A 127,319-nucleotide genomic window follows, 5' to 3' on the forward strand; every position below is an offset into this window, starting at 1 on the left:
AACAGACACATCTCAACATCAACTGTTCAGAGGAGACTGTGAATCAGGCCTTCATGGTCCAATTGCTGGAAAGAAACCACTACTAAAGGAAACCAATAAGACGAAGAGACTTGCTTGGGCCAAGAAACACGAGCAATGGACATTAGACCGGTGGAGTCCAAATGACCGATTTTTGGTTCTAACCATGGTGTCTAAGTGAACGGATGATCTCCGCATGTGTGGTTCCCACCGTGAAGCATGGAGGAGGAGGTGTGATGGTGTGGGGGTGCTTTGCTGGTGACACTGTCTATGATTTATATATAATTCAAGGCACACTTAACCAGCATGGCTACCACAGCATTCTTCAGGGATACGCCATCCCATCTGGTTTGGGCTTAGTGGGACTATCACTTGTTTTCAACAGGACAATGACCCAACACACCTCCAGCCTGTGTAAGGGGTATTTTACCAAGAAGGAGAGTGATGGAGTGATGCATCAGATGACCTGGCCTCCACAATCACCCGATCTCAACCCAGTTGAGATGGTTTGGGATGAGTTGGACCGCAGAGTGAAGGAAAAGCAGCCAACAAGTGCTCAGCATGTGTGGGAACTCCTTCAAGACTGTTGGAAAAGCATTCCTCATGAAGCTGGTTGAGAGAATGCCAAGAGCGTGCAAAGCTGTCATCAAGGCAAATTGTGGCTACTTTGAAGAATCTCAAATATAAAATATATTTTGATTTGTTTAACACTTTTTTGGTTACTACATGAATCCATATGTGTTATTTCATAGTTTGTATGTCTTCACTATTATTCTACAATGTAGAAAATAGTAAAAATAAAGAAAAACCCTTGAATGAGTAGGTGTGTCCAAAATTTTGACTGGTACTGTATATACTATTTTATTTTTAGCTAAACAGGTGGGGCTTGAAACAGGTGGGGCTCTTCGTAACATATCATATGTTCTGCAAATTCGTAAAATATCGTATATTTTGCAAATTCGTAACGAATATCATACAAATTGTAATCACAAATTAATAGACTTCTCAGGTTTACGTACAGAATAATATGAAATGCTCCAAGACGAGGTTGCCCCTAGATGCACCCCCTTTCCCTCTCCACTCCACTCCCGTCCACTCCCCTCCACCACCCTGGGGAAGCGGGGCTGATTTGTGAATTTAACAATTGGTTAAGATCAAGGCAGAAGGCTCCCTTTAACTTCTTTGTCTGGGCCAACTTATCTCTGCCGCTGACCTATAAAATAGATGTGAGGGCCGGCGGTGCGGCGCTCTACTGAGTGCCGACAAACTGACTTTCTCATTTAATGATCTATTCAGCTCTGCCCACTTAGATAAAGATACTCTTGCAAATGAATGTCTTTGCTCCAGGCCATGCCAAGTGTGTATGTGCTGTGTGTGAGTGTGTGTGTGTGTGTGTGTGTGTGTGTGTGTGTGTGTGTGTGTGTGTGTGTGTGTGTGTGTGTGTGTGTGTGTGTGTGTGTGTGTGTGTGTGCAGCCGCACAGGATGCATTAGCTATTAACTGTCTTTATAAATTTCTAACTGATCCTTAGTCATTGGTTGCATATCTCAAAGCGCAGGGTGCTTGGTTATGAAAGTTAATGAGGATAATGTCCACACACAGAACCATTAAGCCATTACTGAGCAGATAACAAAAATGAAATAATTACATTTAATATGAGTATGAATATGAATAGAATTAACATGTCAGTGACACTGACACTGAACCACACACTGACACAGATAAAAGGAAAAGCAGACACAAACCTGTCAATATATCAAGGGATTGACACCCTTCCACAGTCCAGTGTTCATATATCTTGGTAGCACCAGCCCCCAGCTCAGTTAATGACAAACGCAAGGAGCTCTTATCTGCACATCTTGTAACTTAATCCAAGGTCACAGAGCAATAGTTACACAGAGGATTGCATTAAATCTGGAGAGACACGTCTTGTGTTTTCCAATTACACAGATTCCTCATTGGCTAGACATGGTTTATGGGTCCCCACTCCCCATTTCCCTACATACATGCGCTTTGCAAAACAATTGCTGTATTTTCTATGTGATGATTTTAGATATGGTGTGATTGTGACTTGACTTGCCATTTTATTAATTAAATAAATGTAATTATATTTAACCCAATTTCGTTGCCAATTTTCCATTTGTCTTTAGCTGTCAACAACATCATACAGTATCTTCCCTTTCATTTTCTGGTCAATGATTTAGAATGTCTGACAGTACATTATTAGTCATTGGAGATAGTAAATAAGGGTGTATGTATAAAGCAACAACATTCATATATGGAACTACAAAACAAACCATGAGGTCAGAGAAGGACAAAAATGTGACAAGGAGCACTTGTTGCCATACCAACCCCTGGTTTGGTGGGGTAGATAGGTGGAGTTTGTCCTACACCTGAAATAAAAGCTGATCTACAGGTAGCCAAGAACTCATTGAAGGAGTTTTCTTCCTTCTCTCTCCTCTTTGTTCTCACAAACTGTCCTAAATATAATTATGCCAAAGTTCAATGTGCATAAGCAAGGACAATAGAGGAGTGGGGACATTGTGGAACTCTCCAGGAAGGGTATTACAGCAGGTTCATGTTGCAAATTATAACTACTGAGAACAAGTGGAGCCATACACCTGAGAAGGCAACAACACTAAATGTGAGTATACACCTTCCTTGTATTTTTAAGATCTAGAGGGGTAAAAGTAATTTAATGACATAAGACATTCTACAAAAAGTGTTGCTGCCTGCTGAGTTAATTTACAACTTCACATAATTGCTTATTAACCCTGGAAAACAATAAGGAAAAGAATATTCCTAAACTTTCCGTCACAAGGAGCTCTATTTTTGTACTTGCGGTGTCATGCTAACTGGCAAATAAAGAATCTTAGATTTACAAAAATGTAATGGTTTTGCATATAATATTAAAGAGACCCTGTTTGAATGTACAGTGGGGAATACATACAGTATTACACAATATTTAGACATTTGAGGAAATGTTTTTGGCTCAGTAATGTACTGTACATATGTCTACATCAGATGGAGGACATATCTAAAAGGTTAGTCACATATGCTCGTTGTGAAATTAGGTGTGTGGAGATATTTTATCAATCTCCTAATTCCTGGATTAAACCAACTAACTACCGTAGCTCCAGTGAGAATGTTCTTGTTACTGACATTTGTCCAAATGCCAGTTAATGCTTGAACTATTCCTGAACTATGTTACCTACTGTGTCCTAGTTTGTTGCCATTGACTAACATTGTTACTTCTTCCTTTTCAGCCTCACTGCTTGCCATGCAAATAGAGTGACAAACTGCCAACCAAAGAGAACACACTTAAGACCAAGATGACCACCAAGAAGGCAGATTTCCAGCGGAGGATTGTCTCCAAGGATGGACACAACCAAGTGCGCATTGACAACGTGGAGGGCATGGTGAAGCTCTATCTCCACGACATCTGGACCACGGTGGTGGACATGAAGTGGCGCTACAAGCTCACACTGTTCTCCTCCACCTTCGTCATGACCTGGTTCCTCTTCGGCGTAATCTTCTACTTCATCGGCATGGGCAACGGTGACTTCAAGGGTGAGCTGCTGTCCAACCACACGCCGTGCATCATGAATGTTGAGACCCTTACCGGCGCCTTCCTCTTCTCCCTGGAGTCGCAGACCACCATTGGCTACGGTTTCCGCTACATTACCGACGAGTGTCCACTGGCCATCTTCGTCCTTGTGGTCCAGCTGGTCACCACGGGCCTGGCTGAGATTTTCGTGACCGGGGCCTTCCTGGCCAAGCTGGCACGACCCAAGAAGCGGGCCGAGACTATAAAGTTCAGCCAGTCGGCGGTGATCTGCCGGCACGATGGCAAGCTATGTCTGATGGTGCGTGTGGCCAACATGAGGAAAAGCCTGCTGATCCAGTGCCAGCTGATCGGCAAGCTGCTTTCGCCCAACGTGACCGAGGAGGGCGAGAAGACACTGATCCACCAGACAGCTGTGGACTTCTACATGGACTCATGCGGGGAGTGCCCCTTCCTAATCCTGCCCCTCACATTCTATCACGTGTTGGATGAGAGCAGCCCGCTGGCGGGGCTGACCGCTGAGAGGTTGCGGACGCGTGACTTTGAGCTGCTGGTCACCCTCAACGCCACCATGGAGTCCACGGCAGCCACGTGTCAGAGCCGCACATCGTTCGTTCCCCAGGAGATCCTGTGGGGCTACGAGTTCAAGCCCGTGCTCTTCAGCACCCCCAGTGGCCGGTATGTGGCTGACTTTAACTTCTTTGACAAGGTGCAGTTAAGCAGCGACCCGACACTCCTCAGCAACAACACAGAGAAGCTGAAACTGGAGGAGGTGTACAAGAAGGAATAAGGGAGGACACTCAAACATGTTGGACACACTGGTAATAAACATGATCCACTTTAATGGTTGTTTTACCATAGTTATTGTCTATAAACAATTTGGAAATACACCCAGCTAGCAAATTTGGTTCCTTGGAAGTTGTGGGAAAGTATGTTTTTGGTTTCACATTGGTTATGTGAACGAAGCCATATGTTTCCATAAGTTGAACATTTTGCCTGTTCTGGGAATATTTATTTTTAGGTTGCAGGAAGGTCCTGCGAACGTTTTACTCTGGTTCCTTTAAAGTTTTTCTGGGAGGTTTTATTAAACCTAAAATGATAGGTTATTTGGAGGTTTTTGAATAACTTCCTTAAAATGGTCACTGAATGTTTCAATAAGCCTTTTAATAATACTGCTAGCTTATTTTGGGTTAATGTTTTTGAACTCCAAGCATTTCCTTAAGCATTAATCATGCAAACACATGTATTTGTTATTGTGACACAGCATCAGTGGGTTTGTGAACCTATGATCTTCTGTTCTCTATCCATGGTATTAGTCCACTGCGCCATCAGGAAGGAGCTAACATGGCATATTTTTTACACATACAAAGCTGTTAATTTTAGTATGCTCGTACAGACCTCATTTCAAAGGAAACGAGACCTCATTAAGATCAGGTGTGGCCAATTAGTGGCCGGCCAACACACCTGAACACACCTGAACACACTTAACAAGATACAGGCTAGAGAGAGTTTTGTAGATGCTGAGAACAGAATGTATATGTTTTTAAATATCAATCTTAGAACGTTCTCTAAACATTACAAAAGTTTACTTGAGGATTTTTACAGAATGTTTTCTTAACATTCTCTGAACATTTTGAGAACATGACTTTAAATATAACCATGAGGAAGCCTGTAGGAAACATTATGCTGAAGTACTGAAATTCCCACAGAATAACATTGTTTCTTAATGTTCTTGGAACAATTTGAGAATGTGACTTTAAACATGACCATGTGCACCCGCACATTGACTATGTACCGGTAGTACCCCCTGTATATAGTCTCGCTGTTGTTATTTTACTGCTGCTCTTTAATTACTTGTTCCTTTTATTTCTTATTGTTATTCATATTTTTTAAACTGCATTGTTGGTTAGGGGCTTGTAAGTAAGCATTTCACTTTAAGGTCTACACCTGTTGTATTAGGCGCATCTGACTAATACAATTTGATTTGATTTGAGGAACTGTTATGCTGAAGTACTGAAATTCCCACAGAAGAACGTTGTTTCTTAACATTCTCTGAACTATTTGAGAACATTCCCAATGTCAAAGCAGTTGGAGAACGTTTCTAGAACATTACCACCATTAAAATGAAATGTAACCGTGTTTCAACTTTTAGGAAACGTTCTGTTAAAGTAATGAAATACCAAGAAAATAAGTTCCTTAAATGTGCTGAGAATGTTCCAAAGAAACTACCTTGCATCAATCCTAGAAAGTTGTGGGAAGGTTGTTTCTAAAATAAGCATAGGACAACCACGCTCTCAACAAGCTCTAAGAACCATATGGTTCTTAGAACGTTATGTGCTAGCTGGGCACAGTACGTAAATATAAATGTTTGTATAACTCATAAACCTAATGAGTGACTGCTGACAAATTTAGGCAAAAAAAACAATGTTCCTGATCAGTGTGCATCTGGTCAGAGTACATTCATGTGCTGTGTACAGTATATTTGGCATATTGTTTGTATTTACAAGCTTTATAATAGGAGTATATGGACATGCATTCAGAATAAGGACTGCGTCTCAGGTGCTGGTGTTTGTGTAATTGAATTTGTGGCAGTAACTGTTGCTGTACTAGAAAAAATTATGGAGGATTCCAGAAAAACAGATTCAAGATGTTGTTTCTTTTTATCACTCAAGTTGTATATTTTAATGAATTATACATATTTCACTCTAAAGGTATATGGGGATATAACAAAACTAGTTTGAGATAATGGCTGTGTAATGCTTAAAAGCTGTGTTCCATCTGTATCTCTGAATAAACCATTGGCTTTCAAGAATATATGATCCATATACCATAATGAGATTGAAGGGATGTTTGTATCTATAAATAGCTCTATAAAATTCCATTACCCCCATCCCACACTGCTCTACTCCTCATCTCTGTTGTTGTGGCAACACTCAGGGTAGAGCCAATGAGGTTTGTCGTTTGGTTGTTGGCACACATCGACTGTATTGGGTCAAAATAATGGGGGCAACTCCTCTTTACACTGCATGCAGACAGGGCACAATAACACACAATCTTTCACCTTCCAAGACAAGAGAGGACAGCACTTTGGTTGAAGATACTTTATTAGAAATGACACAGTAGAAAATCTATCAAAGTATATCATTTTTATGGTCCCTTTAGTAAACAATCTCAGTATCTCAGTCCTGTTTCTCAGCTTACAAGGCTGGCAGCTTATAAGTGTTCTACCCAAGCCTGCATCCCATAAAATAATACTGAACAGGTCTGAAATGACTTGCCTGGCCGACACAATCCGTTTTATATTAGTATATATAGTTTATGTTGTAAACTGTTTACAGAACATAAAGTTCAAAGGCCACAACTGTTTTTTCATTGTTTACTGCCTTCTTTAGTCTATTTCAATGACTTTTTTGTCACTATATCTATTATAAAAACATTGTCTGTGTCTTTGGCTGGCTGAGATCAACTCGTAGTGTATATATTGCATAAGTTATAAATTTATCATATAAAAAGAAATATAACACTGACTTGTATACTTCAATCTAACAAACGCACAGCGTTCGCGACTCAGAAAAACAATAATACAAAATTGGAACTTTGTAAAATCTCTTCAGCTGAACTGGGAGTTTCTGTGGTAAGTCACTGTGGTCAAGAAAACTCCTCCTTCCTTATAAAAAGATTTGAGGTCACACACAACATTTTACGAATCGTGCTTAATTCCAGTTATTCAAAATTTCCAAAACACAGATGAATTGATTTCAAGGCACTCTCTTTAAGAATAACAGTCAAGTAAAACAATCTTCCCTTTACGTTCAATAATGCCATATGCACTACTATGTAGTATAATAATACTGATAAGACATAAGGCAGTTTATATCCAAAGGAATAATACTTAATTTTTCACATATTTCAGTGTCTTTCATGATCCGCCGTCCTCTCTGATGTTGCCCAACCCTTGGTCACAAACAGTCTGTGAGTCCATGCATGGTCATGTGAATGACCATCTAGCACACATCTACCCAAGGTGTTCCCTGCTGGTGCTTGTTTCACAGTTTACTACAGCCAAGTTTAGTACTTCTCCCTACTTCCTCTGAAGTACACACTCATCTGCGACACCACACCCCTCTCCACACTTACATCTTACTTATCTTGCCTCATCTTTACAGTCTTTGATATGTTTACTTCATTAAATAAGGTCGTTTAATAGTTTAAAAACATATATAATAAGTAACTGTTCATGCAGCTATTGTATTTTTGGGGTATATTTAGCGACCTTTATAAAAAGGACATGATCATGTTATATAGTCCACTGATAACTCCCTTTTAATTCTACTCAAAGACTTATCTTTCACTGTTCTCAGAAGCTACATGTCGCACAATGCCCTTGGTCATAGTAACGTCCACTATTGCCCTTTTTACATTTACAGTTTTCCCTCCTATATCGTCTTATAGCGACATGTCTGTAGCCCTCCTCTTAATCCTTTACAGAACCTTGAGTTCCCTCACCTGCTCATGCCCTAGACACCAGTTACCCTACCTCTACCAAATTTCTTCATTATATATCCTGCCCCTGTTTTTGTTTGGTTCTGACACTATCCAAACAGAAACCCTTTGTGTTTTCCCGTTTCTTCCCGTTTCTTCCTCCAGTTTTAGCGTAGCAAGACGCCCTTCCCTTGGCAGGTCTAATAGTACGTGCCCAGGTGGGAGGGCATGTGAGCACCTGGGTGCCGGGTGTTGGGGTAGATACCTCCGGTGGGGGAGTTCCAGTAGGGGTTGGGGGCAGCAAAGAAGCTGGAGGAGGTGACGGGTAGTGCTTGGGGGTGGGGCGTGACGAAGTTGACCTTCTGCTGGTGTGCATGGTAGGTGCTCATGTAGGACAGATCGGAGGGGTACTTGTACATGGAGGACTCTGGCGGGTGAGGCTGCAGGGCCTGGGCAATGCCGTGGAAGTCAAACTTGTAGGCGTAGCGCTTGCCGTGCACCTTGGTCATGATGTTCTTGTCGTAGTAGTAGCGCAAGGCACGGCTCAGCTTGTCGTAGTTCATGTTGGGCTTGCTCTTCCTCTCGCCCCAGCGCCTCGCCACCTCGTCAGGGTCGGTCATCTTGAACTCGCCATTGGTGCCCTCCCAGGTGATGCAGCCGGAGTTGGTGCTGTCTGACAGGAGCTCCAGCAGGAACTGCCACAACTGGATCTGTCCCGAGCCTGCAGGCAGAAAGGGTGTCAACACAGTTAAAGTTACTAATACAGGCCGGGATTCAAACCGCACTGTCGACATCGCACTGCACTTCACTTTCAAAGGCAATTTCCTTGATGTTCACGATCGCATTCAGGGTAAACGCTGCGGATGTCAGCTCAAGCGTAAATTACCTTTAAAGCTCAAGAGTAGTGCGATGTCGGCGGATTGCGGTTTGTTTGAGTCCCGGCCAACGTCTGGACAGAGACAGGAAGTCAACAGGTGTAACAATTACTTATACAGTTGGCGACAGAGTCAGGGAGTCAATATCGTAACAATTATAATACAGTCTGGACAGAGACAAGGAATCAGCACGTAATCATTTATAATACAGTCTGGAGAGAGACAAGTGGTCATCACCATAACAACTACATACAGACATGTTACAGTCAACACCACAACAACAACTTATTGCAACAGTCACCACCATAACATCTGCTCATATAAATGGTTCCTTTGTTCTAATATTAATTTCTAAAATCGTACATTTTATCTAATGAAGTGATAATCACTCACACCCTCCATAAAACTCACCGGGGTTTGCCAGCCTGCTGCTCGTGGGCCCCAGGATCTGGTAAGGATCTAAGAAGGGAAAAACATTTACATTAGTAGGAGAAAATATTTTATTCAGCTCAATCACCATCTATTTCAGAGTACTGTTCAAGCTAATATCTTACCTAGCTGAGGCCTCTGCTCCTCTGTTTTGGTGACAATGACTGGGGAGGGCTGGGAACCTTGAGGGATAAAGTGTCCAAAATATTAACAGGGGGTTGGGTTGGTTTCCTTGAGGGCAATGTTCCAAGTGTATACAGTGGAGAAATATATTCTTATCTTGAGGTATACAATTTCCTGTTCTCTGATTGTGCCCAGCCTGTTTTGTTTACGTCTAGTCCACAGGCTTGTAAAGAGGTACATTCTTAAATGAATTGTGATGTACGTTGACACATTTCCCAATAGATGAAAAGCAAAGAGAGTGCCATCTTTTGACAAAGGACTGATGTACAGTACATTGTGACTCCTTACCTTTGGTGGAAGACACAGCTTGTGTAGGCCATCCAGATCTTCTGGCTGCTTCATATGCCAGGTCTGTAAAATAACAGTAATGACAAGTCAACCTGCTGCCTGCAGTTATGAACCTTACCCCTAGATGGCGCTATGATAAAAACAAAAACATGATGAGTGAGTGCATTTCAGTGGGTCACCTCATCAGTCTGAGGTAAGAGTGGTTGATTGCCAGAGACTTTCCATAATACAAGGGGCCTAAGCACATAGGCACAACTACTGCAGTCTGGAGTATTATTTTAAGGGCAGAGGATGCTTGTGTTGAATATAAACAAATTAAAGCACCTCTAAAATATTATTTTGATGAACTTCTTCTAAACATACCTTAGTATATGAGTATTTTTGTACAATAATCAAAATGTAGTACTTGTGTGCAAGGCGTGTGGTTCCTTGTTTCTGCTTTACCCATGTACCTTGCTCCTCTAAGTGTAATTGGATGTGCTTACAGTAAGCTCTTATGCCTCATCTACATAAACTTGTAGGAGTGATGAATCACCCACCTGGCCTAGCGGAGACTCTGGGGGAGTTGTCAGTGGGATAAACGGGAGTGTTGGGGAAAATAAAACTTGCACCTCCTGTGAAGAGTGAAAGAGAGGATAATCAATGAATTACGTAAATGATTATGTACCCGTAATGTCACAACTTCTCATGACACATTGACTGAACGTTCCATATCCATGTGGGGAGGGATTTCGTGCAGCACATGGGTAATTACAGCACTATGCATCAACGTTAGACTTTAGCACATGCCTTCATCTACGCTCTACAGCCACAATGCATTACTGCACCAGCATACAGTAACTTCTGCACAACATAACAAAAACACATTAGAAATAATAACAACCAGTATCAGATTAGATGACTTGATGCATAATCTGATAACCATATGAATACAAAAAAGCAGTGTGCATGTACAGTATATAAAAAGTGCACTGTATATACTTGGTGGGCACTGTGTGAGTGTGAGGATACTGTGGTGGCGGGAGCAAAGCCAGAGGTAGAGAAGGGGGGCAGGGGTCTCCTTACCTGTGTTGCGAGCATGCATTAACCGCGGGGAGTTTTGTAAGGCTTTGTCAACATCATCGGAAGTCAAGTGAGGAAGTGGAGCTGAGAAATAAAACATTCTTTTGAAAAAGAGATGAACCAAAAAAAGAAAACAGCTCAAAACAACCTATGATGTGCAAGGAGTGATGCGTTGGGGGGCGTCAGCCATGATAAACACAGACCTTTAGCGATGCACTAAGGTAAGGGCTGCTCTCAGAACTGCCATAGAGGCAACATTCAACAGGCAAGGAGCAGTACAGGGAGATAGCGGGTGAGGAGAGGGAAACGGAGTGGGAAAGAGAGAGCGAGAAAGAGAGAGAGCATGTAAGTGTGGAACACATCGCCATAGCGAGAGGGGAGACAATGGCAGGGAGGACCAACCCAAATAAACAGTTAATCACCCGTGCCCACATTCGTCTGTGAGAATCGCTTTTCCCAATTTTCCCTCCTTCAGAGTAAATTCGGCGAGCGAGTGTACACACAAGGGGGAAAGAGGAGCAGAAACCATTACCAAAAACAAAAGGAGGAGAGGGCATTCTTCCTTTCCCCCCCATCACTAGTGTTTTTTCCAGTCGAAGAGACGTCAAATACAAAGCCAGCCACCGTCAGGGTCTGTGAATAGTGTAGGTGTGCCTACCCACTCCCTTCAGACCATTTTACATCTAAAGCCAAACAAAAATAAATCTTTGGAGACAGATAAGTAGGCCTATTGGCAATTCTCTCTAATCAATTTCAAACTGCCCACAGTATTTAAATGAGGGGGTGGGAACTGTTGATTGCCCTAAAAGGAATGTATAAGAAAAGGTAATTCAAAAGATTTTTGTGAGACGTGTTTCAAGAGAGCTTCAAGCACAAACAACAGCCCAGTTCAGAACGTGGTGGTACACCACTCTAAACTCTGGACTCCTCCAGCTATCTGTCTGTCTGTGTGGTCTGTGTGTCTGGCTTTCTTTCTGTTTTGTTCCTCTCTTTCTCCCATCACTTACCTCATCTGTACATCTGTGGCTAAACCCTACCAAAACCGACACTGATATCAAACAAACAAAACCATTAGCAGTCATCATGAGAAGAGTAATGTTTCATTGGAAAGTTGTCTGCACGATCAAATGGAGCTTGGACTACCCTATTCTTGGAGTGCAGAGAGAGACAGACTATCAAAGATACACATAATCTCAAGAGTCTATACTATGACTATAAACAGATACGTCTCTTAAGATCGGTGTCAATTAGGACTTTGATGTAGTATATCTATTCCTCTTCAAAAACATGTTCATGATTGTATTATTGTTACACTACTGCCACCACTAATCCTACTACTACTACCCAACTACTACTACTGTCACATCTACTGCTAACAATTTAAAAACCGTGTGTGTGTGTGTGTGTGTGTGTGTGCGTGCGTGTGCAAGTGAACGAGCATGTGGACGACATGCACAACAACGTGTGTGTGTAGAGGGGAGGTGAGGTGCAGTGGACAGGAAAGCAGGCCTTGGAGCAGTGAGTCATTCAGCCAAAGCAGCAGAAGCAGCAGCAACAGGGACTCCTTCACCAGGTTGCATTCTAATCTGTAGTCAAGCAAAATAGCTGAGGTCCTCTGGAGTACGTCAGTGAGAGCTCAGTTTGATTCACACTACACACAGACAGGACTACTGAGGCTCGCTACTGGAAGGCTGCAGGATCTGCCTTTTGCCCTAACTTTAACAAGCTATGACTTTTAACAAGCAGACACTTTGTTAAGGGAACAAGTGTATCTTGTATCTCACACTCCCCTTTCTCCTTAATAATCTAGACAAGTCTGGTTCTAGAGAGCCACAGTGTGTACAGGCTTTGCTTTCAGGCCACAATTTAAAGCACCTTAGGCCTGCTTACCTTATAACCCCCCAGGACAAGTTTCCTACCTTACCCCTGGTATCGAGGTAAAGAATGGACCACCAGACAACAGCAGCCCTTCAGTAGTAGCCCTTTGTAGCATTTCTCTTTACCACCTGCCAACGCATTGTGTTGGTCAGCTGGGGAAAAGGGACAGAAGGCGGGAGCACGGAGAGGGAGGAGAGGAGAGAAGGATGATGAGGAGGAGAAGGAAGATACTAGACTCACTCTCTCTGAGGTAGTGCAGGTGGGAGAGCAGGATCTCTGCGTTGTAGCTGAGTGTGAGCCTCTGGAAGTCCTCCTTGCTCATCTTGCACAGGTCCTTGCCGTCCATGTTGTGGAAGAGAGCCACGTCCACGTCCAGCAAGCCATACTCCTTAACTGCCCACTCCAGCCACTGGCGCACATGCTCCGTGGACCAGAGTGTGGGATCTGCAAGGCCATGGACACAACATAGGAAGGGGATGTGTTAACACTATGGAAGGGGGTGTGTTAACACTATGGAAGGGGATGTGTTAACACTGTGGAAGGGGATGTGTTAACACTATGGAAGGGGATGTGTTAACACTATGGAAGGGGATGTGTTAACACTATGGAAGGGGATGTGTTAACACTATGGAAGGGGATGTGTTAACACTATGGAAGGGGGTGTGTTAACATTATGGAAGGGGGTGTGTTAACACTATGGAAGGGGGTGTGTTAACACTATGGAAGGGGATGTGTCTATGGAAGGGGGTGTGTTAACACTATGGAAGGGGGTGTGTTAACACTATGGAAGGGGATGTGTTAACACTATGGAAGGGGGTGTGTTAACACTATGGAAGGGGATGTGTTAACACTATGGAAGGGGATGTGTTAACACTATGGAAGGGGATGTGTTAACACTATGGAAGGGGGTGTGTTAACACTATGGAAGGGGGTGTGTTAACACTATGGAAGGGGATGTGTTAACACTATGGAAGGGGGTGTGTTAACACTATGGAAGGGGGTGTGTTAACACTATGGAAGGGGATGTGTTAACACTATGGAAGAGGATGTGTTAACACTATGGAAGGGGGTGTGTTAACATTATGGAAGGGGGTGTGTTAACACTATGGAAGGGGGTGTGTTAACACTATGGAAGGGGATGTGTTAACACTATGGAAGGGGATGTGTTAACACTATGGAAGGGGATGTGTTAACACTATGGAAGGGGATGTGTTAACACTATGGAAGGGGATGTGTTATAACACTGTGGAAGGGGATGTGTTAACACTATGGAAGGGGATGTGTTAACACTATGGAAGGGGATGTGTTAACACTATGGAAGGGGATGTATTAACACTATGGAAGGGGATGTGTTAACACTATGGAAGGGGATGTGTTAACACTATGGAAGGGGATGTGTTAACACTATGGAAGGGGATGTGTTAACACTGTGGAAGGGGATGTGTTAACACTATGGAAGGGGATGTGTTAACACTATGGAAGGGGATGTGTTAACACTATGGAAGGGGATGTGTTAACACTATGGAAGGGGATGTGTTAACACTATGGAAGGGGATGTGTTAACACTATGGAAGGGGTAAGATGCAGCGAGTAGCAACATGTAACTGGAGCAACTTATCCCACCACAGAGAAAGGAGAATGGAAACTCTCATAGTAAATGCTCACGTTTATACTTAGTTATTTTCTTACAGTTCATACTTACTCTCATTCTTTATATGATAATAGTTGAGAATACATTTGCAATGAAACTGGTTTTAACAACCAACATTTTGTAAATAAATGTTAATTTGTGCAAATACAGTTCATTTACATGAGTACTGTGTTTAGAACGATGACATTCTCTTTCCCAGAGATAAGACCACTGTTACAAAACACACACACACCTAACAAACTTAACAGGATCCAAAAAACAGCTGACAGGTACAGAAACAAACCACACTGTCGTCTGGTTCTCCGTTCCAGCAATATTTAACAGTACCTGTAACTGTATCTGTGTCCCAAATGGCACCCTATTCCCTACATAGTGCAGTACTTATGAGCAGAGCCTTACGTGCCTTGGTCAAAAGTAGTGCATCGTATAGGGGATAGGGTGCTATTTGGGACGCATATGTAACCCTAGCTCTCTGAGAACGAGACTACTAGCGTCTAAATATATATTTTTTTTTTGGGGGGGGGGGGCTGGAAGCCAGAGTACTTACACAGGCTCAGAGAGCAAGGGGCAACGGTAACTCATCCCTCACTACAGAGACACGAGGCAGGGATCAGTTGGGCGAAGGGGAGGCTGGCTGGCACTCGCTCTCCTCAGCCCTCAGGTCTGTCTCAGTGCAATATTGGAGGACTTAACCATCCAAACAATATAGTGGATGTGGCATTAAGCAGTGAATGCACTGTAATGCAGATGGAATTCAGATGGGACAGAAACTATAGAGGGGTGGAATCAAGTACTACATATTATAAACTGGGTGGTTAGAGCCCTGAATGCTGATTGGCTGACAGCCGTGGTATATCAGACCGTATACCACGGGTATGACAAAACATTTATTTTTACTGCTCTAATTACGTTGATAACCAGTTTATAATAGCAATAAGGCACCTCAGAGGTTTGTGGTATATGGCCAATATACCACAGCTAAAGGCTGTGTCCAGGCACTCCGCAATGCATCGTGCCAAAAACAGCCCTTACCCGTGGTATATTGGCCATACAGTATACCCCCCCCCCCAGTGCCTTATTGCTTAATTATATCATAGGCAATACACTTTTGCATAACGTTTCTGTATTCTCTCCAACAATATATGATCCTATATGGCAGAGATGTTGGGTGGGGCTCTAAGGCCTCTTAAAATGCACTAAGTGGTGCATTGTGCATCATATAGGAACAGATCTGTATGTATTTGAAGTTGAAATGCCCTCCCCAAGTCCCTATACCAAAATATCAGGAATGCGTTTCCTATACGTAGAGCAGAGAAGCCAGTTTAATATTGACCTCCCATTACATTCCGTGGAGCAGTGTGTGGCTATTGTCCTCTAAATTAACAGCAAAAACAGGATGTTCTTAACATGTCGCGTCATTGTCCTTGTCAGTTTCAGTTGGAGAGGAAGTTGCACTATGCCAGAAAAACTGTGTTGCACAACCTCCAGATAGAGAGTACAGTGCTCCGGGCCGTCAATGGACAGGTTTGTCTTTGGGAAAATTACTCAAAACAAAGTTTCTCTATGGTTATTTTCCATTGGCTACATTACTGTGGGGTGGCATGTAGCCTAGTGGTTAGAGTGTTGGGCCAGTAACCGAAAGGTTTCTGGATCGAATCCCAATGCTGACAAGGTAAAGATCTGTGGTTCTGCCCCTGAACAAGGCAGTTATCCACTGTTCCTAGGCTGTCATTGTAAATAAGAATTTGTTTTTAACTGACTTGCCTAGTTAAATAAAGGTTACACTGTGACAAAGGCTAACATAGGATCTAGTGTGACCTTTGGTTTGAGCTTCATGTACACTATGGGTCAAATATTTTAGAATATTCAAGGGTTTTTCTTTATTTTTACTATTTTCTACATTGTAGACAAGACATCAAAACTATGAAATAACACATATGGAATCATGTAGTAAACAAAAAAGTGTTAAACAAATCTAAATATATTTGAGATTTGAGATTCTTCAAATAGCCACCCTTTGCCTTGATGACAGTCTTGCACACTCTTGGCATTCTCTCAACCAGCTTCATGAGGTAGTCACCTGGAATGCATTTCAATTAACAGGTGTGCCCTTTTAAAAGTTAATTTGTGGAATTGATTTACTTCTTAATGCATTTGAGCCAATCAGTAGTGGTGTAACAAGGTACGGTGGGTATACTGAAGATAGCCCTATTTGGTAAAAGACCAAGTCCATATTATAGCAAGAACAGCTCAAATAAGCAAAGATAAATGACAGTGCATCATTACTTTACGACAAGAAGGTCAGTCAATACGGAACATTTCAAGAACTTTGAAAGTTTCTACAAGTGCAGTCGCAAAAACCATCAAGCGCTATGATGAAACTGGCTCTCATGAGGACCGCCACAAGAATGGAAGACCCAGAGTTACCTGTGCTGGAGATGATAAGTTCATTAGAGTTACCAGCTTCAGAAATTGCAGCCCAAATAAATGCTTCACAGAGTTGAAGTAACAGACACATCTCAACATCAACTGTTCAGAGGAGACTGTGTGAATCAGGCCTTCATGGTCGAATTGCTGCAAAGAAACCACTACTAAAGGACACCAATAAGAAGAAGAGACTTGCTTGGGCCAAGAAACACAAGCAATGGACATTAGACCGGTGGAAATGTGTCCTTTGGTCTGGAGTTCAAATTGGACATTTTTGGTTCCAACCGCTGTGTCTTTGTGAGACGTGGGTTAGGTGAACGGATGATCTCTGCATGTGTATTTCCCACCGTAAAGCATTGAGGAGGAAGTGTTATGGTGTGAGGGTGCTTTGCTGGTGACACTGTCTATGATTTATTTAGAATTCAAGGCACACTTAACCAACATGGCTACCACAGCATTCTGCAGCGATACGCCATCCCATCTGGTTTGGGCTTAGTGGGACTATCATTTGTTTTTCAACAGGACAATGACCCAACACACCTCCAGGCTGTGTAAGGGAAATTTTACCAAGAAGGAGAGTGATGGAGTGCTGCATCAGATGACCTGACCTCCATTATCCCCCGACCTCAACCAAATTGAAATGGTATGGGATGAGTCGGACCGGAGAGTGAAGGAAAAGCAGCCAACAAGCGCTCAGCATATGTGGGAACTCCTTCAAGACTGTTAGAAAAGCATTCCAGGTCAAGTTGGTTAATAGAATGCCAAGAGTGTGCAAAGCTGTCATCAAGGCAAAGGGTGTCTATTTGAAGAATCTCAAATATAAAATATATTTTCATTTGTTTAACACTTTTTTGGTTACTACATGATTCCATATGTGTTATTTCATAGCTTTGATGTCTTCACTATTATTCTACAATGTAGAAAATAGTCAAAATAAAGAAATACCCATGAGTGAGTAGATGTTCTAAAACTTTTGACCGGTAGTGTAGTTCACAAAAGGTGTAGTCATTAAAACCCCTATGCACATAGGCCAGGATTTTATTTATTTTTGATGAATCAAGAAGTGACTATCTAATGCAGATCTATGACTTTATATCAAAGAAAAAACGGTGTAAATTCTGAAATATTTACAAAGTTAGCACCTAATTTCAAAGGTGCTTTATTTTGGCTATTCTGATTCCTCTTTTACCCAAAAGACACAGCACAGCCTCATGGATGTTCCAGTCAGGATTCAGTGCTGTATTCTAGGTGTGTGTCTTTGAATGGGGAACTGATAAGAATACTTTTCTCCCATTTGGCAGGGACTCACATCACCCCTCCACCCTGCTCCTTACGCCACCCTGCTCCTTACTCCACCCAGATGGACCTACACCATAGGAAACCGTCTAGACAAGGAAAAGCACACTCTGCAACAAAACGCTGGGGCTTCTGTGCTGCAGATAACAGGAAGTCTCTCCTTGTGACAGATGAATGTATGTAAGAGACATGAGGTCCCCTAATCGAAAGCAGTGAGTGACTCACATGACTGATTGGGACTGGTATTGAAGGCCCCTTTAACCGCAGAGGGCAACGCCCTGCTTCTCATTCTAAAGCAGGTCCTCTTTAGTTATGTTTACATGTGTACATAGGACACATGAGCTCGTGAGCTAGTTCACATCAGATGAGATATCCATTTTTATTATCATCTCAACTGAAGACAGGTGAGTCGACCCAAGGTAATTGAGAAGATCTAACTAAGAGCTTCAGCTGTCTTTAGAAAATTGTTCTGGTGTTCAAATCACTGTGGTATCATTTGATGTGCTCTGTTACCTGCGGGAACAATGACGCGGCGCTCATTGGTGGTCATGTTGGGGGGAGCGATGTGCTTATCCTCCAGGTAACTGCTGTAAGTGACAGGGGTGCTGCCCTCTCCTCCACTGGACAGCTTCCCATTCTTCCCCACGCTGCATTCGTCAGGAGAGTTTCTGTCAGGACAAAACACAGCGGGGAGGAGTGGGGTCAGTCACAGGGAGGCGGAGTCATCCACATACGGGCGGAGTCAATCCCAGAGGGGCGGAGTCAACCACACCTGCAATGCTCATCAAGACTATTGGTTTACCTAACTGGTAACACTACACTGGAACATCTGTTAAACAACTGTTAATAAACCATTAGTAATTTGTTTGTAAACCGTTAGTAAAATGTTTGTTGATGATTATCTATCTGTATCTTTGTATTATCCCACGCATTCATGTTGACCCAAAAATCTCCCCATAACATTGCTAGTGTGTGCCTTGATGCTCAAACAGAGGAGACCGTGTAATTGTGATGTCAACTCTCCTCCCACCACAGACTGCGAAACAAAGTATTCTCAGATTTTTCGTCTATACCATTCCAATCCATTATTCTTTCGAATATCCCAGCTATGGCTGCAACCTGTGCCCCGCAGCTCTCCTGAAGCCACATAAAAAGACGGATCTCCACTAAAATAAAGTGGAGGGAGGGAGGCGTGCCAGGGGCCCTGGGCCCCATAAATGACCCCATTCCAAATGACTCTTCTGCCATTATCATAGCTTCTGATTCCCCCGGGGCGCGGCCACCAGATGGGATGGATTACCCATGGAATGTCATATAAATTCATATCAACCTGCTGTGGCCAAGATATGAACCATTTTGGAACCATTTCTTGGAATCTAAGTCATGTGTCAACCAACTGTTGGCCTCTCCTGACCCAGCCTTGATGGAGAGTATGTCCTTGCCACGGGTACAGCCCCCAGATGCATGTGATTTGGGAATAGCTGTTTCAAAGTAAAAACACATACAAGTGATTTATTCTCAGATCTGGTGTTGGAGGGATTTTTTAATCCAGTTGTATTTCAATAATCTTAGTCCCAAAGATTACAGTAACTATTCTATGGCACTTTCATAAAGAGACGTTTTATACTTCTTCTGTGAATTAATTGCCTATAGTGCTGTTAGTCCCAAAGACTGTCCATTGACAAAAAAAATTCTACAGGATTATTCTTATAACCGGAATGATCCAGTTTCCAGATTGTAATGTTAACATGAGACTTTCAACTGAAATGACCACATTGCTGCAAAGTGGACCACCTTAAATACCTTGTTTTTCACTTGGCAGAAATTCTGCCTCCCAAAGGGGGTCTCACTTATGTGTCCATAAATGTTAGCAACTTGACTGCAGAAACTAGAGACCCCATTCAATGGGGTTCAGAGGGTCAACATAAAAAATCAGGTGAAAGCTTCCCTACAAATATTTTCCGTGGAAGACAATAGCCACTTTCAGCCAAACAGCACAACCTGAGTGATTGCCTTCCTCTTCCCAGAAGATGGAACTCTCATCATTAGGGAATCCATCATTAGGCCATAAGGATATGGTATCTGGATCTAGTTGAGCAAGGGGTGAGAGATGTCCAATGTGTGACTTGTACTGAAAAGGCCCTCGGAATTCGTCTGATTGAAAAACATTCTGCCAGTTTGAGTTTGATAAAGAAAATTGAAAAGAACGTCTGATACTAAACTAGGCCAAAATAAAACTTTAAATATGAACAGGAAGTTGGGGGGAATTCAAATGGTATTATTTACTATAAACCATACCCCCGAAAAACATATTCTATCGCAACCCTGTTTTAAGGATCAAAACAAGCCTAGACCAATTAGTTTTATAGAACATTTGCTCATGCACAAATCATACTTCACATGCATTCCCAAAATGTAATACACAATGCCCATACTTCTACAGTTTTTTATCATATTTCATTTCAATCAATACAGAGAGAGAGCGAGAGAGAGAGAGAAAATAAGCAACAGAATTCATCTTTGCTAATTCAAAATGCATGCTTTTTTCTTGCGGCCCAGTTTCAGAAGAAAAACCAAGTATCTTTTGCAACTGGAGAGGGAGACAACGAGATTTCCTTTATGTAATCAATTTACGCTTGATTGAGTTTAACAGTTTGGGCAGAAGATCACACTACTGCACCCTTCCAAGATATTATTATTGTGAAAGTATCTGATGTTCATTTGACTGTGGAGAGCAGCCATGTCACCACATGTGCTGTTCGAAAAATACCATAAGAACTGGGGATGTTATCTATTATTGTGAAATGGATTGAGATTGTATTCAAAGGGCGGCGACTGTTGTAAATTTGAGCTAATTAGCCAAAACAAATGAACTATGTTGTGTTAGAATGTCTGATTAAAGATGAACGCAATGGGATCGATGGAAAACTAGTATATCTGTGTGCCTGAGTCTACTGTGGAAGTCTCAGTGTCTGTGTGTAGACATATGCATTTGAATGTGATGCAGCAAAACGCGCTGCAGTTCAGCCCTGATTAGTGTGTGTGTGTGTGTGTGTGTGTGTGTGTGTGTGTGTGTGTGTGTGTGTGGTGTGTGTGTGTGTGTGTGTGTGTGTGTGTGTGTGTGTCCGAGCCCATTGGACTTAAGTTCACTTACTCTATTGTCTCCCACCCAGTATGAGTCACCATCAGATGCTTACGGAGGCCAAGCGACTGTAAACTGCTCTCCACTGGGCCCAGACACATGCTAAAACACATTCAACCCTCTATCACTGTAGAGAGAAAGAGAGAGAAAGAAGGAGAGAGATACAGAGAGGCAGAGACTAGAGACAGATATAGAGATAACAATGAGAGAGAGAGACAGAGCGAGGTAGACAGAAAGTACAAACAATCCAAGGGAATCCTAGCGTAGAGGAGTGCAGGTGTCCCGTCGACCTTGTCTTGAAGCTAACTTGTTCATTGTTCTCCAGGTTTGGGTCAGCTAATTAATCTGCCAAGAGGTTGGGCTCCCGGGCTCACTTCACTTCCCATAAACCCTGCTGCTGCTCACTGAGGGTACTGGGTGGGGGGTGATGGAGGGGGGCATGGGAGGGGAGGTCCACAAACCCATTAAATCCAGATAATGAGGGTAGCCTCAGGACCCCTGCTAGCCCCCATGTCAACATTCCCCGTAATAATTTCCATCGCTGAGGCTATCTGTCACCCAGCTGTACCCTTACGCTACCTCCCTTTTCTAAAGCTTCAGCCATAAAAAGCCCACTGCCATGTAACACAATCTTTAAGATGATCAACTCTGGAAACTGGGACCAAACTCCTGGGCTGTCGGAGTGCTTTGGAACACTCCGGGTTGAGCTTTGGGTCCCCAGATGCTAGCATACAGATGGTGCGCACACACAGACACACACACACCTGTCTTCCCCCCTCCAAACACACACATACATTTATTTGGCAGTACAGTAGGCCTCCCTCTAGTTGCATAGTGAATGGAGGGGAGGATGGTGGTGTGTGCAGGAGCAGCAGTGCTGTCTGTGTTGATCTCCGCTGTAAATCTTCCTCTGCTCCCTGACTCGTCACTAATTGGAACAATCTTTCCCATGTCTCACCGCCAGATAAATAAGGCCCTCTGCCTGGGTGTCTGTGGAGAGGCCTGCTCCAAAGATGGAGATGGCTGTGTGGTGATTGGAGAGTGGCTAGATGGATGGAGGGGGTGTTCTTGCGCGTGTGAGATGTGTTAGAAATATGAATGCAGTGGCGGTCCTTCTATATTTTTTTTGTGGTACAGCTGTTTTGAGTTTGGGATTCCAACAGCAGCAACTCTGTCTTGGATTGGGTCTCAGGCAGCTTTGCCAGTTTTTTTTCACCCACTGAAAACCTCAGTCAAGTTCCTCGTCTGTTTGGCAAGTAGCTTGGCTGCAGGCTGTTACTGTGTAAGCCAGGCGAGACTCTTTACTATTGATGGGCGTAAACAGCAGACATCCCTTTAACTGACTCTATACCACAGCATTTAATTTTCTGCCCCCGTAACTCAAAATATTTACATTGCGACGTTCGATTTCAGGCCGCATCGACCCACCTGTTTAAAGTACATTAATACAAATGCAGACAATAGACAGGAAATCAGGGCCACAGGCAGCCCAGCTGCAGCCCAGTGCACATTGGACCCCAGGGTGTAAAGCACTGTGTCACTTCACTCCTTCTAATGCTAGCACTCTCCAGAGCTCACATGATATGGGCCAGACATATGTAAAAGTGAAGCTAAAGGTGGACTGCTGTACCTGTTGCCGTTGACCTGTCCACTGTTGCACTCCATCTTGATGGTGACGCGGGCGGGCGGCTGGGACAGCCAGTCCTGCTGGTGCACCCTGGGGCTCATCTTGGCCGTCTGGCCGTACTCGCTGGCCGCCGCCGCCATCTCAGCCTTGGCGTGGTGGGGCGTTCCGTAGGTGCACTCGAACAACGACTGGTCCTCACTCACCACCGACAACGCTTCCTGTACACAGAAAGAAAGCGCAAAGACATATCCCTCTTAGATTTCTATTACAATCAAAGCTCCATTCACTTGGTTTACAATCAACTGGTTCAGATTCATTAAGTGTGGATTTTGGCATGAACCGAGTATGATTGATTTGTGATCCTAGGGGCTCTGCTCAAATTGCAGGTAATTTGGGACCGGTCCGTGATTTAAACCCTAAACTCTATGCACATATGTGGTGGATATAACATTAGATTGCAGTCTGATGAATGTGTGCTCATTGTTTTGTGGGTAAAATGGCAGACAGAATGACCCCTGGAAAACTCACCTGAAAACCAGGCCCCCTCATTATAGAGGGATTACCATGGCCAGTAAAAGTGCTCCAGTTTCATTCACTTCTACCTGGGTTGAATTAGAGCACAGAAGTATACGCTATGATTAAACCAGCAGGGTGTCTACCAGGCTCTATATAAAATATATAAAGACCTCATTATACATGAATAATATCCACATATGATCGACAACGTGGGCAAAGAGCACCAATATTAACCAACCTGACCCTCTAAACTAACACATGCTAACCCTCTTGATCATTAACGTTTCACAGGCATTTTGTCCAACTTTTTGTCTTCCTCACAGGACAATCGCTACATCCTGGCATCACAGGTCTGAGGTAAGTTCACCCGGTGCCATCTAGATGGGATAGGCCTCCTAAAGAGTCTGGGTTACTTCCTGTAAATTTTTGGGATGTTTTCCCCTTCCCCCCCCCTTTTATACAGGTTATTCTCATTGAAATTAAATATATTTTTAGAAATCTGTTAGGTTCACCTGCTAGCCACTGTCGCCCAAAGCCTGCTTTAGGGGGTTTACACGTTTGATTTCTCATGAAATACTCTGTGCCAATGGCATAAAAAAGTTCCAAATCAACAAACATTTTATTAAATGTTTTAGACTTTCTCAACTGTTCAGTATCTCCCTATCCCAAGACCCCCAATTTAGCTGTAGAAAGACCTGAGAGCTTTTTTATTTCCAGGTATTCTTTAGGTTATTGGGTTAGGTCAAGGCATTCTAAGCAAATTCAGCCATTCTTGGGGGAAATGGAAATTGAGACTCTACTTCAACTTTCATTCCAACATCCATTTGTTGTGATGTCAGGAGACCACAGTGCAGACCACACTCATGATTATCACATCACTGGGTATACTCCCTGAAACCACAAGGCCTCAGTCAGGTCCCCATTTGTCCTTCATCCAAGAAAGATGAAATCATATGCAATACAAAACGCTTTTAGGATTTGTACATTTAAAGATTAAATGCATGTTCTAGCCAAGGAATTAATTAAATCTTGATTAATCAAGTGTTTATCCTTAATTTATTCCAAACCCATTCCTGTCTCCTCCCATCAACCTCAAATGAATGGGATCCAACAGTAAAAATCCATTCTACACCAATGACTAACACAAACACATATTTTCACACAAATGCCATGACATGGCAACCTGTCTCTAATTATCCCAGTATTGTTCATAAAATCTCTTAGCCAAATCCTGTATTGCTACATATACCTCAGAGGGCTTCTATCTGAGTCTAACACCAACCCTTCTCTTCTCTCTTTCCTCTGAGCTCGTCAGCCCTCCTCAACCTGCCCTCCTCTCTCTCTCTCTCTTGTGGAAGGAGAGCCCCTCCAACATCTCGGTGTAAGTGACCCACCCTGATCTCAAATCACTTAGGAGGAAAAGGAAGCTGTGTCGGAAAGGAGATTAATCTAGTGGGGACTGGTCCTCCCTGATATGTCAGCTGCAAACCACATTACAGAGCAAGCTCGGCACATTGACCCTCATCTGAGAGAAAGGGGGGGGGGGAGCGGGTCCAAGGGTTAGAGATAGAGGAGAGCGGAGCATAATATACACGAGGTGACCCCAGCCAGCATGAATAAGGGGCACACACACACAGCTTTTGTTCACCCAATGCAAACAAAACAAAACCACATCCACTCACAGCTAATGTTCAGCCACACAGCTCCATACTTCCTGAGCTTTGATCCTATGGAAAAGACCATAAAGCCAGGAACTGACCAAAAAACAACCAAAAGATAGGCCACAGAGAGATCCGTCATCAATCACAGCTGGGATTTTTGATAGATGTGTAGCCATCGAGTGCCATTTTAATGCAGTCTGTTTACATTGTGTCTGGGAACAACTAACAGATTTAGGATCTTAATGTGATCACCCTGTTGCAGGAGAACTTGCCTGAAATGTAGAAAATGCTAAACTTGTACTGTATTTGAGGTTTAAAAAGGCTTCAGAAGTTTGTAATTTCCACTATGAAAATGCAGAGTTGATTTTCCCTTACGAAAAATGTATCAACCCCTACAAAAATGTCCACTAATTATAATCCACATAATAATTCACATTTCTTGTTGCTGCAGGACTATTATTTTCTTGCTGTAGCAAACTGGATCAATTTAAGATCCTACAACTGTAAACCAGTTATTATAAAATATTTGGCCATCCTGAAGACAACAGAAAAATGTGACAAAATAACATGACACTAAATACTAGATTTGGCGATCACAACATAGGGAAGATTCAGATATTCCATAAACACCAAGACACAATGAAGCAAACATAATTCGCCTTTAGATTTAAACTAAACTAGCTTAGATCACAACAACACAAGAGTCTGGCCAGGTCTCCATCTTGCCCCAAACTCAGTACAGTACATTCCTCTATGGGCCATTAGTCCTCTTCTAAAGAAAGTGAGAGATTGTTTCACAACCTTAGTGTCATGGCCAAAGAAAATGAACACAGAATTAGGCAGGGAAGAATGAGGCTGTGCTGAGCCCAGTTTTCCTACTGAACAGTGTCCACCATAGAATAAGTCATATGATGTACACATTCAGGGAGGTCCTCTATGGGAGCGTGTAGTGGAGTTCCAGGGGTGCAGCATGGCCGTCTGGGTAGGGAAATGAACTGCTGACCAGTGGGCAGCTGGTTCAAATCAGAACTTAAGCCCCTATGAGGCAGTATAGTAAATTACCCTCCATAAATATTGAGCTTTATAAGTGGAAATTGGTATAGTACACTTCATTTCACCTCATATAATGTTGTGTATATCACATTTAATAACAGTCAAAATCATGTTAGCCTGAGCTGGTTTACAGTACTTTATGGTGGACATTTTGTCCTAAAACATTTCTTCCTAAACCTGCTCCAGTGTCCCCAGGGTCATTCTGACCTTATAAAGTGACATAGAGAGCCATATTCACAGTGTATGAGTAGCTCTAGTCCTGTACTCCCTCTCAATGGAGCCATTGGACCCATTCATGGAGAATGTCCCAGGCAGCCTTCCCAATGAGACATGGTGTGGTGTGGCTGAAGACAGGAAGCTCCCCTTCTCCCATCATTTCCTGCATTTAAAGTTCCTGATAGTGGGGGAGGGATATCGGGAGGTGGGGAGCGCAAAACAGGAAGTGCTCATCGTTGGCATTTTGATTGTGGCTGAGATTTGGAACACTAATGGAGTTGATGGCCGGGTGAAGAGAGGGAGAAACAGAAAGAGAGGGAGTGGGAGGGAGTTCGCCCTGCAATTTCTACACAGCAGGCCATTGGGCAGTTCACCGCAGGTTGACGTTTATTTTAGTCTTGTCCTGGAGACAGAACTGAGCAATTTCCCCTTAGATAGGCCAGCTGCAACATTGGCAATTGTAATAATTCGATTTTTGGTCTAAAGGGTTAGGGTTAAGGTTAGGTTTGAAATCAGATGTCATGGCTTTGTGGCTATGCTAGCTAGTGACCACTTTGCAGGGCTGCCTCCAGAACAAAATGCAGTAACATCAGTAGTGCAGGTTATGGCCTTGCACTTCCCGGTCCTTCAATCAGGGGCAGCCATTCTGGATGTTGTTTTAGCAGCTCCCTCCCTGATTCCACCAATTAAGACTACCTTAACTTCCATTTGGTCAGACAGGCAATATTGGGGTGTCCTACTATGAATTGACAGAGACAAACCTTCCCAGTCCAAAACACAAGATCTGTTATTTTTCAAACAGGAAGAACACCTGTGTTACGTTTCCACGAAAGCCGTTTTGTTAGCATTGAAAAGCAGTCTGATTTGTACATGACTGCTGGAAAACATGTTTTGTTTCGCAATTGGACACCACAGAGACAATGTTTTTACCAAGTAGAGATCCAATGATGAATAACTTCCAGGGGCCTTGATTTGGCAGTAACACGTGTTATGGGGAAAGAGATGGAGCTGTTACACTTATGTGTGAAACTATAGTACAGGATGAAACTTGGAATGTCAAAAGCCTGGAGAGTTTCAATTTGAAAAATGATGGGTGTTTTTATTTCCATAGGTCAGTGACAAAGGTTGGCCAGAGCCTCAGACCTCACAAAGACACAGAGGTTGGTTGGCCACAACTTCCTGGATCCCCCTCTGGTATGTGCATTACACACACATACACACACTATCTGCATTGTTTGTCTCAGTTCTGTCCATAGGTGGGCATGATAAACTGTTTTGTTTGTGTCCTGATATCCTGATGTGGTTGACTCAATGAACTGAATGCCACACTCTTCATTGTGTAATTAACATTGTATTAAGTGTTTATATTTTTTTACACATTTAGGACTAAAGAAGTGGTTATGGACCAGCAAAGTTAACAGGTTGGTCTACCAAGAACATTTATGATTGGTAAGGGATGAGATCTGTTCCACGAAAGCCGTTTTGTTAGCATTGAAAAGCAGTCTGATTTGTACATGACTGCTGGAAAACATGTTTTGTTTCGCAATTGGACACCTCAGAGAGAATGTTTTTTCCTGAACATTGCTTTCTAGGTGTGTACTAGATACTAGAGGACCCAACTCACTGACCCCAATTGAACTGTCTAAGATGATAGACTGTCCACTGGTACCATAACGTGTTTTCATGCTGAGAACAGTGTGACTTGTGTGACACTATCAAAACAACATGACACAGCTTTTCAGTCGGTTGCGTTGTGCTCATTTCAGCAAAACTATTCCCCAATCGTCTTGTGCTATTGTGACAGAAAAGCAGAGTTCTCTAAAAAAAAGTTGATAACAGAGAGTATCTATGTCAGTTGTTCAGAATATTCTTTATAGTCATCCATAATAATCTCAATCAGGTGCAATGAAGTTCACCACCACCAAACCTGTTCCACAAAAAGCCAGCCAGTGCATCGAGAAGGCGTTTATAAACAGCGGTCACTCTACTCTCTGCCTGGGACTTCAACTCAACCACGGTCCCAGTGCCACAATATCATGGGTCACAAAGGAGCAAGCTCCCTCTCCAAACATTTGGGTTCTACTTCCAAACTGTACCTGTTTACATTGAATACCAGCAAGACAGCTGATTATGTAATTATGGCTTCCCTGCTTTTGTTTTATTGCTCACACTGTGATTTGGCTGTAAACATCTTGTGCTGCCACTGGCAGACGCAGAGGGTGGAAATATTAGACGCCATGTTGAATTAGGTTTGCAGGTGACTGAGTCCCTAGCAGGACTCTAAATTAAAACATGGGAGGGATATCGGGAGGTAGCACTGGAGCTCCCAACTTTAAAAAGTTAGGAGCACAACATAAAATGTAGGAGCACCAGAAAATATATTTTTTTATATTGATTGAGATATAGCCTATGAGTTCCAGCTACTTCTGAAGCACGTTGTGCCCTAGATTATTTGATTATTATAAAAAGTAAAAAATGCTTTCCTCCTCTGTCCATTGTCTAATAGGTGTTGTTACAGTAACTACACAAGGGTAATTACTTGATAGACTAACACTAGGATAGCCATGTCAAAGTATTAACTATTCATTTTGATTATGACGTTAACATAGGCATTAATGCAACAATAACAATTGCATGATAAAATGTCTTCAGAGAATTTAAACCTCCCACTATTTCAGTTCCTTCAGCACAGGATAGCATTTTTCATTTCAAAGTATAATTTTTGCAGATGGTTCTTTGACAAATACCTAAAAATACCAATACATAAGAATGCAAAAAAACTGTCAATTTTCTACTCTTAATTTTTTTGTAAAGGTAAAAATATCAACATCAAAAACATAATAAACGTTAAAATTGGTGCCTCTCCATAACGGATAACATTTTCAAGAAATGTAAATTCCGGTTTGTTTTATTTGTTTGTAAGACAAGCCAGGTCAAATCACTTCTGCGTCCAAAAGAACAAAATCTCAGATTTTGTCATTAACCCAAAGATTTTTGAAACTGTACAGCCCATCCGCATAGGAAAAAGGAAATTTGCAAGGAAATCTTGTCGCACCTCTATGGCAGAAGGGTGTTACCCTTCGCCTGCTTGGTCAGTGTTTCTTTAAAGTGCCACGAAAACTAAAACAATGCCCAAGCACTACAGAAAATAACCAATAAAAAGCCAAAACTTTTGCGAAAAAAATGAGAAATGTACTTACCTTAATTGTGCTGGCCATATTTGTTCAGGACCTCTCAGTCCTGGTAAAACACACTGGTATAAATTCTAATATGATTTTTTTCTGGACAGCAAGCTAGTTGAGGTTCCACTAAGCGGTGTTTGGAGCGGATGAGATTGTGCTAACGTTGGGAAGTGAAGTCAGCCAATAGCAGGAAGAGGTTTCTATTGGTTCTGGCCACTGCAACTCGAAGAAACAGGATATTTGGGAGAGAGGAGATAAGAAGGGCTAAAAACAATGTTGTTATTCTTGATGATGTGGGTTAGAAGTTTTTATTTTTAAGTAAGGAGGGGTAAGGTTGTAGAGGGGAGACTAACTAAAGGCTGATCTGAGAGTAGGTTCTCTACTGAGGCAGGCAGATGTGAAGTGTGTGTTTGTGTGTCACACAAATAAATCGGTGACAGGATGCAAATGTCTGATCACACGATCCATACTTGATACGCTTGCCTGCCATGTGCCTCTATAGAGGGCTAACAGTCGAGGATGGCTACAGTGAGTACAGCACCAACCTCTCTTGCACAGAGCACTCAACACTATTGAAAAGATAATTTCACCACTTTTGAACAAGGGGCATTTCAACATTACTACACTTAAACCATTTAAAAAAAAATCAGGTTTAAGTAAATTCCAGTAGAAATTAACCTTTATAAACTCACTTAAATAACAGGTCACATGTATGCCTCAATTTAGTAGGCTACCTGCATAATAAATAGAAAAACTGAATGTCCACACAATGAATGAATATTAATTGAATGGAGAATGAGATGTGAGCGGCCCGGCCCTCCCTTCTTCAGGGGGGTCTGGTTGGTTCTGGAGACTAGATGTGAGAAAGCAGCAAACCTGAGCAGGCCTGATAAGGAGGTGAAGTCAAGGAGAAAGTCAAGGAGAAAGTAAGAGAGGAAATCAGAGCACAGCCTGACATCCTGCTGCCGACCTCTGTCAAAACACACCCATGACTGACCACTCCTGGTCCTCGATGTTGATTACACACACACACAAACAGGCGGGGGCAGACCCACTGCACTGTGACCTCTGACCTGTGACCACTCTCAGGTGCACAGTTGAACCACAGTTCAGACCAGAAAGCCCTCAAGGTAGTACTCAACTGACCACTGTGAGGCTCAGGGCCGTAGCCAGGGTCTGAGTTTTAGTCAAATTCGGTGTCCTTATATGTAGCTACAGCCATGGTGAGATTCACAGCATTTGTAAACTGATCGTGGCGTGGCATCATATCATTTACAAAGAGGAATTATTTTACAAGATGGTGTAGCAGTAGGACGTATGTGTTTGTCTTTGTCTTATCCCGTGTCTTATCCCGTATAAATAGCCGGTCTTTTTCGTATACATCTTAATCTCACTTTCTATCTACGAACTAAATATACTTTCCTGCAACCCGCCTCACCCAATGTGGTACGGATCAGCCTCACCCAGAGCATATCAGACTGCTTCTCTCCACCACATCACCGGATTCCTGCCGCCCTGGATCATTACACCGGATCATCACAGCTAGCTAGCTGCAAACAAGTAGCTACTGTTAGCTATCGCCTCTGTCCCGAAGCAAGCACTAGCTAGCCTTGAGCTAGCCTCGAGCTAGGCCCATATACTAGCTAATTCTAGGGCTACAATACCTCCTTTGCCAATTGGCCTGGACCCTTTATTGTCGACACGGAACCCCGCCGATCCATCACGACTGGACTGCCGACGTGATCGCCCGATGTGGACTCAACAGGCTATTCTGTTACGATGTTGTCGAAAAACCATCTGCTAGCCCCGGCCCGCTAGCTTTTCTGAACGCTGTGTCCCCTGCATGCCTAGTGTAGTAGTGACTACCGAATGGCACCCTGGCTCACCTATTGCTGCTCTTTTGACCCTATGATCACTCGGCTACACAGCTGATGCCCCCTGGACTGTTTCAATAACACGGTACCTCATTTTGTTTACCTGTCGGCCCCAGCCTTGAACTCAGGTCCTGTATGTACCTAACTGACCCGCTCTGCCCATTCAACGCCATTTACCCGTTGTTGTCTTAGCTCTCCTGATCGACACCTGTGATTGCTTTATGCCTCTCTCTTAGTTCAATATGCCTCGTCTCGTGCTGTCTTGGCTAGTTCTTATTGTTTTATTTCGCTGTAGAGCCTCTAGCCCGCTCAAAATGCCTTAGATAGCTCTTTTGTCCCACCCCAGACACATGCGGAGACCTCACCTGGCTTAACTGGTGCCTCTAAAGACGAAACCTCTCTCATCGTCACTCAACGCCTAGGTTTACCTCCACTGTACTCACATCCTACCATACCATTGTCTGTAAATGATGCCCTGAATCTATTCTACAACGCACAGAAATCTGCTCCTTCTATTCTCTGTCCCCAACGCACTAGACAACCAGTTCTTATATCCTTTAATCGTACCCTTATCCTACTCCTCCTCTGCTCCTCTGGTGATGTAGGGGTTAACCCAGGCCCTGTAGCCCCCAGTTCCACTCCTATTCCCCAGGCACTATCATTTGTTGACTTCTGTAACCGTAAAAGCCTTGGTTTCATGCATGTTAACATCAGAAGCCTCCTCCCTAAGTTAGTTTTATTCACTGCTTTAGCAGACTCTGCCAACCCAGATGTCCTCGCCGTGTCTGAATCCTGGCTTAGGAAGGCCACCAAAAAATTCTGAAATTTCCATCCCCAACTACAACATTTTCAGCCAAGATAGAACTGCCAAAGAGGGGGGAGTTGCAATCTACTGCAGAGATAGAACTCTGCAGGCTGTCATGCTATCCAGGTCTGTGCCCAAAAAGTTCGAGCTTCTAATTTTAAAAATCCACCTTTACAGAAATCAGTCTCTCACTGTTGTTATAGACCCTCAGCCCCAAGCTGTGCCCTGGACACCATATGTGAATTAATTGCCCTCCATTTATCTTCAGAGTTTGTACTGTTAGGTGACCTAAACTGGGATATGCTTAACACCCCCGCCGTCCTACAATCTAAGCTAGATGCCCTCAATCTCACCCAAATTATCAAGGAACCTACCAGGAACAACCCTAAATCCGTAAACACAAGCACTCTCATTGATATCATCCTGACCAACCTGCCCTCTAAATACACCTCTGCTGTCTTCAACCACGATCACTGCCTCATTGCCTGAGTCCATAATGGGTCCGCGGTCAAATGACCACCCCTCATCACTGTCAAACGCTTCCTAAAACACTTCAGCGAGCAGGCCTATCTAATCAACCTGGCCCGGGTATCCTGGAAGTATATTGACCTCATTCCGTCAGTAGAGGGTGCCTGGTTATTCTTCAAAAGTGCTTTCCTCACTATCTTAAATAACCATACCCAATTAAAAAAAATTGAATTAAGAACAGATATAGCCCTTGGTTCACTCCAGACTTGACTGCCCTTGACCAGCACAAAAACATCCTGTGGCGTACTGCATTAGCATTGAATAGCCCCCGCAATATGCAACTTTTCAGATAACTTTTTCAGGGAAGTTAGGAACCAACATACACAGGCAGTTAGAAAAGCAAAGGCTAGCTTTTTCAAACAGAAATGTGCATCCTGTAGTACAAACTCCAAAAAGTTCTGGGACACTGTAAAGTCCATGGAGAATAAGAGCATCTCCTCCCAGCTGCCCACTGCACTGAGGCTAGGAAACACTGTCACCACCGATAAATCTACAATAATCGAGAATTTCAATAAGCATTTTTGGCCATGCTTTCCACCTGGCTACGGGCGGGCGGCTTCCACCCTCCCCCTCGTCTAGCATGACTACTCTGGACAGTTCTGACTTAGAATATGTGGACAACTATAAATACCTAGGTGTCTGGTTAGACTGTAAACTCTCCTTCCAGACTCACATTAAGCATCTCAAATCCAAAATTAAATCTAGAATCGGCTTCCTATTTCGCAACAAAGCATCCTTCACTCATGCTGCCAAACATACCCTAGTAAAACTGACTATCCTACCGGTCCTTGACTTCGGCGATGTCATTTACAAAATAGCCTCCAACACTCTACTCAGCAAATTGGATGTAGTCTATCACAATTCCATCCATTTTGTCACCAAAGTCCCATATACTACCCATCACTGCGACCTGTATGCTCTCGTTGGCTGGCCCTCGCTTCATATTTGTTGCCAAACCCACTGGCTCCAGGTCACCTATAAGTCTTTGCTAGGTATAGCTCCGCCTTATCTCAGCTCACTGGCCACCTTAGCAGCACCCACCTGTAGAACGTGCTCCAGCAGGTATATTTCACTGGTCATCCCCAAAGCCAACTCCTCCTTTGGCTGCCTTTCCTTCCAGTTCTCTGCTGCCAATGACTGAAACAAATTGCAAAAATCACTGTAGCTGGAGTCTTATATCTCCCTCACTAAATTTAAGCATCAGCTGTCAGAGCAGCTTACCGATCATTGCACCTGTACACAGCCCATCTGTGAATAGCCCACCCAACTACCTCATCCCCATGTTGTTGTTTTTTTCTCCTTTGCACCCCAGTATCTCTAATTGCATATTCATCTTCTGCACATCTACCACTCCAGTGTTTAATTGCTAATTATTTCGCCACTATGGCCTATTTATTGCCTTACCTCCTAATCTTACTACATTTGCACACACTGTATATAGATTTGTCTATTGTGTTATTGACTGTACATTTGTTTATTCCATGTGTAACTCTGTGTTGTTTGTGTCCCACTGCTTTGATTTATCTTGGCCAGGTCGCAGTTGTAAATGAGAACTTGTTCTCAACTGGCCTACCTGGTTAAATAAAGGTGAAATAAAATAAAAATAAAGAAGAGGCTGTGAGAAGAACAGTGTTTTCTCTATTTTGAAAGGAATTGAGTAATTTACCACCTGTTGACTGTTGTTTTTTCAACTTTCAACAAATTTAATTTGGGAGGGGGCAAAATATAACACATGTAGTATTTTGTACCAAAACCAACAAACACATGATAGCACTTTTAACTGTGTTACAAGTATTATTGGTGGGTGTGCATTTTTGGGAATGTCTTTTTTACGGTCTATGGGTGTGCATTTTGTAAGACTGAAATGTTGCAATTATTTTGGTTATTGTCTTTCAACAGATGATCACAAGATGTACCCAAATAGCATTAAGAAAAACAGGAGGATGTTGTGTTGCTCAAATTGTGCTGGTTTTCACAAGTTTCTGCTGTTTGTTGTTGCATCACCAAATGAAGAAATACTATGAAGTGTGTGAGAATCTCCAACAGCCAAATTAGGCCTACAGCTATAGTCTTTCATTTATTTCAGTTTTCAGTCTCTCTCTCTTTCTTTCTCTCTCTTTCTCCCTCCTCCCCCATCCATCTCTCCTGTTGTCTGACTGGTTTTATGGCCTCCTGCGGGAAGTCTGTAGGATGTGACCCCTGTTCCCCTCTCACACCAAATCTAGGCCACCCAACAATGCTGACACACACACATGTAAACACACACGCACACACACACACACACACCTCAACCATCCCAACCCTCCACCTCACCAAATCCCACCCATCCTACCTCTATTACCCGTCACCCAATACCACCATACCCCCTCACTCCCCTCCGCCATATTAATCTCCGCCTTATCTCCTTCACCCCATCTCCAGCCTACTCTCCAGTCCCCCCCCCCCCACTCCCGTACCATCCACCCCATTTTCGGCATACTCCTAGTCACCCTCCTACTCGTGTACCCTCCACCCCATCTCCAGCAGTTCTGACCTGGAAGTGCTACCTCCACAGGGGGCTGGGAAGCCATGCTTCTCCCTCTCGTAAGAATGTCCTGTACTACACGCTCACAGACACACACACCAGTCTCTGGGACCATCTATAAATACAGTAGCCTCCGACTGTGCAGGGCTTCACCCCCTCTAGCCCTGCTCCCCACAACACATCCTCTACTTCAGAGGATCCGGAGGAGGAAGCTTCAGTACAGACTTGTGTGCGTAAAGAGACAGATTGATGATCTTGGAAAAATGCTTGATGTCACAAGTAAATGTCTTGTTGTATGGGGGTTAGTGTGGTGGCAGCTAAACAATAGAGGAGGAGTGTGAGGGGCTCGGTCACATGCTGGGTATTTGTGGATTGTGGAGCACTTGGGCACAGGGCTAATACTAATGCATATTCCCCTATTATCGGCTCCATCTACAGGCAGCTTGGCGAAACAGCACCCAGTACACAGGCAGGATTCCTAAGATGTGTCTCAATCACAGGAGGTTGATGGCACCTTAATTGGGGAGGACGGGCTCATGGTAATGGCTGGAGCAGAATCAGTGGAATAGTATCAAGCACATGGTTTCTATGTTTTGCTCTGTTTCAGCCATTATTATGAGCCGTCCTCCCCTCAGCAGCCTCCACTAGTCTCAATGGTATGCGTCTCTGAAAAGTCGTCCATGTAAGTAGGTGAGGTAAAAGTGTTGCCTGAGAGAAACATATTTACATATCAGGCCATGTTAAGGCTCTAACGATTTACCTTTCTCACTTTCTCCCTCTATCGATGAACGACTCCCACTCTGCATCTCGCTACATCACTTATTCTCTGTTTACCTCCTACTGGAGCTCAATAGGGCTTCTCCTTCGAACCTCATCGGATGTAATCTACTGTAAACAGTGGAAGGTTGCTCTCTAACGTTCAACCTAATGACCAGGCATGTGTGCCTCCTTTGGCACAGGGATCATAAACTCCATTAACAGTTGGCAGGCTCCTAGAGCGCCACCATCACCGTTCAGGGGTGAAGGGTTGAACAGATCCCAGTCTGTGTGCTGCTAGTCTGCCTGGTGGTCTAGCTGTTATAGCCCTATGGGGAGGCAGGTTGGTCACGAGAGAGAGAGCAGGAAACCAGCATCCCTCCAACCTCCGACGTACACTACATGCCCGGCGGCCACCAACTTTTATGGAGATACCTACAGCGTGGGTAGTAGTACACCCATTGTGATGCTTTATAAGCGTGTTTATGACCTGTCGTTAACGTTAGTAAGGCTCCTAAGTGGCGTAACGAATCGTGCATAAAAAATGTGCAGGTTAGATTACAGTTCATGCCAAGTATTATAATTCTGGAATGGCCGACAGAGTTAATGGCTATATCATGCTAGTCTGCATTGGTTTTCCTATTTACTGTCAGTATTACTTCAGCAGCAATCACATTCAAAAATAAAGACGTAAAAAATACTTTCTGCCCAGGATCTAAATAAACAACATTTCAGAGAATGTGCATCAAATTTAAGAGCAGCTCTTGACTCTCGAAAGCCAATGTGTGAGAGCTTTGACCTCAATGCATGAAATGCACTGTAAAATAAAGTTATCAATATGATTTGCTATTAATATATAAAACAAAACCGATGGGCATGTATCATTTCCATTTAAGAACAGTATCATATACACAATAAAATATGATGACAAATGAATTCTAACCTTTGGTTTCCCTCAGCCCAGCTCTTTCTAGGTTCTTAACCGCAGTGAAACGCTGACTGAGCACGGCCATCACGGCCAGCCCAGAAGTGTTCCTTTTGAAGCTGAAGGAGTGAAAGGGGACATTTAAGGATCACTTACATCTAAACACAGCCTAGCAGGATCCTGCAGCAGCACTGCACAGATGCTCATTTAGCATTCCACAGCCTCCTGTAGCATTGCTTTCATACAGGGGGAGGGAGAGAGAGAGGAGAAAACACCATATGATTTGAATTAATCACCGTGGCCAGACAGTTATATTAAAAATAACATTTTTTTCCCCCTGCTTTCGGTCACAATTGCTCGTCTGTTGCTTGACAAAACACTGGCCTGAAGCTGACGGTATAATGGGCTATGGGCGCTCTCTGTTTTTTTTCTGGCAACTCACACAACCGTCATGCGTTTTCTAATTGACAGGATTGGACGACACAGGGAACCAGTCACAGCACAGGCTGTATGGACCCTGCCCCTGAAGTGATAGGATAAGGTTTTAGACACAATACCTTGCAACTCATTCCTAATACAAACAAGGTTTTGTACACAGTATGTTTGATCGACTGATAATACAACCTTGCACGTGTCCTTCTACCTACATTGATTTAATAGGAGATATTAAACCATGGCTATTTCAAAATAAGCACAGATCAGGCTTTTCTATGTATACCCCATAAAAAGTGTCCCAAATATGGCCTTGCAGGTCACAGTGTAGGTCTTGACGTGTGCAGTCGAGGAGTAATCTCACCCTAGATGTGCGGGCAAACCAGGAAGTGGTAAACCACACGACCTGCCTATGCAGAGTCCAGGAAGAGAGAGGGTTGAGAGCTGGAGAACGTTAACTTGGTGCCATGGACCCTGTCCTCGGATTTCAAGGCCGCTTGAGACAATGACTTATCAGTGACCCAAGCCCTGCTCAGATAATCAGTGGTGTAAAAAGTACAAAATTGTTATACTTGAGAAAAAGTAAAGATAGCTTAATAGAAAAGGACTCAAGTAAAAGTCAACCAGTATAAAACTACTTGAGTAAAAGTCTAAAAGTATTTGGTTTTAAATATACTTAATTATCAAAAGTAAATGGAATTGCTAAAATATACTTAAGTATCAAAAGTAAAAGTATAAATCATTTAAAAAACCAGACGGCAAAATGTTTGTATTAAATATATTTTTATTTATTTACGAATAGCCAGGGGCACACTCCAACACTCAGACATTATTTACAAATTAAGCATTTGTGTTTAGTGAGTCTGCCAGATCAGCGGCAGTAGGGATAACCAGGGGTGTTCTGTTGATAAGTGTGTGAATTGGACAATCTTCCTGTAAAAATTTATGATGGAGGGAGCATCATGGTTTGGAGCTGCTTTGCTACCTCAGGGCCTGGACAGCTTGCTATCTTCGACGGAAAAATGTATTCCCAATCTTATCAAGACATTTTGCAGGAGAATGTTAGGCTATCCATCCACCATTTGAAACTCACCAGAAGTTGGGTGATGCAACAGGACAACAACCCAAAACACAGATGTAAATCAACAACAGAATGGCTTCAACAGAAGGAAATACACCTTCTGGAATGGCCCAGTCCTGACCTCAACCCGATTGAGATGCTGTGGCATGACCTCAAGAGAGCGGTTCACACTAGACATACCAAGAATATTACAGAACTGAAACAGTTTTGTTAAGAGAAATAGTCCAAAATTCCTCCTGACTGTAGTGCGGGTCTGAATCGCAACTATAGAAAATGTTTGGTTGAGGTTATTGCTGCCAAAGGAGGGTCAACCAGTTATTAAATCCAAGGGTTCACATACTTTTCCCACCCTGCACTGTGAATGTTTACACAGTGTGTTCAATAAAGACATGAAAACATATACTTGCTGGTGTGCTATTAGTTTAAGCAGACTGTGTTTGTCTATGGTTGTGACTTAGATGAAGATCAGATCAAATTTGATGACCAATTTATGCAGAAATCCAGGTAATTCCAAAGGGTTCACATACTTTTTCTTGCCACTTTACATATGAGGTGAGTAATGCGAAATGTGCAAACATTCTTAAAGTGGCATTATTAAAGTGACTAATGATCCATTTATTAAAGTGGCCAATGACATCAAGTCTGTAGGTAGGCAGCCGCCTCACTGTGCCTGTGGTGGCTGTTTAACAGTCTGATGGCCTTGAGATATCGCTCTGTCCCTGCTTTGAAGCACCTATACTGACCTCGCCTTCTGGATGGAAGCGGGGTGAACAGGCAGCGGCTCGGGTGGTTATTGTCCTTGATGATCTTTTTGCCTTCCTGTGACATCGGGTGTTGTAGATGATTTGGAGGGCAGGTAGTTTGCCCCCGGTAATGCATTTTGCAGACCGCACAACCTCTGGAGAGCCTTGCGGTTGTGGGCGGTGCAGTTGCCGTACCAGGCGGTGATACAGCCCGACAGGATGCTGTCAATTGTGCACCTGTAAAAGTTAGTGAGGGTTTTCGGTGACAAGACCAATTTTTTCAGCCCCCTGAGGTTGAAGAGGCGCTGTTGCACCTTCTTCGCCACACTGTGTGCGTGGACCATTTCAGTTTGTCGGTGATATGTACACAGAGGAACTTAAAATGTTCCACCTTCTCCACTGCTGTGTGGATAGGGGGGTGCTCCCTTTGCTGTTTCCTGAAGTCCACAATTGTCTCTTTTGTTTTGTTGACATTGAGTGAGAGGTTATTTTCCTGACACCACACTCTGAGGACCCTCACCTCCTCCCTGTAGGCTGTCTCGTCGTTGTTGGTAATCAAGCCTACCACTGTTGTGTCGTCTGCAAACTTGATGATTGAGTTGGAGGCGTGCATGGCCAAGCAGTCGTGGATGAACAGGGAGTACAGGAGGGGGCTGAGGACGCACCCTTGTGGGGTCCCAGTGTTGAGGATCAGCGAGGTGGAGATGTTGTTTCCTACCTTCATCACCTGGGGGAGGCCCGTCAGGAAGTCCAGGACCCAGTTGCACAGGGTGGGGTCAAAACCCAGGGTCTCAAGCTTAATGATGAGTCTGGAGGGTACTATGGTGTTGAATGCTGAGCTGTAGTCAATGAACAGCATTCTTACATAGGTATTCCTCTTGTCCAGATAGGGCAGTGTGATGGCGATTGCATCGTCTGTGGACCTATTGGGGTGGTAAGCAAATTGAAGTGGGTCTAGGGTCAAAGGTGGGGTGGAGGTGACATGATGGTCAGATGTACCAAAAGGAGGGCGGGGGAGGGCGGTTTTCACCCAAGATTTGACGGTACATGGCCCCGTCCATCGTCCCTTTGATGTGGTGAAGTTGTCCTGTCCCCTAAGCAGAAAAACACCCCCAAAGCATAATGTTTCCACCTCCATGATTGACGGTGGAAATGGTGTTCTTGAGGTCACAGGCAGCATTCCTCCTCCTCCTCCAAACACGGCGAGTTGAGTTGATGTCAAAAAGCTCCATTTTGGTCTCATCTGACCACAACACTTTCACCCAGTTGTCCTCTGAATCATTCAGATGTTCATTGGCAAACTTCAAACGGGCATGTATATGTATTCTTGAGCAGGGGGACCTTGCGGGCGCTGCAGGATTTCAGTCCTTCACGGCGTAGTGTGTTACCAATTGTTTTCTTGGTGACATGGTCCCAGCTGCCTTGAGATCATTGACAAGATCCTCCCGTGTAGTTCTGGGCTGATTCCTCACCGTTCTCATGATCATTGCAACTCCACGAGGTGAGATCTTGCATGGAGCCCAAGGCCGAGGGATATTGACAGTTCTTTTGTGTTTCTTCCATTTGCGAATAATCGCACCAAATGTTGTCACCTTCTCACCAAGCTGCTTGGCGATGGTCTTGTATCCCATTCCAGCCTTTTGTAGGTCTACAATCTTGTCTCTGACATCCTTGGAGAGCTCTTTGGTCTTGGCCATGGTGGAGAGTTTGGAATCTGATTGATTTAATGCTTCTGTGGACCGTTGTCTTTTTTACAGGTAACACGCTGCGGTTAGGAGCACTCCCTTTAAGAGTGTGCTCCTAATCTCAGCTCGTTACCTGTATAAAAGACACCTGGGAGCCAGAAATCTTTCTGATTGAGAGGGGGTGAAATACTTATTTCCCTCATTAAAATGCAAATCAATATATAACATTTCTGACATGTGTTTTTCTGGATATTTTTGTTGTTATTCTGTCTCTCACTGTTCAAATAAACCTACCATTAAAATTATAGACTGATCCTTTCTTTGTCGGTGGGCAAACGTACAAAATCAGCAGTGGATCAAATACTTTTTTCCCCCAATGTACATGGCTGTAATGATAACCGAGGAGAGTTCTCTTGGGAGATAATATGGTCGGCATTTGATTGTGAGGAATTGTAGGTCAGGTGAACAAAAGGACTTGAGTTCCTGTATGTTATTACAATTACACCATGAGTTGTTTATCACGAAACATACACCCCCGCCCTTCTTTCTTACCGGAGAGACGTTTATTCCTGTCGGCGCGATGCACTGAAAATCCCTTTAGCTGTATGGACTCCAACAGCATGTCGCCAGCTAGCCATGTTTTCATGAAACAGAGTATGTTACAATCCCAGATATCTCTTTGGAAAGCAACTCTTGCCCTGATTTCGTCGACTTTGTTTACTAGGGACTGGACATTAGCGAGTAATATACTCTGAAGTGGTGCATGGTGTGCTCGCATCCGTAGCCTCACTAGAAGACCGCTCCGGCACCCTCTACTCTGGCAGCATTGTTTTGGTTCAAATACCCTGGGAGGTGCAGACAAAGGAGCCGCGTTGGGAAAGTCATATTCCTGGTTGTAGTGCTGGTTGTGCTGGTAAGTTGATGTCTCTCTGATATCCAATAGTTCTTCCTGGTTGTATGTAATAACACTTAAGGTGTTCTGGGCTAACATGTTAATCATGTGCCTATGAATCTGAGTTGTGCCTATGAACCTGAGTTATACTGTTTTGCCCTAGCAGGAAGCCCACTGTGAGCAGTTCATCCTCAGCTCAAATATAAATATTGCTGTCCTGTTTACCTCTGATAAGCCTCCCAGTAAAGCAATAAAAACAATCAAGAATCCCAGGAAAACACTAAAAATACCCCACATTAACATGTGTAGCCTAAGAAACAAGGTTCATGAAATCGATAACTTGCTAGCAACAGAAATCATTCATATACTGGCTATCTCTGAACCTCACTTAGATAATTCCTTTGATTATAGTGGTAGCAATACATCATTATAGCATCTATAGAAGAGACAGGAATGCCTGTGGAGAAGGTATTGCTGTTTATATTCAGAGTTATATTCCTGTAAAGCTTAGAGAGAATCTCATGTCAAATGCTGTTGAAATAATATGGCTACAGGTTCACCTGCCTCACCTAAAGCCTATTCTTGTGGAAAGTTACTATAGACCACCAAGTGATAACAGTTAGTATCTGGATAATATGTGTTAAATGATTGAGAATGTATGTATCAACAGAGAGGTATATTTACTAGGTGACCTAAATATTGACTTGCTTTCATCAAGCTGTCCACTCAACGAAAAGCCTGCAACCTGGTTCAGGTTATCAGTCAACCTACCAGGGTATTTACAAACAGAACAGAAACTAAAATCATCCACTTGTATTGACCACATCTTTACTAATGCTGCAGAAATGTGCTCTAAAGCAGTATCCACACCCATTGGATGTAGTGATCAAAATATAATAGCCATATCTAGGAAAAACAAAGTTCCAAAGACTGGAACTAAAAGAGTGTATAAGCGATCATAGAAGTGGTTTTGCAATTATTCTTATGTTGAAGATGTGAAAAATATTTGTTGGTCTGATGTGTGTAATGAGGAACATCCTGACGCTGCACTTGAAGCATTTATGAAATTGCTTCTTCAGGTTACTGACAGGCAGACGCCCATAAAGAAACTGACTGTTAAAACAGCCAAATCCCCATGGATAGATGATGAATTGAAAAATGTAATGGCTGAGAGGGAATGGCAAATAAGTCTGGCAACACAGCAGATTGGCAAACATACTGTACAGTAAATTGATAAATCACATAACTAAACAAAAAGAAGAAGAAACTATACTATGGAACAAAGATACATGACATAAAAAATGATAGTAAAAAGCTCTGGCATACCTTAAATAACTTAGCTTCATCGAGGCTGTTGGCTCATTCATAACAAAGCCTTTTGATATTGTCAACTACTTTAATAACTTTTTTGTTGACAAGATTAAAAAACGTAGGCATGACATGCAGACAACAAATGCTGAGCCCTCATGTTCATGCATAACGGACCAAAAAATGACAGGCAAGCATTATGCTTTGAATCATGCAAAGTTAGTGTGGAAGAGGTGAAAAAAATTGCTATCTATAAATAAGAACAAACCACCTGGAACCGACAACCTGGATGGTAAATTACTGAGGTTGGTAGCGGAATACTTTGTGACTCCTATTTGCCACATCTTTAATTCAAGCCTAGAAGACGAAGTGTGCCCTCAGGCCTGGACGGAGGCAAAGGTCATTCCGCTGAACAAAAATAGCAAAGCACCCTTTAACGCAACAGACGTCATCAAAGTGCACAACAGAACAGTGTCTACACTCGGTTTGTTGTTTTTATGAAATAGTTTTCATTAAATCGTGTTTAATCATAGCTAAAGTTTGTATTGCTATGGGTCCCGCGACGCGCTCAGCCTTTACGGCAGGGACCACAAGTTTGTGTCCCAGATTCCTGTTAAGTAACAGTTAGCTGCTGCCATCATGGAAATGGAGCAGGCTAATGCTAGCAGTGCTAGCCCAAAGGTGTTTATATCCACGGCTGGGAACAAATGCTTCAGGTGTGAGATGATTCCCACACAATAAAAATATGAAGATAATGTGGAACTGGAAAATGGACAGGGATTTGTCTGCCCTAAATGCATCATCATCAAGCAGCTTAGGGAAGAGATCCTCCGGCTGTTAGCTCGGCTGGGAGAAAAGGATAAACTGCCGACCATGCTGTCACCCTGGCAAACCGAATCTCAGTTTTAAATGTCTTCTATAGCAAAGCTGTCGATCTGTTCCAATCCAACGGACCGATGTTAAGATCAACGCCGCGGCTCATGTGAGACTGGACACTCGCAAGGTATAGGATATCAGGGAGGCAGTCTGGCCAACCATCATCTATCCAAGAAGATCCAATTCAGCTATCAAACAGATTTGCCCCGCATGAGACGGTCCTACCAGCCACAGGAGTCAGCACGGATCATGGGTGTATACAGTGCCTTCGGAAAGTGTTCAGACGCCTTGACTTTTTCCACATTTTGTTTAGTTACAGCCTTATTCTAAAATTGATTAAATAAATACAAAATCCTCATCAATCTACACACAATACCCCATATATTTTTGCAAATGTACTAAATATAAAAAACAGAAAAACCTTTACATAAACATTCAAACCCTTTGCTATGAGACTCGAAATTGAGCTTGGGTGCATCCTGTTTCCATTGATCATCCTTGAGATGTATCTACAACTTGACTGCAGTCCACGTGTGGTAAATTAAATTAATTGGACATGATTTGGAAAGGTACACACCTGTCTATTTTTTATTTGTATTTTTATTTCACTTTTATTTAACCAGGTAGGCTAGTTGAGAACAAGTTCTCATTTGCAACTTCGCAGTTGGCCAATATAAAGCAAAGCAGTTCGACACATACAACAACACAGAGTTACACATGGAATAAACAAACATACAGTCAATAATACAGTAGAAAAAGTCTATATACAGTATGCAAATGAGGTAGGATAAGGGAGGTAAGGCAATAAATAGGCCATGGTGGCGAAGTAATTACAATATAGCAATTAAACACTGGAATGGTAGATGTGCAGAATATATGTATATGTATATATACATGTACAGTGGGGGAAAAAAGTATTTGATCCCCTGCTGATTTTGTACGTTTGCCCACTGACAAAGAAATTATCAGTCTATAATTTTAATTGTAGGTTTATTTGAACAGTGAGAGTGTCACGGTTGTCGTAGGGTAGAGACCAAGGCGTAGCGGGTTGCGTGCTCATCATATTTTATTTATAGGTGAACACGAAAAAACAATAAACAAAGAACGACAGTACGACAGTTTCGCAGGCTATACACAACAGTGCAAAAACAATCTCCCACAAAGGGACAGGTGGAAAACAGGCTCCCTAAGTATGACTCTCAATCAGAAACAACGATGTACAGCTGTTCCTGATTGAGAGCCACACCAGGCCAACAAAGAAACACACAACATAGAAACCCTAGAATACAAAACAAGAACAAAAACCAAAAACCCCGGAACACATAAATCCAACACCCGTCTAGATACACACACACACCGAACCATATAAAACAAATACCCCTCTACCTAAATACATAGCCCAAACCACATGAAACAAACACCCCCTGCCACGTCCTGACCAAACTATAATAACAAATAACCCCTCGAAACCTTAATGACTTGGAGAAGATCTGCAAAGAGGAGTGGGACAAAATCCCTCCTGAGATGTGTGCAAACCTGGTGGCCAACTACAAGAAACGTCTGACCTCTGTGATTGCCAACAAGGGTTTTGCCACCAAGTACTAAGTCATGTTTTGCAGAAGGGTCAAATACTTATTTCCCTCATTAAAATGCAAATCATTTTATAACATTTTTGTCATGCGTTTTTTTCTGTATTTTTTTGTTGTTATTCTGTCTCTCACTTTTCAAATAAACCTACTATTAAAATTATAGACTGATCATTACTTTGTCAGTGGGCAAACGTACAAAATCAGCAGGGGATCAAATACTTTTTCCCCCACTGTAACTTTAATAGCAAATTTACATTTACATTTACATTTTAGTCATTTAGCAGACGCTCTTATCCAGAGCGACTTACAGTAGTGAATGCATACATTTCATTTCATGCATTTTTTTTTTTTTTTGTACTGGTCAACCATTGATGCCATAGCTCCAGTAAAGTTGGAAAAGGCCACATCCAAACGGAGAGCCCCTTGGATGAGTGAGGAAACTAATCAATTTTTTAAAAATGCAAAAAGGCAGAGTGGAAGGGTAGAAAGTCAAAGATCCAGGTCCATTGTGATATTCTGAGAGAGCAACTTGGCATATATAACAAGGCAATTAGAAATGCCAGATGGGCTCATTTTTCTAACTTGATCACTACTAATCAGAATAATGAGAGAGTGCTCTTCTTGACCATTGATGGCCTGATAAATCCTACCCCCTCAAACCTATGTGAACTTTCCTCCACATCTAAATGTGATGAGTTTGTGGCATATTTCAGAGATAAGATAACCAACCAATTAGGCTGGGTATGAGTCAAGGAAGACCTGATGAGAACTTTGATGATTTGTGCTTTAACATAGCACACAAAGGCACTATGAATTTATTTTCCCTGTTTCACCATAGCAGTTGTAGTGCAGTGGGGAACAGGGAGTGATTAACAACAGCTTACACTTCAGATATGCAATTAAAAACCTTTAGGAAGAAGGTGGTGGGGATATGATGGAGAAGGCAGGTAGAAGGTTTAAGTTGTGATATCACTTTCCTGAGCAAAGTATTAAATAGAGCCATGACTAAATGGAACTCTGCCACCCCAGGTAACTCAAGCTAGCATTAAAACCAGAGTTTAAAAAACTGATAAAAGAACATCTTACAGCACATGTTGTATTGTATTTTGCATTGTATTATGTATTATATTATGTATGCGAAATGTGGTTGGATATGACTGTCATATTATGTGGTTGTCTCACAAAGATGAATGCATTAGCTGTGAGTTGCTCTGGATGGGAGCGTCTGCTGAACGGCTAAATTGTCATGTAAATGTAGTGCTATGTATGTATATTATGTATTTGATTTTTTTGTGTTGTTTCCTGTTTGGACCCCAGGAAGAGTAACCGTTGCCTTGGCAGCAGCTAATTGGGGATCCTAATAAATACTAAAATACTAAAACCAAGAAAGGCTTTTTGGATGAGCCCAGTCCAGCATGTTCACTTATTAGCTACCCAATCTATCTATATCTATACTACATTTATGAGATTAAAGACAAAAAAACTAACCAGAAACTCTCCTAAAATGGAACCTTAGGTAAAAGTCAGGTAAAACTGTTAGGATGAAAAAGCTAAAGTCTTAGAGATAGTCATTCCCCACTGGGTACAGCCATCAATTCGGCGTCTATTCCACGCTGGTTCAACGTATTTTCATTGAAATGACATGGAAACAACATTAATTCAACCAGTGTGTGCCCAGTGGATCCTCTGCAGCTAACCTCCTTCAAGTTAATTAAGTGCTCTACACACCAATTAAGTGCTCTACACACCAACATGGCCAAAGGTATGGCACTGATGTTGGGCGATTAGGCCTGGCTCGCAGTCGGCGTTCCAATTCATCCCAAAGATGTTCGATGGGGTTGAAGCCAGGGCTCTGTGCAGGCCAGTCAAGTTCTTCCACACCAATCTCGACAAACCACTCCTGTATGGACCTCGCTTTGTGCACGGGGGCATTGTCATGCTGAAACAGGAAAGGGCCTTACCTAAACTGTTGCCACAAAGTTGGAAGCACAGAATCGTCTAGAATGTCATTGTATGCTTTAGCATTACGATTTCATTATCCTGGCACCCCCTAAACCTAGATTAGTCCATCGGACTGCCAGATGGTGAAGCATGATTCATCACTCCAGAAAATGCGTTTTCACTGCTCCAGAGGCTTGTGTGTGGCTGCTCAGCCATGGAAACCCATTTAATATCGAACAGTTTTGTGCTGACGTTGCTTCCAGAGGCAGTTTGGGAACTTGGTAGTGAGTGTTGCAACCGAGGACAGACGATTTTTAATGCGCTACATGCTTCAGCACTCGAGGGGTCCCATTCTGTGAGTTTGTGTGACCTACCACATTGCGGCTGAGCCGTTGTTGCTCCTAGACATTTCCACTTCACAATAACAGCACTTACAGTTGACCGGGGCAGCTATAGCAAGACAGAAATTTGACGAACTGACTTGTTGGAAAGGTGGCATTCTATGATGGTGCCACGTTGAAAGTCACTGAGCTCTTCAATACGGGGCAATCTACAGCCAATGTCTGTCTATGGAGATTGCATTGCACTGTGCTTGATTTTATACACCGGGTGTTGCTGAAATAGCCAAATCTACTAATTTGAAGGGGTGTCCACATACTTTTGTAGTGTAGATTCTTGAAAGGGAAACATTCGTCTCTACTGGCCAGTCTGGAGTAGATACCTATAAGTCTACCTGTTTTATCACAAGGGCAGAGACCCAGGCAGACTGCCTGCCACTCTGTGATAGATTTCATTTGGCCACACCCAGACCACTGGCACGCTAGCCCTCCATGAGTCACGCCACAAGACTTTCGGGGTCAAGCCACAGAGCAGGAAATCACCGCCAGAAAGAATTTCCATGGCCAGGAGGGGAGAGGGACAGGATTCCTGCCTTCTCACGTCACTGTGCCAATTTATACTACATATTCAGCCAAGACCAAGTCAACAATAAACAACGGATTTAGTCCTGTATTGCACTGAGCAGGTTATGAAGTATGATATTATAAATATGGTATGATGATGAAAGCATCAATGGTCCATTGTCATGTATCCATAGATACTTTTATATTCTGTGGTAACCTACGCATAAACCAAATGTGCAAACAGACAATCACGTCACCAATACCAAAAGGTTGAATTTGAGAGCATGTCAGACATTATTTCTTTATAATTGTGATTTATTATTTGAAGAAATACAATTCATAAAGACTATACATGTTTATTAATTACTTATAACACCTTTATAAACCCAATATAGACCATACCAGAACAGTAAATGTAACCAAGACATAAGTATTGTGGGATTGATTTGACGTTGAAGATCACACTGTAAAAAGCTCCAACATAGGGTGGTGAGCCCTCAAACAAACAATCCATGCTAGAAGACAAGCAGCAACATAGTGTATCGGCTACAACAAAAAGCCCTTCTTCCCAAACCCAACCAAACCCAACCAGTGGGATTTCCCAGAACCTCCAGTCCAGTCTAAATCTCTAGCTGTCTGCCGGGACACTACCAGACACTCCAATAGTAATTTGGCGTGCTGCAACAAGCGGTGCCTTTGAGTGCAACCTGCTGCAGGCTGGCTTCCAGACAGGGCCTCTGCCTTGGTCCATCGCGCCATGCCAGGAATGAAGCACTTAATGGTTTTTAGCTGATTGGGGCCAGCGGGGCCCTGAGACACTACACACAGTGTGCTGAGCACTTAGACCCCTAAGTGGGACAGCATCAGTCATTCTGATTGTGGAAATAAACAATCATTCCTGACGGCTGCTGTTGTTGCTTCTGGTCCTAACAGACTGGCCCAGCCTGTGCTTGTGCCTGTGCCTGAGCCTGGACCCAGAGCCTGCACACTGATCCTAGAGAGACTCTGAGGTTTATTTATGCTCTTCGCATCCATGAAACCAGAAGTTTGTGCTGCCAATTAGGCAGAAAATGACCGGGAAATACTATTGTATGGAGGATGGAATAGCTACATCTAGGTGTTTACGTATAGGATTGTAGTTTATGGTCTAGTTATGCCACTGTGATTGGACAGGACTGTGTATTAAATGGAGAATCCTAACTAGAGGCTCACAACTCTCCCATTGACATCAATGAATGATAACCACAAAATGTGAGTTACTCAAGCATATCTCACACTAGGATCTATCCCTGTCTATGTTTCTTATCATGATAACAACTTTTTCCATCCATTGACACAATAACATTCACAGCTACACTGCCTATGCATGCATGTCTTAGTACAGGCTACATGATAGGATCTATTTCAGAGAAAAAAGAATTAGCTCACTGAAGAACTGTGGCATTAATTTGAGACCTTTTATATAGGCGACTGAAAATAGCACAGGAAGCCAGAGATCTGTCTAACAGACCAGAGACTGCCTTCCAGGTCTCCCTCCGTCTCACACAGGAACAGATAAAGCAACCTGTGTTCTCTAACCCAGTGCCTTACACAGGACACACAGACTGAGAACCTTGCATGCTTGTATTGATAATGGAAAAGCCAAAGAGTCAGAGAAACAGACAGGGTGAGAGACAAAAGATGAGAGAAGAATAAGAAGAGAGATCAGAGAGGAGAAACTGGGAAGCAACTGGGAAGAGGACATGAGGAACAGGACAAGACATGAGAGAAGAAGAAGAAAAAGACATGAGAGAGGAAATAATGAAAGAGTGGGAACAACAAAGTAAACAGGGGAGATTAGTCGAGAGAGCAGAGAAGAGATTAAAAAACTGAATCTAAGAGAGGAGGAGTGTGGGATCGGTTACCTCTGTGCGCTGCGAAGCCCTGTCTGTTTCTCTCTCTCTCTGTCTCCAGCTGCCACGCTGAGCAGCACATCTGGCCTGGCTGCCTTGCTGCCTGCAGCCGGGGCCGTGCACACATGTGAGTGCGTGTGTCAGCGCCTCGGTCACAACTTGGCAACCACTCCGGCCCCGCGCCGAGGCTGCCGGGTAACAAATGACTGAAATATCTACCCAGCTTTGCTCCACATGCCTGGCCTGCACAGAATTTAAACGAACGTGACCAGACCGCAAGTTTGCCTCTACCCTATACTCCCCCTCCTCAGACTTAAAAAACACACACGACCGAAAAATCCAAATACAGAAAAAAGAGAGAGAGAGAGAAAGAGAAAAGGGCTATGGTCGGATCTCCGCACATATACAATTCCTGAATGCCAGATTTCTTGGAAGGGCTGGTGTGGCTTCTGGCCCGCTCCTCTTTGTCGGAGTGTCTGAGTCCCCGTAAAACACAGGATCAACCTTTCATACAGTCAGTGTCTATGGTCTCAACAAGCTAGAAGTCCATTCAACTCAATGGCAACTGCAGATAGTCCCTGTAAATGTGTACCCTGTTCCCATGTAGAATCTAGTTCCACCGAAGGAGCAGATCACCTGAAGAGAAAAGAGTGGTGGAAGTGTTAGCCACACAGATCACTGAGCCTCTGTATCCACAGTCTGTCCCGGTCTGTCCCCTACTCCCACAACTCCCCAGTCCTCCACTCAAACACAGACTTTGAGGTCTTTCACAGTGATATTAGACCATAGGGACCAATTGTCTCAGTCAGAGCATGTGGTGGATGAAACATGAAATGTCCAGTGAGTCACAGGCTATGAATCAATGCTATTATGGGGTCTGGAATTTCCTTGAACGGGCCAAAGATTCTACTGAAATAACCTAATATGTGTTTATGACAACTAATCTACACTCTTAAAAATAAAGGTTCAAGTTGGAACCGAGTAAAGTTATTGAGATCGATGCCATAGGGCAACAATTTTAGGGTCTCTGAAGAACCATAAATTAGTTGATTCTTTGAAGAACCATACAAAAATCCAAAACCAGAAATGTTTCGGCCCTCCAGGACTCGTGTGGTGATACTGATGATTTGTCTCAACAAATGGTTTGTTTACATGGCAGGTTAGGATAAGTAACATGGCAGGTTAGGATAATTGACATGGAAGGTTAGGAGCACTAATGCAGCAGGTTATCAGGTTAGGAGAATAAAGTTAAGGTTAGGAAAAGGCTTAGGTTTAGGCTTTGCTACAATGCTACATCTAGCAACAATGGTAGAAATGTTAACAATCTGTGATGGACAAATCATCCGTATCATAACACTGGAATTGAATAGCCTTGCTGTATGGTTTTAAGCCTTATTTGCATATTTCCTAGGGTGCCATTTGAGTGAATTCTAGAGTTACCAGTACCACACATGACTGTTTGCTAGTGACAGAGAAATGGTTGTTGCATTCATTTTCAGTTCTGTGGCCTTCACCAAGTGAGATCCTAAGTGAATACAATGCATTTGGAAAGTTTTCAGACCCCTTGACTTTTTCCACAATTTGTTACGTTACAGCCTTATTCTAAAATGGATTCAATAAATGTTTTTCCTCATCAATCTACACACAATACCCCATAATGACAAAGCGAAAACAGGTTTTTTGAAATCTTTGCAGATTTATAAAAAATATATAAAACAGAAATACCTTATTTACATAAGTATTCAGACCTTTTACTATGAGACTCGAAATTGAGCCTAATACAGTGGCCTGAAACGCATAGTTTACAGGTCACATCAGGCCTGCAAGTCACATTATGCTGGCTTGCAAAGTCATGTGTAATTCCTATTGGATTCCAGCAAGAGTGGGGATACCCAACAATTAGACATTGTACTCACCCACAACCTTAATTCAGAATGACTGCCAGGGATGGGAAGACTTAAGATATCAAATCGAATCAAAGGGTATTAGTCACATACAGTTTATCAGGTGTTATAGCGGTGCAGTGAAATGCTTTGTTACTAGTGCCTAACAATGCAGTCAAATGTCAAACAATAACAATTTTAAGAAAAATACAACAAAAAGGCAAGAAATCAATGACGGAGGGACTAATCCAATTAACAACCCAAATAACACTGTAGCAGTATCAAAATGCAATCAATACATACAGTACCAGTCAAAAGTTTGTACACCTACTCACTCAAGGGTTTTCTTTATTTTTACTATTTTCTACATTGTAGAATAATAGTTAAGACATCAAAACTATGAAATAACACATATGGAATAATGTAGTAACCAAAAAAGTGTATTTTAGATTTTTCAAAGTAGCCACTTTGCACACGCTTGGCATTCTCTCAACCAGCTTCACCTAGAATGCTTTTCCATCAGTCTTGAAGGAGTTCCCACATATGCTGAGCACTTGTTGGCTGCTTTTCCTTTACTCTGCAGTTCAACTCATCCCAAACCTTCTCAATTGGCTTGAGGTCGGGTGATTGTAGAGGCCAGGTCATCTGATGCAGCACTCCATCACTCTCCTTCATGGTAAAATAGCCCTTACAAAGCCTTGAGGTGTGTTAGGTCATGTCCTGTTGAAAAACAAATGATAGTCCCACTAAGCGCAAACCAGATGGGATGGCGTATCACTTTAGAATACTGTGGTAGCCATGCAGGTTAAGTGTGCATTGAATTCTAAATATATCACTGAGTGTCACCAGCAAAGCACCCCACACCTCCTCCTCCATGCTTCACGGTGGGAGTCACACATGCGGAGATCATCCGTTCACCTACTCTGCATCTTACAAAGACACGGCGGTTGAACAGGCTGACCAAAGGACAGATTTCCACCGGTCTAATGTCCATTGCTCATGTTTCTTGGCCCAAGCAAGTGTCTACTTCTTGATGTCCTTTAGCAGTGGTTTCTTTGCAGCAATTCAACCATGATTCACTAAGGCCTGATTCATGCATTCTCCTCTGCACAGTTGATGTTGAGATGTGTCTGTTACTTGAACTCTGTGAAGCATTGATTTGGGATGCAATTTCTGAAACTGGTAACTAACTTATCCTCTGCAGAGGTAACACTGGGTCTTCCTTTCCTTTGGCAGTCCTCATGAGACAGTTTCATCATAGCACTTGATGGTTTTTGCGACTGCACATGAAGAAATTTTCAAAGTTCTTGAAATTTTCCAGATTGACTGACCTTCATGTCTTAAAGTAATGGACTGTCGTTTCTCTTTGCTTATTTGAGCTGTTCTTGCTATAATATGGACTTGGTCTTTTACTAAATAGGGTCATCTTCTGTATACTACCCCTACCTTGTCACAACACAACTGATTGGCTCAAATATATTGAGGAAAAAAATTCCACAAATTAACTTTTAACAAGGCACACCTGTTAATTGAAATAAATTCCAGGTGACTACCTCATGAAGCTGGTTGAGAGAATGCCAACAGTGTGCAAAGCTGTCAAGGCAATGGGCGGCTACTTTGAAGAATCTCATATTTGGATTTGTTTAATACTTTTTTAGTTACTACTGTACATGATTCCATAAATGTTATTTCATTGTTATGTCTTCACTATTATTCTACAATGCAGAAAATAGTAAAAGAAAAACCCTGGAATGAGTTGGTGTGTCCAAACTTGTAGTAGATACAGTGCCTTCAGAAAGTATTCACACCTTGACTTCTCCACATTTTGTTGTTACACAGCCTGAATTTAAAATTGATTAAATGTATTTTTTTCTTGTCACTGGCCTACACACAATACCCCATAATGTCAAAGTGGAATAATGTTTTTTGAAATGTTCAAATTAATAAAAAATTCAAAGCTGGCTTGAGTCAATAAGTATTCAACACCTTTGTTATGACAAGCATAAATAAGTTCAGGAGTAAACATTTGCTTAACAAGTCACGTAATAAGTTGTATGTATTCACTCTGTGTGCAATAATAGTGTTTAACATGATTTTTTAATGACTACCTCACCTCTGTACTCCACACATACAATTATCTGTGATGTGTAAGGTTGGACCCAGGTACAGCGATGAGACCAGACGAGGAATCAGTGGTTAAAGATAAACATAATACTTTACTGAGATACGGTAGCCGCAGGATCACAGTACACTTTAAAAATTGTTATAAACACTAAATCTCAGTCAGTCAGTCAGTCAGTCAGTCAGTCAGTCAGTCAGTCAGTCAGTCAGTCAGTCAGTCAGTCAGTCAGTCAAACAACAACAACAACAACAACAACAACAACAACAACAACAACAACAACAACAACAACAACAACAACAACAACAACAACAACAACAACAACAACACAGTAAACAATTCAAGCTTCTGCAAAGGACAACAGAAAACACACCTCTTTTAACAGGGAAATCATAATGAGTAAATTGGACACACCTGAGTGTCGTTAATGTCTCTAGGATGGTCTCTGCCGCCCTCTGGTGACAGGTGGAACCATGACATAATCTGTAAGATCCCTCTGTCGAGCAGTGCATTTCAAACACATTCAACCACAAAGACCAGGAGGTTTCTCAATGCCTCACAAAGAAGGGCACCTATTGGTAGATGGGTAAAAATAAAAAAGCAGACATTGAATACCCCTTTGAGCATGGTGAAGTTATTAATTACACTTTGGATGGCGTCCTTTCTAACTCAGTTGCAGGACAGGAAGGAAACCGCTCATGGAATTCACCATGAGGCCAATGGTGACTTTAAAACAGTTACAGAGTTTAATTGTTGTGATAGGAGAAAACTGAGGATTGATCAACAATATTGTAGTTACTAATTGACAGAGATGGCCGCCTCGCTTCGCATTCCTAGGAAACTATGCAGTATTTTGTTTTTTTGTGTTATTTCTTACATTGTTACCCCAGGAAATCTTAGGTTTTATTACATACAGTCGGGAGGAACTATTGGATATAAGAGCAATGTCAACTCACCAAAATTACGACCAGGAATACGACTTTCCCGAAGCGGATCCTCTGTTTGGCCCACCACCCAGGACAATGGATCGGATCCCAGCCGGCGACCCAAAACAACGGCGCCGCAGAAGGGGCAGACGGGCACATGGCGCACCGCTCCCGAGCATAACACTCACCAATGTCCAGTCTCTTGACAACAAGGTAGATGAAATCTGAGCAAGGGTTGCTTTCCAGAGAGACATCAGAGACTGTAACGTTCTTTGTTTCACGGAAACATGGCTCCCTCGAGACAGGCTATTGGAGTCGGTACAGACACCTGGTTTCATGCATCACGCCGACAGAAACAAGCATCTCTCAGGTAAGAAGAAGGGCGGGGGTGTATGCCTTATGATTAACGAGACGTGGTGTGATCATAACAACATACAGGAACTCAAGTCCTATTGTTCACCTGATTTAGAATTCCTCACAATCAAATGCAGACCGCAATATCTACCAAGAGAATTCTCTTCGATCATAATCACAGTCGTGTATATTCCCCCCAAGTAGACACATCGACGGCCCTGAACGAACTTCATTTGACTCTATGTAAACTGGAAACCACATATCCTGAGGCTGCATTTATTGTAGCTGGGGATTTTAACAAGGCTAATCTGAAAACAACGCTCCCTAAATTCTATCAGCATATCGATTGCGCGACCCGGGCTGGCAAAACCCTGGATCATTGTTATTCTAACTTTCGCGACGCATATAAGGCCCTCCCCTGACCTCCTTTCGGAAAAGCTGACCACGACTCCATTTTGTTGCTCCCAGCCTATAGGCAGAAACTAAAACAGGAAGCACCCGTGCTCAGGTCTGTTCAACGCTGGTCCGACCAATCGGATTCCACGCTTCAAGATCGCTTCGATCACGTGGACTGGGATATGTTCCGCATAGCATCGAACAACAACATTGATGAATACGCTGATTCGGTGAGCGAGTTTATTAGCAAGTGCATCGGTGATGTTGTACACACAGCGTCTATTAAAACATTCCCCAACCAGAAACCGTGGATTGATGGCAGCATTCACGCAAAACTGAAAGCGCGAACCACTGCTTTTAATCAGGGCAAGGTGACTGGAAACATGACCGAATACAAACAGTGTAGCTATTCCCTCCACAAGGCAATCAAACAAGCTAAGCGTCAGTATAGAGACAAAGTAGAGTCACAATTCAACAGCTCAGACACGAGAGGTATGTGGCAGGGTCTACAGTCAATCACGGAATACTAAAGAAAAACCAGCCCCGTCGCGGACCACGATGTCTTGCTCCCAGACAAACTAAACAACTTCTTTGCTCGCTTTGAGGACAATACAGTGCCACTGACATGGCCCGCTACCAAAATCTGCGGGCTCTCCTTCACTGCAGCCAACGTGAGTAAAACATTTAAACTTGTTAACCCTCGCAAGGCTGCAGGCCGAGACGTCATCCCCAGCCGCGTCCTCAGAGCATGTGCAGACCAGCTGGCTGGTGTGTTTACGGACATATTCAATCAATCCTTATCCCAGTCTGCTGTTCCCACATGCTTCAAGAGGGCCACCATTGTTCCTTTTCCCAAGAAAGCTAAGGTAACTGAGCTAAATGACTACCGCCCCGTAGCACTCACTTCCGTCATCATGAAGTGCTTTGAGAGACTAATCAAGGACCATATCACCTCCACCCTACCTGACACCCTAGACCCACTCCAATTTTCTTACCGCCCCAGTAGGTCCACAGACGACGCAATCGCAATCACACTGCACACTGCCCTAACCCATCTGGACAAGAGGAATACCTATGATAGAATGCTGTTCATCGACTACAGCTCAGCATTTAACACCATAGTACCCTCCAAACTCGTCATTAAGCTCGAGACCCTGGGTTTCGACCCCGCCCTGTGCAACTGGGTCCTGGACTTCCTGACGGGCCACCCACAGGTGGTGAGAGTAGGTAACAACATCTCCACCCCGCTGATCCTCAACACTGGGGCCACACAAGGGTGCGTTCTCAGCCCCCTCCTGTACTCCCTGCACACCCATGCATATCTCCAACTCAATCATCAAGTTTGCAGACGACACTACAGTGGTAGGCTTGATTACCAACAACGACGAGACGGCCTACAGGGAGGAGGTGAGGGAACTCGGAGTGTGGTGTCGGGAAAATAACCTCACACTCAATGTCAACAAAACAAAGGAGATGATCGTGGACTTCAGGAAAGAGCAGAGGGAGCAGCCCCCAATCCACATCGACGGGACAGTAGTGGAGAGGGTGGAAAGTTTTAAGTTCCTCGGCGTACACATCACGGACAAATTGAAATGGTCCACCCACACAGACAGCGTGGTGAAGAAGGCGCAGCAGTGCCTCTTCAACCTCAGGAGGCTGAAGAAATTCAGCCTCTTTTCGTCACCAAAAACACTCACAAACCTTTACAGATGCACAATCGAGAGCATCCTGTCGGGCTGTATCACCGCCTGGTACGGCAACTGCTCCGCCCACAACCGTAAGGCTCTCCAGAGGGTAGTTAGGTCTGCACAACTCATCACTGGGGGCAAACTACCTGCCCTCCAGGACACCTACACCACCCGATGTCACAGGAAGGCCAAAAAGATCATCAAGGACAACAACCACCCGAGCCACTGCCTGTTCACCCCGCTATCATCCAGAAGGCGAGGTCAGTACAGGTGCATCAAAGCGGGGACCGAGAGACTGAAAAACAGCTTCTATCTCAAGGCCATCAGACTGTTAAATAGCCATCACTAACATTGAGTGGCTGCTGCCAACATACTGACTCAACTCTAGCCACTTTAATAATGGAAAAATGTATGTAATAAATGTATCACTAGCCACTTTAAACAATGCCACTTCTATAATGTTTACATACCCTACATTACTCATCTCATATGTATATACTGTACTCTATACCATCTACTGCATCTTGCCTCTGCCGTTCGGCCATCACTCATTCATATATTTGTATGTACATATTCGTATTCATTGCTTTACAATTATGTGTATAAGGTAGTTGTTGTGGAACTGTTAGGTTAGATTACTTGTTAGATATTACTGCATGGTCGGAACTAGAAGCACAAGCATTTCGCTACACTCACATTAACATCTGCTAACCATGTGTATGTGACAAATAACATTTGATTTGATTTGAAAAGAAGGAAGCCTGTAAAGAAAAAAAAAATTCCAAAACATGCATCCTGTATGCAACAAGGCAAGAAATGTGTCAAAGCAATTAACTTTTTGTCCTGAATACAAAGTGTTATGTTTGGGGCAAATTCAATCCAAAACATTACTGAGTACCACTCTCCATATTTTCAAGAATAGTCGTGACTATATCATGTTATAGGTACAGTATGCTTGTAATCGTTAAGGACTGGGGAGTTTTTCAGGATAATAAAGAAACGGAATGGAGCTAAGCACAGGCAAAATCCTAGAGGAAAACTTGGTTCAGTCTGCTTTCCAGCAGACACTGAGAAATGAATCACCATTCAGCAGGACAATAACCTCAAACACAAAGCCAAATCTACACTGGAGATGCTTACCAAGAAGACAGTGAATGTTCCTAAGTAACCGAGTTACAGTTTTGACTTAAATCTACTTGAAAATCTATGGTAAGACCTGATAATGGTTGTGTAACAATGATCAACAACAATTTTTTTTAAATAATTATGGGCAAACGTTGCACAATCCAGGTGTGGAAAGCTCGTAGAGACTTACCCAGAAAGACTCACAGCTCTAATCGTTGCCAAAGGTTCTTAACAAAGTATTGACTCAGGGGTGTGAAGACTTAAGTAAATGAGATATTTCTGTATTTTATTTTCAAGAAATTAGCAAAAAAAAGTTTTTACATGTTTTCACTTTGTCCTTATGGGGTATTTTGTGTCGATGGGTGAGAAAAATAATATTGATTTAATCCATGGCATTGCTGTAACACAACAAAATGTGGAATAAATCAAGGGGTATGAATACTTTCTGATTTCACTGCATACCTGCATACCTGGGGTCCTGGGTGGCGCAGCAATAGAAATGTTACACTGAAATGGAGACATCTGCAGGTTTCCATACATTTCAATAACCTTTTAGAATTCTGAAGAAGCGTAGATGCCATGTCAAGAAGCCCACATTTAATTCAAAGATACTTTATTGGGCAGTGCCCCTGTGACAACAATTTTGGACCCCCTTGTGGCCCGCCTAAATCTGGAGCATTAAATAATTTTTACATAACAAATTTTTGCTATCGTTCTTTTTTTACATCCGTTATTAGGCATTGGCTTTAGGCGGAACACAACAGTATCGTACCACATGCAAAACGATATGAAAACAATAACGTCTAATGTAACTGGCCCCTCTAACAGTACAACTGGCCCCAGCTTGCCCCCCCCAGTTGAAATGGTCCAGAACCGCCACTGTACAGTACATGTAGACAACGACGTAGACTGCAATCTGCAGACTCAACAGTCCCGGGCCTGCAGCCAAACCAAACAGATGAAATTCTGCTCTAGACCTTTATGGCAATGAATAAGTACTCCACCCTCGGGACCACCCTCATAATCACACTGGCGCAATCCACAATGGCCCTATTGCTTCCCCTAAAGACATCTCCTTGTCATCCACTGCAAAACCCTCTATGGATAGCATAATATTGACTAAACGCAATGCATTCACAGATCTAACCTAAAACGGCAAAAGGTGATAACTCTACAATAAAGTCACAATAGCGTTACACATAGGTGTGAGGGTAATAGGGAGCCCAGACCTGCAGACATTACCACAAAAGAAATGTTAACCTCAGGCTTCATTGTCTAATACTGGACCATGAAAAGCTACAATTCTGGACTATTTCCTTTTGGAGCAGTACTCTCCAGGCTGATATGAAACCCTATCCTGTGAAAAAAATCCTTGGGGGACCCCCATCTGGCAGTCCTCTGTATTATTGAGGAGAGAAGAGGAATTTAAGGAGATAAAAAAGCATCTCTGCAGCCAGATACCACGTAGCAGTAAAATTAACGCCCAGCAGTCACACAGTACACTGTCATGGCTTTACCAGAAGCAGACATAACACTGGTGGAGACAGTCAGCCCACTCTAATCCACTGGTATGGAGAGAGAGGAGGAGGATTGGAAAAGCAGTCCAGGTCAATTATTCCCAGAAGAGTCCATGGAGTTACTCACTCACACACATACATGCATGCACACACACACACAGTGTAGGTACTGCTTCCACACTCTAGTCCTCTGCTTTGATACACTTGTGTATATCCTCCATTCACAGTATTGAAATGAATGGAAGAGACTCAGATTCAGTCACAGGATATGTCCAATGTGGTTCGGCAAGTACTCTCTCTACTAATAAATGAAAAACAATATTTTCATGGTACAGCTGATCCAATACAGTATGGACATGGTTTAGTATAGAGATGTTGTCTGGACTAGCGGACTTACTTTGGTGGGGCCTGCAGGGTCTGTTCCAGTCTGAATCATGACCCCCGGCTGACATCAGAGACACGAGCAGCACACACAGCCTTCTACCTGAGAGAGGGAGAGGGAGAGGGAGAGGTGGGAGAGAGTGAGAAAGAGATATATTGTCATTCAATATCAATTAAATTGTTCTCATTACACAAATCTTTGTGTATGTACTGTATTATTGTGTATTATAGGGACTCTTCTAATCATGATGGTAATGGCCTGCATCCCCTAGCTACTGGGGGACAGAACACCCATCGGTTAAAAAGGGTGTCTTGCCTTGGCAGGACCCTCATAGTCGACACACTGCTGAGACCCTGCATGAGCGCTAACCCGGGCTTGGGGAAACGACTCTTGACAGAGACCTCCATTTAGAGCGATGGGGCGATCCACTCAGTTCCAGAAATAAACAGCTTGTACGGTCACGACTGACTGTCGCTGTGAATGTCAGACCTGTAAAGGTCTATTGTGTCATAATATGTGGCCCATTTGGGTTAAGCAGTAGGGCTGGAGAGATAGGCACGTCTCCCACTCTCTATGGGCTCTCCTCACCTCTCCTCCGTCCTACAGGACACATCTGGGAGCCATCAGGGAACAGACAGCGAGCGGCCCCGTGGCCACTGGGAGCTGAGCTGGTTGTAATTACTTATTAATCATAGGCTCTGTGTGTGTGTGTGTGTGTGTGTGTGTGTGTGTGTGTGTGTGTGTGTGTGTGTGTGTGTGTGTGTGTGTGTGTGTGTGCGTGTGCGTGTGCGTGTGTGTGTGTGTAGGAGAAGGAGGTAGGCAGGCTAAGCAGCTCCTGAACAGCTCACACACAATTAATCAAATTCACATAAAAATTGCAATATTCACATGTGAAATATCCATATAGCAAGAGATCCATACTGTATCGCATGTAATATCCATTTTTATAGTTTACTCCGTTTATATCCATTTTTATAGTTTACTCCGTTTATCGTCTCTCTCGGCATGTACACAACTGGACAGATTTCCTTTTCACTCAGTATTTCCCCGCTACTGGTCGTGTTTGTAACGCAAGATGGAGGAGAGCCTGTCTCTCATCAGAGATCGCAATTATTTTGTGAGATTGCAAATTTGCAAAATGTTTTATTTCATTCAAGACAGGAGAAACATACTGTTTCAGGTGATAATAAAACATGTTTTCTTTTAGTTGCTTTTTCCTCAACTTGTTTCTTTTACTATCTCTTACTTTCTAGCAAGTCAAGCTAGCTTACACAGAGCAGCTAACCTTAGCACTAGCTAGCTAAAAGCTAGGCTAGGTTGAAGATACTGTTGCTATTATTCAACATTATTATTAAAATATTTATGACTTATAGTACCTCATTCTATGGTTTGGTAACTTACTGTTCTATTTTCGGGCTGAAGACCAAGCAGAGTTTGAAACAATTCAAAGTATACGCCATCTATTTCCTATGGAGTCTCGGACACAAGGGGGCACTGAGATGCCACTCCGTTGCAGACAGACCCCATTGAAATTAATGACATCCAGAGCAACACAACGGACTGCAAATTTGGGATGTGTAAGGGCGTCTCACTCTCCTCTTGTGGCTGCTCACCGCATACACCAAGCCCTGCACCCGTAAATCAAGCAGTTCAGTTCCTCCTCCACGCTGTTAGATTCACTATATGTTTGCATGCTGTTAGGTCAAATGCAGTCAACAGATTGTTCCAAACAAGAACGATGTTGCTTTGTTCTTTGCTTCTTAATATAAATCATTCTATTTCAATGATTTCAACAGTTCACCCAAGTTTTTTGATCTACAACGAGTGTAAAAATCATTAGGAACACCTTCCTAATATTGAGTTTCACCCCTTTTACCCTCAGAAGAGCCTCAATTCATTGGGGTATGGACTCTACAAGATGTCTAAAGCTTTCCACAGGGATGCTGGCCCATGTTGACTCCAATGCTTCCCACAAGCTGGCTGGAGGTCCTTTGGGTGGTGGACCATTCTTGATACACATGGGAAACTTTTGAGCGTGAAAAACCCTGCAGCGTTGCAGTACTTGACACACTCAAGAACTAGTGGGGATAAACAACTCACGTCCTGTTGTAAATCAACGGAGAAGATCCAGGCTTTCCCTCTCCAAATTCACCAATGGAATATCTTTGTCTCAACAGACCTTTTTCCCGCTGAAACTCTAACACGTTCAAAAGCTAATACTGGAATAATATTTTGAACTTAGAACGTGGGGAATGGACAGAGGCGATCTATAGAACACTAATGTAATTGTGTTTGTTATTTTGTGATGTCATTAAAAATGTTATAAAGGAAATACTGTAACTTGGAAAGTATACCCACTACATATATGCAGTTTCCATACTATATGTTGTGCATGTAATATGGAAAATGAGTAAAGTGTTTTTTTAAGAGAGGGATGTGATGTGAGAAGCTATAAGAGATAATTGTTTTCCATAACTTTGCACAGTAAGTAGTCACCGCCCCGGAGTGAGATCAGGGAGCGTGCCAGCCTGCCGGAACAAACCCTTTCAAGCAAAAGGTATAAAGGATGGGTTAAGAAAAAACACATTAGACCAGAAAAATGTGAAGTTATAGCTGCACGTTTATAATGGTTTGAACTTTGAATCTCAACATGAGGTGGAGAAGATAAACTCACCTCATGGACAATCACTGGTACGGATTATTAGCTGTCCTAAGTAAAGTATCTTCAAAAGCGAATTTAGGGCCATCCTGTTATTCTGCTCAAACCACCGTATTACGCTACTTTCATCACCCCACTGGGGAACCATCGATACGGCTGGCTAGCCTATCTTCAAAGAAGCATCTTCAAGAGCAAATGGAAGGAAAATAAACTCTGTAGTTCTGTTCAGGACTACACGACAAGTCACCGGATACCAGCCAACTATAAAAGAAGGACAACAGTAGAAGACTTGTTGGAACCATTTCGGACAATCAGAGCCTTACAAGCGTGCTGCGAAAAGGCCCAACCCTCTTTCCAAGGCTGCCCCGTTCACCAAGAAATCCCCGGCGAACCCAGGCATTTCACATAAATACATTCATGATTTCTTATTCAAAGCGGGCGGCAGTTCGTGTGCAAAGTATATGGTTACTATAGGTGAAAATAGTTTCTGAATGTACCAATGTTAAGCATCTCTGTCCCTCTCTCTTTCCCTCTCCATCTCTTCTTTAACAAGAAGCCATGTTGTTGTCATTCTGCTAGGGACCTGTTTTTAGAGTATTATCTCCAATCAATAAATAGTGCAGAGTGTGTATGTTTATCCTGTGTTCCCATTTAATTAGCTAGTAAATAAACAATTAAACCAATTTGTGTAGTACTGACTCATAAGTAAGGCTCGGGTTTTTGCAGATGCAAGGAGGTTACAACTGTTCAGAATGGTGATATGATACGAGGTTATGATTAATAAATTGACTGTGATAGGTAAAGACCTTTTAGAGTTTAATTCAGGAGATGTTAACTCGTTAAAGATCTGTTCTCGTGGTGCCACAAATCTTAATGAGTTAATTGTTACATGATTAATTGAATTGGGTAACAATTAAACATAGTTAGTTAATTAGATAAATAAGTCTTCAAATTAATGTTAAAATCAAGTCACGACACTGTTCAGACACTTAAATCTTTTGTCTTGCCCCTCTTTTGTCTTGCCCCTCACCTTATGAATGGCACACGTCTTAATTGTCTCAAGGCTTAAAAATCCTTCTTTAACCTGTCTCTGATTGAAGTAGATTTAACAAGTGACATCAATAAGGGATCATGGCTTTCATCTGGATTCACCTGGTCAGTCTATGTCGTGGAAAGAGCAGGTGTTCCGAATGTTTTATACACTCTATATCACAAGTCAAATCGCAATCGCAGCATATTGTGCTACCCTAATGCGACTGACCTCCAACAATTACACTACATGTACATTATTTATAGAAAAAACATCTCGCCCCAAGAGTGAGTATGTGTGTTTGTGTGGGTGGGGGGGATGGAAGGGGGGCAGGCAGTTTAAGCAGCTCCTAGGCTATTATTTAAATAAAAAAGCATCTTAACCAAAGAGTGTGTGCATTTTTCTTTTTCTGAGGCACACTGGTACAGGCACCAGTGGAGCTTGGATTAAAGGTAGGTGTTGCTACGACGATGGCCTAGAGGCCTGGTGACATCATACCCATTTTCCCACTATGGCCTCTCACTCACTCTGTTGCCCTACTGTCTGTAGTACTCTGATACCCTGTGGGGAACGAAAGGCAACCGGAGTGCCGATTTATCATCACACACATATATGCCAAAGCACACACACTTATCATAACAGCACACACTGAGCATGGAGCCACGGCACACAGAGAACACTGAGAACACTCCAACACATTCCAGAACACCAACGAGGACAGCCACCACAGCAAACGAAGCACACACATACACATACACACACACACTTACACAATTATATAGTTGGTGTTGGCCTATAAGAAACATGATATTGGTATCAGCCAATAATCTCTTTCATAGCAAGTTTTCTGGGTAGAAACTGTTTAGACCTAGTGTTACATTCGACCAACATTATCTGTCTCTAGTATCGCCCAGAACCGTGCTTAATGATATATTAGCAATGACCATTCAGCCATCATTACAATAGACTCTGGCAGTGTTGTTTTCGTCAAATCTTTCACAATTTGTCATCTGGACATCTAGGTATTTTTCTCATGATTAGGACGTCTCAATAGACCATGGCACTAAGATTAAAACACATAGTGCCTCTCATTGACTGAGCCTCTAACCCCTTATCCCTCTCATTCTGGTGATGTTTCTAGTGGGGACCCCCAACCGAGAGACACACACACACACTCCTTCGTCGTCCCCAGCACATGTGGCCCCAGGTTGAGTGAGTGACAGGCAGACCCAGGGGAAAAGTAGTGTTGTGCTGCTACTGCAGCCAGTGGCATGTCATTTCAGCCAGAGCACTTATAATTATCCCGTTTTCTTTGACCAAAATAAAACTTTCCAGAGATTAAAAACGCCCCAGGCGAGGAAAAGAGTGGCGAGTGACATCACGGCCGAGTAATGGATTTTAAAGTGGCTCAGGTTTAGATTTCTGAGTAAGCACTAAATTGAAAAGGTATGGTGGTAAGAAACGTAACAAGCGTACCCTCAATACCATACGGATACTATATGTGCAAACGGGAGACTTCTTGGTCAACAAATTGACTTGGTTAGTATGGCCTATTTTCCTTAATTTAATACAAATTAAAGGCCGGCCTGTTCTGACTCTTTAACCAATATATTATCGCTGCTATCTAAATCCATATCAATGTCCACAATTGAGTATGACAACAGCTTTGATAGCTCATTTGTCCTTGACGTCGACGGACATGATAAATCAGCAATGTGGATAAAAAATTCCAAATTCCCTGAAATGGAGTACCTTATAATATAATTGGTATATATTTTGATTAGCTGTGGTGCTGCTGATGACACTGTGTGTTGTAAATGCAACCTCAGAATCAGCCTGTTATATTAACAACCAAAGCTTAAGGGCATGGAGAGCTGGTCATACTGACATCATCTGTCCCAATCCATCTCAGTGGTGCCATCATTAGGTTACAGAGACCACAAACTCCACCATTTAATGTCACATCAGTTGGAAAACAACAGAATGTGCCCGATCACCTCTCCCAGACTCCCACGCAACCTATCTTTGGCTATTTTAAAACCCATTTAAAGGCATTTAGTGAGGAACCCACCCACACTCACATAAAATGCAATTTGCACAACCTAAATAATTTATACTTCCTCTGAAAGAAAGGAAAAAAGCACGGGTCTGGATCAGCGATCTCAAGCATTTTCAGTCATCTGTATCTAATTAATATTTTATCTCATCATACTTCTCTATAGAGGCCCCAACACCTCAGTGTGTGGCTGTGCTGCATGGCTAACTGACTGTGTTGGTTTACAGTTAAACAAAACGAAATAATGAATTTCAAACAATGAGATATTGGAGAGTGTGTTGTGAACTATGTCTTTGTGAGGTGAACTGTGTCTTTGCATTGAGTAGTGGAATAAAACAATACTTATTGAAGGAATACTGTTTCAGCATACTCCAGCACTGCAGGGTAAAGCCACCCAAAGCATTAGAGCGGGTGGTCTTATCAGCCTTGCTCTAATAGTCCTTAAAGAATTACACTACTTAGCATATTTTCAGCAAATTAGGCACATATGGTTGTGGAGAAAGGTTGGCTCGCACACACAGAGACACAGACAGACGCAGACACACACACACACAGACACACTTTGGTCTAGCGATTTGCCTGTCAGAAATGTTGCCGCATTGCTCACTGTTGTGCTGTTGTTTTTACCACATGATGAAGGTGCAAGGCTATAAGTGAAAGGCATCAACATAACTTACTTACAAGCGCTATATGAGCACTGTCTAGGAAAAGACACCATCCTAAATCTTTGCTGATAAAATACTACTACAATATTCTTTGGAAAGATACTATGGCTGGGAATTGCCAGGGACCTCACGATACGATATTATTACGATACTTAGGTGCCTATGCGATATGCATTGCGATTCAGTACTGTGATTATTGCAATTCAATGTTCTAAACATATTGCTCACCATATGTCTGCTGCAGAGGGACAAGAGAGAGCCATGAGAAAACAAGTTTTGATCAGTCATGGAAATAAAAGTGCTGAAATAAAATGTGCTCCCTATTTGAAAAGAAGATGGAGAACAAGTTATGAAGGACAAATACTGGAGTTTTATTGCAGGTACAGCCAACTACCGCAAAAATAATAATGCGATATTGTCAAAACAATACGATATATCGTAAAAAATAATATCCCGATATGTAACTGTATCGATTTTTTCATGTCACTAAAAGATACAGTATATTATTATATAGTATGCCTGTTGATGTCTATATCTGCAGATGTCCATGTCATCTATCTCACTTTCCTCAAGGATGGTCTGTCTCCACTTCTATGCTTAGAATAGCACATGCCTATCTGGTGAACACAACATCTAAACAAATGTATAATGAGCACCAATAAGTTTGGGTTATTTTAGCTTTTCACAGTGCGTGGTGAGCGTCATCTCATCTGGCTGCCTGGAGTCATAAAGCATAGCATTCTAACCCCATACATGCCTGTGGCCCTCATGGTCTCTGTGGTACTCTCCACATATAGGCTAAAAACAGAAGGGTAATCCAGTCTTCTCACTCCCTGTGGACCGCTAACACTACGATAAGTTTCACTTAACAAACTAATTCTCTCTTTCAACTATAGGAAGACGACTGCTTGGTAGAACTTTTTCAATGATTGACTTCGTATACATTTCTAATAGAGCTCACCATAAATCCATCCATGCATCCATCCAAACATCTGGCTAGCTTGCTGGCTCTTTGTCTTTGTGTCTGTGTGTTTGTCTGTCATCCTATGTCTGTCTGTCTGTCTGTCTGTCAGGCTGGCTGTCTGCCTCTGTGTGCATAGCTTCACAGAAATTAAACCAACACACAGACAATCTGGTCATGTGCAGAGAATCTGTATCAATTCTATGAGTATAGCTGGGATGGTGGAATTTAAGCCTGGGGTAAAATAACTGCATTCAAGGCTTCATGTAAAGCTGTAACAATATCATTGCTTTGAGTCCACCTATGCATGCGTTTAGATATTTGTAGATCAGCGCGGCAAATTATTCAGCCTTCCCAACTAACCACAAACCTCTTTCATTTTAAATGTAACAGCATCAGTATGCTGCTGAGAGAGGAACAAGAAAACAGCATAATTACTTAATACCACTAAAGAGGGAATCATATGTCACATGAAGAAAAGCGTGAACACTAACACTTTACATTGAAAAATGGGCTTTGGGAAAACTAATGTAATGTGAATGAATGGCTGATGCCAAATCAAATCTGTGTTTGAATACAAGAGTCAAGGAGCCTTATGCAGAGTAAAATTAAGCCAAATAAATATACACACATAACCCCAATACAATGACTCAGTCATATTGAAGTAAGTAGAGAACATAAACGCTAGGGCTTGGCATTACCAGGGACCTCACGATATAATATCATCACGATACTTAGGTGCCAATTCTATATGTATTGCCACTCAATTCCAAACATATTGCTCACCATATGTCTGCTGCAGGGGGACAAGAGAGAGCCAGGAAAAAACTAGTTTTAATCAGTCTTGGAAATAAAAGTGCTGAAAACAAAGTTATGATGGAAAAATCCTGGAGTTCTGGTGCGGGTACAACCAAATAGTGCAAAAATAATATTGTGATATTGTCAAAGCGATACGATTGATATATCGTCAAAAATACTTTCCCGGTATGTAACGGTATCAATTTGTCTAATAAACACATGTATGGGCTATGTATGTGGATATTTATTTCTATGGGACAATCAAAAAATTTTACAGATAAAGCGCCACTCTAGTTACGGCTACAATACAATATGGGATATTCTCTGGCATCATCTGACATAGCTGGTATCATTCTCCTTAAGAAACGTGGTTCTCAGGTAGTAGCAGGAGGCTTGATGACAGGCGGCATGTCTTTGTACTTCCCTACCGATCCAATAGAACATGTCCACTAGAGAGGAGGGAGAGAGAGAGAGAGAGAGAGAGAGAGAGAGACCCTGCTCTGAAAGGAGGTGATTACTTGCAGGTGGGGTGAGCTCTCCTCCTCTCTCTCACTCACTCACTCAGTATATTCCAGCAAAGTAGATTACTCATATCTGACTGAACTTTCCCTTCTATAGTAAATCAGTTCTATACATTTCCATGTACTACATTCTCTTCCCTGCCAAATTGTATTTTCCATCTGAGTGGAAACCAACTTAATCTCTATGTTGTGATATACCGTACAGTATATGAACTTGTCTGAATAGCCCTGAGTAGGCTGAATAGTCTACATCATTGCAAGCCATTCATCATTTTGTCTGTGGTCCCAACATTGATTTATTTTACTTCTTTGTCTAGTGGAGACTATATATACTTTCACTATGAGAAGGGTGATGATTATGCTAACAAAGTGTTTCAAATCACAAACTCAAATCACCATCTTACACCATACCATTGCTGAAAAACAGGGCCAAAGTAACAATACCTTTAAGGCAACTAATTCAGGATAAGTCAATGGGTTGGTTTTGGGGTCTAAGCTATTGACATCAACCGCTCATTAAAATGACAGTCAGTGCTGTCATTAAGGTGACCCCCTCATTTTGCTCCTGCTTTGCCAAACCACATCTCTGTTCACAGTGGGAAAACGTCACAGTTCCGCGTTGTCGTGCTGCTGTGCAGTTTGTTGCGACTTGGCTACCTGCCAAACTTTTTGTTTTTGACTTTTAATAACCATTTGGTTTTTTCCTCACTCAACTTCTTTCATTCAACTTTTTCACTCCGGACGCTTTAGTACCGGAATACCAAGAGCTCAACTCATACAACGCTCTCTATAAAACTACTAAAGGAAAGTGCTTATTTCCAGCGTGTGAGTGTGACTCCAGTTGTTGGCCAGTACATGGTGTAACTGTATGTTTTGTATCCCCCACGACTACAGACACCGGGGACATGGCCGACACAGCTCTGAGAGGCTGTGTCGGGAACAGCCAGGCCCGGTGCGTAACTAGGAACGCTAACACACAGACTGGCCGGTGCGTAGCTAGGAACAGCTGGCGACCTGCCACGGACAACCGACCCAGCCATCACCCGCCCCCCTGCACTTCTCTCTCGCGCATCACATTCAATGTGAGACAGACAACAACACAGTTGTGCGAGGCGCTGTTAGGGGCGTCCGCGGCCATGGAGGGAGCATCTAAGTCCCCGGCGTTGCCTGGAAATGTTTGTTCCCTTGTATAATCTGCAAAACGTTCTTAGTTGTCATGGGGAAAGGTCCGATGGATACCTTAATTTGTGAAACATTTATTGAACTTGATGCAGCTAAAGAAAGGATTATTACTCTTCATGAAGAAATAAAACATTTTACCAAATGCCTTGAACTGAATAAGAATTCTTTGAGACTTTCGGCATCCAAAAGGATCATAATGAGACATTCCTGGACTATGATCAATTTCCGCTGGACTATGATCAATTTCCGCTGGACTATGATCAACTTGGGTGCTCCCTCCATGGCTATGGATGTCCCTTCATCTACAGTTGAAATCGGAAGTTTACATACACTTAGGTTGGAGTCAGTTAAACTTGTTTTTCAACCACTCCACAAATGTTTTGTTAACAAACTATAGTTTAGGCAAGTCGGTTAGGACATCTATTTTGTGCATGACACAAGTCATTTTTTCAACAATTGTTTACAGACAGATTATTTCACTTATAATTCACTGTATCACAATTCCAGTGGGTCAACTGGAATTCCAGCGCAGTCAACACTAAGTTGACTGCGCCTTTAAACAGCTTGGAAAATTCCAGAAAATTATGTCATGGCTTTAGAAGCTTCCGAAATGCTAATTGACATTATTTGAGTCAATTGGAAGTGTATTTCAAGGCCTACCTTCAAACTCAGTGCCTCTTTGCTTGATATCATGGGAAAATCTAAAGAAATCAGCCAAGACCTCAGAAAAAAAATTGTAAACCTCCACAAGTCTGGTTCATCCTTGGGAGCAATTTCCAAACGCCTGAAGGTACCACGTTCATCTGTACAAACAATAGTACGCAAGTATAAACACCATGGGACCATGCAGCCGTCATACCACTCAGGATGGAGACGCGTTCTGTCTCCTAGAGATGAAAGTACTTTGGTGCGAAAAGTGTAAATCAATCCCAGAACAACAGCAAAGGACCTTGCGAAGATGCTGGAGGAAACAGGTACAAAAGTATCTATATCCACAGTAAAACGAGTCATATATTGACATAACCTGAAAGGCCGCTCAGCAAGGAAGAAGCCACTGCTCCAAAACTGTCATAAAAAAGCCAGACTACGGCTTGCAACTGCACATGGGGTCAAAGATCGTACTTTTTGGAGAAATGTACTCTGGTCTGATGAAACAAAAATATAACTGTTTGGCCATAATGACCATCGTTATGTTTGGAGGAAAAAGGGGGAAGCTTGCAAGCCGAAGAACACCATCCCAACCGTGAAGCATGGGGGTGGCAGCATCATGTTGTGGGGGTGCTTTGCTGCAGGAGGGACTGGTGCACTTCACAAAATAGATAGCATCATGAGGCAGGAAATTATGTGGATATATTGAAGCAACATCTCAAGACATCAGTCAGGAAGTTGGTCGCAAATGGGTCTTCAAAATGGACAATGACCCCAAGCATACTTCCAAAGTTGTGGCAAAATGGCTTAAGGACAACAAAGTCAAGGTATTAGAGTGGCCATCACAAAGACCTGACCTCAATCCTATAGAACATTTGTGGGCAGAGCTGAAAAAGTGTGTGCGAGCAAGGATGCCTACAAACCTGACTCAGTTACATCAGCTCTGTCAGTAGGAATAGGCCAAAATTCACCCAACTTATTGTGGGAAGCTTGTGGAAGGCTACCCGAGACGTTTGACCCAAGTTAAACAATTTAAAGGCAATGCTATCAAATACTAATTGAGTGTATGCAAACCTCTGACCCACTGGGAATGTGATGAAAGAAATAAAAGCTGAAATAAATCCTTCTCTCGACTATTATTCTGACATTTCACATTCTTAAAATAAAGTGGTGATCCTAACTGACCTAAGACAGTGAATTTTTACTAGGATTAAAGGTCAGGAATTGTGAAAAACTGAGTTTAAATATATTTGGCTAAGGTAAACTTCCGACTTCAACTGTACTTCTCCCTGTCTTAGTCAATCAACTGAATGGGCACAGCCTGGACCACTGCGGCCCCCCTCTGCTGGGCCGTGCCCTCTGGATCAAAGTTCTGTCCCTTTGGCTGTTGTGACCTTCACGCAGCCGGCGTCTCAGCAGCCGTCTTCTCAGGTGAGTTCTGTGGCTCTGGCCTCATAATCAGCTTCGAGACACGGCAGAGGCCGTATCATTCCAGCTATTGGGATAGGGAGTTCGATGGTGAGGCATATATCTGTACCTGGGGCAAACACTTTGTGTTTTCCTGGGGCAAAAGTTCAGGATATCACCAAGTTGCTCTCTGAGGCTGTGAGTCAGTCACTGGGGGCTGATACTGTCATGGTTCATGTGGGGTTGAATGACATTATGAAGGGCAGCTCAGAACATCTGAAGATGGATTTGAAAGAAATTATTGGGTCACTACTTGACACCAACAAACGCCCCAAAATATCTGGCCCCCCTCTGCCCTCGTTGGCATTGAACAGTTCAGCAGACTTGTAGCCCTCTATAACTGGCTATGAGACTATTGCAGCTCTGTGGGTGTAACATTTATTGACAATTTTGATACCTTCGGGAAACAAAGCTTGTATTATAAGGAGGATGGGTTCCACCCAAATCATGTAAGGCTGTGCTGAGACAATTACTTATTAATGACCCAAGCCCAGCTCATTTAATCGCTACCATTGTGTCGTTGAGTTGTAAGAATGCTTCAGCAAATGTGCATTATCCCAGGGGTATTGGAAGACACCATGTAAGTAACCTAATTGATGTCCCTCTTACTGCCTCTGCTGATCCTACACCTATTGTATGCAGTAATCATATGCCTATGAACCAAGGTTATACTGTTAGAACGGAAGTGGTGTGCCCTAGCAGGAAGTTCACTGTGTGCATAAATAACCCGAGCATGTCTACCTCTTCTAAGCTTCCCGGTAAAGCAAGAAAAACAATCAAGCATCCCAGAAAAGTGTTAAAAATAGCCCACGTTAACATTTCTAGCTTAAGAAACAAGGTTCATGAAATCAATAATTTGTTAGTAACAGATGACAATCATATTCTGACAATCTCTGACACTCACTTAGATCTACAGAAATGACCGAAATATCAAAGGTGGAGGTGTGGCTGTTTAAATTACTGATGATTGGCTGAGAGAAATTGATGATAAAATGATTGTGGGGACTGTTTTGTTAGACTTCAGTGCTGCTGTTGACATTATCGATCTGTTGCTGGAAAAACACATGTGTTATGGCTTTTACACCCCCTGCTATATTGTGGATAAAGAGTTACTTGTCTAACAGAACACAGAGGGTGTTCTTTAATGGAAATCCAGGTAGAATCAGGAATTCCCCAGGGCAGCTGTCTAGGCCCCTTACTTTGTCAATCTTTACTAACGACGTGCCAGTAAAAGCGTCTATGTGTCTATGTATGCGGATGACCCAACACTATACACGTCAGCTACCACAGCGACTGAAATGACTGCAACAGTTAACAAAGAGCTGCAGTTAGTTTCAGAATGGGTGGCAAGGAATAAGTTAGTCCGAAATATTTCAAAAACTAAAAGCATTGTATTTGGGACAAATCATTCAAAAAACCATAAACCTCAACTAAATATTGTAATAAATAATGTGGAAATTGAGCTGTTGAGGTGAAGATACTGCTTGGAGTAACCCTGGCTTGTAAACTGTCATGGTCAAAACATATTGATACAACAGTAGCTAAGATTGGGAGAAGTCTGTCCATTATAAAGTGATGCTCTGCCTTTTTATCAACAAGGCAGGTCCTACAGGCCCTAGTTTTGTCGCACCTGGACTGCTGTTCAGTCATGTGGTCAGGTGCCACAAAGAGGGACTTAGGAAAATTGCAATTGGCTCAGAACAGGGAAGCATGGCTGGCATTTGGATGTACACAGAGAGCTAACATTATTAATATGCATGCCAATCTCTCCTGGCTCAAAGTGGGGGAGAGATTGACTTCATCACTACTTGTATTTGTGAGAGGTATTGACATGTTGAATGCACTGAGCTGTCTGTTTAGACTACTAGCACACAGCTAGGACACCCATGTATACCCCACAAGACATGCCACCAGATGTCTCTTCACAGTCCCCAAGTCCAGAACAGACTATGGGAGGCGCACAGTACTACATAGAGCCATGACTACATGGAACTCTATTCCACATCAAGTAACTCATGCAAGTAGTAAAATTAGATTTAAAAAACAGATACAAATATGGAACAGCAGGGACTGTGAAGCAACACTAACATAAACACAGACACATGCATACTAACACTATGCATACAATACAATACACACTATACACACACGTACACATGGATTTTGTGTTGTAGATATGTGGTTGTAGAGTAGGGTCCTGAGGGCACACACTTAATATGTTGTGAAATCTGTTGTGAATGTATTGTATTGTTGTAAAAAATGTGGAACTGCCTTTATTTTGCTGGACCCCAGGAAGAGTAGCTGCTGCCTTGGCATAATAAATAGAAACACAAATACATATTAAGATGACCATCAGTCCTGTGGTTACTGAGTTGACTGGTAAGCTCTAGTGTACAGTCGTGTGGTCCAGCAGGTTTACCACGTGATAAAAGGTTTTTAACGGGCGAGGGGCAGCCCATAAAGCACCTCTTTACCATGGTTTACCATGGCCCCCGAACACGTCACACCCTCGGCACAGCCACTGCCCTCGTAATGGCTCGGGCCCCCTCTTGCAAGTATGCTAGCAATTAGCCACGACGATGTGCTGAGCAGGAAATCTAAAATTAGGTTTTACTACCTATAATGGAAGATTTGCGGGATGGTTTAATTTGCAGTCTCTGGGTGAAGAAACTGCAGCTTGCTGAACAAAAACAAAAGTGCTGGCCCTGGTTCATGTGGATGGTGAAGCTGGGGTAGAGGGGTACAGCATGAGGGACGTTGGTGTGGGAAAACAACTGGTGAACATATCGCCATGAGCACAGACAGACTCATACTTGTGCGATGTCTCGCTCACATTTATGCAAATACAGGATCACACTGCACTCACACTCAATCATACACACACACGTCACACACACGTTTTCAACGGCTGCGACACTGCTGCTCTTCATTTCACACATAAATATACGCGCATGTTCACATTCAAACAGCTACACCAATACACAGACAGATATTCACATTGTACTACCGTATGGCTGTGACAATGAAGATTCTACTGCTCTTTTTCTGTAACAGCCGTGCCTCGATTCACTCTCTTTTGCACAGACAGACAGACAGACAGGCAGACAGGCAGACAGACAGACAGACAGACAGACAGACAGACAGACAGACAGACAGACAGACAGACAGACAGACAGACAGACAGACAGACAGACAGACAGACAGACAGACAGACAGACAGAGTACAGGATGTGGTGTCAGTGAGGACTAAAGGCCTTAGACTACCTTTACTCTGCTCAGCTTTTACAGCATTCAAAGACGTGGCGAAGACCCAGCCCACATCACTTCAGCAGAAGAGGACACTTCATGCCATAATTGTAAGAAATACAGTTTCCATATTTCTATTCCTACAAAAAAAAGCAATAATTCACGTAAGAAATATTTAACATCAACAAGTTTGGCTCCTTCTTTAGACCAATGAAAACGGCCATTACAGTATTTGTTCTGGTCTTCGTAATTTAACATTGGCTGCTAAGGCCTGTCTATCCTATTAACCAATTGTCAATCTATACCAGAGATAGAGGACGATAACATCTCATCTGTACAATGACAGAAAGTGGGTCTCTCTTTCTCTCCCGCTTTTCTCTTTCTCTCTCTCTCTCTCCCTGTGACATTGAACCAACAACCCTGACAGTAAATGCATTCCCATAACCAGACAGACTCAAGCCTTTTATACACACTATCATTACTGTATTTCTACTGTATGAGGACCATCTTGGGCCCCTCTCATGTCCTCTGCACCCTTCCTTTCCCCTACTGTGCCACAGCTTGTGGGTAACCAGACAGGCCTGTGGCTGAGGTGAGGAAAGAGCTAGGCTAGACTAAATGATAGAGGGTGTGTTGGGGGGCCAATATGAGTCAAAGCAGCCCCACAAGCAACGAGGACTAAATATCGCCACAGCCACACCACACCTCTCAACACTCGCATCACACCTTCCTCACCATCACCAGCCCAACCACTCACAATATGTTACTCAATATCGAGGTTGGGGCGGCTGGAGCATAACAGGGGTTAGATTGGTTAAGCTGTCTGCCAGGTGCTCTGACAGTGGTGAGTTCTTGGAGTGATTTTTACCTAATTCCACCCCTGGGTGGTACACATACATGTAGTATTATGTGTGAAGCTTAAATCACTAATAACCATTGACTGGCTGTAACGATTTACATAAACATTTATAAATGTAAAAAAAATGCATCGATATGACATTAACCACAAATTATGATGTATTTTGTGAATGCTGATGGCTCTGCTTCAACGGATTTTCCATTTGAAGTGGAGGAAATATTTTGTCAGCTAAAAGATATCAACACCTCTCACAATGAGTTATTTTAGTGGCAGGTAAGATAAGTAACGTATTTGGAATTAAGTGTAAATGAAAAAACGACATTGAATATTTTCCCAACATGTGCACTTTGTTGGATTATTGGATCAGTTCTTTCACACAAAAACAAAGAGTATGCTGGGTAAATGTTCAGCCAAAATCGAATTCAGAAGATGTGACAAATGGGCTGGAAAAGACCTGGCAACCCAATGTTAAATGTTGCCTTTGGAATGGTGATCTAAATTTTGATACGATAGAGGAGCAAACCAGATGTTGCAAAAATGATCCCCACCACATAAATCACCAAGACATAAGCTTACAAAACAGCAGTAAATGATTTAATTATGCAGAATGGTCAGGAGTGTGTGTGTGTGTGTGTGTGTGTGTGTGTGTGTGTGTGTGTGTGTGTGTGTGTGTGTGTGTGTGTGTGTGTGTGTGTGTGTGTGTGTGTGTGTGTCGTAAAATGGGCCTGAAAGAGCGGCTGATTCCGCATGCGTTTTTTTGCAGCTCATTATGAAAAAATGTATTTGAGTCTTGGGGGTGTGGTTCAATGTGGGTGTGTTATGTTCGCTTTATCGTATCCTGGCAGTTACTGTTGTTTGTCCCTCTTGAGTCACGGTAGCAACAACATAGCTACTACCACTTCCTCAAAATAGTCCAAATTAATCTAAGATAAATCAAGAAATCTGTAATGAATTTTGCAGTTTTTGCCGAGGAGGTCTTAGTAGCGCAATTTTACATCTAGCTAAGGTGTTTGGTGCAGTTTTCTGAAGTAAACAAATGTGCATGAAAAAGTCAATGCACTGCACACAGTATCAAGTCAGCTGCTGCTGGCTGCGCTCAGGACTGATTTCTGAGAACGTCTAAAACGTAATCATCAGCAAGCTGTCAAACTATCGTAAATTAAGCACAAACTGCTACACACTGTGTATCAGTGCCCAAAATCACTAGCTAGCTGTTCCATCTCTGTGTTTGTCAATGAAGCTATCTACTACTAGCTAGCATGCACATTGACCAGGCAGGCCACATTAGCGAAATCATCTTATCAAGTCACTGGCAAGTGGCGACGTGTGCTTCGGTGATGTTTTGTTGTTACAACTTTCTCATTATCTATTTCCAGAGTGTGTGTCTGTCTGGCAGTGTTTCATAGGGAATCATGTTACAAAACAGGTCGCGGCGGGTCACAAGATGCTCACGAATGGTTTTTGAATTTTGGAATATTGACAAGTGGCAGTTGGGATGCAAGTGCGCATAGTCTCAATTCTCATTTTGCCCAAAACAGTGGAAGACTCGAATGATCACTATCAAATACGTCAACAATTGCTATCCATAAATGGCTTAGGAGCCAAGTGTTCTATCCAGGGGTGGATTGGCCATCTGGCAATTCTGGTAAATGCTAGATGGGCTGGACCATTTTTTTGTTGGGTGGGCTGGTTGAAATTGACACACACAAAAATATTTTTTATATAAAAATAAAACTTTGAAAAAGTGACATGGCCGGCGGCCCATGGGCCTGTTATGATTTTTTTTAAAGATTTTTGAGCAATTCTCTGTTATAGTAATCTATAATTAGCCTTTGGCTGATCAGTGGACAATGGCCGGCTCCCCTACCGTTTTCTGATAGGCTGAGCTGATGTCACGCAAACTCACATTCAAATTCAAATGCGGCATCAGCAAAGAGACCTAGTCCGACTCTGTCATCAGTTAGACAGCCAAGATCATAGGTCGTAAAAAACTGAAAGGGTGCCTATAACGTAGAAAGAGCACATTCTACATTGTCACCTCACTCCAAACTTCAAATGTTTTGGGCAGATAAAACCATGATTTGGTCAAACAGTAAAGTGCAATATCCTCCTGTAGTAGTGAAAGTGTCTGCTCTGCCCCTGATCCTGTGCCCTCGCTGGGGCCTGCTCCTGTGATGAGCTTTGGAAGCTTCATCCCTTGTCCCTGCCAAAGAGAGGAGGGTCTCGGCTTTCTGTGGGTATAATTTGTATTTCTTAACTCTCAATATTCAGTTCAACTGCAACCATTTTACAACCAAGCAATTTGATATGGCTTTGAGATATGGAGCGGCACGTGCGTGAAATGCTCACCAGCCATTGTGAGGGTATAGGCCTATAGGTCTCGTGGGTAATAGCCTACAACTGAAAAAAATATTTTTATGACATTACGTATACTGTTGGATAAATACTTGGCTACGAGCAGTGGGTTTTATATTTAGAGTTAGCGGTCTATTTAAAGTGTTTTGAGTTGTTGAAACCAAAATGAATTAGCCTATGATACAGTGAGGGAAAAAAGTATTTGATCCCCTGCTGATTTTGTACGTTTGCCCACTGACAAAGAAATGATCAGTCTATAATTTTAATGGTAGGTCTATTTGAACAGTGAGAGACAGAATAACAACAAAAAAATCTAGAAAAACGTATGTCAAAAATGTTATAAATTGATTTGCATTTTAATGAGGGAAATAAGTATTTCACCCCCTCTCAATCAGAAAGATTTCTGGCTCCCAGGTGTCTTTTATACAGTTAACGAGCTGAGATTAGGAGCACACTCTTAAAGGGAGTGCTCCTAATCTCAGCTTGTTACCTGTAAAAAAGACGCCTGTCCACAGAAGCAATCAGTCAATCAGATTCCAAACTCTCCATCATGGCCAAGACCAAAGAGCTCTCCAAGGATGTCAGGGACAAGATTGTAGACCTACACAAGGCTGGAATGGGCTACAAGACCATCGCCAAGCAGCTTGGTGAGAAGGTGACAACAGTTGGTGCGATTATTCGCAAATGAAAGAAACACAAAAGAACTGTCAATCTCCCTCGGCCTTGGGCTCCATGCAAGATCTCACCTCGTGGAGTTGCAATGATCATGAGAATGGTGAGGAATCAGCCCAGAACTACACGGGAGGATCTTGTCAATGATCTCAAGGCAGCTGGGACCATAGTCACCAAGAAAACAATTGGTAAGACACTACGCCGTGAAGGACTCAAATCCTGCAGCGCCCGCAAGGTCCCCCTGCTCAAGAAAACACATATACATGCCCATCTGAAGTTTGCCAATGAACATCTGAATGATTCAGAGGACAACTGGGTGAAAGTGTTGTGGTCAGATGAGACCAAAATGGAGCTCTTTGGCATCAACTCAACTCGCCGTGTTTGGAGGAGGAGGAATGCTGCCTATGACCCCAAGAACACCATCCCCACCGTCAAACATGGAGGTGGAAACATTATGCTTTGGGGGTGTTTTTCTGCTAAGGGGATAGGACAACTTCATCACATCAAAGGGACGATGGACGGGGCCATGTACCATCAAATCTTGGGTGAGAACCTCCTTCCCTCAGCCAGGGCATTGAAAATGGGTCGTGGATGGGTATTCCAGCATGACAAGGACCCAAAACACACGGCCAAGGCAACAAAGGAGTGGCTCAAGAAGAAGCCCATTAAGGTCCTGGAGTGGCCTAGCCAGTCTCCAGACCTTAATCCCATAGAAAATCTGTGAAGGGAGCTGAAGGTTTGAGTTGCCAAACGTCAGCCTCGAAACCTTAATGACTTGGGGAAGATCTGCAAAGAGGAGTGGGACAAAATCCCTCCTGAGATGTGTGCAAACCTGGTGGCCAACTTCAAGAAACGTCTGACCTCTGTGATTGCCAACAAGGGTTTTGCCACCAAGTACTTAGTCATGTTTTGCAGAAGGGTCAAATACTTATTTCCCTCATTAAAATGCAAATCATTTTATAACATTTTTTACATGCGTTTTTCTGGATTTTTTGTTGTTTTTCTGTCTCTCACTGTTCAAATAAACCTACCATTAAAATTATAGACTGATCATTTCTTTGTCAGTGGGCAAACGTACAAAATCAGCAGGGGATCAAATACTTTTTTTCCCTCACTGTATTAGTTAGTGCACATAAAGATGTATGTAATTCATCTCTATTGAATAAAACAAAACATTCTAGAGTTCTATTTTCACAGTAAAATATAGCAACTATAGTCTAATTGTCAACCCAAAATTCATGACAATCCCTGGATTAGGTTGCACATCAAAATATCTTGAATAATTTATTCCTGCTTGGACGTATTAGATGGAAACAACTTACTTCTTGAATACCTCAGCAGTCAATTTATTATACTTATCATACTTAATAAAGACTATAATGACTTTATAAGATGATTACTCATGATTTGGGTCCGTCCATGATTACTCCTGATTTGGGGGGTGAGTTGGCGGCGCGCACAGTGGGCTGGTGTGAATAAAATGTCTGGGGTGGAATTATTCAGCATAAAATGCTGAATTCTTGTCCGCCCCTTGTTCTTTCAACATAACATTGGGCATGTACAGTGCCGCCTCTGCCTATAGGGCCCCTCGGCCGCTAGGGGGCCTGACCAAAAAAAGGAACTTACTGTTGAGAGTTAGAAAAGTAGAATAGTCAAGGTGCAATTTTTTAGACAGCTCGGTAAGGTTGTCTAGCATTGACCACCAGGGGGCCCCCATTGATTTTGTTAGTCACTCACTCAGATATCATATGAACATGGCATAAGTCATGGTAAAAAGTGTAGAATTGCAGGAAATTTGTTTTAAAACTGTAAAAGTATCTCACCGCCCCATGGCAAAATGTGTAGAACTGCAGGAAATTAGCTTAAAAACGGAAAAATGTTTATCCTCCTCATGGCAAAATGTGTAGAATTGCAGGTGTGGGCCGAGCATAACACATCAACCCTGTTACCCATAGATAAGCAAAAAACATTTTTTTTTAAAGCATTCAATTGCTACTCCCTGTTGCACGCAACAAGCTCCCATTCCCCCTGTCACAAAGGGATGTATGGCTGATTTAAGATGAAATCATCAACCCTGTTACAGTCAACCCTGTTACTGTCAACCCTGTTACTTTATTTGGCACTTAATAGGCACCTACTATAGTATTTTTTTTATTAACATCTTGAGATGGAAAAACATGTTTTTAATAAAGTTGAACATGTGCTCTTTATCAGAGAATGTTAAAACTAGGTGAAATCAGAAGTTTGTTTAGACCAAGTTAAACTTCTCAAAAGGGACCAAATTGGTGGAACGACCCTTTTGCGTTCAGTTGCCCTTTAAGAGCCTTGCAAAGAAATTGCTGTTTGAAAGAAATTTAAAGGGATGATATTGCGGTAATAACCTACATAGCTTATACTAGTTTATAAGTAGTTGATAAAGCTATAAATATATACAGTATTGTTATAAATGGTTTATAAGCAGTTAATAACATATTTCAATCACTGTGTAGATTTAATTCTAAATTGATTTAATGATTTGTGATTCGGCACTGAAAGCTTAGTTACAAAAAGTATGTCAATACTGTATTGTGTTCATTATAAAAGTAGCTGATTAACTGAACTCATTATTGAACAGGTAAATGAAAGATTTAATTGTCTTAATGTGTAATGTCTATGGGTGGAGCATGGTTGGATCAAGCCCATTCCAAAATTATGCACGGCCCTTTCCTTCAATCCAGGAGAAATATAGATAAATTAACAGAGAGCATGAGACTAATATTTAAGAGTCTCAGACTAACACTAAAGAAAAGTATTATTATTAATTTATCCTGGTAGATTATTGAGAACACATTGTCTTTTACAGTAATGACCTGGCCAAGAGTTTTGCAGTGATATTCTGAATCAATGTCAATAGAGACAGTGGTTTAAGTCGCTTTGGAGAAAAGTGTCAGCAAAATGACAATAGTTTCTGTATAGTAGGCCACAGCATACTTATAAAGTCAGCAGAAAACAATAGTAGAAAATGATACAAAATGGAAGTAAAAAAGATAGATAGGGCCTACAGATGTAAACACAGAGGTAAGAAGGCAAAACAACAAAAAGGACAGCTATGGGATAAAACAGTATGTGGTGAACAATCATTCATATTGTTGATAAAATTATACAAGGAAACAAATTGGTTGAGTTGTAAGTTGCATTATAGTTCGTTGCAGCCTAGTAGTTGATCATTAACTAGGGCTACTAATCATCATGTTAATACATTGGTCAAGGTTGCTTAATTGTGGGGGAATATTTCAGAATAGTCAATGAAAATCCCCATAAATCTGTTGTTTAAAACAACCTCTAAACACTGAGTTGCATTCCGTTTAGTTCTCAAACAGCCTACTGTAATTGTCAGATTGTTTCAATGAGTGTTATATCCTATGTAATGTTCGACTTAAACTCCACTAATCCCACAAGTACTATTAGCTCACAATTATCATAACCACAACGCAACAACTTTTGTCAGTATTGCATCACCCATTTCTATCATTTCTATTTGACCTGTGCTTTGTAATGGTTTGATTAAAAGGTCTGCCATAAATGTAGCCTTCTCATCAGGGAGTAACCAAAATATCCTACCTGTCAACTGTCACTCACGGACCATCACTTCAGAGCATCATGCATCATCATTGAGAATGCAACCCCTTCCTCAAGTTCACAAAAACTTTTTCATAAACAAATTGTGATAGCAAACATAATTTAATCATTGATATTAAAGAGCTAGCTTCCAGCTCAGCTACCGCGCAAAGCGACATGTCCTAATACATCAACTTTTTTTGTAAAAGCTTTCATAATAACGCTTGGACTTACGGTTTGGTCGTGAAACGTTGAATCGTTGTCGGTGAGAAAAACTAAAGCTGCCACGCTGTTTCAATGAACTGCTCTTCAATGCCACCAAACTGCACCTACTACTAAGTATTGGAGAATGGAGGCAAGTCACACAAAACACAACTGCGCACGAGAGAGAAAGAGAGAGAGAGAATGGATGGATGGGGGGAGGGAGAGAGTTGGTCGGCAGCTAGAGTCGTAACTGAGGAGTAAAATACATGTGAAGTAGTAGTAATGTGACTACTATACTATTCAAATCAAAAAGTTAAAAAGATTTTGATTCAAGGGGTGAAAGTTGAATGTGCTGTATTGTCAGGTAGGTATAGGGTGTGGATAGCAAGGTGTACTCATACAGTGAACACCTTCAGAACATCTAAGAATGCCAGCACTTTTGCCTAGACCACCAATGTTATTTGGTGGAGTGGGAGACAAAGATTGCTTTGTGCTTGACCAGTTTCTGGAAAGAGCTAATTGACTTTAATGATAAAGTAATTGTGTCAAATTGCTAACTCTCCAGGCTTAAAGAATCCCCCTCACAATGTGAGTTCAAGCACCAGGTTCCTGGTGAAAGAGGTCTCCTTTATTAAAACAATAGTGTTTATTAGAGCAGAGATGTGGTAGAAATTATAATCAGCAGTAATAAGCAAGATATATTCAAAGGCCCAATGATAAGACATGACCACAAAATGATTTGTAATAATTTATGTAAATGTCAGTGACATACATATAAAAAAATGTGTTAACATTTTAATGCTTTTTTTTTGCATTGAAATAACCACAATTATTGATAGGCCTACAAATAGTGATTTGTCAAACATTGAAAAACATGGTAATAATGGTAATAATCACAAATCTTACATTATGCAAGAACACACTATAATAATTATTATTTTTGTAATATCTACTTCAGCGCTCTGTTTTCAAGGTTTAAGGTTTCAAAGGGAAAATACTTTGTGTTTTTATTTTCAAAACAATACCATTCTGCAGAACAAACTGCCCTTTGGTGACAGTTTTGGACAGGGTCTAGCACACAGAAGTCTGCTTGTGACGGAGGGGTGTTTTCAATGAAAGCTAAGTTATTTTAGCTCCAGACATGTTTACATTTCTGTGGTTTAGTCTCTAACTTTCCCTCTTTCCCTCTTTTTTCCCTCTCTTATTTCAGAATGGTGCACCACGAGTGAAGGCTCAATCCCCTCAGCACCCAGACATTCCTTCAGTCTGCCAGAAAATGAAGAGGAGGAGGGAAAAAAGGTAGAATATGAAAGAAACACACACAAACACACACACACACACACACACACACACACACACACACACACACACACACACACACACACACACACACACACACACACACACACACACAGGACCCCCAGGTCTGGGTCAGGGGAGACGCAATGGGCACTAAGGGCCCCGTCCTCCCCCTCTTCCCCTCGCCCCACCTCTGTTTGAACACCCTCAATCATTCCGATCCCTATACTTGTTGCTTGTGCAAAAAAAAACGTATGGCAATTGTCTATATTTTCTTAGATGCTCTATAATCGTTTGCATTATCAAAATGGGAGACACCAGAGGAATCTAATGGTCATCTAAAGAGCACTTTTACTCCGAGAAGATCCACCCACCAATAATGTACCAGTAGATGGATAGTTCAATATTGAATCATGTAGTACACTTAGTGTACAAAACATTAGGAACATATTGCTAATATTGAGTTGCACCCCCTTTTGCCCTCAGAACAGCCTCCATTTGTCGGGGCATGGACTCTACAAGGTGTCGAAAGCGTTCCATGGGACGCTGGCCCATGTTGACTCCAATGCTTCCCACAGTTGTGTCAAGTTGGCTGGATGTCCACCATTGGGTGGTGGACCATTCTTGATACACATGGGAAACTGTTGAGAGTGAAAAACCCAGCATCATTGCAGTTCTTGGCACACTCAAACCAGTGTGGCTGGCACCTACTACCATACCTCGTTCAAAGGCACTTAAATATTTTGTCTTGCCCATTCCCCCTATGAATGGCACACATACACAATCCATGTCTCAATTTGCTCAAGGCTTAAAAATCCTTATTTTTCTCCCCTTCATCTACACTGATTGAAGTGGAGAGGTGACATCAATAAGGGATCATAGCTTTCACCTGTATTCACTTGGTCAGTCTACAAAATATCATGGAAAGAGCATGTTTTGTACACTCAGTGTGTATTGTAATCTGATAATGGGGCATGACTGCACATTTCTTAAATACAGTACTTTCAATTACTTGTGGTGCATTTGATTTAGCTTGACCGGCAGACAAGATGGTCAAAGGCGGAGTTAATACTTTTGGGACTATTCTATTGCTTCCATTCTGCTGAGAAAGCTAAATCAAGTGCACCTGACATATTTAAAAGCATTTTACATAGATTTGCCCCAGGCCTGCAATGCATCCAGGTAAGGTGTGCTTGATATACTTATGTGCCCTTCCTTCAAGTATCTATTGTCCCAGTAAGTCAGTAAACAGAATATTGGCAGACTGAGCCAGGATTTACTTTCTTGTGACAGTCAAGCAGAGGACATTCCACTTTAGTCAAATCATGGAAACAAACATCAATCCTTATGTACAGTACACAAAAAATGCAGACATAGAATACAATTCTTCCCTCTAAACAAACAAAATTGAAATATTTAGGGAATTAAAATCCCCCCGTAGATAGCTTGAGGCACACAGAGCACAGTGGTGCAAAATTGACAGCTACCAGATGGCAAAATGAACCCTGGCTATCTGAAAAAGTACCCAGATGGCTCAATGGCACTTTGCTGTCTGAGATAGTTTTGCTGTACCTGTGTAGAAAAGTTAGTTCACAGAGCTAGCCTACCGTGATGTGTAATCTTGCCTGCAACTTATAGGCTTTAGCTCAGAGAGCTAACAGTGTTGATTGGCAATGACAACCCGTGTACAATGCCTTATTGGATAAACCAGCAGGACCCTTGAACTAAGCTCTTCTGGGTTGAATGAAGACAATCAAATGATCTGTTGAATGAGAAAAAACTGTTGATCTGTTGTCATTCATCACCATATCTGCTTCATCCCCACATTAAACATCTATGCTCAATGGAATATTAACCATTGTCTTGTCATCAGGAAAAGTTCAAATAAACCAAGCATGAATGTTGCTGACATTATTGCACTTTCTGTCATTTTTCAGTAGCTATGTCATCTGTTGATACTTTGAGGTTGTAGAGCCTAATAGTCCAGTGGTTAGTGTTGAGTGATAGGGACCTGAGCTAGACTGTCCCGTGTAAAAGGGGGTCTGTGTGACCCCACCGTGGCATCCAAGACACGCCACTCTCGCCGCTCCTAGATGACACGTGTGGTGTGTGAGGAGAGAGCGACAACACTGCCACATCTGGCCTGCCACAATGTGTTTCACATCCCTCTCTCCCTCCCAATAGGGAGAGGGAGAGGGCGAGAGAAGGAGTGGGGGGCAGAGAACCGAACCTCCCGGCTTCTTGGTGTTTCGTGTAGAGTCTGTTCTGTGTAGAATCTGTTTTCAACAGGGAGGGAGGGGGGAGGGGGGATGGAGGGAGGGGGGAGGGGGGGATGGAGGGAGGGGGGAGGGGGGATGGAGGGAGGGGGGAGGGGGGATGGAGGGAGGGGGGAGGGGGGATGGAGGGAGGGGGGAGGGGGGATGGAGGGAGGGGGGAGGGGGGGATGGAGGGAGGGGGGAGGGGGGATGGAGGGAGGGGGGGAGGGGGGATGGAGGGAGGGAGAAAAAGAGCAACGTTGAGTCTAGACAGCGGAGGTTGGGATTGAAATCTGGAAGCCATTGACTCCAGTTCGGAGCTCGGGGTTGCCTCTCTCTTTCTCTGCAGAAAGGGATCGCATTTCACTGCCTAATTACACATGAAAAATGGTCACATCATTTTTTCACTTTGCCTCTTGTTTTTTTTACACACAAAACTGGGTGGGGGAGGCTGGCTCTCTGAATAAGCTGTTGTGCCCAGATCATGTTTTGGGATATCTCAAAGTATTAGTTAGAGGCTGAATTGTGTGCCCATTGTCAATAGCCTTTTTAAAAATAACTGTTTATGCTGTATGGATATATTGTGTACTCATATGGTTATCCCTGGATACATTTATTGTAAATGTTTAATGTACACTCCAGTGTGTCAAATCATACAAGCCCCTAGACAAGGCCATCTAAACCATAATGTGGTATTTTTGTAATTGAAGACTGGTTCAGTATTATGATTTTAGCAAATGATAATAAAATTATTGTATAAATAAGTATGAATAAATGTGTGAACCGGTGTGTACATTTCAGCCATAAAATTAAGCAGAGTAATTGTACTGAAAACCTCATTTCAAGGTTTTTTTGGTATACATTTGCAAAGTCTATTTTTATTTGATTTCGCCAGCAGAGGGAGGTATAGCCAAGCAAATTAACCCCAGCCAATCAAAACAAATGGCTGCATGTACTTTTCACAGAACTGTCAATCGAATGGAGATGTAGAAATGGGTCAATCTATCACAGACTGATGATGTCAGTAATAACAAAAGTTTTATATGGACAGATGACCAGGTAGATTTAGTGTCAAGATTCAAATGTATTTGGTACTCTACCTTTTACAATGCCCATTAGGCTTACATTCATTCCACAGATTGAGCCTTGGGCTCAGGTGAGTCTCTGTGTTAGTGTGGACCAGTGGATCTTAAAGAGAACTAGGCTAGTGCTCGTCAGGGGAGATATTTAGTAAGGAGAGGAACATTTGATTCCAACATACAGTAGCTAAGTCACGACCACATGTAATACACAATGGTTTTAATGGTACACAGTGGCACCAATCCTTCCAGGAGTCGATATGGTAACAGTGACTGCCTCTTAAGTGTGAAACGCCTCAGTAAAACTTTTAAAAAAGGGGAAACGTTACTATACAATGAGTATCAGCTTCAACATGTGCCGTTCTCTATGGAAAAGCCATCATGCACTCAGGACTGAAAAAGACTCAGTGAAAATACAAATATGCAAACTTTTGGTACGCCGCGCAGTCATCTGCTGAGAGGCTCTCTGTCGGTGAGGGGCAGTGTTCTGAGCAAAGCAGCAGATCGACTCTGGGAGATGATTTTATGGAGGACTTTCTCATGGTAGGTTCACTCCAGGGGGGCCTGACGGTGGGGCAGGGATCTGTCCATCCAGATGCCTGAGCACATTTCACTGCTGTGTGTGCACTGTACTCAGCTTGTATTTCTGTTGACCTTGGACGCTCAATCGTTCAGGCCTTTGCGAATACTCCAAGAAAAGAAAATAAGAAACCTTGATGAGTCATGCAAAAGAAAATGGTGAGGCCAAAACAAAGCCATGAAAAAGAAAAACACTGAAAAGAAAGTAGCATCACTCAGGGTGTGATGTGTTGGTCGTGTTAGAACGTGTCATGATTTTGTAGGATAAGCTTATCTGGGAAACACATAGAATGTCTTATGGGTGTAGTTTGAGAGGTCTTCTGTGTAGGTGCCATTAAATACATTGCCCTCTTGTTAGACATTATGGTGGTTGGTCGTGAGTATGAGAAACCTTTCATTGCCACTGTTTTCTTAGTCTTTCCCAACATCCATAACTGACCAGGGCGGAGGCCAGCGTTCACAAGAGAATTTGATTCACGGTTCCAAGATAACTGTTTCCACATGCTGCTCTTTATATCAATCAGTGATAGGCTCCAGATCTGCAGTAGATTAATTGGCAGCCAGGTATCAACATCCTTAAACAAACTATTTTCAAAACAGGTCTATGTCCTGTCAGCAGTCAGCACACAGCCATCTCCTCCATATCTTTCTCTCCTTCATCTCTCTTTCCCCCTTATCTCTATCTCTCTCTCCCTCTCTTTTCACATTTAGTACTGAAACAGACAGAGAAGGAGTTGGGAGTTGCTTAGCAACAGTAGATGCAATGAGTGCAATGAAAAGCTAAATCACGTTTTGCAGACCCGGGCAACTTGCCCTGCGACCCAACAATGTTTTCAATAGGGCAGATTGATATTTTCATTGGTTGAACAATGTTACATAAAAATGAGTGCTTCACATCATTTCTCATTGTCATCTGACCTCTCATGGCCATTTCAATACAGGGCTGCTGTCCATTGAAATGAAGCAATAGTCATTGGGATCATCATCTTCATCATACTGTATGTATGAATTAACAGGTTGATTTCAATACAAGAGAAAAGTTCAACGGAGCATGGCGTCCTTCAGTGAGATTTTATGTCTATAATATAAGCAGTGGCAGGTAGTCTAGTGGTTAAGAGTATTGCACCAGTAACCGAAAGGTCGCTGGTTTGAATCCCAAACTGACTAGGTGAAAGGTCTGTCGTTCTGCCCTTGAACAAGGCAGTTAACCCCCAACAACTGCACTGTGGATGTTGATTAAGGCAGCCCCAATGCATCTTTCTGAGTCAGATGGGTTGGGTTAAATGTGGTAGACACATTTTGGATAAATACATTCAGTTGTGCAACTGGTATCCCTTTTCCCTAATTGCTCTGGATAAGAGTGTCTGCTAAATGGCGTAAATGTGATATCAAGGTAGACATTCTAAGGGTTAGTACTGTGCTCCACATCTTTTGTAGATCAGCAATTCATTTCAAGGCTATGTGCCAGCATTCTGAAATGGTTTCCTTTTATTCTTTCCTGATTTTTTTATGTAAGTGTGATTTTTAAAGGAGGTCACTGCAGGCTTACAGACCTCATAATAAGAAGAAATACCTCATTCTCACTAAGACACAAGTGGCAACACTTTATTTGAGCCCGCTGTTATGTCCAATGAAGGCTACCAAAGTCTTGCCCTCTACTATTCTACTTCCTGAAACTTTGGGGTAAAATTCCAAAGATGTACCCCATCCTCCAAATGGATTGAAATGTGTCAAAGCATTCCACACATAGAGATAGAACTGACTAAACACCTGATATACTTTATGTTGATGAAAATGGTCCATGGCCTGTAGAACCATGCTAGATACTGCATGTGTCCAACAGACTGGCATGTACAAATACTACATGATTCAAAATAAATACAGCAAATGTTGAGGTCCATTGTTACAAATCAAAACACAACCTTCTCAACCAAGCTTGGACATTGAAACTTTACTAATCTAAAACTTCTCTCCCAAGGGTTTCATTTAAAGACGTCCTCCAGCGATTTTTAAACTTTTATTGTTGAAAAGCAATATCCCAAGTATAAATACAGTAAATTACACACACTAAAGGGTAAAAAAACATGTTTTCATCAAAAGACTTCAAGGTGAAGGGCATTCAAAGAGTTGGTATGGGAATTTCTGATGTCATCGGTCTCCCCTTTGCTTGAGGAACAATAGAGGAGCAATAGAGAACGAAAGAGCAAAGCCCCACCAATCACAATGAGGTTTACCAAATTCCACACCTCTGGAAGAGTTCTCAACTACATTTGACTGAAAGTAGTGGGGAGGGCACTTTTTACAATACGGATACACCCTATTCACTGACTCACTTGTAGTAGGGGGTCTATACCTACCGTCTTTCTCGTGGTCATGGTGAGAATAAAGGGTGACACTTCATCACACACTGTACATCTCTCTATTGTCCAGGCATTGTCCCCCTCAGTCTTGTGTCTGGGAGGATGTGTCAACAGTCAATGTCATTTACACTGTATCATTTAGGGATGGAGGTATCCACTCATGCAGACATGATGGGAAATGCTGTGACATACAGATGTTAAATAGACCAACACAAAATAATCAGGCCCTTCTTAATGTTCTTGTTCTATAACTTCCTGATCTTTCTTTGGCCCATGTTTTGGATCTAGGCTGAAACATATCAGTGAACAAAAATATTGTTGTTGGTTAATTGATTGATTGATATCCTTGAGGAAACTTTTCTCATCTTTTTTATTTATTCTCAAGTGGCACTGCCTTTGAACCCTCAAAGTATAAGATTGACAGGGCCATTCCACAGTAGGCTATTATGAATTACTGAGCTGAGTGTGATTTCGATAAGCATTCATCACTGACAATATTTCTGGATAAGTGCGTCAGAGTTGCTTGGCTTCTGCACGTTTTCAGCGTTAATAAATGTTCTATTATGACAGAACTGCAACAATGTTTACATGCGGTAAAGCGCGTTGAACATGTTCCACTATGATCATTTTCCATTGCTTACTACACGCTCCTCCCACTGAGCTACACAGCGCGCAATGAAAACAGCAACAAAAAAAGCTGCACTTCCTCATTGCCTAGATACACTCGTCAAGCACACACGAAGAAACAAGGCTGTGCATTGTTTTGATTTTATACTGGTCAGTGTATCTGGGAGGTACAAATACTAAAATACAGCATAGGCCTGCGCACATACAACACTGAAAAGGATAATTATTCAAAATCGAAAAGGAATACAATTTAACGTTACACTGTTGCTGTTTTGAAGAACAGCCGATCAATTCAACAGGTAGGTCCCTGATTTGTGTCTCTTCTCTTGTTCTTTGATCTATTCCCAGACAATGTGGCATTTGACTCTGTACTGCTTTCCTGAATAGTTTGTTTCTGTTCTACATGACATTTGCGATAATTGTTTCTGGTGGAATAATAACCAAAGGTAAATCCCATTCCATGCCTTGGGCTATGCGAAATATTATTTAAATTGGGGTAATGATTAATTTATCACTGATATTAAATATATCTTTACGAATTATTCAACATGGCTATGTCAATGGAATCACTATTGAATGTGTGGCGCTAATCTAATATGAAGGACCACCCTCCCCTACCATGAGGGGCCTTGAGTCATTTCGGGGACCGATTAAACTTGTGACCAATGAGAGAATTATGCTATTTTTCTGTCTCAGCCATTCGTGATGTCATAATGATAGTGTGTGTGAAATTGTTGGCCTAATGTAAAACATACATATTTTTAACATGTGTAAGTAATTCCCCTAACTAGCCAAATCAATAGCCTATTTATTCAGTAGTGTTCAGGTTGCTTTGGAAAGTGTGCCAATGCATTAAGATATTGAATTCAATGTGCAAGCTTTATTTATATAATGTAATAGCCTAACACAATTTAGGCTCTATTAAGCCATTATGTGCTCGGTATAAAATAAGACATTGTAATATACTCATATTTATACATTGCACATTGTTTTGTTGCTATTTAGGAGAACAGTGGATCTATAGGTTGCATGTGAATTCATTGTCATTGTAGAGAAACGTATTACAACCCTTAGAGACAGATACAGTATCATACAAATTTCCATTCCGTGTGATGTCATTACTGATGTGTATTAGTGTTGCTCATAAAGTTTCTCTCTGTAATTTACCTGAAGATTACTGATGTGTGACCTCAGCATGGACCAAGTGGCCCCCTTGTCCACTGGCTATCGCTCCAGCCTCAAGGTGAGACTTCACAAGGCTGTGCCACTAATACAGTAGATAAGTAGGAAAATCGCATACATCGTAGTGCTGGAGATGGAGTTGTGTATAGTACATATAGGACTACTGTATCACAACTGATACTGCAAGGCTGGATCAAAATCCTGCACACCCAATAGCTCTCCAGGACTGGAATTGGAGCACCCTTCACTTAAGGCTATTGGGGAGTTAAGAAACACGGATTCCAAATATCAGCAGAGATTTATTTTTAAATCCTGTGTGTTGCAGCACACTTGAGTCTGCTATTCTTCTCCCCATAACTTTAACCATAAAATAATAAATGAAAGGAAAGAGGACAAAGCCAGGCATATTAAATGTGAAGATAATTGGGGAGCTGATGGAGGAGAGGCTCTCAGTCTGTCCACCTTCTCTATTGCCACTAACTCAATTAGTCCCCTTGGTAACTAGCAGGAAAAAAGGCTCTCGAGACATTGAGGGCCCCGTTTGTGCCAGCCTACCTTTTCTAAGGCCAAATAAATAGACAAATCATTAAACAGTTTAAGGATAAAAAAAGGATGGTGTTTTGTGGGGAGTTATTTGAATAAAAAATCATTGTGCCTTACAGTATTAGACAGGCGCACAAATGGCACTTTAGCGTACATCTTTACTATCGATGTCCTAATGATTTGTTAAGGTTTCATGTGCGGCTTGGTTGTATAACATCATAAGAAGTCTCATCAGCATCTGTAAAGGGCTAATGCTGAGATGGGTACAGTGCAGATTCAAACAGAGCTCATCTTAAAATGGCTTGTTTTTAGCTAATAGAATTGTGAAGAAGAGCCTGGTTTGTCTAACCTGATTCGAAGAGGGGGAACGAGAGAGAGTGAAAAGGGAGAGAGAAGGATAGAGGGAGGAGGGGGTAGAGTTTTTTTTCTCAAAAAGCAGCAGCCTACGCTGTGTTATAAACCCTCAGAGCTGAACTGCTGCCAGCTGCATCAAGGGGAGTTTCTAGTTCTGCTACGGAACAGGAAGACTATGTATGGTCATCCTCTCCCAGCGGTTCAGGGCCAGGCTGAGCTGGGAGAATGAGAAAGGCCTGATGTGTTTGACTAATGATGACAGATTGGCTTTACTGAAAGGGAGTGCCCACATACAGAGTTTTTTCTGTCATTGCTTTTGCCTGCTCTGTTATCTTTTGTCTTTTATCTCACTTTATGTGACTCCGTCTAAAGAAGTGAATAAGGTATTTCCTAAATGATTCACAGTAGCTGTGGGTGATCAGGTGTTGGTCATCCGTTCAGGGCTATACTTGTCTCACCTAATATATGTAATTATGTAGACATACAGTAGAATGGGGCTTTCTCAAATCATCAGGCAAAATACATGTTTTGTGTCTTTTAATTTAAACTAACAGTATTTTGTTTTTTATGTGTTTGTCCTCCACAGCGGCAGGCAGCGTTTGACCTTTTTGAAGATCCCATGTCTCTGTTCTCGGGATACTTCCTCCCCTCAGACGATGAGCAGTCTTTTCAGGAGGTGCCCTCTGGCCTCAACTGTGTCTCACATGGTACGCCACCACCACAACCTACCAACGAGTGCCACATCACTCTAGCCCTCTACTTTACACCAAAACACTTTCATAACACCAATACCAACTAATCACCCCAGGCCAAAGTCAGACCAAACTCTATTAGGAAGATTATTTGCGAGACATGAGGTGACAAAGTTAACAATGTAGTTAAACTGATTGCTGGCATACAAACTGTTTTAATTAATGATTAACAGAAAAACAGGTGTTTATTCGTCGTTAACAATTATCCATAACCCAAACTTTGTTAATCAATCTCTCATCCTGTTCCATGGCAGCTAGCCCATTTAAACTGTCTGAACCCTACTTAGATTTTTTTTAAGGTTTTTTTTCAACCTCAATATTAAATCATTACTGGGTAACAATTAGGTACCTTACTGTGATTGTTTTGAATTAAAATTAAACAAAAATAGCTTCTTTGCAAAGAGCAATTTCTCAAGCAAGAATTTAGCTGGGAGTGGTCTGAGTGAGGAGGGGAAAACTGAAAACTAGCTTTTATTGGCAGAGAGGTTTGGACCTCTTTCTTATTGGTCTATTAACTAATTAAACACCTTGTGATGTCACCAGGCATGCCAAAACTCCATCCTACCTAAACAGACTGACATTTTAGGCGGTCTTTTCAAACAGCTCTTGCACTAAAAGGGCACCGTCATCATTTTCAAAATTTCACAGTATTATTCTAACCTCATGGTGTGTAAATGTATATAAAACACAGGGAAATCACGGTTTTGGCAGCACTGGGCCTTTAAATTTAACTTGGTTTTTGAGTTTGTATATGTATGAGTAGTGTTTTAAGGCTGTTGTTAGTGTGCACAAAACAGAGTAGTGTACAGTCAATTTGGAGCTGGATCAACTATGAACAGTATTAGGCAGTGGCATACTGTACAGTGTTCATTCTTGTTTGCATTGACAGACCTGCCTATTGTGTTGAGATCACACCAACTTGTGGTTTGTGTTGCGCAATAGAGGTTATTATACAGATAGAACTCATTGTTCTTACAGCATTGACAGTAAACCCTGCTCATATATGTGTAATCACACACGCAGGCACAAAGGAAATGTGCGTTTTTGACTGATTTGGGTCTTTAAACAATTATGACACTGTTAAAGCAATGTTATTACATAAGAAAGGTCTAGAAAGGTTGATTAATAGAGTAATCAAACATTTGTTTTTGTAAACTCTCCAGACATGGGCCCTTGCTCTGTTCCACTTTTGACCCCGTGCAGTAAGGCAGTGATGAGTCAGGCCTTGAAGGACAGCTTCAGTGGCTTCTCCAAGGTTCAACGCTGCTGTGGCATCTCCAACAGTGAGTCACTTTCTACAACTGCTCAATCTCATTGTCCTCCCCTTTTCTTCATTTCTATTGAAATGTTTTCTACAAGGAAACAATTTGCTCATTTCCTAGCTAATTTTGAACTGGATTGGAGGTCAGTCATTTTTGGCTCATTTCGAAAGCTTTGCACTCAGTCCAGCTTCCACAATAGATTAGCTCCTGATTCTTACTCGTTAACACCATGTTTGTATGACATTTTCCCACTTGTTGAGTGTTTAAGTAATTTATTTTCTTCCCCTCTTTAAAGGACAGGTTCACCATTTTTAACCAAATTTCTATTTTTGATGTAAATAGCATGTTATAGAAGTGTCCAGACACTTTTTTTGTGATTTCACTTGGTTTGGAGAAAGAGAGCTCCCCACCAGCAATAGATTTCCTCATTGCTCATTCTGCAGTATGGGGGCCACAGATAAACATGAACAAAGGCTCCAAAAACACCCAAATATGTCCTTTTAGAAATGCATAGTGATGCAGGTCTTTAGATGTTGTACACATGAAATTGTGTAATTCTGAACTTTATCCGCAACTTTATATTCCATTTTATTGGACTCGGGCGATACTTTTTCCGATACTTTTCCACGTGTCTCATTTCTCGTGTCACCACAATGGGAACCAAAAAATACATAAATGCTCGCACACAGAAAAGTATCGCCCGTTTCGAAAATGACTTATTTGTTCATGTTTATCCATACTGCAGAACAAGCAATAATGAAGTCTATTGCTGGTGGGGTAAGTTTCTCAAAACCAAGTGAAATCGAAAAAACTGTGTCTGGACTCTTCTATAACATGCCATTTACATAAAAAAATGTAGATTTGGTAAAACATTTTGCCTGTCCCTTAATCATTAAAAAGTAAGCCTAGTTATGTCAAATCAAGACAAAGACTGGTGTATTTTGGTGAGGTTTCCGTGGAATTGTGCATTCACTTTTTAGTAATTTAAAATGACTGTATATTAAGCCATATCTTTTTTCTTTCTCGCTTTCACAGACCCCCATAAGTGGACCAAGCAGCATGTGATGCAGTGGCTCCACTGGGCAGCCAGTGAGTTCAGCCTGGCCAACGTCCACTTCTTTAAGTTTGACATGAACGGCCAGGAACTGTGTGACCTGGGCAAGGAGAGCTTCCTGGACCTGGCCCCAGACTTTGTGGGCGACATCCTGTGGGAGCACCTGGACCAGATGATGAAAGGTAACCGTGGAACTTTTTAGTCAGATGGTGTTTGTGTGGGTGGAAGATGGGGGAAAGAATAGGTGGAGTCATTAGTTATTTTTGTATTCGGGTGGAAAGGGTTTCTTTATTCTGTTGAATTACTGTATCCTTTGGCTAAATGATACATGCTAAAATCAAATAACAGTATTTCTGACGGTTCCTGACTTTATCCTCCATTTTCTTCCAGAATGTCAAGAGAGAGAAGAATCCAAAAGCCTCAGCAGTGTTGTGCCCTCAGAAACCAGCGGGATGAGCTCTGTCGGTGAGCGTCCATTAGAAAAACAAACTAAGCACCAGAGGGTTCAAATCCAAGTTAACATCAGATAGACAAAACAGTTTGACTTCAGCTTTATTTGAACAGAAGCCTTTTAAAGGCCCAATTCAGCCATTTAAAAAAATCTCAATATGAAATATTTTCTGGCTAACAATTAAGTACTTTACTGTGATTGTTTTAAATTAAAATGGTCAAAAAGAAACTGTCTGGGAGTGGTCTAAGTTGGGAGGGGAAAGAGCGAGAGGTTAGAAACTCTTTCTTATTGGCCTATTAACTAATTTACTGTCTAGTGATATCACTATTCCAACCTCAGTGTGGAAATATATATAAAATATAGAAAAATCCCACTTTTGACTGCACTGGGCCTTTAGGCTGTCCAAAGAGGTCTCTGAGGGGTGGGTGTGATGAGATGAGCTAAGTGGGCATATGTTCTTCTCTACAGGCTTCAGTCTGGAGGTGACCCAGTGTGCCCTGCAGGTGCCTGACAACAGCGGTAGTCTGCTGAGAGAACTGTTTGAGACTGCGGACAAGACTACCCTGCTGACCCAAGATCAGGAGTTCTCCATGTTCTCTAAGCCCCAGCTGAGCACGGTCAACGTCAGCTACATCAGGAGCAACCCAGACGCAGGGCAACTCTGCAAAGCCTGTGAGTAGACACTGTTGTTAGAAGCTATTAATCAATGTTAATTAATTAGTGTTCATTTTCCAAGGGAACACATGTAAGCGATTCCCAACAGATATTTGAATTCAGTGATAGTTCCTTAACGTGATTCAGTTTCAGTTGAACTAACCATCTCTGTGCTTTGTTTATCCACAGTCTCGTCCCAGGACCAGAGTTTGTGTTCATTGGAGAGCATGGACAGCTTTGAGGGGCCAGAGTCCATGCTGCAATCCTGGGGTAGCCAGTCTTCCCTGGCGGACAACCAGAGGGTGCCGTCCAACGACAGCTTTGAGGACGAGTGCAACAGCAGCACCCTGAGCCTGGGTAATCAGGGCCTATCCTTCAAGGACTACATCCAGGAGAGGAACGAGCCTGTGGAACTGGGAAAGCCTGTCATACCTGCTGCCGTGCTGGCTGGCTTCACTGGTGAGTTTATAAACCCGCTGACACAGTCAAACCCAGCTCATCTTGTATGAAATACTATCTATCTCTCTGTCAACCCCAGTTTCAACCAGTTCAAAACAGCACACTACAGTTGTGTATACACAAATTATGCCTTTTGATCGCCGTCTGACTCCTATGCCTCTTTTTTCCTCTCAACAGGAAGCGGTCCTATCCAGCTGTGGCAGTTCCTGCTGGAGCTCCTGACTGATAAGAGTTGTCAGGCCATCATCAGCTGGACGGGAGACGGCTGGGAGTTCAAACTCACTGACCCAGATGAGGTGAGTGTCAATTGGCCTCATACAATATGTGTATATCAGGTTGTGGAGGAGATAGCCACAAGGGTTTACAGTAGTGGTGTACCGAGTACTCTGACAAAAAGAGTATCGCAACGGATATGGAGAATTTTCAGAATGCGATTATGACAAGTATTTTTTGTAATTCAAATAGTAATTGTCAGCTGCCAGCACGCATCTCTCTGTCCCTCAAACAGTGTGAAGCCCTTTCTGCTCTAAATAACTAGTGGCAAGTTCTTATATCTGTAAGAAACAAGCGGGGTATCGTTTGAGCCTGCTGTAACGATTGGATTAGAAAAAGCCGTTCTCCCTCTGCTCTTATTTCCCCAGACAGACATACGCGGGGCTCCGTCTCTCTCACTCATCTCAGGGCACATTACACCACTTCTACAAACATTGTGTGTGAATCAGAATTGCTAGTGATTGTTGTTCTAGCTATCAATCTAGTTATATTTTCTGTCGACTTTGCTGAGGACATATGTTTGTTTTTGTCTGTGTACTTACTGAGTAGCTTAAATAAATATCCCCACACTTGTGGGATAGGCTTTACCTGCATTTAAACCACACTTCTGGGTCTTCCGATTACGAGTATCAAGTGTGATAAAATGGATACAATTACAAATACGAGTATGACGAGATTGGCAACACCGCTAGTTTACAGGACTAAAAAAGTCAACACAAGAGCCATCAGAAGACATCAATACGTAGTGTAAGACTGTTTTCCATTGGTGTTTATCATTCTCTCCTTCCTCCTCCAGGTGGCTAGACGCTGGGGCCGCAGGAAGAACAAGCCCAAGATGAACTACGAGAAGCTGAGCCGTGGCCTGCGATACTACTACGACAAGAACATCATCCACAAGACCTCGGGCAAGCGATACGTCTACCGCTTCGTCTGCGACCTGCAGAATCTGCTGGGCTACTCGGCCGAAGAGCTCCACATCATGCTAGGGGTCCAGCCTGACACTGAGGATTGAACCAACTGGTGTTTTATCGAAAGGGAAGGGGTTGGAGATCTAGCCAGTGGGGTCTCACTACCCCAACTTAGCAAAAGTTGCTAATGGTACAGGCCATCTGAAAGTAATTTCTGGTCATTGAACAGGTGGCACTGATTGATGTCCACTTATAGTGGCTACACAGGTGGGCAGACAGTGAGCATCTCTAATTTGGAGAGGCAGCTCATGTCTCGGCTCTTGTGCCATCAATGTTCATTGTTGTGCAAGCTTTGGTTGAGAGGGGTGCCAGTATTTAAATCAAGCATTCCCTCTGGGTGAAAGTGTTATTGTGCAAGTTGTAATGGATCAGCTCTGTATCCATCTGCAAAGTGGAGAGCTGTTAATTGCGCAGATGACAATGGTGATCAATGTAACATAGCTGATTTTTTCATTCTTGCCTTATACTCAGCAAGTATGGTGTTTACGGAGTCTGAACAGTGGACATTTAGACTTACTGTGAATGATCTTGAGGTTACCAAACAAGAATGCTTTTGAGGTGGCGGCTCCAGCACCTTAAATAGGAGTTTTGATGGAAAATGTATTCATGATTTTATGGAATAGCTAAGATTGCCTTTACTGTTGTGCTTACTAATGCATTGTCCTGCTGACCAGCTTGCAGCGCAACTGGAATACCAGTCATTGTAGCTATTGCATTTCTCCTCTATCAAAAAGGAAATAATTTAATTGTTGTTCTGTAAATATGAATATTTTGTCATGTTTGGTGAGTTATACACAATTCACATGTGAATATGGCTTTAAAGGTTGAATGTAACGTTGTAGCAGCTATCATAATGTATTTTTGTAGCAGGTTTATCAGGGATAAATTTGTGAATTGATTGTTTATTTATTTTTATGTGACCAAAGCGACATGTGGATGTATATGGTTTATTCTAAACTATAGTTGCATTTTGTTGTATGTTTTTATATTCTGTACCAAAGTCCCTGTGTATATATTACATTGGTACTACTGTACTTGTTATAAATACGATGAATATTCACTGTGTATTTACTGAAGAAGATAAAGCAGCCTTTTTCAAGTTGTTGTACAGATGACAGACACAAAAATTGCATAATTTTGGCATGGGTACGATCTTATTCCTTCCTAGCCCATGTGTGTTTGTGCTGTTCTCTTAATCATTTTAGTCATCTTCTATTAATTGATATTGTATAACACAATGAAAAGTAAGATCATCTTAAGAATTCTGTTGTTGAAATCTTAATAATATAGAACATTTTGAACTGACATGTGAAGCAACAGGGTTATTGTACATTATTTTATAATAGAATGTTGGTCTTGCTACAACATCCAAGCTCTGAATATATAATTGGCAGCGTGACATGCTGTGCTGTTTGCTGTAACTAAAGATGTGCATGTCATCGGCATGCCAAAGACCTGTGTAACTTATTCATCATAATGACTTTACTTAAATTACTTTGTCAGCATTTCAGTGTTTTTTAAATGGAAAATGGCTTTGACATTTTAATAAAAGCTTTATTTTTATATGGTATTATGTTTATTTTATTGACTTTTGGTAGCTTAATATAAGGAGGGGTAGCTAATTAAAGAGCCATGGGTTTTAAAGAACACTTAGTTGAGTACCAAAATGTTGCGTGCTGGCCAAGGACAGCACGCTCAAGAGTTTTGGAGAGAAAAGAAAGAAGGGATACTGGTCTGTAGTTGTTGACATCGGAGGGATCGAGTGTAGGTTTTTTGAGAAGGGGTGCAACTCTCGCTCTCTTGAAGACGGAAGGGACGTAGCCAGCGGTCAAGGATGAGTTGATGAGCGAGGTGAGGTAAGGGAGAAGGTCTCCGGAAATGGTCTGGAGAAGAGAGGAGGGGATAGGGTCAAGCGGGCAGGTTGTTGGGCGGCCGGCCATCACAAGTCGCAAGATTTCATCTGGAGAGAGGGGAGAAAGAGGTCAAAGCACAGGGTAGGGCAGTGTGAGCAGGACCAGCGGTGTCGTTTGACTTAACAAACGAGGATCGGATGTCGTCAACCTTCTTTTCAAAATGGTTGACAAAGTCATCCGCAGAGAGGGAGGAGGGGGGGAGGGGGAGGAGGATTCAGGAGGGAGGAGAAGGTGGCAAAGAGCTTCCTAGGGTTAGAGGCAGATGCTTGGAATTTAGCGTGGTAGAAAGTGGCTTTAGCAGCAGAAACAGAGGAAGAAAATGTAGAGAGGGTTAGGGTTAGGAGAGAGTAGCAGGAGAGAGAGCGAAGGTTGCGACGGTGCAATACCATCTGAGTGGGGGCAGAGTGAGTAGTGTTGGAGGAGAGCGAGAGGGAAAAGGATACAAGGTAGTGGTCGGAGACTTGGAGGGGAGTTGCAGTGAGATTAGTAGAAGAACAGCATCTAGTAAAGATGAGGTCAAGCGTATTGCCTGCCTTGTGAGTAGGGGGGACGATGAGAGGGTGAGGTCAAAAGAGGAGAGGAGTGGAAAGAAGGAGTCAGAGAGAAATGAGTCAAAGGTAGACGTAGGGAGGTTAAAGTCACCCAGAACTGTGAGGGCGTCAAGTCACCCAGAACTTATCAAGGCGTCAAGCTCATTGATGAACTCTCCAAGGGAACCTGGAGGGCGATAAATGATAAGGATGTTAAGCTTGAATGGGCTAGTGACTGTGACAGCATGGAATTCAAAGGAGGAGATAGACAGATGGGGCAGGGGAGAAAGAGAGAATGTCCACTTGGGAGAGATGAGGATTCCAGTGCCACCCCCCCGCTGACCAGATGTTCTCGGGGTATGCGAGAACATGTGGTCAGACGAGGAGAGAGCAGTAGGAGTAGCAGTGTTTTCTGTGGTAATCCATGTTTCCGTCAGCGCCAAGAAGTCGAGGGACTGGAGGGTAGCATAGGCTGAGATGAACTCTGCCTTGTTGGCCGCAGATCGGCAGTTCCAGAGGCTGCCGGAGACCTGGAACTCCACGTGGGTCGTGCGCACTGGGACCACCAGGTTAGAGTGGCAGCGGCCACGTTGTGTGAAGCGTTTGTATTGCCTGTGCAGAGAGGAGAGAACAGGGATAGACAGACACATAGTTGACAGGCTACAGGAGAGGCTACGCTAATGCAAAGGAGATTGGCATGAAAATTAACTAAACAACTGGGGAAGCGAGAGAGCAGGGCCTCCCTCACTAACCATTCACTGAAACACTCAAATATAACTTTTCCAACTTCCACTTTAGAAATTATAATTGATGTGAACTACAGTGGTTCAATGTTTCGAGGAATAGGCTCAAACTTAGTTTATTCAGCTAGATAACTTGGTACAGTATTCTTCCGTGAAACCCACCCAGTGCACCGTATCCTATGACGCCGTAGATAACTAGCATGCTAGCATCCAATAACACACGGTTAGCACCAATACTTGGTTACAACAAACTACCAATGGATCATTCATTCGTGTCCGTGTCTAGTTCCTTTCATAACGCAGAAGTAATTAAACATTGGCTAGCTAACACAGAGTCAGTCCTGCTAGCTACACAAGTGGACTACACATCTCGAATGTTCAAAAAGTTAAGCTTACGTTACAAAAATCTTATTGACTAAAAATGATACAGTACTGCTAGCTGGTAGAGTTGTTGACTTTGTTTGAAAATGTAGCTGGCTAGCTAACCTCGACAGTTACTCTGTACTACGCCTTTATCTTTGATACAAAGCCAACTATGTAGCTAGCTAACATTACACTAATCAAATCGTTCCGTTGTAATGTATTTAGTTTCTACAGTACTGCTAGTTGGTAAAGTTGGCTAGCTAGCAGTGGCTGTGGTGTTCACTTTGTTTGGAAAACGGCGTCGCTGCGAATGAATACAGCTGGCTAGCTAACCTTATTAGTTTCTCAGAGCTACACCTTTATCTTTGATACAAAGACAGCAAAGACAACTATGTAGCTAGCTAACATTACACTAATCAAATCGTTCCGTTGTAATGTAATGTAATGAAATGTAATATTACCCGCGGAGCGAGGTACAGCACGACTACTCACTCCAGCATCCGGTTTGTATGAGCCATATACAATATGATCAATATGTGTAGTTTTAGGGCTGGCGCAATGACCATATAACTGTGCAACCAACGGTTATGGATGAAGACCATCATAAATAACCGCCATAACCGTTTTAAAATTATAGAAGAAAAAACATGTGTGGAACTGTTGACAGAAGACGGGACGGCATTTGTGAATTTGAGTCCGTTTCTGCCGTAACATGGACTCATAATATTCCCTGAAACAAGCAAAGGAATCTTCAGTTGCCTAAGCAACGCACCCCACAATGCAGCAGCAGCTCACTATGTATATGGCTTCAATAGCTGCAGGAGTGGAGGAGAGGAGAAAATGTGACTAAAAAACCCTAATTTGAACAGTTATTAGTACAGTGACCGTGGTCATTTGGCTGGCCAATTAACATCATCCAAAATTCCTTAATCATCACAGCCCTATGTGTTGATGGACTGTAATCTATTGACCCAGGCAAAAACACCCACGTAAAAAGGATACATTCCAAAGGGAAGGTGCATAACGATGGAGGAATTCAGATAAAGGGAAGGTGCATAACGATGGAGGAATTCAGATAAAGGGAAGGTGCATAACGATGGAGGAATTCAGATAAAGGGAAGGTGCATAACGATGGAGGAATTCAGATATGACGTAATTGTTTTAAGTACTACCCACAGAGTTTTTAAACTACGGTGTGCGACATATTCAATGTGCCAGTAAATCATCAATGTGCCAGTAAATCAGCACAATCTACTTTTTGGGAGCTAGAATTTGGATCATGTATAGAGAGCAATGTACAATACGGCGAACTTAGCAAACGATGCCTTTTTGGTAAGTACATGGGGGCCGACATCTTTATGCACTTTCGGCGTTCTATTTACTAAGTAGTTCAGGCTGTTGAGGGGAGGACGGCTCATAATAATGGCTGGAACATAATAATCCCATGATCATTAATCGAAATATGAAATAGTCACGTGAAGTTCTAGCTACATGAGACGTGCTGCCTCTTTCCTTTTGAGAGCATGTGGAGAGAGATCTCTCACATATCTGATATGTCCAGACAGCTCCCCGGTCCCGGCTCTGTTCACAACTGTACACAACACACTCTACACACACAGCCCAGCGAGCCTCCTACAGCTGTGTCAACATGGCCTACACTGAGCCCTGTCGTAGTCCAGGGTATTCACTTACATGACTCAAAGACTAACTGTCAACATCTGTCTCCACAATAAAGCGTGTGTGATTACACATATATGAGCAGGGTTTACTGTCAATGCTGTAAGAACAATGAGTTCTATCTGTATAATAACCTCTATTGCGCAACACAAACCACAAGTTGGTGTGATCTCAACACAATAGGCAGGTCTGTCAATGCAAACAAGAATGAACAGTGTACAGTATGCCACTGCCTAATACTGTTCATAGTTGATCCAGCTCCAAATTGACTGTACACTACTCTGTTTTGTGCACATTAACAACAGCCTTAAAACACTACTCATACATATACAAACTCAGAAATAAAGTTAATTTTAAAGGCCCAGTGCAGCCAAAACCGTGATTTCCCTGTGTTTTATATATACTTCCACACTCTGAGGTTGGAATAATACTGTGAAATTGTGAAATGATAATAATGCCCTTTTAGTGTAAGAGCTGTTTCAAAAGATCACCTGATATTTCAGCCTGTTTTGGTGGGATGGAGTTTTGGCCTGCCTGGTGACATCAGACAGTCATAGATAGTCATAGCAAAATTCTTGCTTGAGAAATTGCTTTTTGTTAAGAAGCTATTTTGGTTTCTTTTTAATTGAAAACAATCACAGTAAGGTACTAAATTGCTACCCAGAAATGTTTTGGTATTGAGATATAAAAGGCTGCAATGGACCTTTACACACTGACTACACCGCTCGCGTCACGTGTGCGAGCGTTGCAAAATAAATTTAGAAATCTATGTTATTCAATTATTGCACCCACACTGCTCGCGTGCGCCAACGAGCGTCTGCGTTGCCAAGGGCTAAAATAGAAATCAGTTCTATTTCTGACGCTGTCACGATTCCCACCAACGGTGGCGCCCCCTCCTGCTCGGGTGGCGCTCGGCGGTCGTCGTCACCGGCCTATTAGCTGCCACCGATTCCCTTTTGCTTTTCCCTTTTTTTTATTTTGTGACACCTGTGGTCAATTAGCCATTAGAGGGGCTATTTAGTTTAGCTGGCCTGCTCCTGTTCGTGCGGGATTAATGATTGTTTCTTTGACAGACGGCTTATGTTCGTGTCGACGTTGTTTTGACGCCGTATGTACTTTCTCCCCTGTGTGTGGGAACATTTGTTTTTGTGTGAGTGTATATTAAAAACACCACTACCCTGTGTTCGCTGCTTCCTGCGCCTCATTCCTCCTCCACGACTACCAAGCCTTAACAGAATCCAGTACCAAGATAAAAGGCATGGAATCAGCGGGAGCAGCGGCCACTCCTCTGCCCTCGATGGAGGAACGCGTACTCCACCACACGACAGTCCTCCATCGCATCGGATCGGCAATGGACCAGATGATGGAGAGGATGGACCGATGGGAGAGAAGTGGTATCCTCTCTCCACCTCCACTTCCCCCGATACAGCCATCTTCGCTCCCCATGACGTCTGGCTCTGGCGCGCTTCGTTTGGCGCTCCCGTGGGAGTACGATGGGGCGGCGGCTGGGTGCCAGGGATTTTTGCTCCAGCTTGAGCTGTACCTGGCCACCGTCAGACCTGCTCCCACGGGGGAGGAGAGCGTGAGTGCCCTCGTTTCCTGCCTGACGGGCCGAGCTCTGGAGTGGGCTAATGCGGTCTGGAACGGTCCAGACTCGGCGAGGGACCACTACCCAGAGTTCACCCGCCGCTTTCGGGCCGTTTTCGACCACCCTCCGGAAGGAAGAGCGGCGGGTGAACGGCTGTTCCACCTCAGGCAGGAGACGAGGAGTGCCCAGGACTTCGCGCTGGAGTTCAGGACCTTGGCTGCTGGGGCGGGGTGGAACGACAGGGCCCTCATAGACCACTACCGCTGCAGTCTCCGGGCGGACGTCTGCAGGGAGCTGGCCTGTCGGGACACAGCTCTGTCCCTGGACGAGCTCATAGATATGTCCATACGACTGGACAATTTGCTGGCTGCCCGCGGGCGTTCGGAGAGGGTCCTGCCCGTTCCACCCCTGTGCACCCCCGCCCCTACCCCTATGGAGGTAGGGGGGGCCGTGCAAAGGGGCACCGGAGGAGGTGGCTCCTCCTGCACCAGCTGTGGTCGGAGAGGACACACGGCCGACCGGTGCAGGAGGAGCCAGTCTGGGAGTCGAGATGGCAGGCAGAACACTTTTCGGTCACCTCAGGTGAGTCAGCACCAGATTTACCCAGAACCCCCTGTTGGTCACGTGTTTTTACCTGTTTTGTTTACTAAATTTTTTCCCTCTTCCCAGCATAGGGCGCTAGTTGATTCAGGCGCAGCTGGGAATTTTATGGACCGTGGACTTGCCATTAAGCTGGGCATTCCGCGGGTGCCGATAGATTCCCCTTTCCCTGTGCACTCCCTAGATAGCCGGCCATTAGGGTCAGGGTTAGTCAGGGAGTCTACGGTGCCACTGGACATGGTAACGCAGGGGAATCATAAGGAACGCATTAGTTTTTTCCTTATTGATTCGCCTGCGTTTCCGGTGGTGCTGGGGGTCCCCTGGCTGGCTGGTCACAATCCCCGTATTTTGTGGAAACAGGGGGTTCTCCAGGGGTGGTCAGAGGAGTGTTCAGGTAGGTGTCTAGGAGTTTCCATAGGTGCCACGTCGGTGGAGAGTCCAGACCAGGTGTCCACCGTGCGCATTCCCCCTGAATACGCCGATTTGGCGATCGCTTTTTGTAAAAAGAGGGCGACTAAATTACCACCTCATCGACAGGGGGATTGTGCGATAGATCTCCAGGTTGACGCTGCGCTTCCCAGGAGTCACGTGTACCCCTTGTCACAGGAGGAGACTGCGGCTATGGAGACATATGTCACGGAATCCCTGGGACAGGGGTACATTCGGCCCTCCATCTCACCCGCTTCCTCGAGTTTCTTTTTTGTGAAGAAAAAGGAGGGAGGTCTGCGTCCGTGCATTGATTACCGAGGTCTAAACGCTATTACGGTGGGGTTTAGTTACCCACTACCTCTCATCGCTACGGCGGTGGAATCATTTCACGGAGCACAGTTCTTCACAAAACTGGATCTCAGGAGCGTGTATAATCTGGTGCGTATCAAGAAGGGAGACGAGTGGAAAACCGCCTTTAGTACCACATCAGGCCATTATGAGTACCTCGTCATGCCGTATGGGTTGAAAAATGCTCCAGCCGTCTTTCAATCCTTTGTTGACGAGATTCTCAGGGACCTGCACGGGCAGGGCGTGATAGTCTATATCGATGACATCCTGATATATTCCGCCACCCGCTCCGCGCATGTGTCCCTGGTGCGCAAGGTGCTTGGTAGACTGCTGGAGCATGACTTATACGTTAAGGCTGAGAAGTGTGAGTTTTCCAAACGAGCCGTCTCCTTTCTGGGTTATCGCATTTCCACCACGGGGGCGGTGATGGAGTGTGACCGCGTTAAGGCCATGCGTAATTGGCCGACTCCAACCACGGTGAAGGAGGTGCAGCGGTTTTTAGGCTTTGCCAATTACTACCGGAGGTTTATCCGGGGTTTTGGCCAGGTAGCGGCTCCCATTACCTCACTGCTGAAGGGGGGGCCGGTGCGTTTGCGATGGTCGACGGAGGCGGACGGAGCCTTCAAGAAGTTGAAGACGCTGTTCACCAACGCACCCGTGTTGGCGCACCCGGACCCGTCTTTAGCGTTCGTAGTGGAGGTGGACGCGTTCGAGGCTGGGGTGGGTGCCGTGCTATCACAGCGCTCGGGTGTGCCATTGAAACTCCGCCCCTGCGCTTTCTTTTCGAAGAAGCTCAGTTCGGCGGAGCGTAACTACGATGTGGGGGACAGGGAGTTGCTAGCAGTGGTTAAAGCTCTGAGGGTGTGGCGGCACTGGCTTGAGGGGGCTAAACACCCCTTTCTCATCTGGACCGACCACCGAAACCTGGAGTACATCCGGGCAGCGAGGAGACTGAATCCACGTCAGGCGAGGTGGGCCATGTTCTTCGCCCGGTTTAGGTTTACCATCTCCTATAGACCGGGTTCCCTGAATACTAGGGCCGACGCGCTGTCCCGTCTCTATGACACGGAGGACCGGCCCATCGATCCAACTCCCATCATTCCAGCGTCTAGGCTGGTGGCCCCTGTGGTATGGGAGGTGGACGCGGACATCGAGCGGGCATTGGTGTTAGAACCTGCGCCTGCGCAGGTGCCCTTGGGGCGCATGTATGTGCCGCTCGGTGTTCGTGATCGTTTGATTCGGTGGGCGCACACGCTACCCACTGCGGGTCATCCTGGTGAGGCGAGGACAGTGCGGAGTCTAAGGGGGAAGTACTGGTGGCCCACCTTAGCTAAGGACGTGAGGTCCTATGTCTCTTCCTGTTCGGTGTGTGCCCAGAGTAAGGCTCCTAGGCATCTACCAAGAGGGAAGTTACAGCCCCTCCCCGTTCCACAACGACCATGGTCGCACCTGTCCATCGACTTCCTGACAGATCTTCCCCCCTCTCAGGGGAACACGGCGATTCTGGTGGTTGTGGATCGGTTCTCTAAGTCCTGCCGTCTCCTCCCATTGCCCGGTCTCCCTACGGCCCTGCAGACTGCGGAGGCCCTATTTACCCACGTCTTCCGGCACTACGGGGTGCCGGAGGACATTGTCTCTGATCGAGGTTCCCAGTTCACATCCAGGGTCTGGAAAGCGTTTATGGAGCGGCTGGGGGTCTCGGTCAGTTTGACCTCCGGTTATCACCCCGAGAGCAATGGGCAGGCGGAGAGGGTGAACCAGGAGGTGGGCAGGTTCCTGAGGTCGTATTTCCAGGACCGGCCAGGGGAGTGGGCGAGGTATATTCCCTGGGCTGAGTTAGCCCAGAACTCACTTCGCCACTCCTCTACTAACATATCACCCTTTCAGTGTGTGTTACGTTACCAGCCGGTCCTGGCACCATGGCACCGGAGTCAGACCGAGGCTCCTGCGGTGGAGGACTGGGTCCAGCACTCCAAGGAGACCTGGAGAGCCGTCCAGGACTCACTAAAGGAGGCCAGTGCGCGGCAGAAGAGGAGTGCTGACCGCCACCGCAGTGAGGCGCCCGTGTTCGCACCGGGAGACAGGGTCTGGCTCTCGACCCGGAACCTGCCCCTCCGCGTGCCCTGCCGGAAGCTGGGGCCGCAGTGTGTGGGGCCCTTCAAAGTCCTGAGGAGGATAAACGAGGTGTGTTATCGGTTGCAACTCCCTTCCTATTACCGTATTAACCCCTCGTTTCATGTGTCTCTCCTCAGGCCGGTGGTAGCTGGTCCCCTTCACGAAGATGAGGTGCCGGAGGTCCCTCCGCCCCCTCTGGACATCGGGGGGTCCCCGGCGTACAGCATACGGGCCATACTGGACTCGAGACGCCGGGCGAGGGGCCTACAGTACCTCGTTGACTGGGAGGGGTACGGCCCGGAGGAGAGGTGCTGGGTGCCGGCGGCGGACGTCCTGGACCCATCTATGTTGAGGGAGTTCCACCACCTCCGTCCGGATCGCCCTGCGCCTCGCCCTCCGGGTCGACCTCGAGGCCGGTGTTGGCGCGCTGCGGGAGCCGCGCGTCAGGAGGGGGGTACTGTCACGATTCCCACCGACGGTGGCGCCCCCTCCTGCTCGGGTGGCGCTCGGCGGTCGTCGTCACCGGCCTATTAGCTGCCACCGATTCCCTTTTGCTTTTCCCTTTTTTTTATTTTGTGACATCTGTGGTCAATTAGCCATTAGAGGGGCTATTTAGTTTAGCTGGCCCGCTCCTGTTCGTGCGGGATTAATGATTGTTTCTTTGACAGACGGCTTATGTTCGTGTCGACGTTGTTTTGACGCCGTATGTACTTTCTCCCCTGTGTGTGGGAACATTTGTTTTTGTGTGAGTGTATATTAAAAACACCACTACCCTGTGTTCGCTGCTTCCTGCGCCTCATTCCTCCTCCACGACTACCAAGCCTTAACAGACGCAGATCGCACTGCAAGTCCTGCCTCTCCCATCTCCTCATTGGTTTATAGAAGCAGGTACCCACGTGCCATCTCCTCATTGGTTATACCCACGTGGGTGACTGAAAGACGAATGAGGCGGTAATGCACCTAATTTATGAAAGTTGCCAATCGCAATATAAAGTCAAGAGAAGAAAAGCCTGGAAGGAAGAGAGATGACTAGAAACGATTCGGTTAACCGTTTTATGTGTGGATTAATATGCGGAGTAGAGGACCTTGTGCATTTCAGGTAAAATATCAACTCAATGTTTATAACCCAGGACAAATTAGCTAGCAAGTGCAAGCTAACTAGCTAAATTGTCATAAATGTTTAATGCTTTTCGACCTGTCCCCAAATGAATATTGGTTCAGAGTTTGTTTTGATGTTTTAACCTACGTGTCGTGATAGCGTTTGGTGTGGGGGGACAAATTTAATTTATGCACGATGGCGCACGATAGCGCACGCGTGCAGCCGTTTTGAGTTCCGTGTTTAAGGCCAGTAACTAAAGGACAGTGACTAAATGTACATTTGCTTGAATGATCATACCTCTTAGGATTTTTATGTTGAGTTAACAAAATACATGTCATAAGAATTACAATACTATATTTCTGATCATTTCCACAAACTCTCCCACATCTTATAGTCTAACAAATAATTTGGTAAAAGATAGTGAGATAATACTGCTAAGGAAATTAAAAATTAACATAGTGTTTACTGGAAGCAGTAACCTCCATATGATACTCTCAACTCAAGTGCTGCTACAGTACCAGCACCCAACCTTAACCTAACATGCTGCAGCTATTGTGTTGATCCTCCAGTCAAAGACGAACACATGACTGTCTCTCTGCATTGTGTGCCTGACATAACATATAATACACACTCATCTTTTGTGGAACATGGTGTTCTACAGTGAAGGGCAACACTGAAGTGTACAGAACATGGTTTCTTAGGAATGAGCGGAGGAAGCAGAGTATGTGAGTGGAGTTGAGTGTTTAGAAAATCCTGCTCATCGCTCACGGCGGGCGCTCCATGTCCTTTCCAACCGCTCTGGTAAAAACGGCTCCTCACTGCTCCCCGACGACAACGGTGGTAGGCCTGATTACCGACAACGATGAGACAGCCTATAGGGAGGAGGTCAGAGACCTGACAGTGTGGTGCCAGGACAACAACCCCTCCATCAAGACAAAGGTGATCGTGGCCTACAGGAAAAGGAGGGCCAAGAACGCCCCCATTCACATTGACATGGCTGTAGTGGAGCAGGTCGAGAGCTCCAAGTTCCTTGGTGTCCACATCACCAACAAACTATCATGGTCCAAACACACCAAGAAAGTCGTGAAGAGGGCACAACAATGCCTATTCCCCCTCAGGAGACTGAAAAGATTTGGCATGGGTCCTCAGATCCTCAAAAGTTCTACAGCTGCGCAATCAAGAGCATCCTGACTGGTTGCATCACCGCCTGGTATGGCAACTGCTCTGCATCTTACCACAAGGCGCTAAAGAGGGTACGGCCCAGCGTACGGCCCAGTACATCAATGGGGCCAAGATTCATGCCATCCAGGACCTCTATACCAGGCGGTGTCAGAGGAAGGCCCTAAAAATTGTCAAAGAATCTTAAGGGCCTTTCTCAGGAGCCTATAGCAGCACACAAGTAGACTACAATTGCATGCTGGGCCGGGCATGCCATGAGCTCGTGAAATGAGCACTACTTGGAGCGCTACTGGAGTGAAATTGGATCGGGCGAGAAGGCTCAGATTCGAGAATTTGGGAAACTCGCTCTGAGCTCCAGTGAAATCGGACATGGTCCACTCCTAGCTCCGCTCCAGCTCCACTCACATACTCTGGAAGGAAGTCGTAGCATATATGGTTTGAAGGAGTACAGGTCTGTCATCTACATGCAATTATTACTGAAGCAACTGCTGCTTCACCCTCTGTAATGTGATTCATGCTCATGTTCAGATAGAGAACTGTCAATTGAAATTGGCTGATGCCTGTGGCTCTGAGTATGTCCTAAAGTAAATAACCTATAGATATACAGTGCATTCGGGAAAGTATTCAGACCCCTTGACTTTTTCTACATTTTGTTAAGTTACAGCCTTCTTCTAAAATGGATTAAATAGTTTTTTTCCCTCCTCAATCTACACACCATACCCCACAATGACAAAGCAAGAACAGGTTAAGAAAGTTTTGCAGATTTGTTAAAAATATGTAACTGAAATATCACATTTACATAAGTATTCAGACCATTTATTCAGTACTTAGTTGAAGCACCTTTGGCAGCGATTACCAGCCTCGAGTCTTCTTGGGTATGACACTACAAGCTTGGCACACCTGTATTTGGGGAGTTTCTCCCATTATTCTCTGCAGATCCTCTCAAGCTCTGTCAGGTTGGATGGGGAGTGTCGCTGCACAGTTATTTTCAGGTCTCTCCAGAGATGTTTGATCGGGTTCAAGTCCGGGCTCTGGCTGGGCCACTCAAGGACATTCAGAGACTTGTCCCGAAGCCACTCCTGCGTTGTCTTGGCTGTGTGCTTAGGGTCGTTGTCCTGTTGGAAGGCGAACCTTTGCCCCAGTCTGAGGTCCTAAGTGCTTTGGAGCACGTTTTCATGAAGGATCTCTCTGTACTTTGCTCTGTTCATCTTTCCCTAAATCCTGACTGTCATGTGCCTTTTACTGAGGAGTGGCTTCCGTCTGGCCACGCTACCATAAAGGCCTGATTGGTGGAGTGCTGCAGAGATGGTTGTCCTTCTAGAAGGTTCTCAAATCTCCATAGAGGAACTCTGGAGCTCTGTCAGAGGGACCATCGGGTTTTTGGTCACCTCCCTGACCAAGGCCCTTCTCCCTTCTCCCCCGATTGCTGTTATTACATAACAGTGTTAGTTAACATTTTACAAATGCTCGGACAGTATGCTTTTTAAAAAGGGGTGTTTTTGAGTTTCTACCTCATGTCTCAATTGCTCTACAAAGATGAATGGAACCAGCCTGCCTGTTTCTACCACATGGCAAATTCAAACAAGCCACCGGAGGATTCCACTGCGTACTCCAATAACACTGTAATAGCCTTTTTCTGGAAACTCCTTTTCATATCTGGACTGTTACCATCAATGGGCAGCACAAGATTATTCAGGGTCTGTGACAATAGGCCTTACAACGCACCAGATAGCACAATCTTAAATATCCCTTTATTACCCTCTACTATCTTTGATAATGGATTCTTAGGAAACATTGACACAATGAGTAAGCCTACCTACAATGAGCATATGGAATTGTCAGACGTTTACTCACGGACTATGTTTTTGCCTCAGGGAGAGATGACAGACAGACAATACAATACACGCATACCATGCAATGAAAGGTGCGTTACTATACACTACAGTAGGACACTTCATCACCTTCATTATGCACTGCTACAATTCTCATGCAAAACATGTTATGGCATAGCAGACATGCTACAACATAATATGCTAGTTAGACCAAAAAGAAATGCTCACACACACAGTAAAAACTCCCTCTGATCAAACAGTGCTGTGTACTGTACTAAACTGTGTGCTGTGTTGTTTTCAGGGCACCCGGCGGCTGTTCAGTTCCAGGAACAGGGTTATGGGAGGCCCAGCTAGGCAGTTCCATCTGCAAGTCGTTTCCTGAGAAACTGCCCCTGGCACTGCCATGGACGTCACACCCTAAATGAGAATAAGGCAATGTGCTGCTGGCCTCCAGCCAATAGAGGTTGGAGCAGATCCCCAGCTACACACCACCCTCTTGTACTTGTTCACTCATGTACACTCAGAGACAATCTCCCCACCTCAAACACTCAAAGATTTACATAGAGACAAAATACTCAGTCCCACTCCAATGCACACTTTGGTACTAAAAAACACAGAGAAACATATACACATACGTCAGGGTTTCCTAAACTTTTTTGGCCCACGACCCCATTTTGATATCTGAAAATTTGTGCGGACCCAACCATGTAAAAACAAATTGTGTAATTAACAGCCAATGTTTCATTTTTTCATTGGGGCTATGGCAGTCAATTGCAAAACATTCGAACAGAATTTCTGATTGTATTCTCAACTCACCATCATCTGACATCATTTATTTGATCTCACAACCACTAATTTACATTTTAGTCATTTAGCAGACGCTCTTATCCAGAGCAACTTACAGTAGTGAATGCATACATTTCATTTCATGCATTATTTTTATTGATTTTTTTATTGATTTTTTTGTACTGGCCCCCCGTGGGAATCGAACCCACAACCCTGGCGTTGTACACACCATGCTGGCGTTGCAAACACCATGCTCTACCAACTGAGCCACAGGGACCTATTGAGATGGGTGTGCTTGATGCATGTCGAAGTTACCTGCTGCACATCTCAGAGTTCTGCGCTCAGCTCTTTTGCTACCATCCTGTGATAGATGGAGCCCCATCCTTGCAAAAGCCCACCATTCAATCCCATGGATTTTGTTTATCGTCAATATAGCCACGCAGTGCACTGAACATCCCCTGTGCCGGTTCATGCTCGGGAATGGTGAGACTGAACAATATGTCCTCGTAAATAGCATCCCCCCGACATGTAGCGAACAAAAGTCAATGCATCTCGGGTCTCACAACTAATGTCCATTTGGAGAGCACAAGGTGGGGAGTTTTTGAGTCATTCAGTCAGTTTCCTCTTGATTGCTAGCTATAGCATCAATTCTTAGTTTCACAGTGTTATCTGACAAAGGTATTTCAAGTTTCAAGCTTTAATGTCACATGCACAAGTACAGTGAAATGCCTTTCTTGGAAACTCAAAACCCAACAGTAGCAATGTATTACTGGAAAAAAACACACGAGAAATAAGATTAGAAAATATGAAATACTGTAGTGATGGAGGTAGATACTGTACGTACACACTGCCACTAGAGGTATGGGGAAGTGCCATATATTGTAGTTGTAGATTACGTTCAGACCACAACTTCCACAAAGCAAAACCCACTGCTTTCAGTTGTTTACGTTTGTTACGGAGTGGGCTGGCATGTCGGTTGGGTAGGTGTGCTTTATCTTAGAATATGGAATGCAAGCAGTAACTGAACTGGAGTGGAGCTCTCTGGAGGCTTGTTGGAGGAGCTATTGGAGGATGGGATTGTTGTAATGGATGGATTGGAATAAATAGAACGGTGTCAAATATGTGGTTTCCATATGTTTGATACTGTTCCATTTATTCCATTCCATCCATTACAATGATCCTGTCCTCCTATAGCTCCTCCCACCAGCCTCTTCTGATGCAGACATTTACAAAAATGAAAAAGGATGTATTATTTATGGGACTTCAACAGAAGGCCTCCCAGAGTCACCCTTTAGGCCATCCTTACCACGTATCAGCATTGAAGGAAATATAACATTTTCCAATTTAGTGCTAAGAAAAATGTGTTGTTTGAAAGTGGTTTCTTAAAAACTTGACAAGAAACATATACCCTAATATTTACAAAATTTATATTTTTCTTGGATATTAAAATGTCTCTTCATGTCTATTCAAGTTTAAGTTGTCTGTAGAAATAAACCTTGCTTTGCTCTGGTATTTTTCCTATTTACAGTTACAGATTTCCTCCATTAGTTCCAGACAGTGACACATAATAGCTAGCTTATGCAAGGGTTTCCTTAGTCCAATGGCTCTCTCGTAGCTTTGACTCCTTTATCATGGTGTCCTTATAACTTCAGATTGAACCAATAGAATTCCTGATGCACTTTTATATTTGTTGGTTATAAGACGGTGTCCTCACACCTACAGTGTATATTACACATTGTAAGGAAAAGTTATTTTACCACACATTCACTTTAGTTACACAAATAGATTACCAAAGATATAGTTTCATAGTAGCAAAGTGCTTCAACCCCTGCAATTTCCATATGAATGTAACATTTTATCTACATATTGATTTGGTGTTCCTTTTTGGCTGTGCTTAAAATCAATGTGACACTACTTAGTAGCCTACACAGTAGCTCTAACCAAAACACTATGAGTAGTCAGGTTGTCAGAAACAAATAACCTCTCCCTATCATCAGACTGGGCTGTGACGTCTGGCTTCTATGGTAACCATCCCCAGTGTTCATTTAGAGGTTCATTAAAATGCTCAAGGGAATCATTACAACATGGCTTTATTGCACAGGCGAAGCATGGCCTTACAAACAAGAGGAAATTGGCTTTAGGCTACCGTGGGAAACATACTGTACCTTTCATAGACTCATCAGACACCATACCCATCATCATATCTCTCTCATTAGTTGAATAGTATGATAGTAGAGCATTAGGGGATGGCACGTTTACACAGTGCCTGTCAAACATACCATGCTGTCAGTTTCATGTGTCATTACAGATTTATGTGGTCATTAGAGAATGACGGGTAGTCATTGTAGCTGTCACGGCCAGCCTCATGTCACTCTTACAGTGAAGGCACTGTAAAGGAGTTGATATGGCAGCACACAGCACACTTCAAACTAAATGATAAATACATATCACATGTTGCGTTCCACAAGGTTCGATTTTGGGTCCGGTCCTGTCCAGTTTATATACAGCATGTTACCCCTTGGCAGCGTTATCAGAAAGCACAGCATTAATTTCCACTGCTACGCAGATGATACACAACTTTACATTTGTGTCACCAGAGGATTTCAGCTCCACTGATAAATGATTAGACTGTATTAGTGATTTAAATACTTGGATTGCTCACAACTTCCTCCAGCTAAATAAGACAAGACCGAGGTAATTGTTGGAGCCAAAGCACAGGGAGAGAATCTGGCCGCACATATTAATTCACGGGCAATAAAGATAAAACACCAGGTAAAAAACCTAGGTGTTATTTTAGATTATGAACTCAATTTGGCATCACACACTAGGAATGTGACCAAAATAGCTTTATACCACCAGAGGAACATTGGCAAGATGCGGTCGTTTCACTCTCAGGCTGATACAGAGAGACTCATCCATGCTTTTATTACAATCAGGCTTGCCTAATGCGCTCCTGTCTGGCCTACCCAAGAAAGCCATTGGTCAACTGCAAAACATACAGAATACTGCAGCAAGAGTACTGGCTAGCACCCCCCTCGAGTTCATGCCGTGGGGGAGATCTTCGTGGGCTATACTCAGCCTTGTCTCAGGGTAGTAAGTTGGTGGTTTGAAGATATCCCTCTAGTGATGTGGGGGCTGTGCTTTGGCAAAGTGGGTGGGGTTATATCCTGCCTGGTTGGCCCTGTCCGGGGGTATCATTGGACAGGGCCACAGTGTCTCCCGACCCCTACTGTCTCAGCCTCCAGTATTTATTCTGCAATAGTTTATGTGTCGGGGGGCTAGGGTCAGTCTGTTATATCTGGAGTATTTATCCTGTCTTATCCGGTGTCCTGTGTGAATTTAAGTATGCTCCCTCTAATTCTCTCTCTCTCTCCCTCCCCTCCCGGAGGACCTCTCTCCCCTCTAGGACTTCCTTGCCTGATGACTCCTTGCTGTCCCCAATCCACCTGGTCGTGCTGCTGCTCCAGTTTCAACTGTTCTGCCTGCAGCTATGGAACCCTGACCTGTTCACCGGACGAGCTACCTTGTCCCGGACCTGCTGTTTTTGACTCTCTCTCTCTACTGCACCTGCTGTCTCTAACTCTGAATGCTCGGCTATGAAAAGCCAATTGACATTTACTCCTGAGGTGCTGACCTGTTGCACCCAGTACAACCACTGTGACTATTATTATTATTTGACCCTGCTGGTCATCTATGAACGTTTGAACATCTTGGCCATGTACTGTTATAATCTCAACCCGGCACAGCCAGAAGAGGACTGGCTTCCCCTCAAAGTCTGGTTCCTCTCTAGGTTTCTTCCTAGGTTCCTGCCTTTCTAGGGAGTTTTTCCTAGCCACCGTGCTTCTTCATCTACATTGCTTGCTGTTTGGGGTTTTTGGCTGGGTTTCAGTATAGCACTTTGTGATATCGGCTGATGTAAAAAGGGCTTTATAAATACATTTGATTGGTGGTAGTAGAGGGAAGGGGACAGAGGAGAGTGGAAGGTGGTAGAGGGAAGGGACAGAGGAGCAAGGGAGATGAAGGAGGGAAGGGACAGAGGAGAGTGGGAGGTGGTAGACAGAGGCAAGGGGACAGAGGAGATGGAGGTGGTAGAGGGGAGGGGACAGAGGAGAGTGGGAGGTAGTAGAGGGAAGGGGGCAGAGGAGAGTGGGAGGTAGTAGAGGGAAGGGGACAGAGGAGTGAGGGAGGTGATAGAGTGAAGGGGACAGAGGAGAGTGGGAGGTGGTAGAGGGAATGGGACAGAGGAGAGTGGGAGGTGGTAGAGGGAAGGGGACAGAGGAGCGAGGGAGGTGGTAGAGGGAAGGGGCCACAGGAGCGAGGGAGGTGGTTGAGTGAGGGAGGTGGTAGAGGGAAGAGGACAGAGGAGATTGGGAGGTGGTAGAGGGAAGGGAACAGAGGATAGTGGGAGGTGGTAGAGGGAAGGGGACAGAGGAGTGAGGGAGGTGGTAGAGGGAAGGGGACAGAGGAGAGGGAGGTGGTAGAGGGAAGGGGACAGAGGAGAGGGAGGTGGTAGATAGAGGGAAGGGGACAGAGGAGAGGGAGGTGGTAGATAGAGGGAAGGGGACAGAGGAGAGGGAGGTGGTAGATAGAGGGAAGGGGACAGAGGAGAGGGAGGTGGTAGAGGGAAGGGGACAGAGGAGTGAGGGAGGTGATAGAGGGAAGGGGACAGAGGAGAGGGAGGTGGTAGAGGGAAGGGGACAGAGGAGAGGGAGGTGGTAGAGGGAAGGGGACAGAGGCGAGGGAGGTGGTAGATAGAGGGAAGGGGACAGAGGAGAGGGAGGTGGTAGATAGAGGGAAGGGGACAGAGGAGAGGGAGGTGGTAGAGGGAAGGGGACAGAGGAGAGGGAGGTGGTAGAGGGAAGGGGACAGAGGTGAGGGAGGTGGTAGATAGAGGGAAGGGGACAGAGGAGAGGGAGGTGGTAGAGGGAAGGGGACAGAGGAGAGGGTGGTGGTAGATAGGGTGAAGGGGACAGAGGAGAGGGAGGTGGTAGATAGAGGGAAGGGGACAGAGGCGAGGGAGGTGGTAGAGGGAAGGGGACAGAGGAGAGGGAGGTGGTAGATAGAGGGAAGGGGACAGAGGAGAGGGAGGTGGTAGAGGGAAGGGGACAGAGGCGAGGGGTTGGTTTGGGGGTGGCGGTGGTGGAACCGCGTTAGAGCTGTCAAATCCACAAGCTGCCCCTGGCATTACACTTATTAAGCAGACACTGCCATTGGCTATATGGAGTCGCGTAAAAGAGAAATCCCATGCAGCCTTTTTTAGAAGTTTAAACACTGGAATGTGAGATGTAATCTTCACCTCTATTAGGCTGATATAAATGCTCATTATTTAGTTTAATAATTTTTTATTTGAGTGTCATTTTTTCTATTTATAAACTGGGTTGTTTGAGGCCTGATTGGTGGTTTGAGGCCTGATGCTGATTGGCTGACAGCCGTGGTAAAAAAGACCGTATGCCACGGGTATGACAAAACAGCAATTTTTTCTGCTCTAATTACGTTGGTAAACAGTTTATAATAGCAATAAGGCACCTCGGGGGTTGTGATATATGGCCAGTATACCACAGCTAAGGGGAGTGTCCAGGCACTCCGTGTTGCGTCGTGCTAAGAACAGCCCTTAGCCATGGTATATTGGCCATATACCACACCCCCTCGAGCCATATTGCATAAATAGCCTACATTTTCTTGTTCTATACTTCTAACTCGACTGAGACCGGTGTGGCTTCGTGGCAATGATCAAGAGCAGCTGCTCAACTATTTGACAGCTCCAACGCAGTTACACCTCCCACAGTGGAAAAACATAAGCTATGCAGGTGTCGGCTGTCGGCGGTTAGCACTTGATCTGATTGAATCTATGCCTTAGTCAAAGTGAAAGGAGAGAGGCCCTACATTTCTTAGGTATTTGGAACCTTGGGCAGACTATGCATGCTGCCCCCACACTGACGCCTCCGCCAGTGCTAACTTGTGGGAAGTTTATCGCCCCATATCTGATCAGAGCAGATTAGGCTTGGCTGTTTGTTTAAAGTGGCAGGTTGCCAGCTGTCTTTGACAGTACAGGCCAAGGCAAAACAGAAGTGCAAAGGCTTCTCTGTGTCAAGGTAGGTCTGTCCCTGAAAGTGGGAAGTGTTCCACCCACTTCCACTTACGGTAAGTGAGCCCTCCACCCTAAGGCTGGAGGCGGAGTCTGCATCAACACTCCAATTACACTGCAGGCTCTCAAACACAATGTATTCAGGGGGCTCAAACAGAGAGGGTACAGGTTTATTCCATAACATGTTAACTCCAACATTTCACCAACTTGCCTTTTCTCTAATTAAAGGAATCTGTAATGACCCTTGACACTGTGGAATGTTTGTTTCTACATTAACCTCTGGTAAACAGGAGTGGTAAAATTCAGGCAAGCTGAATCATGGACTCATGATGAGGATACGAGAGCAGACGTGCTTTTCAGATGATGAAAAGAGCTTAATGATCTGGGTAAATATATTAAAGGGATGTGGCGACAGTTCTGGTAGAGTGACATCACACCCTCTGGAACAGGCAGACCTAAACCCTTGTAGGCCTGAGCGATGTCATCCACAACCCATAGCGTTTGAGGGAACGGACTGAGGGGATTTTCTCACTCCTCCGCATTCTGGAAAAGAGGGGGCAGTAGGTTGCCAGCTTGATGGCTTGGTTGATGTGAAGGGGTGATAAAACCTTAGGCAAAAAAGCTGGAGTGGGTCATAAGGTCACACCTAGGTCGTCTGTTTCTATGAGTCCTGTAGGCAGACAGTGTGTAGAGATCACTTACACATTTCGCTGACGAAAGAGCTAAGAGGAAAGCTGTTTTCAAAGACACTCATTTTATGTCCGGCTCTTCCATATGCTCGTATGAAGGTTTGGTCAAAGCCGCCAACACTAGTGTCAGATCCCAGGATATCGTGCGGGCGGCCCTGGGGGGATGCAGCCGCTGGACACCTTGTAAGAATTGGCAGATGAGGTAGTGGGCCCCTGATGGTTTACAATCGATGTGGAAATGGTTTGCCGATATGGCTGAGGCATACACCTGTCTAATAGTGACTGAAGGAAGCTCAGTATGACAGGCATGGAGAAAGACACAGGGTCTTCTGCCCTGGTAAAGCACCATTCAGTAAACACTTTCCAGTGACCAGCATACATCATCCTGGTTGATGGGGTCTGGCGTTCAGTAACGTCTCGATAATAGCATGATCGCATCGCATCCGACCAGTAAAGGGTCTGGCTCTTCAGAAGCAACACCTCATAGCTGTAGTTGGTCTGGGATGCCATATCCTGCCGTCCAACTGTGAGAGCAGGTCCTGTCTGTGAGGGAGCTGCTATGGTTCTCCCTCCAGAAGACTGAGTAGGGTTGGAAACCAGGGTCTCGCTGGCCATCTGGGGGCTACAAGCAGCAGCCTGTGCTGAGCCTTAGCGACACTGTGCAGCGTTGCTAAGATCAGGGGGGTTGGGGGGTAAGCATAAAGTAGGCCCCCTGGCCATGTGTGGGCTAAGGCATCCATGCCCAGGGGGCTGTTTGTCTCTGCCAGAGAGAACCAGAGGGAGCAGTGGGATGTTTGCTCTGAGGCAAACAGGTCCACATGTGCTGTTCCAAACCGCTGGCATATCAAGAAATCTGCTACCTCGTTCACCTTGCCTGGGAGATGAATGGCTCTTAGGGAGGCCATATGTGGTAGGGCCCATGTCAGAAGTAATTGGGCCACCTGTAGGGACCGTAAAGACCTCATTCCCCCTTGATGGTTGATGCAGAACACTGTCAATGTATTTTCTGATTGTATCAGGACATGTTTGTTTGAGAACAGGCAGAAAGTGTTTCAGGGCTAGGTAAACTGTCTGAAGTTCTAGCATTTTGATGTGCTCATTCCTCCAGCTGGGGCACCACTCTCCACATACGGTCCTGTATTGTCACACTGCTCTTCAGCCTGTTAGTGAAACATTGTTCGTCACTACAGGACACCTGTAGTCAGGTAGGTTCTCTTCCTCCACGGTTGCAAAGTAGAGTAGCATGCCCTTGTCACTCGAATGGTGGTGTTTCTGGATCCCGCTTGGCGTCCAAGTGGAGGGCGTTGAACCACACCTGTAGTGGTCTTAAAGACAGCAGGCCTAACGGTGTCACCGTGGAGGCCGCTGCGAGCATGTCCATCAGTTGTTGGAATGTTTGTACTTTCACCAACGCGTTTAACTGGAATGGTTGCAGGAGAAGAAGAATGCTGTCCACGCACTGAGGGGTTAAACACACCCTCATAGTGCGGGCATAAAGAGTAATGCCAATAAAGGTGACCTTTTGGCTTGGTGTGAAGGTCCTCTTTTTGTTGTTTACGATAAGACCCAGTGCGGTGACGTAGGTAAGTTTCAATGCGGTGCTCTCGGCCGCACACTCGTGAGAGGGTAGCGCAGATGAGCCAGTCGTCGAGGTAAGGAAGGATCTTGATCCCCTGTTGGTGAAGGAAGCTCAGGGCTGCACCTGAACACATCTTGTGAAGACACGAAGTGCCAGAGAGAGGCCGAAGGGTAATACCGCAAACTGGTATGCCTGGCCTTGGAAGGCGAACAGCAGAAAACATCTGCTATGGTCTGGTGAACGACGACCATCCGCAACATGTGAAAGGGGAGAACTTTTAGGAAAACATTGAACCGTTTTAAATCCAGAACTGGGCGGAAGCCTCCATCTTTGCCTCTGTCTTTCCTCGTAACCAGGAAATAGGTTGAGGTTGCTGTTCTGATGCTTTTACTCAAGGGATCACGCCCTTCTCCAGGAGAGACATAATCTCCTTTCAGAGGATGCAATCTTTCAGGGGTTCTGTGACAGAGTTCATTCTGACCCTTGAGAATGGTGGGGGTCGGCGTCGGAACTGCAGCCTGTACCCTTGTGAGAGGGTCATCACCACCCATGGATCTGAGGAGTGAGATGCCCAGTAGGTCAGGTGCTGAATCAAGTTGTTTTCTACATTCGATGGCCCACAGCTAGCGGTCCGGGTACCGCTGGAAGCTTTTTCAGCATCGTCTAGAGTCCGAGTCCGTCTAGAGCAACGAGTCACAACTCTGCCCGTGACAGTAGTTAATTAGTGACCCAGCACTGAGGTCTGGGGCAGCGGGCGTCATCCTTCAGGGTTTCATCTGGGGAGAGCATCATCTCTGCTATGCATTCATCCACCTTAAGCATATGTTCCAGCCAGGGTTTCCATTAGCCGGCAATTGACGTCTTTAGGACTATACATTTATTTTAAAGCCGATAAATGAAACTGTTGCCGACAGTTGCCGACCGGTAGAAAATAATTAGCATAACTTAGAGGAATTAAATTGGCTTGTGTGTATTTTTGTTAGTCATCATGTATATTATTTATCCAACACAACTACACTGAACAAAAATATAAACACAACATGCAACAATTTAAAAGATTTTACAGTTAATATATAGAAATTAGACAAATTTAAATAAATAAATTAGGCCCTAATCTATGGATTTCACATGACTGGGAATACAGATACCTTAAAAAACAGGTCAGGGTGTGGATCAGAAAACCAGTCAGTATCTGGTGTGACCACTATTTGCCTCATGCAACGTGACACATCTCCTTCACATAGAGTTGATCAGGCTGCGCATTGTGGCCTGTTGTCCCATTCCTCTTCAATGGCTGGGCAAAGTTGCTGGATATTAGCGACAACTGGAACACGATGTTGTACACGTCGATACAGAGCATCCCAAACAAGCTCAATGGGTGACATGTCTGTTGAATATGCAGGCCATTGTAGAACTGGGACATTCTCAGCTTCCAGGAATTGTGTACAGATCCTTGTGACATGGGGCACTGCATTATCATGCTGTAACATGAGGTGATGGCGGCAGATGAATGGCACGACAATGGGCCTCAGGATCTCGTCACGATATATCTGTGCATTCAAATTGCCATCGATAAATTGTGTTCGTTGTCCGTAGCTTATGCCTGCCCATACCATAACCCCACCTCCACCATGGGGCACTCTGTTCACAACCTTGACATCAGCAAACCGCTACCCACATGATGCAGTCAGGTCAAGACCCCGGTGAGGATGACGAGTATGCAGATGAGCTTCCCTGAGATGGTTTATGACAGTCTGTGCAGAAATTCTTCGGTTTGCAAACCCACAGTTTCATCTGCTGTCCGGGTGGCTCGTCTCAGACAATACCGCAGGTGAAGTAGCCGGATGTGGAAGTCCTGGGCTGGCATGGTTACACGTGGTTTGGGTTGTGAGGCCGGTTGGACATACTGCCAAATTCTCTAAAGCAACGTTGGAGGCGGCTTATGCTAGAGAAATTAACATTCAATTCTTTGGCAATAGCTCTGGTGGACATTCCCGCAGTCAGCATGCGAATTGAACGCTCCCTCAAAACTTGAGACATCTGTGGCATTGTGTTGTGTGAGAAAACTGCACATATTAGAGTGGCCTTTTATTGTCCAAGGTGCACCTGTGTAATGATCATGCTGTTTAATCGGCTTCTTGATATGCCCCACCTGTCAAGTGGATGGATTATCTTGGCAAATGAGAAATGCTCAGGAACAGGGATATAAACACATTTGTGCACAAAATTTGCAAGAAATAAGCTTTCTGTATGGAACATTTCTGAGATCTTTTATTTCAGCTCAATATATACGCAACATTTTACATGGCATTCAGTTGTACAACTGACTTTCTAAAGCTTTGTACTATCGTTCTTTATATAATTTATCTTTGTCTCATAGTACAGTTTCTTCTTCTTTTTGTTTAGTTTAGTCACATGACTTCTCAATTTACAGTACATTTGACGATCAGCTGTGCAGCAAACTTATTTGCCATTCCTTTTGCCTCATCCCTCTCAACCATACAATATTTCAATTCCTCATCAATCCACAGGGATTTAACAGTTTTTACAGTCATTTCCTTAATGGGTGCATGCTTATTAGTAACTGGAATAAGCAATTTCATAAATGTGTCAAATTCAGCGTCTGGTTGCTGCTCATTACATACAAGAGACCAGCAAATATTCTTCATAACTTCAACATAGAAATCACTACAAAACCTCATACACTATATTAGGCCCAACCTTTGGAATTTCGGTTTTCCTAGCTACTATATTACGATTACTACATCAGACACTTCTATGGATGCTCAGGTGCGCACGCACCCTCAGCATTATCAGGACAGAGAAACCAGACACATGCTCATTGCTCACTCCAAACAAAAGACAATGAAAACATTTACAAAATCTCATAAATGATGGTTATGAAATAAACCAAAACTTGTTTCTTTCAAGTGTAGCAGGTTGTGAACTCTGCAAACAACGTTTCCACTTCGAGAATGAGAATGGTAAATGACTGTAATTAATACATGCATTGGCCATATTAACAGAAATGTATGTAACCAAATGACAGGGATTAATGGTACAGTTACTACTGGTGACATACATAATGGGCAATTGATAATATCAAAACATCTAAGGGCAAACAGTTCACACAATGAAACAATGAATGTACAAGAATTGGTGGGAGACAGCTGAGCCATTCTGGACAGAGACTGGCCTATATCTTCACCACACACCCCTCCCCTTCTTCTTGTCTCAACATTTTAAATGATTATTTATGTTTATACATGTGTAATTATATAAGTTGTACAGCAACTGCAAAATAATTTCCAGATGTGCCTAGCTATTACTGCAGGGCTGGTGAAGGAGCGATACCATGTTTAAATGTATGCTTATTTATGCGAAATGCGCACGAATGGCCGTCGTTTGGTAAGCCAAGCTGACGACACATAGTGGCAGCTAGGTTGAGTTGGTAAGCTAGCTAGCTTGTAGCCTTCTAGTAATACCAGGGGAGAGGAATGCCTGGGTGAGGCAGTCCAAATCTCACGTGGTATAGCTGGCTAGGCTAACAATCTTCCTAGACGGCGTGCGTGCTGAGACACGGTTATCTAGGGAAAGTGACCTGTTAGAGTTTTAAATTGTCGAAGGATGACTAGTGCCCAGTGGCCTCGAAAACGAGCATGGCAGTGGAGGATATCTTGACATTGTTAGCACCAGAGTATGGTGGCCAACACACACACACACTACCTGGTGGACTAATCCTGGACCTATATAGTAGGCGGTGTCTGACGAAGGCCCAAAAAATTGACAAAGACTCCAGTCACCCAAGTCATAGACTGTTCTCTCTGCTACCACACAGAAAGCAGTACCGGAGCTTCAAGTCTAGGTCCAAAAGGCTCCTTAACAGCTTCTTACCCCAAGCCATAATTAATCAAACAATTAATCAAATAGTCACCCGGACTCGCATAGATAATAAACTCGCTGTTTACCTTCTGCACAGATACCAGCCCTTTTTTAGCTT

At 43.4% G+C, this 127,319-nt stretch overlaps 3 protein-coding genes across 8 annotated transcripts; 2 read left to right on the forward strand and 1 right to left on the reverse strand.

The window, feature by feature from the left end:
- Window positions 1–2,209: 2,209 nt before the first annotated feature.
- LOC115154231 (ATP-sensitive inward rectifier potassium channel 15) lies at window positions 2,210–4,685 on the forward strand. Its single transcript, XM_029700244.1, has 2 exons — window positions 2,210–2,661; window positions 3,284–4,685. The coding sequence occupies exon 2, from the start codon at window positions 3,350–3,352 to the stop codon at window positions 4,370–4,372; it is 1,023 nt and encodes a 340-aa protein (XP_029556104.1). The 5' UTR covers window positions 2,210–2,661; window positions 3,284–3,349; the 3' UTR covers window positions 4,373–4,685.
- A 1,983-nt stretch (window positions 4,686–6,668) lies between these two features.
- On the reverse strand, window positions 6,669–83,756 carry LOC115154232 (transcriptional regulator Erg). Of its 6 annotated transcripts, XM_029700246.1 has the most exons (12): window positions 83,644–83,754; window positions 60,709–60,795; window positions 22,926–23,140; window positions 18,667–18,821; window positions 13,020–13,223; window positions 10,905–10,985; window positions 10,379–10,453; window positions 9,840–9,902; window positions 9,494–9,550; window positions 9,351–9,398; window positions 8,951–9,013; window positions 6,669–8,785 (listed from the first exon to the last, which is right to left on the reverse strand). In XM_029700246.1, exons 2-12 carry the CDS (start codon window positions 60,745–60,747, stop codon window positions 8,265–8,267), a joined length of 1,521 nt encoding a protein of 506 aa, XP_029556106.1. In that variant the 5' UTR covers window positions 60,748–60,795; window positions 83,644–83,754; the 3' UTR covers window positions 6,669–8,264. The 6 variants fall into 6 exon arrangements, with proteins under 6 accessions (XP_029556106.1, XP_029556110.1, XP_029556109.1 ...); XM_029700250.1 differs by lacking the exon at window positions 10,905–10,985 and having other exon boundaries at window positions 83,644–83,756; XM_029700249.1 differs by lacking the exon at window positions 8,951–9,013 and having other exon boundaries at window positions 83,644–83,753.
- An 8,108-nt stretch (window positions 83,757–91,864) lies between these two features.
- On the forward strand, window positions 91,865–101,334 carry LOC115154233 (protein C-ets-2-like). Its single transcript, XM_029700252.1, has 10 exons — window positions 91,865–92,111; window positions 92,986–93,055; window positions 94,478–94,598; window positions 95,807–95,926; window positions 96,941–97,141; window positions 97,350–97,424; window positions 97,879–98,082; window positions 98,254–98,523; window positions 98,701–98,819; window positions 99,593–101,334. Exons 2-10 carry the CDS (start codon window positions 92,993–92,995, stop codon window positions 99,806–99,808), a joined length of 1,389 nt encoding a protein of 462 aa, XP_029556112.1. The 5' UTR covers window positions 91,865–92,111; window positions 92,986–92,992; the 3' UTR covers window positions 99,809–101,334.
- Window positions 101,335–127,319: the final 25,985 nt, after the last annotated feature.

This window comes from Salmo trutta, chromosome 19 (assembly GCF_901001165.1).
Source record: "Salmo trutta chromosome 19, fSalTru1.1, whole genome shotgun sequence".
NCBI lineage: Eukaryota > Metazoa > Chordata > Actinopteri > Salmoniformes > Salmonidae > Salmo > Salmo trutta.

Coding starts and splice junctions, on each gene's coding strand:
- LOC115154231 (XM_029700244.1), top strand. CDS start 3,350: ATGACCACCAAGAAGGCAGATTTCCAGCGGAGGATTGTCTCCAAGGAT.
- LOC115154232 (XM_029700246.1), bottom strand. CDS start 60,747: ATGATTCAGACTGGAACAGACCCTGCAGGCCCCACCAAA. Junction 13,224..18,666: donor CCGCGTCATTGTTCCCGCAG/GTAACAGAGCAC, acceptor ATGGCCTTGCAG/ATCCCACACTCTGGTCCACG. Junction 10,986..13,019: donor CCTGCACTACCTCAGAGAGA/GTGAGTCTAGTA, acceptor TTTATTTCTCAG/CTCCACTTCCTCACTTGACT.
- LOC115154233 (XM_029700252.1), top strand. CDS start 92,993: ATGTGTGACCTCAGCATGGACCAAGTGGCCCCCTTGTCCACTGGCTAT. Junction 97,142..97,349: donor CCTGGACCAGATGATGAAAG/GTAACCGTGGAA, acceptor ATTTTCTTCCAG/AATGTCAAGAGAGAGAAGAA. Junction 98,820..99,592: donor AACTCACTGACCCAGATGAG/GTGAGTGTCAAT, acceptor TTCCTCCTCCAG/GTGGCTAGACGCTGGGGCCG.